This window comes from Lonchura striata, chromosome 5 (genome assembly GCF_046129695.1).
Source record: "Lonchura striata isolate bLonStr1 chromosome 5, bLonStr1.mat, whole genome shotgun sequence".
Lineage (NCBI taxonomy): Eukaryota > Metazoa > Chordata > Aves > Passeriformes > Estrildidae > Lonchura > Lonchura striata.
The window spans coordinates 25,765,463-25,909,641 of record NC_134607.1 but is presented as its reverse complement, the minus strand read 5'-3'; the positions used below and the strand labels follow the sequence as shown (position 1 = coordinate 25,909,641).

The window sequence follows — 144,179 nt, the reverse complement described above, 5'->3', positions numbered from 1 at the left end:
TATTTGCATTTCAAGGGTGTCTCTGGGCACAGAGAGGGAAAGCTGGAAAAGAATTACATAAATGAGTTCCCATGTGTGAGTGGTGGCCTGGTAATAAGGTCCTGAGTGGCTGAGAGCAGCAGAGATGGGACAGGGACTGGTCACCAGTCAGAATCAGTGCAATAGCCAAAGAGCAGCGGGTGTGCCTGGCTTGGCTGCCACCACTGGGCTAAAACTGCTGCATGGATAAAGTCCATATTTAACAAGTACTAGAGCTTCATCAGGGCCACTCTGCACCATTGTGTCTTGAAAACAGCCCATTTTTGGAAGAGACACAGGTGCAGGGCAGGGCATTTTCCGAAAGTAACTCTGTTTTGACACAAAATTTAAAATTAAAATAGAAAAAAACTGTAAGAAACAGATCAAGGAGGCAGCATTTTTTCCTTTTAAATGTCATTTACGCTTTGGTGTCAGACAAGATTCATCTGACCTATCTGATTCTGTCTACATATTTTCTGAGCATGTAGTGATGTAACATGAAAGGTTAAGGAAACCAATGATAAAAAGTTTAAAAGCTTAAGAGACAATCTGTAGAAATATAAGACATGCATCATCCATACCTTGTATGGACACTGGTGAAGCAGGTCTCAAACAAAACAATTTTGCCTGTGGGGATATTGAAGGTGCAAGTATCCAGCATCCCTGACAACCCTTGCACACCACTTCTCCCCGTCTCATCCTAAAATCTTCCATCAGGAAGTGTGTATTACCTTCCTGTGCCTTTAAACCTGCAGGAGCTGGGAAGCATGATGTGCAATAATAGTTCTGGCTTTAACCAACAATGCAGCTCTGACACATTGTCCACTGATACAGATGAACTTGCTTTGACTTTTACTGCATCTGCATAATCCTTAATTTTTCTTATGTGGAGATTTTTTGCTGTCATTTAAAGGATGAGAATTTAGTCCACTGAATGCAGTGCTGATTAGGCCAGTATTGTAATTGTGCTTCATGAACTTCTACTGCTTGTATGTTACAGCTCTCCAAATTCCCATTAAACTATTAATCTAGGTTTTATGATACTTGAGAACTGAAATATCAAAAAAACTGTGATGTAAGTGGAAGAAACCACAGAGGCAATTTACAAAAGAACCCATATGAGTTATTATGAAAGCAACAAAAAAACCAAAACAAGTGAACCTGTTTGCAAAATCCAGAGTCTGCTGACCTGTGAGATCAAGTAAAAACCAGATATCGCATGGCAATAGTTGGCTTTTCAACACTGCCTACAGCATGTCTCCATGTTGGGTTCAGGGCTATGTACTTGTTCTTCAGTGCCAATGCAAGAAATCCAGCCCTCTCCACTCAGATTTCCTTTCTGCAGCACCTGCGGGGGAAGAGAAGCATCCTGTTATGATTGTGTTAATTCACTATTCACATTTCCATTTGTTGCTTTCTCAGCCACTATGCTCAGAGAAGGGTTCTGTACCATAAGAGAAACCTTTTGCTCCTCAGACACTTACGCCCCAGGGATATTACAACATAAGCATCTCAGTCCCTGCTGTATTTGGAGTACAATTCTTGTGTAGTTTAATTGTACTGGACCTGTTTTGCTCAAGCAAGGCAGGATACAAACCTACTCTGCAAAGTCAGGGGGCAGAGAATTGCTCAGCCACTTCTCACTGCTGTGCACAAGCTCCCTGTCCCTGTGTCCTCTTCAGCAATCCACACCTGGAGCCAGGAAAGAGGCACTGTAGAAAAAAAAAATGGCTTAAAATAAAGTGACCAGTGTGCAAATGAAGGCTTATAAGGAAGTGTGATAAATCTGTTCGTGCTTCTTCTGTACTTGGAGCAAAGCCAGGAAACAAGTTATTTTTTACAGGAATGCACCACCTCATTTTCTTATGAAATAATCATCTCCTTGCAGGGCACTAGGGAGGGATTTTCCTGGGGGAACTTGGTAGTAAGAAAGGCATTAGGAACACTTCCAAAATCTGTAGTTCCCTAGGCAAAGCAAGAGCTTTCCTCTTCTCAACCCTAACCCAAGTCCTAACCCATTTGTGACCTTTAGTCTGTATCTATCCCTAATCCTGACTCTTGCCTTGCCCTATTACTAGAGAAAAATAAAGACTGAGGGGTTTTTTTTTTATTATTATTTTATTTTTCTAATGTGAGTCTGGGAGAACCTCCCAATCCATGTTTAGGATTAGGGTTGAAAGAGGAATGCCAGTACACCAATGCAAATGAGACTGAAATGGGGTTGCAAAAGGGAAGCAGAGGCTTCAGAGATGGTAGCTGAGAGAAGTGTTTAGTATGGGTAGCATGGGCAATGGCCAGAGGAAAACTGCCAATGGTTCAGCTGCAGTTGGCTTAAGGTTAATACTAAGTTTAGGGTTAAGAGAAGAGTAAAGTTCAGAGTTTTATTTGCAGTGGGGTTGGAAAAGAGCAGAAAAAGAAATCAAAGAATGCAGCAGCAAAATAGTTCATCTGTCACACTAATCCTCACCAGCTACTAGTGAGGTGGTGAATGAGTGACACATTGCTTAGATGCACCTCTGAATCCAGTGATGCCTCCTGACAGAACAAAACACCTCCCAGGGGTCAGCAGGTGCCCTTTCTCCAGCACTGGCCAACACAAAAGGACTGAGATTAAGAAACAAAGGTAGTTTTCTTTCACTATTTTTAAAAGACTGATTAGTCACAAACTATATTTTCTGTAATTTCTGACCAACAGCCAGCACTAGTTATGGCTCCTGAGTCAAACACAGCAAGTTCTTGAAAATATGATACCAAAAAAAGATGTTTTGCTCCTAGTGCCTAAAATGGAGCCAGACAGAGGTCAAATAATTGTGCTGAAACACAATTCTGGTTGCCCCTAGGTTAGTTATTTCTCCCTTGTTTAAGAATAGCAGTGTTTGGTGTCACTGGTCTCTGGAGGCTGCCAGCCACAGCCTCCTACTGCTCACCTGCCCAGATGCAGAGCAGTGGCATCAGGCTGCTTGCACTGTCTCCATGGCTTCTCCTGCATATCAAAGACCTATTGACAAAAGCAAGATATTTGATTCTTGCCAGCAGAAAGCACTTGCAATCCTTTGTTCACTGGACAAATAGCTATTTACTGTGAACTGCAGACTCATGCAAGAATTAAATGCCTTTGGTGGTTATGAATGTAAACACACACATTTTCTTGAGATGAGACTCACAGATTCCAGGAATTGCTTCCAACTTTATGTTTTGGGTGAGGAGTCAACTCTGAGCTTGAAAAACACACAGCTTAAAATGCATCCTTCCCTTCCTCTCCATGATTGCAAGGCAAGGGATGGGGAAAGCAGGCTGAGTCCAGCTGTGTCAAAACCCTTAGGAGGATGTGCAAAGCCATTGTTTTGATTATGTAACACCTCTGCAAGCCCTTTCCCATTAAAATACGATTAAAAGCAGTGGCCAGGAGGAGTTCACCTTTAGAAAATGACACTCACAAGAAATCACTTCCTAAACAGATAGTTGCCTGAGTCCCTGAAATGAAGAGGTTTGATGGATAAGAAGGCAATATTAAAACGTCTCCTCACATAAGAAAACAGAATGAGAGCAATCATCAGAATTTATCAGCCTGAGTGTAGCAGAGTGTTTTCTTGGCACTGAGGGAACCCAATACATAAATCAAAACCAGAGCATGGGCTCACAAAAGAAAGAGACAGATATCTCTGCCATATAAACGCCACATAAATGAACTTTCTGGAAAGGGGATCCTATTTAAGCACACAGCATAGTGACATCTGAGATAGACATAACAAAACAAAACAGAGCATGAAGCTGGTATCAGCTGGAGCTGCAGCCATTTTTGAAGGGTAGTGACCCATCTGCCAACAATGCTTAAGGGTAATGGCTTTGTTGTTTCAGATCTCCTTCTTTGCAAAGCCCCTGGAATAAGCCCTCCTCTTAACACCTGAATCAACACCCATGTGTGTAAGAATCACTCATTCTTAATTCATTCTGGCCAAAATATGATCCAGACTCATCAACATCCTACTCCTAGGGCAACAGCAGCTTCCTGTGAAAACAGGAGTGAGCTGTGGTTCAGGGTGAGCTGTGTCCCAGGAAGACACTGCTATATCCATGACACCTCCCAGTGAACAGCAGCACAGATATAACACTGCCACAGCTCCAGAAAATGCTCATAAAACAAGCAATGCCCTGAGAATGCCAGGCAGGGCACCTCTCTTTTGATAATACACCAAATATAAAAGCACAACATAAACTCTCTTTTATGAAGATAAATTGAGTCTTAAATCGAATCAGACTTGAGCCCAAACATGACTTTTACATGGCTGCCAAATGTAAAATATAAAGCATTACTTCAGTTTCCTAATAGAGAGACACAATGTAGGTCTTCCTTGGATGTAGAGGGGCAGAAAGGAATAATGCAAAGACCAAGGTTTTGCAACAGCAGCCTGGGTGAAATACACATAGGTAGAATGGATTAGTAGCTCTTCATGTTAGACAAATACACTCTAAGAGCATGCAGGCATCACTGGAGGAGGTCAAATACAAACCTGTCCCTGGGAACGCGTGATCTGACATCACAGCCATCCACGTTAACCCCTGGCACTGCTTAGCCTGTTCCCCACTCCCCAGAAAAGCAGTCTGCAAATAGCATCAGGCCTGACCTACTTCTGCCTGCTTAGCTGCAAATTTCAGTGATTGGAGCTTTTCTGTGCTGGGTTTCTTCCAGGAAAATGTCAGACTTTTCTTTCTTGCCCTTCAGAGGCATTGAGTAAGTCCAAGGTCCCAGAATGTTCCTCTGAGCTGGAGAGGAGAGGGAGGGGTGAGCTGTGGTGTGGGAGGGCACCCAGCATGCTGTGTGCTCAAGACATCAGATAAGTGACACTGGTGGAAAGGAGTGATGTTTTCGAGGCATGGCTTGCACATCTGGATGAAAGCAGACTGCTTTTCACAGGCAGGCTTTGTAAAGAGACATGGAAACCTGAGCAACATGCTTAACAGCACATTTATTCAGTGAGAAGTGTTATACAAATGTCACGTCTGTTGAACTCATTTTAGAGCTCTGAAGGCTGAGAGATGGATTGAATAGGTAAGACCATCATCTAACTCCAGAAAAAATCTTATTGCTGCAGCTCAAAAGCACTATGTTCTTTTTACTGCTGAGCTCTGCTTTCTGAGCAAGAATATTCAGGGAAATCTAGTGGAATACAAAAAGTTTTGTCCCTCAGCTCTTCCAAGGATACATGTCACCTCTTTGTCCCAGTCATTAGGAATTAGGCTGCAATTGATACAGTAATTTGGGGAGTTAGAGTAAGATAATGAATTAATTAGTTTTAGTTTTTTATTTCATTGCTGTTACTTGACCATTAATCATTTCTTAACAGGATTTTTTTAATCCCCCTAGAGTCATACAAATTGAACATGAAATTTAAATGGAACAGTAACATTACATCCAAGTCAGAAGTAAGGAAAAACCTCCAACTGCATACCTCCATGAGACAGAAGTAGCTGTCCCATGTTAATATTAGGAATTTTCCTATTGATAAATACACAGAAAAAAAAAAAAATCCAACCAAGTTGTCCTTAAATGAAACATGCCTCAACTGAAAAATTCTTACAAGATCCATCTCCTTGGCTCTTTATTATCCTGTTTCCAAAATGCAAGTGAGAATACAAGTGCAGGACCATAACAATGTATATTTTTCTGCTATGCTGCATTTAATGCTATATACAATGCTCTATTCTTGAAAAGGAGCATGAGCTCCAGTTTAATTTTTTCCTCACAGCTATACTGGCACCAGGAAAATCAAAGAAGACTGTAAATGTGTGGATGTGAGGTGTACTTTCAATATATAGATCTTACTATAAATATATACATATATTAGCATTTATCCTAATTCTCTTCAATTTTATACCATAATATGTTCATTAAATCAATACATAGAAACTATTATTAGGCAATTGGCAGAGTCTGGTCTTAATTTGATGAAGTAGTTAAAAAAGAAGGATGATTCCTCTTTGAAAATTATAGGGAATTTCTTTAATGATATTGTAATTTCTTTAATGATATTGTAATTTCTTTATGTTACAGCAAAAATCACTGCAGCCTGTTTTTTATACAATTCCATAAAAAATATTAGGAGATGAAAATGCTTATTCAGACAAGAGACAGAATGTGAAGAGTATTGCTGGAGAGTCTTGGGAAAGCTTCTACAGTGACCACTTTTGCAAAACTAGCAAATTCATTGATATTTGACAGGCAAATTACATCTGAGTAACGAAAGTACATATTTATGCACTGTTTGCACACAAATCCTTGATTACATGCTTTAAAATCAGTGGAGCACTTCAACTCCTATGGCTATGTATAAAAGGGCTGAATAATTTTATGGTCAGCAATAATAGCATTTTTACTTTTGAAAATAAAGGAAACTTGGGTCAAGCAGAAATATGATTGCCACAGGCATTAAAAAGCAACAAGCACATATGTCTATGTGTAGCATTGTGTACTCAATCAGGTCTATAATGCTTGGATGAATGTATCATCAAATCTTCTGCTAATATTCAATTTCACATTCATTTCCTTCAGGTGAGGTCTGCTCTGTTGATGGCCAGAGGCAGGTGAAGGCACTGCTGCCCTGAGCAGCACCCAGCGCTGGGTGAGGAAGGTTGGAGGCCATTTGGGGCCATTTAGGAACAAACTGATTGACTGAAACACTCGTCTGTCTCTTCTTGGCTCTTGTAGGGAACAAAGCAACTCCAGAGGAGGACAAGCAGGACACTAACACCGGGCCTCTGCCAAGGATGTGGGGAACCAGTGTGAGGTTTGAAGGACTTACACCTCGCTCTCCAGTCCTCTTCTTGGCAGGACACGGAGCTCAGGTGACGGCTCTGTTTGGTGCTCCTGGGAGCCAGTACATCCCACTGGCTTCTCAGCTCTGTAGTATTGACATGACTGAACCATTGGGCAGTAATATGTCCTAAATAGTAAATTACCTGTTATAGGGATGTAGATTGTTCAGGCATATTAGATTGTCATTTAATGAGGCATTAGGACACACTAAAAAATCTTCAAAATATCAACTGGGAATGTCTTAGGTGGACCTGATTCTGCCTTGGGAAGGGAGAAGGGCTGGGTAATGCCTAAGGTGTCAGCCTGGACTCTGCTCCTATTTCAAAGTGTGGTATTCAGATCACAGATCAGGTCAAGTGAGTAGCTGAGCTGACTCTGCAGCCTAGACCTCAATAGAGCCATCCAACCCTGTATCTCTCTTTCCTAATTCCCCTTGGTTGCTTGCCACTGATGTTCTCTACAGATGTATTTGAAGGGGCAGAGATGTACTGTGAATTGCTGCAAACTAACCTAGAAGATACAGCACTCTTGGCCTACTTTGAAGAGGGAATGATTTTTAGTATTTTCACATGGGCATCAGGGCCCCCTTGGGTCTCAAGGAAGCTGGAGGACCTTCCCCCACAGCAGAATGCCCAGGAGTACAGCACAGGACAGAAACACATGAGACATTTCTCTCTGACAGTACTAACTCTGATAATAATGTCACCAGCCCGAGAGAGAATATATTTCTCTTTCACAGACTGAAATAAAAAGTTAGCATTTTGAGAGCTTTGCATACATTACAGGAATTAGATATACTACACCACAAACACTGCTGTGCTGCACAGGGCTTCTGCAGTGCTTGGGAACTGTGTGTCCATAAATCAGACACTCTGGAAAGCAAAAGAGGGTGATGATCTGTCCTCAGCACCACACAGTGTGGGAGACACAGTTCACTCCTAAAGGCATCATGGCTCTGCAGCTCAGAGCTACCTCTGGGAGCCAGAGTTTGCACCTCCAGCATTGGGGTTTTAGAGACATGGCATTCAGCAGCAGCTTCTTCAGCATTTTGCCATTTTGAACAATGTCCCTTCCCAAATAGGTTCTGCTCTCTTTTCCCTGCCATTCCAGCTGCAGCCAGCATGCTCCAGTGGAGCCAATGGAAAAATACACAGTTGTTTCCTCTGCACTGCTGAGCTTGCCCAAGGAATCCTGGTCCAGAGACTGTAACTGAACCTTATCAAGGAGCTGAACTTTAAACTGAAATTTCTTCCCTGTCCTGCTCCAACAATCACAGAAAGGCACAGTGGAGTAGCTGGTGGCTCCCTTGGCACTGGACTGAGTCTCTGCAGTGTAAGTCATCTATTTCTTTTCCTAAGAGGACAGAAGGAGGCCACCAGTTTAAGTGACTTGACTCAGTTGCTCACATGCAGAAAGAATTAATTTGTAATGGCTGTAAAGCAGCAGGACAGCCAGGTGCAATCATGAATCTCGGCAGCTCTTCATATTTATATTAGGCCCTTTGCAGCTGCTCTAGAGGCGCCTCACTAACTCTGAACTTCTCCTGAATACCAAGTGACTGTGGCTGCATGCAGTGCACTGTCCCTCCTTTCAAGAACACACAGACATAGCAGAAAAAGATAAAATAATCAAAGGAAGTGGTAGGAAAGTTTTTCCATTTGGAGAAAAAGGGGAATCTTCTCCCTCAAGAGCAATGCGAGAGGATGGGATAACTAACACAGGTCTCTTCTGCAGTCAAATCAGGGCTGTCACATATCCAGGAGCAGGACAGCACAGTCTGTAACCCCTGCCAGGAGCTGGGAAACTTATTTTTAAACCAGTTTTAGAAGTAGAAAGCTATTTTTGTCTTTGTACATATATACTGCATGCAAGTGAGACACACCAAGAGAAGAATGTACATGGACCAGGGCATGTGCCTTCGTTAAGCAAGAGAGTGGTGATGGAACACCAATGGTATGAATTTAGATTTTGGATCCAGCCTCTTCCCAGAACTTTGTCACTTGTTGGACTGCTAACACAAGTAAGGCTGCCTGAATTAGGCCATTTATGTTCCATCCCCTAAATGGCTGGTCAAATTTTGCACCAGGACTTATGTGATTGAGTTATGGGCCACACTTATGAACCTTCATCTGTGCTTGTGTTTCAGTGTCTTCTAGGTATGTATGGGCTACAGGTGGCTTATTGCATTCTTGAATAGTTTGATTCTTGTATTTCTTTATCACTGCACCATGGGATAGCACATGTGGGTGTTATGGAGTCATCCAGGCACTTAGGCACTTGGCCCACACATAGCTGGGTGGATAAGTTGACCTTTCCCTTGCTTGAAATACACCTCCTGATTACAAGTGGTCAAAAAGATTACACCATAAATTTTTGACAGGATGTATCACTTTCATTAAATTTTCATGAAGAGATTTGGCAGATTTCTTAAAATGAAACACAGACGGGCTCTGATTTAGTATATGAGACATGAGACACGAGCTTCTGCTTGGCAGCATCTGCAGTGAAAAGCTCTGTGTAGAGCAAGGTGATCAGCATGGACCTCTTCCAGGAAGGAGGATTCAGGCTCTCAGCATACACCAGCACCACGCTACCATCACTAACACATGTTACATCATGGTGTGCAACAGAACCCAAAAAAACTTAAAATGATGGTGAAATAAGACTAGCAGCCTCTGGTCAAATGTCTGCTGACAGTGTACTCTCTGCCCATCCTCACTTTGCAGCATGAGCTCAGGAGGCATGGTGGGGACCAAGCCCCAGGCCAGACAAGGTCTGCCCCATCCCAGAGCATTCAGGGGGTGCAGCAGCACTTCAAAACTTGTCTAAGGGGGTCTGGGGAAGAAGCCACAAGGTGTAAGCTGTTAGCAGAGAAGAATGGATGCCTGGACACAGAACCAAGCCACATAAGCCTGAAGTGGATCCATATGTGTAACTTTACCTAAGACTCAGAGAAGCTAAAGAAAAGTTCAGTGTCACAGAGTCAGGGTGAGCAGCAGCCAACATGATTGAAAAGCAAGCAAGCAATAAATGGAGTAGCTGCCTATTCTGTGCCCTGGAGACACCAGCCTACCCGGCTGGCCTTGGCCAGCAGCCTGAGAGATGCCAGGTGTGAGCTGTATCACTCTCACTCCTTGGCTCTTAGTGTCCTCATTCTCAGTACTTAACTAGATGCTCTATATCAACATGCTGGTGCATTTCCTCACTTATGTGATGTGCTTTATATCAGAAAGCTTATAGTCCTTTGAAGAAATACAAAAAAGTAATGCCACAGGTTTGTCTTTCCAACATCCAGTATGTACATCCTCCCCTGTTGCTATAATGTTATTCAAATATAATACAAAACTGAAGGAACACTTTTAATTTGAGTGAAAGAAATAAGTTCTTTATCCCATAGCCTCAAGGGACCTATGTCCTCCTAAGCTATCCCACTCACTAGCTGTGTACCCACCCCTGCTCTTCTCCTTCTAAATCTCCATCATTTTATTATTTTATTATTTTATCCAGTGTTTTAGGGCTTTCACTGTTTTAGGGAAAAATTTCTGAATGTGTTTAGTCAATAAAGGCTAAAATAAACCTCAGCAGCCTGCAAAGATTTGGAATTTCACTACATCTATATAAAGAGGAAAGAAAGCAAAGTATGTGTGTTTTGATTTTTGTCCTCAAATTCTCGCTGCAGCTCAAATCCCCTGCTTAACTAACTTGTGTCATCTGTACTTTTCATCTCCACCTGTGCAATCATTTGCAGAAACATTATTAGCCGTTTGATTTTTTTTTCCCTGGTTTGCTTCCATAGCAACATCCATCAGGGAGAGAACAGCAGGAACATATGGGGAAGTTATAAAGCACATTTTCTACAAGAAAAGGAGGCCAAAGCATTTAACAGACAGCACTTAGGTTTCCCTTAGTAACTGAAATTCCAAAATACCTCTCTTGTTTCAGTATATCCTAGTATTAATTAGGCTGCTTAATGATGTACCAGTGCAGGCTGGAGGTAACACTTGGGCTGTCTTTAATTAATCAAGGTACTGGAACATTTCTTTGAGATTTAAGCTTATTGCCAAAACAAATCCTTGTTACATTTTTTGTGTATGTGTATTTTACAAGCAAGGCTTGGAGCTGTTAGGCAGCCTTTGACATGCTAAATATTGTGGAAAACTTTTTGCATAAAGTTCCAAAGAGAAGTGCCAGAGCTGAAAATTATCTGTTTGAACAGTTTGAAATCTGTCACCAAGGAATAGCTAGAAGCTGTCAGATCAATTTTAGAATAAGTATATAAAAGAAAAAAAAACAAACATATCTTCTGCATTTCTCTCCTTACCAGTAGCAGCCCTTGTAAGCTGGTATTTTATTAATGAAAACTGCATTGGCATTCCTCTGCTTTAATATACAGACCCTGAAGCTCAATATGAAAACACTAAGAGTTGTTAAGACTTTTTAGCAAATCAAATATTGTACTTCTCTCCTGACTAGATCCATGTTTATGCCAGTACATACTTAAAATGGAGATGTTGATGTTTTAGAGTGTTGTATACTGCATAAGCATAAAACTGACAGGGAGACTGATGAGACTGCAGTATAGGATAGTGGTGGAGATCTAATTATTTGTGTCTGGACAAACACACTGGATAATGTTGCACCTAGAAAAGGTGCATCCTGCTGGCAGGCTGCTATTTGGTTCCAGTGTGTCTGCTGGTTTGGAAGCGTGGCCAGTACTGGATGCAGGAGGAGACACACCACAGTCCTCCTGAAGCCACTGAAAATCACTGTGAAATGCAGTTTTTTATTACTTCTTTATGTCTTTCCCTATCAATGCCTTGTTTTTCTTCTTCTCATATCCAAATTTTTTCCTGTTTCACACATGTCACTTCAGCCTTCCCCCCTCCCCCTGCCACCTCCTTTGTCTTCACATCTCCCGTTTTTTCTCTGCCACCCTTAGAATCAGCCCTGCCCCACCCAATCTCCCAGACAATGCAACTGCTCCTTCTGCAAACAGTTTAACAATTCTCTCATACACCCACCAACTGAACACTTCTGCTCCTTTCCAGCTCTGTATACCCTCACCTCCTCCAGCACCTTCTTATCCCTGGCACTTGGTTCCCATCTGAATGTAACATGTCTCCACCATCCCAGCACCACCTTCTCACCTCCTGCAGCCCTTCTGCCACCCAGGCACCTCTCCCTCTGTCCCTTCTCCTGGTAAGGGCAGAACTGGAGGAGCAGGAGATGTGTCCCATTACAGCAAAGGAGACTAAAATCTGCTAACACATTTCCAGCTTATCTGGAAGCCTTCTGTGACACATCACATGCTCACTGTCACTTTGCCCAGTCTGGACCAGAGCCCACTGACCTGTCCTGCAGCCTCCATCAGCTCTGTAACCAGAAAAGGCTGCTGCATGAGGACCCCTGAAATCCCACAAAAAATCAAATTTTTCCAAGAAACTCAAGCTGGCCATGGACAACTATGGAGGGATATCAGTGGCCTGAGGTCTCTAGCTAAAAGGAAAGAACAGACTCAGAGTCACTTGGGTACACGGAGCTCTGAACACTGGAGCTTGCTCTTCGTTTGTGAAAAGTTTTTTTTTTTAAAAGAGGCAAACGTGATTTTGTCCTCTTTTTATTCTAATGTCCTGGGCTGCAGGGGTTTACTGTATAGTAACAAACTCTGCCATTTTGTAGGTGAGTAAAAATAACCCACTTCTCAATCCACAGCCAAGAGGAAAACACTAAGGAACCTAAACAGGTAACTGCACTGGCTGTAACTCAGTCAGGTACAATTTTTTGGCATTTTTGATGTGTGCCAGTGTTTCCTTAAAAATTAAATCAACTCACTCCCCACCCCAATTTGGAAGGAAGATCTCATTCCCTGCCATTTGATCAGTTGCTTGGGTTTAAAGCAGAACCTTTGAGAAACCATGTATGCAAAGTCTAGTCCTGCCTGATGGGAGAAAGTTTAAGGTTGCCTGAAGGATGAGCCCTTCCCTAACATCTGGTTCTCTCATATTACAGCAGATTTCTGAAATCCTGTTTCTATTAAGGATGGCATAGGCAGAATCAGCCCTCCTAGAAGTTATCAAACATATATAAATAATCAGGAAGCAGTATTTCTCTCCCTTTATTTAAAAAGCACCTGCTGCATCAACTAAGTTGTAGCATAGATAGAACATGAAAAATTAGAGCTGGCAGAGGATAAATTGGAGAAACCACATTTCAGCTGGTCCTCCTACAGGAGCGACTCGTCAGACTAACCATGAGGATGGACAGAGCCAGGTTCTCCACCCTCCCTGGCTTTCAGAGGCAGCTCTGCAAATCCCAGCCAGAGTGCTGCTGGCCCAGCCTTAGCAAAAACAAAGACAGCACAAGTGCTGAGCAGCCAAGAACAGCGAGGCTGAGACAGCCAAGGCTGGGTAACATGGCATTAGGCAGGAGTCCTCTGCATGTCGGAAAGCACCAGGTGGAGGGAGAAAACAAATTTGCTTTTTCCAAAGAAGCCCCTGAACTTTCATCGCTCCAAAGGGGCTGTAGCCAACATCTTCTAGTTTCTACTTCTGCTAGTGGGTATTTTTTATTTCTTATGCATTATGAGCATTATGTCATATATTCTAAATGACATTTAAATATACGTAATATAATTACAGATAAACTTTGGAGACCAAATGAACTTTATCTCCTTTACACTACAGAGCCATAGAAATAGAATAATGAATAGGACTTTTGTTTCAGCAAATTAGAATAAGAATAATGATCTTATTTCACTGGTATTATTACTTTGCCATTATTATTAAGACTTTTAACCCCTGAAGCGAAATGCTAATGCTAGCTCCTGCTAAATGCTCTACAGAAAAAAAACAAAAAAATACAGGGTTACATTTAGACTGTCAGCTCTAAAGACAGAATTCAGGTCCAGACTAAATCAAGGTGCCACCATTTAAGCTGCATGTTTAAACTCATATTACACTCAAGGGGAGCCTAGTCAATAGAGTCAGTGGAGCACAAAGAGTGACTCAGCTTTCTCTATCGCAGTCATATCTACAGTGATTCAGACACCAAGAGCCATTTGAGATGCTGTAGGCACCTTGCTGGCATGCCTGCCACAACCTCCCAGGCTTGCTGCCATGCTCACCAGCTTAAGCAAGTGTTCCAAGTAACTTGGGACATCTAGAATAATGCAAATGGCTCTGTTTAGGCACCCTCAACTGGGAGGCATCTGGGAGAGCAGCTTGCTCTCGACTAACTGTATTCAGCTGCCGAAACAGAGACTTCTGGCGATATTTGAGGTGCTCAAGAATCTTATTCCTCAAATACAGTGTCCACACCAGCAGCACATGGTCACTCTGTGCTGTATTTGCCAGGATGGAAACTGTTTCAGATACAGGATATTTCAAACTATCCTCTCGTGACACAGGCACTTAAACTGCACCTTCCACTGCCTGTCCTAGGGGTGGCACTCCCCAAGCCCTATCTGTGGACAGGTGTCTCAGAGAGCTCACTTAACCTCGAATACTGGAGTCAGATGCTTCAGATTATCTACCCTCCAGCACCTGCAGAAGCCCTTCTCGTCGTAGACCAGCTTACATGGGAAAACTGACTCCATCCTGGTGCTGAAGACAAGTATTTCAGCTGCTGAAGTGTCACACTAAAGTGCTTTAGTGTCCAAGTCCCCTGCTCAAGCAGTCCATCCAGATCCAGTTGCTTAAAGTCCACCTTAACATGATGTTACTCTAAGATTGTGATGGACAGGTCTGAGATTCGTCAGCATGAGTGCAAGTAAATTAAACTGGAATAGTAGAGCTTTCCAGGGATGTTATGACCCATCCCTGAAGGCAGAGTAACTGAGAATCTTCTTAATAGATCCCTTGGGGCAGGTTAGAGTGAAACTGCCACCAAATGACAAGTGTTTTTAAATGTGCATATGGCAGGTTTATTTCAGAACAATTTGCTTGCAATGGAAAGTAGGTATGTAGCTGTTTTGGTTATTATCTGTAACAAAAAATAGCAATTAAGAAAATGTATAGGGGAAAGGAAGAAAAAAAAAGGGTTAGAGTACAAAGATATTTCCACTCATGTATCCAATGTGAGACTTGATTAGTGCAATTTTGATGCCCATTGATCAAAGTGGTGGTCACAGTCTTGATCTATCAGGGGAGGGGGAAGCCTGTGAAACACAATTTTCAGCAGCTTCAAATTCAGGTGGGAATGCCCAGATACTTTTCCTGGGGCAGGGAGTTTTACACTGTCTGGTGTAACACTGTAGATCACATGCAATCCTCCACTGGAAGGTCTCAGAAATTAGTCTGGGGGTGCTTCAGGGTGTTTGATGGTTTATGGCACCTTCTAAGACATGACAGCTGCCTCTCAGGTCAGTATAGTTGAGTCAGTTATGCCCCATCAGAAGGGATGAACACCTTCAGAACTGTCTATGAATGTTCTGATACCTCCTCTGGGGTGGGAGAGATTTACATCTGAGCCAGTTGTGTAAGAGAGGACATTGGCATGATAAAAAGCACTATCCCACCTCTGCAGGGTCTGCTTCTTATTGTCCTTTCACCCTTATCTGGGTGAAAATCCAGCTTGTAGCCTCTAGTGGTGGGTGTGCACCCCCTCTGCACCCGGGCTGTGACTTTGCACAGCATCAGCAAAGCAGCTGCTGCTTTAGCAAATGGCCAATTGTTTGAGTCATTAAGCATTATTTTTTCAGCTTCTCACAAGGGATCATTAGCAACTTGAGGACTACTAGTCCCAGAAGACAAAGGAAGGACTGGGAGGAACAAGGGGGAAGTTAGAAGACAAGACTCAACTCCTCCTTTGATTCTAGATAAATGGGTATAAAAAAGTGGGGTCAGAAAGCAGGGGAGACCAGTGTCACCTTTATGAAGAAGGAAAATCAGAACACTGCTTACACTCCAGGAGGAAAAATGCAGGGAAGGCAGGAGATTAACCCTGATTGGGAACCTGTGAGGTGTGTGGGGTCTAGCAGTGGCAGAAACAGAGGTCAGGTAAGTGGAGCTGGAGACTTCTGTAGGGCGAGCACTGGGAACAGGGATAAGGTTCCAGGTTCACACTCTGGATTTAAAGGACACAATGCTGGTAAGTTAAGTACATGGTGTGCCTGTTTTCATAAATTAAAAAAAAAAAAAAAAAAAAAAAAAGGAAGAATTGTGAAAAAGAAGTACTTGCTTTACTCCTGCAAATAAGTACAAAAACCTCAAATGTTAACTTTGTAATTTAACTCACCCTCTGCAACCATTCCTAATCCCCTTTGAGGCTCACCACTTTTAATATTTTAAATAACTCTGCAAGGATTAAATAAGGATTTGGTGTTTTTATCCTCCTATAGATAACAACGAGAGGCTCTCTCACCTGTTCATTGCTGCACTCACTTCCTTTCCTCTCTGTATGTGACAGCAATGCTTCTAGCCCTCTGCTTACAAAATACTGACATGCTTAACAGCTGTTGTTCCTCAATTTGCAAAAAGATCTAGTATTTTTCCATAATTCTGCCTAATTTATCAGCTCTTACATCTCCACCATCCTGGAATCTTTTTCTCTTCATCACAAGGTATTTGCATACCATATCTATATGGCCTACCATAAGGAGGCCATATCTAGCCTCCTTATGAAAGCCAAAAGCAAACTACGCCTGTTTGTTTTGCAATTTATCAGCAGCCTGAAATTGCTGCTATCTGACCTAGCTGCAGACAAGCCTCTCAGTCATGGACTCTGTGGAAGTTCCTTGGATGGCAGCTCTGCCAGGAGCATCACCCTCCCCCTTGTTGCTGGGTAAATTCAGTGAGAAATTTGGGGATTTACCCTTGGGGGAAAGTGCCCAGCAAATGCCAGTGTTCAGATGTCAGAGCAGCACAGCCATGCAGGTATGCAGCCCCTGCCACCATGGTGTCACCATGTGCTTAACCCCAAGCTGAAGTCCATGTGGCAGAGCATCATGACCAAAGACAACACCCTCCATCACCAGAGCCCACATCCCAGGATGGTGGCTGCTGATGCTGATGTGCACGATGCTGAAAGTGGGAGGTCTGAGCTGAGTTGGAGACCAGCTGCTCCTCGTCTTTAGTTGAGGAGTGGAGCTGCACATAAATCCCCACTCATTTTCCACTGCAGTGTGAACCTCATTCCTGGCCACATTAAAGCTGCCTGCACCTTATGCTATACCAAAGTCACCTGTTTAAGCTTCACAGGCAGCCAAAGTTACTAGAAGTTCTTAATTTGATCCTACCACACCTTAGGAAGGGATTTGGAGAAAGGTGTATCTTCAGTGAGATGCCCAGGGAGCACAAATGTGCATAAACAATCTTCCATGGCACATCCACAGCCAGGAGACCCAGGCAGAGGGTTTAGAGGAATGGGATAGGAGAAGAGAACACTCTTGGATGCCACAATGTAATTCTTGGCCTGCACTTGCAGCCTGAGGCACCATTAGTGCTCTTTGCAGTCTTCCATCAAAGAAATTCAGGCGGGATCTTCAGGCATCAGAATCTCTGCTCCTGTAGTCACAAGGGAGATCTTGCACATTGTCCTACTGACTTAGGTTGCTAAATCTCTCAGGAAGGTTCCTGCACTCCCTCAAGTCCACTCCAGCTCCTCCTGTAGAGGGGTCTGTCTCCAGCCCTGTCCCTGGCTCACGGATGGAACCCGCTGCCCCCCAGTTCTGCTTGCCTGTTAAGGGGCTGTGGGTCAGTCCCCAGGAGTGACAGCATGTCCCCCATGACTCCCCTGTCCCCCACCAGGGTCCCTCATGACTCCACCCCTCAGAGAGAAGCTCTCTTTCTCCAAAGTCTGGACCCAGTGGTGATACCCAAAGGTCCATCATCACCAGAAGCAAACATTCCTGAACACTTCACACACAGCAGCTGCAAGATTTTTTAGCCCTCTTCTTTCTACAAAATTGTTTTAGCCCTTTTTTAGCCCTCTTCTTTCTACAAAATCAGATGAAAATACTGTTTATTCCTCTCTAATTGCTGCCTGTGGCCACTTCTTCCACCTCCCTGCCAGTAACCAGCTGCTTGGTCCAGTCTCTTTCTTGGTTTTGGAGAAGCAATGAGAGGGATGTGGGGCTGCAAAAAGCCACTCATCTCACAGGACAATCATATCCCACCGTGTCATCTGTGGGCTGGGGTGCTCCTTGAGCAGCAGAGCTGGCAGCTCCTGGCAGCAGAGCTGTCCCACACATAGAAGACATTGTGGATGTGACAAGGGGTAAAAATAGTCTCACACAATTCAACCAACTTCATTTTGCAGTCTTCATGAAGTGTCAGAATTGAATTTCCAGATACACCACTCCACTATGGTGAGATATGTAATGCTTTAAGAACATATTTTCTTTCTTGTTCAGATGCATAAAAAGCCTCACAAGAACAACTATTCTCATGGGATTTTGCCCAGAATTGGTAGAAATCTCAAGAAAACAATTCCATTTTGTAATATCTCTGACTCTCCTGTTCAAAAATCTCATGAGGATATTTTCCAGGACAGTTGAATTTAAAGCTGAGTGCAACCTAGGTTAGTTGTCAAATCTTGGTGAGTCCACATAATTTTTTTTTCTCCCTTCATTCTTAATAATGACTTGGGTTACTGAAAGAGACTAGTGCTCCATGCTCTAATGCTTCTGCTTGGTGTTGTGCTATCAGGAGATTTAGGCACAAGTGAACTCAAGCCAGCTGCAGGGTAAGCACAGCACAGGGCTGCTTCCTGAGCCACACATGGTGGGACAAGGGCAGTTCAGAACCTGGCTTTATTCACTCCTGATTTTTCACAGCTCCACAGCCTCACTGTGATTGCATGCAGTTAGTGAAAAGCTGGCCTGGCACTGCTCTGCAGCAGCAGGAGAGCACAGAGGGCCTGGAATCTGTGACTGCTTTGACCAGCCACACACCTCTGGCCCTCCTGTTTGGGTCTCACTGCAGTTCCACTATGGCATTCTTCAAATGCAAAACCAACCAAAGAATTTTAAATTACCCCATCATTAGATCCACCACTGCTTTATGGCAGGAGTAAGGCACTGGGATTTGCTTGTATTCTCAGGGTTTTCAGCATGGGAGCATGCTGCAGGACTGAACTGTCTCCTGCCCACCTGTGGCACAAAGGGAGCTGGGGCACCATCACACATGGTATAGGTGTGCAGGCAGGATTTGTAGCTGGTAGTGCACATTAAGGGGGAATGTTGTTTTGGGGAGAAAATAAGAAAAAAATAGGAGAGAGAGGAAAAAAAAGAAAAATGGAGAGTGCATAAGGTCCTTTGCAGTACAGTAAAAAATGGCTTGGAGATTGATTGGTAAAGCATCTTTGGAAAACATAATTGGAAAGGGAAGATCAGGGAGTAGAAAAACTCAAGGAAGGGAAGGAGACAGGCTGCAGGAGAAAAGGAAGTTAACGGATCTGAAGATGTTATCTGTGGCTGAGAAACCCCACCAGGCCTGGTTCGGTGCCAGTGAAAGTCCTTGCAATAGAGATTAATGCATTCACAAGCAAGAGACAGGAATGAGAGAAAAGGAGGGAAACGCTGGCTTTTATAAGTTTTGTCATCCAAACCTACTTTAAGGAGAACTTGATGAGATAATGAGCAGATCCCCAAGAATCAGCACTTGCCTGCATCTCCTGCTGCTAAAACTTGCCTCCTGTAGTCCCAGTGAGCTGCGCTGCAGAATAACCAGGCACAAAGGCAGCTAGTCCCAGCCATGGCTATGAAGAGGAATTTGTGGCTTAGCACTCCAAAATCTGACCCCTTTGGATGGATTTTCTGTTTGAAATGTTGCAAAATTCCCCATGTGCACCTCTCCATGCTCCCCTTGTAGAGTGGGTGGACTGCAGGTCAGGACCTGCCTCTCAGGTGGGACACGTACAGCAGGTACAAGGCTCTGTTATTATTAGGATCCTCTGGGTAGACTGTAGTTATATTAAGAATGAATAATGGTATCACATTTATAGACATCTTCAATCCAATTCTAACAAAACTAATCACTGAGCTGGGCAGAAGAGCAGTATCAAATTGCTGTTGCTCATTGATACAGATTGGCAGGGCATCCCCACCATTGGTGCCCACCAGAGCCCAAAGGTTACAGAGAAGATTTAAAGATCTGCCTGCAGCCTCCACTTATCTCAAAGACATATCTCTATGCCATTTCCTAGAGTTGTTAGGTAATCACAGCTGTTTGTGTTCTCCCAACAGATTTCATGGCTACAAGCCTTCAAAATGAAACAGCCGGGCAATGAGACGTTTCTCTGGAGAAGACAGGTTTTCACTAAACTGTTTAAGAGTTTTACTCACAGTAGAAGTAAAATGGGTTGGGTACTTGATCAGTCCAAAGCCTGCTACAGTTCAACAAAAATAAAAATCTATTACCCTATCCAAATAGGACAGGAGATAAAAATCTCATAGAAGGCATTAGAGATAAAAGGTCAGATCTTTAAAGAAAAAAAACAAGATTCATCAAAACTGCTGTGAAATTCTGCACAACACAGATCCCTACAGTGCAACCTGGAGAAAATATTTCCCCAGTTCTTCTGTCAGAGCAGGTGAAAAATGCAGAATAGCTTCAATTAGGGTGTAGACCCCTTCAGCACCTCATAGGATGGATCTGGCCCTGTCTAAAAGGCACAAAATGAGAAAAATGAGATGAGGTCAACTGGTAGTAACTGTTTCTGTAATCTTAAGTCTCTGGAGCAGGTCTAGCTGCTTCCTTGGCCTCATCCCCTGATCCAGAGAGAGCTTGGCCCAGAGAGCTTGACCTGGGGAAAAAAGAATTTCTTCCTTGTCTCTTCAAGCCAGAATGTTTTGGCTGGAGCTATCAACCAGATAAGCAGCCAACAGCATTTGAGGAATTTATGCCTATGGTGCTACACTTTGGACATGATGTAGTTTGGTTGTCAGCCCTGAGGTCTTTAAAAGGTAGTTCCCTGCATGAAGGCAAATGGCAAGTGTGACAGCCTGGAAAAAGGGAACATGGGAAGCTCATTCATCGCCATGGAAATGACTGAAGAATTGAGGGCTGCATCCAAACTAATCTCACCAAGTCTTCCTTCCTGTCAACCAGGAGAAACAGACAGATTTAGTGTAGAGTGGCATTTGGATCTTTCCAGATGTGTCTCACCTGTCTGGCTGTTCAAATGTATGTGTGGTCAGATCATATGTGCCTGGCATGTATAAAGTTTTAAGCAGTGATTTGATTTCCTGCTTCTTCCTGTGATTGTAAATTAGTGTTCTCTCCAGCAGTCTCCTGGGAGTCACCTGGCATGGTCAGAGAGGTTAAGAAGACCCTGTAGCTAGGATCTGGCTACAGAGAAAGGTACAATGAAATACAAAACCAAAGCTTTGCTCATATTTATCCAGGCAAGATTTGTCTTGACAGGGAAAAAAGGTCTAAATTATAGCAGAAGCAGATGAACTGCAAAACATTTAGGAAAAAATGTGATACATTACTTGCATTTGATGTATTTTAAATGTCTGAGAGTAATGAACTGGCACCTGTCTCAAATGGAAACAAAAGGTCTCACTCAGGGGGAGTGGAGAAGGAATAATCCTGATGCACATGTTGTTCTCAGAATGTAAACCTACTTCACACTCCTGTAGGTTAACACACCCTCCATGAAAACATCATTACTCTAAAAGGATTTTATTTATATTCATACAAAGGGAAACCTTCTGTTGCCTAGAAAAGATGAAAAAAACCCCAGATTTGACATAGACTGCTGTAAATACCAAGAATAGAGAACACAAGGTGGTCTTGGTGATAATTTTACTTTATCATCACAAGCCATTATCCCTACCTTCCCTGAAGTGCACATGCTGCATACATGGAATGGCTGTGTATGGCCATTGGCTTAAGAATAGGAACTAGAAGCTGGGAAGAAGAAACAGGTAACCAATAAAGAAAAAAACCCAAACACTTGTGCATAAAACCTTCAGCTCACTGCTAGGCAATTTTATCACCAAAAAGAATACACAGGGCTCATCCTTGCAGTGCCTCTGCAACTCAAGAGCAGGGATTAAGAAAAAAAAGAGTAATCTGCTAGATAAATGTTTACTTCCTTTTCTCTCCAGTAACCCCTGTGGCCCCAGGCAGTGGGAAGCCCATTCCAATAGGTAAAGTAAGTGGTGCTTCCCTTCTCCTGCTGACAGCTGGGTGAGATCCAGCACTGTCTGCTCACACAGGCACAGCCTGTTTGATGTAACTGCTCCTCACTGCACAAAGTGGCCAGGTGCTGTGACAGCTCACTGGAGCTCTCCAAACCATTCCGGCAGGGCTTTTTTACCATTATCTTCCCACAGCCCTCAGGGATATGATTAATTCATGGAGCATCACTGAAGGCATCTTTCTATGGCATATGGAGTTAAAGTGTCCTCTTCACAGAGCTGCCTGGGGACAACTGTGGAATTTGTACAGACAATCCCACTAGGTAGTCAATCTTGTAAAAGCACTGATATTACAAAGTAAATACAAGTGATCTATTTGTTTAAGGTTATTACTGTGACCGACAGGGTATTAAAACAATCTTTCTACTGGCAAAAGATATCAGGCCTGCAGTCCCATTTGATGTTCCTTAGCAAGCTTTTCTTCTTTCTTTCTCAGCCACTGAGCTTTGGGGTGTTCATCAAACTCGACTGATTGGAGCGCACCACACAACCAGCCCATTGAAATTCAATTCAGATATGGGGTTAAACCATAAAAAGAAACCTTAGCTAGTAATAACACTTTGATGTGCAGATGTATAAAAGTTTTAACTTCTACTTTCTTCTGAAACAAATCAGCTTCAAGTCATGCTTTTTGATTCATATTTTAGCTGCTAATACATCCAAAGCACGAATACTGAACATTGCCCTCTGTGGTCAGGAAACTTACAGTGGGTGATGTATGAAGGCTGCCATTTCACCCTTTTATGGAGGCTGTATATGGACACTTCCCCACAACAAAAATACACTGCCTGATGTTCAGAGCAAAAGCTCAGTCACTTTATGTCTGGCCTCTTTTCAAAAACATACCATTTCTCTTGGAACTGGAAATTTCAGCTGGGAAAGGACATCACCTTCCTAGATGCATTTGATATTCTGGCAGCAGAGACACCTAAGGAAAAAGTCAAACCTGGACACAGAGCACCCAGACACGCTTCCCTCCACTCCACGCTTTGCAGACCATGCCTAAGTTCCCTGTCCACTTTCTTTTTTGAAGCACACTGTCATATGCAACTCACAGTTTGCTTATCTATCTATTTTTTGCTTTTATTTACATTTATCTTGTAATGTCCAATAACACCTGTGCCAGCTCACAGGAGCCTCAGAGAGATGCCAGTGCACAACCCTCCCTCAGGCCCTTAATTCCTGGCTTTAAAGATGACCTCAGCTTTAAGCCTGACACACAGCCTGTGAGAAGATGCACCACCAGGGAACCAGCCCTCACTTTGACCTATCAAGGTCTCCAGGCATCAGCCCCAGCTCTTTAGTGCTGTGCACATAAAATCACCTGGCACAAGCCTCTCACCTGGGTTTGCAACAGCAGCCAAGGAACCAAATTATCTACCTCTTTATCTACCTGCCCTATAGCTGGCAGTTTTCAAGGCCAGCCCAGATGGGACTTTGAGCAACCTGGTCTAGTGGAAGGAGTTTTCTGAAGTCCTCAGTATGCTTCTGGCTTGATATGGGTCTTTTGTCTGGCTGTGTTCAATTTTCCTGGCTGGGCTCAGTCCATCTCCATGTCTTTTCCACTACTCAGTGAGGAAAAGGCACTGATCACCCTTCTCTGTCCAGCCTTGTCCCTTGCCATTGCATGTGCCACGTGGCTCTGAGCCACACTGCTGCTCTCTGCTTCTACCCCCTCACCCAAGATACAGGAGTGTATACTACTGGCTTTATCCTTTTTGAGAAGTTCAAGGTTTAATTTTTTCCCAAAGTCATCTCCTTTTCTCAGAAAGGAAAGAGAGCAAGGAGAACATTTGTGAATTTCTTAAAACAAATAACAATTACAGCATTAATATGGCATTTGAATAACTCTGTGAAAAACTTGCAAGTTAGAAGTCAACTCTAATTTAATAATCAAATGCTATTGGAATGTCTCTGATTAAATTTTCTCTCTTAATGCTACACCTTTTAATGGAGAAAGAGTTTCCCCTTCAGAGCAAAACCAACTCCTGCCTCTGCTAAAATTCAGTCTGGCACAGAGCTGGGTCACTGTGTCCTTCTCAGCTCCAGAGGGATGGGAGCTTACAGAGTGTCCTTGTTGAGGACACAGGGACATGGCATGTGGGAAATCCCAAGAAGGATTCATGGTTCTCACACTCCAGTGTGTCCTGAGCAAAGTCCAGTGAAAAGCAGCAAGTGTGGGGGTCCTAAATGCATCTTGGTCCCAGCTGGTATTTCACTCTCTGCAACATCATCCCTCATTTATGCCTGAATGCACAAAATCCAGGTTGTCCCGGTGGATGGTCAGTGGCAGGTACCTAACTCACCAACCATTCATTCCAAGCTGAAGCTGTGGCTCAGGTTAATTTTCCTGACAAGTCTTAACTGTAATTTAAATTTCCTACCTATTTAAGCTGAGCAATCTGTACTTCAGGTCTCCTGAGCGTTAATAAAACAGTTATGAGAAATTTCAGGATAAAAGGTTAAGCCTATAAAAATATCCAACTCCTTTATAAAAATAACTCAATCAGGTTTTCAGAGACTAAGACAAAAGTGATAATTTCTGCATTTGAAATAACTTTGGGACTGTCACTTGTAGAAGTCACTGGAGTAGCCACACTTTGTGAATTGACTGCCTTAAACTTTCCAAAAGCTGTGGCTACCCACTGGCTTTGCAGCACAGTGTCAGTGAAGAACTTTCTACTTGACAACCGAGGAAGAGAGAATAGGAGACGTCTGAGAGAATGGAGAGTGGAGAACAGGAGACATTCTGAGAGAAGAGGAGACATTCTTGGCCACCTCTTGGAGCTCACCCCTCCCATGATGTTCAGCACATGACCTCCTCCCAGCAGGAGTGTCTCAGCTGGATGGGCCATGTCCAACACCTGGAGATGGTCTGAGAGTGACAAGGACAATCCCTCTGTGTTCACTGACCACTGCAGTGTCACCTATGGGAGTCTCTTCAGGCCACATAAGGTATCTGAACCATTCCTAATGTCTTCTCCCAGCTGGGATGACCCAGTTTATATCCCTTGTGGCTGGGGAATCACTGGGGCTGGCTCAGATACAGCCACTTGGCATCGCAGACAACCTCAGTAGGGAAGAAGAAGCTGTTCTTGTCTCTCTTCCCTCCCAGTGGGGAGAACCAAGGCTGCCGGTATTACAAGGTGAACCCAATTAAGCACAGTTAAAATATTCCACAGCCATTTAAGGGTTACTTTGTTATTAGTGGCTCCCTTTTGGGCTGAGATTGTGAAATAGTTGATGTGTTAGCTGCCAGCAGATATACAAACCCAGTGGGGTCTGGAGGCTACTTTGAAGTTCTATTAAAACCCAGATCTTTTGCTTTTGCTGTAATATACTATGAAAAATGTTTATGTAGTTCCTCAGGAGCTCAGAAATAATTTTAAAATAAATCAGCTTAAAATAAACCAAATAATTCCTTGTTATATGTGATACCATATTCATCCTCACATAAGCAGCTTTTCTCACTAGGCATTAGCTTGTATTTGCGTATCAATTTTAGAAAGCCTGGCTTCTTTCCGTTTATCAGCCTTTAAAGCCTCTTCCACTGCAGTATTTGCTGGACAGTCAGGTAAATGCAAGGCAAGCATTCTTCTAGCTCATTACTGCTGATTACCCTGCTCTGGCTTGGCTTTCTTCTCTGCTTGTTCTGCAGGCTTGGCCTTTTCTGGGAACTGCCATCATTCTACACAGCAGCATACCAAAAGGAAGTTGCTTTAAAATGTTTCTTTTTGTGGGGAAAAAAGATGCTGTACAGTGTTTCTCACAGTATGTGATACTTCACAGGCACCTCTGGGGTTGGCCTCAAAAGTGTAGAAAGGGTCTGTACTTAAAAGCATGCAAATTTACATCAAAATCTATGTTGCTAAGGGTGGTGGCAACCACTGCAACAAAATCCAACATGGAGGGCTTCTTGCCTGTTTTATTCTTGGTCACATACTAAACCCCCTCTAAGCTCCAAGTGGCTTTAGTTTTAATCTGACATAACTAATATTTACGGTTGGTTCAATGTCTTATCTAGTCTTACTTATTACAAACTATATTCCAATAGAAATCAATTCTCAAACCAATAGCTTAATGGAAAGGAAAAGTGCTCCCTCCTCTTCAGCCTGTCCAGGTACAAGGCAGCAGGTGCCCATCACGCATGGCACACAGAGACTACAAGTGAGGAGTCACCAGATGGGGACAAACTGTGGCTGATGCCAAGAAAACCATGTCTCTTTGCAACCACCCTAATTTCATAGAAGACAGCTCACCACAAGCTGGTGATCCTCTTAGGTGTATCTTTCTTTGTTCCTTTTTGTGTCAAAAATGAGAACAGAAGCAGTAGACTGCTCCAAGCAGAAGCAGTAGAGTGCTCCAAGCATACCCATAAAATTGTATGGGTAGATTCTACTAAAGGCTTGGACCAGACAGGACTCACCAATTCATACTGTGGGAATAGAAATGGCAATTACAGTACTTAGCCTTTATGTATAGGCTTCTCACGTGCAGATTTCAAAATCCTCCACAATACTGCCACTCTCTGTGTTCTCTTGAAAGGAGAAGGGACATGACCAAGTTTCCCAGCATGTCTCACCAGCCTCCCAGAGCTGCCAGTTCTCATGCTGTCCTCCCCACCACTTGTCCTAGTGTGCTTGACCTCTGCTGGGCCCCTTCTCATCACCTTCCTCCCCCGGGTGCCTACCAGAGAGGGATCAGCCCTAAGTGGATGGGAGCAAACTTTCTGTGGGGGCTGCTGCCAGGGATCCCAGGCTGGATGGTGCAGGTGAAGGGCTCTCTCCAGGCAAAGGTCTCATCCCAGCTTCTCAAGGTGGGCTGCCTGAAAAGCTGTTTCTCTCTCCTGTTGGTAAAAGAGGAAACAGTCAATTAGTGCAGTGTTGATAAAACACACCTCCAGGTTTGTTTGCCTTTTCTTATAAATGCATAATATGCATACACAAAAGTAAAACATAGAGGAAATCCAGTTGTTTTTTTTTATATGGGGAGCAAGGAATACTCTCAGAGCCCTCTTTCATTCATCCCTTCAGCAACTACATAAACTTGTGGGGTGTTGAAGCACTGCCAGGAGAGGGGCAGTGAGTTTTGTACCGCCTGCAGGTCTTCCACACAGACAGATTCCTTAAAGGTGTTTTGAGGCAGTGAAAGCCTGGAGAGCTGATGCTTAAAAACATTTTAAGGTGAGTTGTGGTACTGAATAAGCAAAGAGCAGTGGGGAGCCCCTGGCAGCTGCAGCAGAATCTGGGCCTGTTCTTTATAGGACAAAATGCATCTTCTGTGTTTTGTCCTCGTGAGCTGTGAATGCTGAACAACACCAGCATTTCCATGGAGATGGAGGCATTGTGTATTGTTGAAGAAAGGATGTGAATTTTAAACAGAAATATGATAGATCTCCAAATGCTGCTCAGAAGGCGAGGCACTGTTATGCTAAAAAGTATGTTTTCCAGCCCCCTGCCATGGGCATGGAGGGCTGACACTGTTAACTCCTTCAGTACCAAACCCAATAGGCACCAGGACAGTGAACAGTCTGCCACAGCTTAAAATCTATTCAGAGACAGCAAGGAACTTGTCTGCCCCATCACTGAGGCCCACTTTTTCCATGATACACCATTGTCATGCAAGAGTGCAGAAAGTGCTCCCCCTGCAACATATTCGGAAGCTTTAGTACTCCGAGGAGATGAGAGTGCAGGCTCAACATCCTGAAGGATAAAACCATCAGATTTTGGATTTGCAGAAGAATTTCTTATGAGGAGTTAATAAAAAATACATATCTTCAAAATATTTCTGTCTCAGCCTTCCATTAACTGCCAGAAAATGCAAGAGAAATGTTATTCAAACCAAACAAGTATTAGGGGCCAATATTTTTTTGTTTTACATCTCCTTTAACTTGACACTTAAACTGTTCTTGAAACCAGGAGAAAGCAGAGAAAGACCCAGGAAGGTGACTGGGAAAGTGGTTTCACTTACTTCTAGCTGAAGAAGCTCTCTCCTCACATACAGGTCCTTTAAGTTTTCTTAGGAATGGGCAACCTCAGAAATATGAAAAACAAGGTGCATTGTGAACCTGCAGAAAAAATCTTGGTCTACCACTGTGGAGGTGCAAGCAGCCTTGCAAAAGCCCTCACCTGAATGGGAGTGGAGCAATCAGTCAGGAAAGCACATGGGAGGGATGCTTGGGAGAGACACATGGAGGCAGTGAAGGTGGCCAGCTCAACAGAAATAAGACAGAAGGTACCTGAGAGAAGCCAGATGGGAGCAGATGATTTTGCTAACCCTGTCACAAGGAATTTAGCATGGTGGGAGGCAGGGAGAACCTCTGCTCCCTGCTCAGGAAAAGCAGGCTCTCTGCTTCCCCAGAGGTCTGGCTGGTAAAGGACCCTCTGCTGCCAGTGTCCCCCAGACTCACAGCTCGACTGTCACACAGGACACCTCAAACACAGGGTCCCCAAGGAACAGGCAATGCCATGAGCAGCAGCACCAAGAAAGATTACAAAGTCTTTCATCTATGTGCAAAGAGCTGAATGCCTCATGAATGTCATTATGAAATTACTTTATTTGATTTAGGACAAGAGACGGAGGGAGTGGAATGGGAGTTAGCAACATAACCCCACATGCTGCATTTCTGTCTGTTATAAGTAAAGAGACTCTCTCCCAGCAATCTTCAGGGCTCAGCATCCTTCCATCTCCTCAGAGAGGCATGCCTGAAGCACTAACAGCCTTTCCTGGTCACAGCAGCTTTCCCAAGCTACTCTTTCCTGCTTCTCAGGATACCCAGCTGCATGGGTCTGTCCCCATTTCCCCTGTCTGGTTGTAGATGGAAAATGTCATACCATTAACTGCATTGGAGCAGGTCAAATTCTTGTCTTTTGCTGCTCTTCAGATGCTATAGGAATTTTACATAATCTTGATTAGACAAATGGCCCACTGAAGGCAATAGTCATTAAAATTCCATATACATAAGAATCATTAAAACACAGAGCTAGCTTGTCCATACACACAAATTTTCTAGCATTAAATAATGGAATTTTAACACTTAATGATGCTAGGAAAAAAAGTTAATATGGCAACAAACCACCAAAAAAACTACCTGGCCTGAAATTCACAGTAAAACTGTAGCTTGCTTACTGGGTTAGTGGTTTTTTTGTGGTTTTTTTTTTTTTTTTTTTTCCACTCAACCCACAATGTCTGGAAACCACAGACTGAAAATTTCTTATCATTGTTGTAAATAAACACACTGTGTGGGAGGGAGAACGCAGAAAACACCAGGCTACTATTTGGCATGAGACTTTTGGGAGAACAGGAATAAACCTGGCACAAGGCTGGGGTGACATCCCTGGTCAAGCAGTCAGCCTTGTCCATTTCAGCAGGAATGTAATATGACCTTCATAAACTGACCTAGATCCACCTTAAAGTTATTAAGGTAAATACATTTCCTCCACTAGGACACTATGGTTCTTATTCTTCTAATAGACTGGGCCACTTCTGGTAATTTTCACTTTATATTTATTAAAGACCAGTTTATAGCCCACATCTAAGCTGCCCTTCAGATCAAATATCCCTGAGGACCATTCCCTGAATATTGAATATATTCCCTCTCTTTCCATGTTTTACCTGACCCTTTGCTGTCTCTTGAATGGCAGCTTTCCCTTTCCACAGACAGCCATAGCAATGACTGGGGTTGGCTGGACACTGGTTATCAGACCTCGATTTTGCTGTCCAGAGGATGGGGATGGGTTTGAAGGTGGTCTAGAAGGTCAATCTTGTCAATTCTAAAGCAGCCTTATGGCTTGAGGGTCTTTGATGCTTGAGGAAGACGATGATTTACCATCCAATTATTTTGGCAAAAAAAGTAAATTTCCCTGGTGATATTCTCAAACACAGCCGAGGGAAAGCTTAAAACCTTTGTGACTGTGGCAGGATGGCCTAAGAGCACAGCTCCCTACCACCACTCACGGTTGTGGGCTCTCCCATTTCATGCTTCCCAGGCTGCAGACCAGCTTGGCCTTCATGTGGGTGCATCCTTTTACTCCATCTGAGTGAAATTTGGGTGTGACAAAAGGATTCAACATAATGCAAGTTTCAGAGCAAGTGACAGGAGTACTAAAATCTAAGCAAAGCATAAACATACAAGGTTAGCATGATCACAATGAAATTACCTTCTCCTTATTGTTCTTTATAGACCACATATTGACCATGAAAGTGAACTGCTTTCTGTAGCATGTCCAATTGACTTTGGGAAACTTCCTTAAATCAAATTGGAAATGTTTTGAGATTTCTCAAGAGAATAAATGAGAAATAAATAGCAAAGCAGCATTTCGCTGAAGTGTCTAGTCACCAGTCATCATTAGAACTGACAGACAGAACAAGATGTTTGGAAAACATATTGAATACAGTCTGTTACCTAGCTATGTATCAAGGCTTTTATCTGACATACCTGTGGTATTCTTTATATAAAAAGAACTCCATTGCATTTGCAACAAAAATATCTGTTTATCCTAAGGACCTTGTTGTCTACAGTATGTTGTTTCTGAGCCCTATACAATTTATTTAAGGGCAACATAGTTCTCTGTTTTAATATTGCTGTGAAAAATCAGGAACGTTGCTATTTATCTTGTGAAGGGCAGACAAAAATCTGCTCTTATTTATGCTTGAATAAATCTAAAACAAGTGTTGACTTAAGCTGCTAATCTAGATAACCACTGCTGTACTAAAGGAGAAACTCCCTCACTGAATGCTCATTTTTTTCAATAATGGCTGGCCCTGCATGGCTGAGCCCAGGGTCCTTATGGATAATGTACAAAGATTTTGAAAAAGTAATTTTTCTCCATCCTAGATCTTCAGCCTTCCTTGGACCCTGAATCCAGCCTTTCTCTGCTGTGTTAGAGAGACTCAGAAACTCCAGAAACGTTTTCCCTGGACAGGGGCTTACAGGCCATGACTGAGGCACTTAAGCTCTTCTGGATAAATTATATTGAGCTCTTGGCATGCTCTAAGCTTTTCCAGACTTCAAATCATTCTTGCAGTATTTTGGTATATGCTCTCCAATTTATCAGCATATTTTTTAAACTGGGGATCCAAGAAGTGGTCAGTTTGTTCCAGTAAAGCCCTTGCTAATGCCTAACAGAGTGATAATTTTCCTTCCCACTTCTCATCAGTATTTCCTTCCTATGCAGCCATGGATTACTTTAGCACTTTAACCACTTGGTTAGTCTGGGAGCCCATCAGCAGCCAGCTATCCACCATGAAAACATTGCTTGACCACTGCTTGCTGAAATACAGTCCTAAGTCCTGTCACTGGTACCTGCATAAAAATGTTCCAGCTGTGTAGTTCCATCTCCAGCAACTCAGCCCACCCCGAGCTGCTGTGCCAGGGGACAGCTCTGGAGGGCTGCCCTTTGTCCTCTCCCCACACAAACTTCTGGCAGTCAAGTCCAGTGGGGTGTGTTTGCACCCTGGCTGTGGAGAATGGTGATGAGGGCAGGACCGTGAGCCAGCACCTTGTGAAATCCCAGTGAGCACACTCGGCTGGGACACTGGTTTCTCAGATGTAATTACTTTCTGAGATCTGTCCATTGGCTGATTTCTGAGCTTTTGGGTAGGGATTTGTAAAGCTTTGTGTACAGAAATGCTGGGTATTTTCAGCAGAATGTTATCCATTATCAAATGAAATGCCTTACAGTGTCAAATTTGGCAATGCCATTGCTTTTATCAGTCAAATGCATCTCAAAGAAAAAGCAATATCAAGTTCAACAGAAATACTGCTCTGTGCTCATTTGCCTATACATACAAAAAAGCAATCAATCTGCAAAACCTTGGCAAATAAGAAAATATATTCAGTCATTTAAATTTTCAAAGAAAAATCTTTTGTTCATCCAGTTTGCAATGTACCTGAAAACAGAAAGGTTTTTTTCTCCTTCCTGATATTCAGAAACTCCTATAAAGTCTGAGACAGCCAATTTCACTCTCAAGCCATTTAAAGCAGATGGATTGTAGCCATGCTCAAAACTCTCTAATGAATAAGTAAAACTACAGTTACTTATTATATTATATAATAGCCATTTGTAAAGAACTGATCATTGAAGCAGCTGAAGTTTTCAGCTTCTCCCTGCCTTGCTTTATTTAATTGCCTTTGTCTGCCTGGGTTTTTTGGGCTTTTACTGCCATCCAGTGCTTCTCTGAGATATAACTCCACCATCCACTATTAAGAGCTAACACAAAGCAAGAGTATCTGGCTCTTAACGCACTCACTGACCTCATTTGGAGAAGTGCTACAGGTATTTTTCAGCAATAAGCCCTGGCTGTGCTGCAGCAGTGCACAAATGCTGCGGTGCCTGACCGTGCTGGCAGCTTCACCCTGGTGGGACGGGGCTCTCAGACCCTGCAGTCAGACCCGGCTGCCCGGCATCCTAGGGGGCTGATTAGAGCTCCTGCTTCATAGCTTTAAAGAGAAAACGTTTCGTGATAAGAAATTTAAAGAAAAGCTTGCTTTGATTTTAAGATATTAATCTTCTGTGAATTTTTTTTTTTTTTTAATTCACCGCATAAAATTTGATTTGCATTTTGTAGCCTGCAAGTATCCTGTGTTCACTGCTTCTGCTTGCCTGGAAGATAAAGCTCCATGCTTGAAAAGCATTTTTTTTTTTTAATTTTTATTTTATTTTATTTTATTGGGCCAAACCCACACTCCATAAGACCTGCTCATGTTTATACAATGCATAAGAAGGTTAAAATAGTAAAGATTTTTATTATACAATATCAATTTTTTCCATATTTTCATGAAATGTTGAGTGACATTCCTAATGAACTATCCATGTAGCAAAAAACCCAATGCTACTACAATATTATACTCCTTTTAATGAGACAGACTATCTTAATTCTGCAAGGAATAAACTGTGTCAGGCTTTGGAAAGGCCAAAACTGTTACTTCAGATCTCATGGGGAGAGAGACAGAAGACAGACCAAGTGCAACAAGAAGTTTAGGGTAGTGAGCCAGGAAGTCAGACTCAACCTTGATCCTGGCCCAGTTATTCAGACCACATTTTGGAAGCTCTGTACACACTCCTTGTTTTGGTTGGGTACAAGATACCTAAATAGTTTCATGTTTCCAACCACTGAATTTGTACCAGCTAGTGGCACTTTCCTTGCTGAAATAAAATATTACATAGTGGTAAAAATGTACTTAGGATGAAATGTGTGTTTGTTTATTTAAAATTATTTCTATTTTGCTTTGTATGGTGATTTAAGGAAGACTATACAGCACTTAACCACTATTTTTATTGTAAGAGATCAAATGAAGGCTGCCCTGAGAGGTTGTAGGGTGTCCACCCTTGGCTAACTGGACATGGTCTGAGCAGGGGATGGACTAGATGGTCTTCTGAGATGCTTCCAGCTCCAGCAAGTTGTTTTTGTGTGGTACAATACATAGCTTTGTCCTTTTTAAGATAATAGTAACTAAAAATTCTTGCCTCAATCTATCTCCATGGTTTAGAGAATTTCAACTGAAGTTCACAAAAATTATTTTCCGTTTTATCATTGTTTTTAATTCTGCATTTCTTACATAGTTGTGATTCAAAGAGGTTTAATCAGACTCACTTGGCTTTATAATAGATTCCAAATCTAAATAGTTTTAAATCCTTCAGATGCCTCACACAGTGATGGCATGGAAATGCTCATCTATTCTAATGGATCAAAACTAAACCTGTCCCAAATACTTCCACCCTCATCTAAAGCCAAACACCAAAAATAATAAAAAATTCAGACAGGATTTTGCTAAAAATATGTATAGAACACCGGAACCCTGGAGGAGAAAACTGTCTTTTTTAATCTTTAGTGGGAAACAAAACAACTTGTTATTGATTTTTTTTTAAAATTACCTCTTTATGCCTTAAAAAAATCTCAGATGCCAAGAAATTGCTTGAGTTTTGTGATTCACAAGTGTAGGAGGGATCTTGCTTGTTTATCTCACTTTTTTTAAAGAAAAGTTAGAGTCTGATCCTATGTCTGGACCCACCAGCAGCTTTACCACTCACATGAGCCCATGTATATCCAAATGATGCTCTTAATTTTAGCCTGGCCACACCTTGTCCAAAATGGGACCACTGAGATCCAAATGAGCTGTGATATGGCTTTACCCATGGGTCTAAATAAAAAACTGATATTTAAAGTTTATTTTTAAATCCTTACTTCTTTTAAAAAATTTATTTTAAAATCTGTAACACACTGAATGATGAAATTGTAACAAAACACAAAAAAAAAAAAAAGGCTTGCTTTTGACGTGTCAAAAGAATGGGTTTGTTTTATCCAATAAATATCTTAAAATTTGCAAAAGAGACTACTTTGCCCTTCTTATCAGTAATAATTTTACAAGATCATTTCACACTCCATTTCTTCAAATTTTCATCTAACTACCTGCCTGTATTTTCAGTGTCTCAGCCCCCTATTTCACCATGTTTTAGTCTGTTACTCATACTCTGAGGTTTGTCACAGTGTGTGACCTACCTGGTTTTATGCTTTACCACCTCTGAGGAACTCTTGACCTTCTAAATCTGCTGACATGAAAATATTTAAAGGCTGCAAGGCCATCCCATCAACAGCCTTCCCGTACTGCATCAGACTCAGTTTCTTCAGGAGCTCCTCATGTCACTCAAATTTTAAATCCTCTTTGGTTTATGCTTTCTTCATGTTTTTAGAAACCCTGTGAATCATATTAATGCCTCTCCTGGCATTTTAAATTTTGTTTCTGGATCTGAAATGAGCATAAATATGTGATGGATGCTCCAGAGCCTTGGCAGACCTGGCCGCTAATACAAGTGAAGGAAATGGAAAGAAAACTTGCTTTGAGTTTAGCCATAAAGAACATTTGCTTGCTTCCTGAGTGATTGCACCCAGAAATCTCTTCAGTCACTTCACGGTGCCTCATTTGGCAGAAATCTCACCAAACCTAAGAAATCAATTGGGTCCTGTCTAATGTGAGAGCAATCTGGGAGCCAACACAATTCTAAAGGTAACATAGCACAGGTGAATTCACCACATAGAAATGTGGTGAGTTGTTTCAGTCTCATTTTTCAAGGTGGGAACTTGGTGCCATTACCAAAAAAGTTTGCAGTCCTCCAGCAGGAGCTTTCTATCAAAAGAAGGTTTTGATTTAGCAATCCTGTGGTAAATGATGGATGGAGTTACACCAAAGAGAGCATCCTCAGACTCCCAGACCTTCATGTGCTCCCAGGAGGCTTCTTATCCCTGACAATCCATAAGAAGCTGGGTTGAGAGAAAGCAAAGTAGGTTGCTGTCTAATTGGCATTTCTTCCCCAGGATTTTTTTGTGTATGAGTTAGCTAAGCCTGAAGATTAGTGCTACAAGGGAAAATGGGCACAAAGGGAATCTAAACTCATGGCCCCAAGGACTGCAGCTTCAGGAACAGGTATGTGCTGTAGATTGAAGCTTGAAACAAAAACATTAAGACGTTTTCAAATTAGATGGTGTTTTTTGAACAATTTGTTCAGATTTTTATGTGTGCTCACATGAATATTCCAAATTGCATCAGGCCAAACAAAAAATGTTGAAGAACTCATTTCCCCCCGGAATATAAAGCCTAATATGTACTTGGCAGTAGAGAACAAGAAATCTGCAGTAGCTTAGAGGCTTAATTAAATGCCAGCTATACCTCTGGTAAAAACTGGCAAACATCAACTTTTCAATAGCTTCTGTGAACAATTCAAAGAAAAAAATCAACCAAAATTCAAACTTATTTGACAGTGAAAAGAAAAAAACAATTCTTTGGGCTGTGGGAATACAACTTTTACTGATGGAACTCTTGGAGATAAACACAACTTAGACAAGCACTTAGGTGATGCACAGGATAGAAAAAAATACCTTAGCAAGGTGTTCTTTATAGAGCTGTGTGCTTTCACTACCAGCTTGCAACTAGGGACTCGTGAATAAGAAAACAAGAAGTGCTTCTGAAATGGTGGAAACAAAATGTATTGGCACCACTGGTTGAACAGCCAAGGGATCTGAGACAGCTCCTCAGCCCTTGCTGTGCAGCCTTGGAGCTGCTGTGCAGTGATGCAGGTGAACACCTCGTGGGAAATGCAGAAAAGCGCAGCAGAGATCACAGTGGCAGGATTTCAAAGAAATTACACTAAAACCTGCAGAGTTTAAGTTTCTTTTAAAGGAACATTTGCTGTGAACCTTCCAAGAAAGACCCTCACTTGCTCTAAGCCTGGCTCACAAGGGAAATGAAAGCTGTCCTTGCAGAGCTCAGTGGTATTCAGCTGTCCTCAATACACACTCCAATAAGAAGCCATTAATAGCCTCCAACAGGACAGCAGATGAACAGGAAACAGTTTATGTGAAACTCTCATTCTTGCTGCTGCTCTAAAACACACTCTAAGCCTCATTCCATTTGTGTGAATGGTTTCTAAAGAGCCCACTTATTTTAAACTCCATTTTTGCTGAGCTAAATCTCCCTCCTAGCAAGAGCGCCAGAGTGACATTTATAATAGTGCCACAGCCAGAGACCCCCTGCAATCACAGAGCTCCTTCCTGCTGCATTCTGGCTCCACACTGATGCATTACTAGGGAAAAGATGCAACAGAAAATCCTTTCAGTCTTGTTCATCTGTTAGTCAAATAAACAGAGAGGGAAGCTGGTTAATTTGGTAACAGGAAGTCTTTCCTCACTGAAACATCACAGGCAATAAATAACCACTCAGTGGGTTTTTGTTTGTTCTCTTCATTGCTCCATGGTTCTGACAAAAGATAATTCATCTGGTGTTACATTTAAATTAAGGAAAACATATATATATATTCATTTATACAGAAGTCATATGGGGGAAACTTAAGATGTTTGCAAAGGAAGGTCATAATGGAAAATAAAACACAGTTTATAACTGACTTTAATCCTTTTTCTCCTTTCTTTTAGACAGGCTCATTACAGAAGGAGAACTGAATTTCTGCAGTAGCTGCCTTTGCTCACAGGCCTCTGATGAGCAATCAGCACTGTGCACTGAAGCATGAACTCTATATCTGTACAGAAATTCAAAGTTCAACAAATTCCCCATCTCAACCTGAAGATGGAATAACAATAGAATTAGATGTGTTATTAGAGATAGTGACCCAACACCTTCATTTTTTGCCTTTCATTTACCTTTCCATTTGCCTGCATCCAAAATGACAAGCTGAGTCTGCCTTCACTCAGTCCCTTCTGTGATGAATTTTTGACAAAATTTCTGCAGGCCAAAAATATTATGGTTTTCTTTTTAATTTTTGATGTTGTTTTTCTTGCATTGCTATTCACATGAAAGCCACATATGGATGGAGGAGATAAAGGAAAATGTCACATTGTGCAGGCTTTGAATTAAAATAAAGTTCTTGCATCACAGTTTTTTTCACTGAGCAAAACACTTGAAAGATCCTGCATTTCTTCCACTTTTCTAAGAGGCATTACTCAGTGAGTTCATCATTGCCAGTGAAAGCAGTAACCATTTTGGAGTGGTACAGGTTCAATAATTTTAGTATCTCTTGTTGTCTACAAAGTAAACTTATCTAAATATACCCCCTCCACACGAGCCTGGTTGTGGCAACTTCCAAATGGCAGCTCCAGATCCTCTGTGGTGCCTGAGCCACAGCAATGGGCATTTCCAACAAGTGGGAGCCAAAACACTGATATCTGGTTCATCAGGGTCAGCAGCAGCCTGCTGGAGTAGGCAGATACTGATATTAAATTATAAGGATATATTAGGTTCAGCATTTTTTGTGTACTTTTGCTTACCTTCATTAAACCAGTCAAACCAGCTGTTATATAAAATAATACATATACTCTCTATATATGTGTATATGTATAGAATAAGGAAAGGGTGACAGTCTCAATTTTGGATTTACTAAAATTTTGGATTTACTTCAAGCATCTCTCCTACAGAAGGTGGACCACGGGGCAAGTACTGCACTAGCAAGGCAAGACTGGGCCATGGTGACACCAGAGACTTTTTCAGGCACATGCTGCCCAACTCCCAGCCTTTCAGAGCCTGTTTTCTGGAGAGGGATTTCTCACTACCATCACTTGCTGACACACAGACTGTCAGCACTGTATGTGAATTAACAAGTAACACATTTACCCCCAGGTAAAGGGAAGAAGGTCAGGCAACAATATCATAAAATCAATACCTCACCTTTTCTAAATTTTATTTTATTTTATTTTACAACTCATTGTAGCTGGAACTGGTGACAGACAGACTCTAAAGCCAGGTGCTGAGACAAGAGTATTTCCAGTTGTGCCTGTTGTGCCTCCTGCCATGGAAAGGCTGTGGTAAGCACCAGTCTTTTGCCTCTGAAATGAGAGTTTCATCACTTGTTGGGTGACTGAGGATATAACAAGTTCCACATTTTCAGAATGAAAAAGAATTCAGCCTTGAATAGCAGGTGATATTTTTGTATTTCAGCTCAAAATTTTTTCTTAACAGGGAAAGGACAGGCCTTTAATTTTCTGGGAGCCTTATAAAAATAGTCACAGTAACTTTACTTTGATAACTCCTGTCTGTCATATCTCGGACTTCAGACTCCTCCTGCCTCATACAAGTCTTAAACCAAAGGAGCATCAGCGACACCAGCAGCACAGAGTCTGCCATTTCATCTATTGTATTATTTTATCTTAGCTCTTCCCCTCCTCCACCAGCTGGCCAATATTTTTAACATTTTCAGTCACTAAAATATATTTTAGAGCATATTTTGTTAAACAAGAGATTTTGGAGTCATATCCTTGACATATAACCTTAGCAAGGACAAATACTTAATGGACCCAGTTTGCAAGGGGGTGGCAGGCAGGGTGCTCCCATCCCTGGATCAGACCTTGCTGCTGGCCAAGGGGTGATGTCTGTCCCCTGCCTCTGTCAGATGTGCCTCTCTGGTACAGCATCCAGTGTCCTTGGTCTTCACACAGGACCTGTCAGCTGGGTGGGAGCATCCTTCCTGTAGCTGGAGGGCATCCCAATTCCTGCTGGCACCAAAAACCAAAGCCTCCCTTCTCAATGATACTTATGGATAAGAAGCACATTTACTTCACTGACTAAAGTTAAATACACTTCAGTGAATCATAATTTGAAAGAGTCTCACAGAGACTAAAGGAAGTGCAGGCATGCCTGGACAGCCTCATCAGTGCTGCTTGAAGCTCCCTCTCCTGCTGCACAGTGGGCCATCCTCCATTCATTTATTCAAAATCCTCCAGCTAAAGCATCTCCAAAGCCTAAAGCCTCTCTACCTGTGTCCTGACAGGCAGAGAGGCATCCTGTGGTGAGTGCTGGGCTTTCCTCCCTGTCTGCTCCCCTTCAGAGCACCATGGAGCTGAGGTGTCCTGAGCCGCTGAAGATCTGCCAGGTGAGCCGCAGCTCAGAGCTCGGCCGGCACGGCATCCCCTGGGCTCTTCGGGCAGTGCCAAGGCTGCTGCCTGTGGAAGCCACCATTCAGCTGGCTGCCTCTGAGGACCTGAGCGCCCAAAAAGCTTGGGAACCAAGTTAGCTTTGGATTTCCCTTCCCTGGAACTGCCTCAGCAGGACGAGATTCCTCTCTGAGCACAAGCCTGGTGTCACACCAGCGGTGGAGGATGCCCCGAAGGTATTTTAATTAGTTCAGGCTGGCTTATTCTACCGTAGTGGATCAGAAAGGCCCCATAGCTTTATCATCTCAGAGCTCTGAGCTGATGTCTTTGATAGCAGCTTGCATCAGATCTGTTTGCCATTAAATCATTAGCAGCCCATAAAAATTGAAAATAAATCAGGCTGCTATTCCCCAGACTTTGGTCATTTCCTAATCTCATGGAACACACGAAAATAGCTATGCTAATGACATTGTTATGAATTTGGGTTTCTTGCTCATCATTACAATTTTAAAGTGGCTTAAATGGACTAGTAATCACCATAGCAACAAAGCAGAACTCAGGGGGACTACTATCAAGAGAATTTGATGTCTTAAAAGGGTATGTGTGTTTTTTACATCTTTTCAATGAAATCTGGAGTTTTTCCTGGCTTTGAACCAGATAACAGACCTGAAACAACCAGGAAGAAAATATGCACATTCTCATAATAGCACTGAATATCCCCAAATGCACAGTTCTTATTTATTGATGCAAAGTTTAGGAGACATGAACAGGGTAGCAAGTAGGAATTAGTCCACCAGGAAGGATTTAAGTATGTGTTGTGGTAAAAAATGCATTTCAATTGCAAAAAGACAGTGTAGTACCTGGAAAAGCAAATAACTGAGGTCTGCAAGAAGACCACAGTGTCTTGCTGTGCCTCAGCCTTCAGGGTTTTTTCTATAATAACCTTTCCTGCTTCCACCTCCTCCTTCCATGGCTAAACATTTGAAGATTCTTAAAATTACTTGTCACACTATACAGCACAATCTAACATGGTTCTTTTAGTTGTTCCTTAGATACTGATAGCCACAGCTAATTATATTAGAGACGAGATATAATTTTTTTAACTGTTTGCTACTCCCTGGCTAAAAATGTTTAGATTAATAATGACGTTGTCTCTTTCCTATATTTGCCTGTTTTCTCGAAGATGTGATGCGCCTCAGGGAAAAAAAGCAAATTGAGTCAGAGATACAACAAAATTGTTACTGTATTCTTGTTTTAATATGGAGTCTGATCTACATATATGTCTCACAATTCTCTCAATAAAAACGGCTTCTGTGAAAATCAACCCATCTGCACTGAGGCTGGAGTGCTGGGATATTCCACAAACCCTTTGCATGGCAGCAGGACTGGGAAGCAGGAGGGAAGCCAGAGGCCAGTTTCTGCTTGGTCAGATATTTACCTTTACTCACATTATTTTGCTCTTCCTCCCCAGAATGCCTGACATCAGTAAATAGGCAATACAGACAGCAGGTACAGGCAATACACCTGTCTACTTGCAGGCTCAATCAGCAGCCTCAGGGCAGAGGGTTTTGCTGTGCACAGCTCCTTCCAGCCCTATAAAACGCAGTTTTCTGCTCAGGAGGGGCTGCCCCTTGGTGTGCCACTGTGCCACACAGCTCAGGAGCCATGTCCTGACAGCCAGAGCACAAGGCAGCCCCTGAGGGGTTCAGAGCCCAGGATGGAGCTGTGGGTGGAGGGTGGCTTGGGAAGCAGCAGGGTAGATACCCCCAGCCACGCTGGCCAGCCCCTGGGATGCTCAAGTTAACCTATTAAAGACAACAGATATTGCACTCTTGAGGGCAAAGAGATTTTCCAAGTTATTTTCCACTTGTTTTCTTCGTTGGAGCCTAAGGAACCAGCACGCATCCAGCTGGAGCTGAGGCATCTCCATCCCTCTTCTGCCTACATCTGCCAGAGTGCTGTGTTGGGGGGGTGTAGGATATGAGTTTACTGCAGCTTTTAGTCTCCACCTTGGTACAAAAGCATTCCAGTATTACAGAGCACTTGGATTAACAACTTTGCTTCTCTTCTTGGAATGTGCACAGTTTTCTTCTTAAAAAGGACTTAGCTGCATGCCAAGAACTTGCATCTCAATGGCACTGCAATCACCAGGCACAGGGACCTTTTCCAAGGCCTGCACACTGATCTGTAGCCAGATGCTATTTTCACCTCATTGCTGATGAGCAAGTGGAAACTGCCAATGAGATCTAAAGCAGCATATTTAACTCCAAGTTCCTTCCCTTCATTTTTAAATACTAGCAGATGGAACCAGCCCAGGGGTCAGGGAGGACGCAAGTTGTCTTCAACTATGAGCTGAGTGCTCTTCACCAGGAGAGCTCACAAGAAAACACATTGTTAAATAACCCATCCCAGAGGCCTCAGAGGTGCCCAGGTGAGCAATATTGTGGGTGACGGAGACCTCCAGCTCCAGCACAGTGCAATCCCTGTACCCCGTGGGGATGAGCAGCTCTTCCCCATTCTGTGCCCAGAACATGTCACCCCCACAGCTCAGCAGGCTCCACATGTTACCCACCACAGCAGGCAACAGTGCCTCTGCTTATTAAAAACATGAAATTAGACAGAGCACAATGTTGCTTTTCCTAAAGAGAGCATCAAAACCAACATCTGATAAATACGCTTCATTTCCCATGGGGGTTTCCCTTTCAATTGTTGGAGACCTCACTCAGCAGCTGTATTTCAGCAAAAAAATTAACAAAGGGAAAGGGCATTTAAATTACCTCAACCACATCAACAGTAAGAGGAAGTGGAGACCAATGATCCCCTGAGCCCAGACTGGCCTGGCATAACAAGTCCCCCTGGCTCTGACAGCATATTTTGGATCTGCAGGCTTAGGCCCCAAAAGGAGAGCCTAGGTAGTTCCTGCACTTCAGGAACTATACAACCCAGTATGAAACCAGAGAAAAAGTTAAGCTTATGGAAGAGGATAAAAGACATGGGACAAGGGAGACACTCCTAATGGTGTCCTTTTCTCTTCACCATGGCTGCTCTCACCATCTTTACACAAGGCACAGTGCAAGCTGTACAGCTCTTCCCACACACAGCTGGCTGATTAAGACAAAATGGACACTATAAATTGTGGCACAATGGGTGGGAATTAGGTTAACAGCCTAAAAAAAATCTGTTTTGCTAAGAGAAAAGCTCAGGCTTAGTCTGAAACCTTTCTGGCCGTAAATGCAGGAGAGGATAGCAGGACTCCTGTCCACTCTGCCCACCCATCAGTGCCCTGGGGACAGCACCAGCCCAACCTGCCCCAACCAGAGGTCACTTCTCCCAGCTGGGACAGGCTGGAGCAGGGTGGTGATGACCCTCCTGGCCAAGAGACCAAAGCAATGACTTGTACTCAGCTGGGAGCTGCAGTGGGACAGTGCCCCACTCCAGCTGCTTGCTGTGCAGGGGTAGGGCAGCTGCTCTGTTCCACCTCCCCCTGCAGCTGTGTGGGAGCCAGGAGCTCAGGGCAGGCACCTCCAACCAGCTCTGAGGCCAGCAGAGCAGCACAGACTGGGCTTGGAGGGGCCATCAAGCTCGTGGTCACTGCGAGGGTCCTTCCAGCCAAAAGGTTTCAGCAGCTCTGTCCGTTCAGACAGCAGCAGGGCTGAGTGCCCACCAAGGGCACTTTAAAGCACCAATATTTGGGATTTAATACTTCTTGGAGACACAGCTTTGCCAGAAATCAGAAGTCTAAGCAAGTTTGTCACCACCTTCCTCCCTGTCACAGGGAGAGTCTTCTCCTGTCAGGTGCTCAGGTCTTCATTCATCGACTCATCCACCCCTAAGCAACTCGATGCAATCACCAAAATAACACTCCTGAAAGCAGGGGGAAAGTGTCTCTCATTAGGGCTTCCTTGGCAGTAACAAAGAAACCCAACACCATAATTCCTAACAACAAGAACAAAAACTTAGAAGTAACTGAAACCTGGCACCTGTATTTTGATAATATATTCCCCACCAAAAATATTATCAGCAAGGAAGATTAAAATACAGTGCTATAAAGTATTTCAGCCATAGCATAACATAAATAGCTTACAAAGTGTGATGTGTTTTCCTGTGGGGCTTACAGACCAGGTTCCCAGAGCTGTCACAGGAACCCCTCAACCCCAGCAGCACTGAGAGACACGACAACCCAACATTCCCCACACTGGTCTGGTGCTGGTGGCCTCCACACCTCAGGCAGCTCATGCTCTCAAAAAGCAAGAAGGCAAAATCATAAAGACAGAGATAAATACAGCAAATGCTGGGATCTCTGGCACTAGTGCAAGAACACAGATCTGAAGGTGTTTAAGTGCAAGAGAGCATTCTTTGCAGGCTGAGGATATGAGGTGTAACAGGAGCAAGACCTCCCCTGCCTAATAGATAGTCCTATTTTATTTTTTATTTTAGTTTTAAAAACAGCAAGTATTAGAAGCTGTGTATACCTGCAAAAAAATTATACTCAGGCATTTGCTGAGTGGGATCTGGGAAGCCTGAGCTTTCTCCCAGCAGCCACCACTCTGCTACAGCCCACAGCACATCTTACAACTTATTGCACAAGAGTGCAATTACAACTTAAAGATGAGATTTTTTGCAAAGATATAGGACAGCAGCACTTTTTTTTACATGGCTTAACAGTCCAGTCCTGTATCTATCTGCATTTTATACCAGCTCAGCAGTGCCACCACTTACCAAGCCAGACAGTGGCCCTTGGTCCCTGTGGGAGCATGATGGGACCCTTGGTCCCTGGAGGCAGCTTTGGGAGCTGAAGTGGGAAAGCTGCAGAGCACAAAGGCTGGGTGGGGATAGGGGTCTGGAAAAAAGAGGGCTAAGCTTTGCCAACCTTCATGTGAATGTACTGGCTGTACACAGAGAGGTAGAGATTTTGGCCCATTTTTTCAGTGCACACAGCCACGTGTCCACAGGCATACATGCAGAAAGAAGGTAAAACTGAAGAGTAACATGGGCTAAAAATGCAAATTAAATCAAAACCTTTTTAAATTTAAATTTAAGATAATCCAAGGTCCTTATTCATGGTTTTTAGGATGAAAACATGCCACACATCAGATAACATGCCTTCTGTTTCTTCTGCATGGAGGCTGTGAAACAGCCATCCCCACTTTGCTCCTGCTTCTAAGAGGGATGAGTTTAACCCAGCACAGCCCGAGATAACATACTCAAACAAAAAAGCCCATGACCCCTCCTGGCTGTATTTCCTGCCTCCTCTCTAACCATCCCTGCTCTTATTGCAATGGCCCCAAAAATCTAATGAGCAACAGCCACTATTTTTTTTTTTTTTTTTTTGCCAGCTCTGGTTGAAGTTTTAAGGGAAGGAGCTGGGCAAAAAATCAGTGCTTGAAGGAAGTGGATTTAGCAGATTAAACATACCTCTATCAACAGCATTCCAACTCTTTAAATATTTGCACAATCAGGTTTTGTGCAGATAGCACACACAGACATTTTAACTCGGTTTCTTAGCGTTATTCTTTAATACTATGTGCTCAGGATTAGCCCTTAACATTTATCCAAGTTATATTTAAAAGTTACCTCTGAAATCTGATGGACATTGCAAACCTGAAAAGGGGAACTCAGAGCCGTGTCAGATCCATTATGGCCACCAAAACCATACCTGGGCTGCAGATCCAGAGGCAGCCAAGCCAGCCTCTAACAGCTTCCTGTGATTTTTGGAAAGGTGGATAATGCACTGCTCTTCTCACTGCTCTCATCCTGTGCTGGGCTCCTGCCAACTCAGGAAGCTTTGGTGAGACCCAGCATTGACATAAGATAGGTAGCAGGAGGCAGGGAGCTCTTAGTTTGGCATGAAAATACAGTTACCTTAAAATGTTTGCTCGAGCAGAACTCAGGTTTTTCAAGGTGTTTACCCAGCTGGACATGGAGCCTGGCACACCTCTAGAAGCAGGTGTAGACAGGCTCCTGCCATATCCAAGTAAGATGCACAGTAAGTCTTCACTAAGCTGTCCACATGGTCAGGGATATAAAACAGTAAAATTACTCATACAGTAGAAATAAATCTCAAGCAGGAGTTAGTAGAGCAGCAAGCTCAAGATGCTTGCTGAGGTTTAGAGGATTTTGTGTTTATTTTCCCAAGAAGTCACCAAATACAACTGGTATTTGCCACACAGTGACCTTGCATGATGACCATAGTGGTCATATTTGAAAATGTCTGTATTAGAGCAATACAGTAAAGCTACATTTTCCATACAGACATTCTTTATATACTTTTTGGCATATTTAAATGAAAAGTCTCAACATATTTGAAGACAGTATCTCTCCTTTTTCCAAAAGCCCTCCTGAACCCTGCTCAGCCACAGATGGTGTGAAGAGCACCCACAGTCACCACAAGCCCAGTTTTGGACTCAAATCTGCCTCTCCCTCATATCCATCTGTCTTCCCTTTGCCATTTCAACCCTGCAACCCATAGGTAAAGCTCAGGGCTTAGCTGTGCTTTGCTTTTGTTGGAAAGTGCCCAGAGCCACTCATCTTTCAGAAGGATTTGAGCACAGACACAGCTGCCACCACTCCATGAGCTGTGCAGTCAGGGCTGCTTATTTTGCTACTTCATAAGGGTCAGCACGCCATGAGACCAATGTGAAGCTCCCTTATGAGCAGGAAAAGGGCTTCCTCAGGCATCTCCCCTGCCAGGCAAGTGCTGGGACTAATGATGACATCCTGTGTGGATTTGGAAACTTCTAGGGCATGTCCACTAACCAACACCAACAACACACTTCCTGCAAGCATCCAAAATGCAGGGTATTGCAAGAAAAACACATCTGAAACACAGGAAAGCCCTGCATTATGAGAGTAAAGAAAGGTGTATATATATGTATTCACACTTCAGGAGAAATGTCTAATGGAATCCGCTGTTAGCTCACACTCCACGACCCATCAACAGATTTTTCCCAAATCAACAGATTTTTCCCTTTTTTTCTTTTTTTGGCAAAGTGCTTCTTTTCACCCCAAATAATTCTTGTATAGATCTCATGTCTATAAATATGTAAACTTGCATGATATTTTTAAGGATTGTTAGGTTTAGAATCAACTCATGACTCTTATTCCTGTTGTGTGGCTGGTTAATATTTGTGACTGGCCAAAGACATTTCTGTCAGGGGCAACATTTTTTCACAAAGCAAAACCAAAACTGAATACAGTTACTTTGTTTACAGACTTTACACCAGGAATCCTTCCCAAATACTCATCTGACATAAACAACCTAGGGAGAGGATTTGCAGAATTTCTTACTGACTTAGCCATGATGGGTTAAAACCTCACATCCTGATGCTCAAGAGACTGCCATGGAGACTTAGCAAATATCTTAGGCTTAAAACATTCCTTCCCAAATATCATTTTGCATCAGGCAAAATAATTTATATCTACATTTGCTCCTCTGCAGATACATATTTTGCGCAACCAATCCTTGCACCAGTAAAACTGGCTTTTTCAAGAAGATATTGTACACTTTAAAAAGCTCACTCAACAATACGTATCATCTATATTTTATTATTATATCATCTAAATTCTCTCCCAGACATTTAGATGATCAGGAGCAAAGACATGACAAATTAGCTTGAGAATATGGAAGCCACTGAGTAATCCAAGCCAGCAGATATAGCAATTTAGTTGCAATTTATACAAAATGGAAGATGTAAGAAGTGAAGGCAGCTTTAGCGAACTTGTGACATGTTCATCAGGACATGGTCCGTCAGTATTTCTAAATAATCAGGATTGAAATTACAGAGTTATTTTTGTGAGAGGAAGAAAACTAGAACAATGCTGAAAGAGAAAAACAAAGGCCAGAGGAACCAGTGGAAAAGTTCAAAACTGTCATAGACAGCAAAGGAGAGATTTAGGAAATTTAGGAATGAAAAAAAAAGAGCAAATATTTTATCAATATTTGGTAATTAATAGGGAAGGATAGTGAAAAGGGAAAGCTGAAGGAGATCATTATCCATATGCAACTATATGTCACAGAAATTGGCAAAGATGGAAGGAACTTCAGTAGAGAATACAAAAGCAGAAATTCTGCCTAATGCACGTCTCAACTAGGCTGTGCAGATTTCAAGGTACAGAAAAGTGCCAGCTATTTAAAACCAGAAAAAGGTATTTATCTACCCCTCACCTCTCCACTTCCCAGTCAAAGCCAACCTGACCAAATACAGAATCAGCTCAAGCTAAATCTAGTATTAAAGAGATGCTCATCCTTCAGGCACTGCATTACACACACCTAACTTTTGGAGGAACCACAGCCCAGTGAGGACACTGTTGCTGCAAGGGACTGATCCCTTTGCAATATCCCAACCTCTCCAAGACAGAAAATTGACTTCTCACATATTTTGTATTTCTTACTTTTGAAATAAAAATATTCACAAGTCTAAGATGAGCCAATAATTGATGTACTAAACATTTAGCCTAACCTAAAACTAAGGAGAGCAATTTAGTGAATCCAGGGATTCAGGAGAAGAACTCAGACTTGAAAATTACTTAAAAGTAACAGCAAAAAACCCCTCAGCTTCTCCAAGCTGAATGCTGCAACTGCTCTTTATCATTAATCCAGGACTGCCCAGGCCATGTCTTGCTCACGTGGACTAAGGCGCCATGTGTGGGTGACGCTGCAGACTGTGGCTGGAAAGCCTTTCTGCAGCAGGAATTGGAGTTACAGGCAGAGCAGCTGAACAGCTCGTTCAACTCAATTCTATGTTTTTCATGGGCTGCTAAAGTGACCTTGACACAGCAAGCACTGTTTTCAGAAAGACCAAGTCCCCTCACACGTACCATGGAGTCTATAGCCAAAACCAGACTTCCAGGCTCCACATCTTCCTTCCACAAAGCTTCAGGCAGGTGGGGCTGAATCCAGCCTCTGTGAGTACTGGTGCAGGTGCAACTCATCTTGTACAAACATTTAACAAAGAACACATTAAACCAGTACAAGAGGGAAGTTAAGTATTCTCTGAACACGGTAAGCATTGTCAGAACACTTAAAATACCAGCATGAAACATCATTATATTGCCAGCAGCATTGCTGTCACCAGGAGAAAACTAAATACTGAAATAGGGAGAGCAGCACACATTCCTATGTGGAGAATCCATCACAGACTGATCTATTTCAGCTGAGGCAAACACTTTGAGCATTGCAGAGACAAACAAATGGGTCTGGATTAGATGAGCAGGCAGCTCAGTCCCAGCATCACAATCCTAGGGCAGACACAGGTCTGAGAACGCTGCGGAAGCAGCGCGGGACAGCTTCCCTGGAACACAGCAGGGATGGGGGAGCCTGCCCATTCACCCCAGCTGGGACACAGGTGACACCCAGGCACAGCACTGCAGGGTGTGACCAGAGAGCTGAGGTGACACAGCTGCTCCTGATCAGGGAATGCTGCTGCTGAGCACAGCTCCTGCCCACCCTGGGGATGGAAAGGGCTTATCCCTACCTCCAGTGCCCACCAGCAGCACAGTGGCGTGGAGCTCTGGCTGACAGGAGTTTGTCCTCCTCCCAGCAGTCTTGTGTCATCCCTGCCCTCCTGCAGTGGCATCCTAGAAATCACTGCTTGCTTTTTCATTCATTACATTTACCACATAACTACAAGGTGACTGTACTCAGAGAAAAGACTATCCAAAAACATACAGACACGCTCGAATAAAGTAATAGAATTATTTAAAATAAAATTTAAGTTCTTGGGCTTCAAAAGAAATAACACTCACATACCTCTCCCCAGAGATGGTTGTGAATCTGCCAAAAAGCACTAACTCACTTTGTTCCAAGAAATCAGGTGTAGTTTTGATAAATAATTGAAGTTTGCAAGAAGCATTATTAGCACAAAGCGTTTTCAGGTTTATTTAAATAAAAATTATAATTTATACAAGACTTTTTAAACAAACAAGATTTTCTTAAAAAATGTACAGGGCAAATAATTCCATTATTTCAATTATTCATACAGTATAAGTCTTCTGTCAAACAAAAGTTACACTGATAATGAATTATTTACAATTTCAAAATATAGACTCAAACTTCAGACATAAAAATTTTAACATCCATTATATTTCAATGATTAGTAGAAATTAAACATCTGCCAAAATGTACAGAGTTCAATAAAAACTACCAATGTTTTCAAACAGGTTTAAGTAGCCAAAAAACAGGTACATCCTTTCATTTCTTCACAGTTGGGTAAAAATCCTTTTCTCTTTGTCTGCAGAACGAGGGTAGAGTTTTGCTGCTGGCATCCTGTGTGATGTTGCTACTAATAAATAGCTTGTTTCATTCAATCTTGCCTCACAAAAGCTACAGTGCACAGAAAGGCATGATTTCATATTTCAGCTTGTTTCGCTTTTGAATTTAAATGGTCAGTGATAAAGAATTAGTCAGTTTTCATCTCCCTTTTTTTATTGTCTTTAAAAGGGACTCAAACTAACCAACCAACTTCTAAAGAAGTTAAATCCAATTACACGTGAATGATCCAGACATCCACAGACATGAACAGAATCGCAAATATAAACAGCAATCAGACAGACAGAATGACAAGAACATCACTTTCAGCTATTTAGAAGCACTTTACATTAAGTGTTCCGACCCAGCCCGTTTCTGAAGTGCACCAGGCTGTACTGCAGAACTAGGTAGGAAGATGGGAATTGAAGGTGGGGGCTGCAGTGTGACCACACAAGTCAAGGATACATTCACTCACTGCCCATCCCCTCCTGCCCTGCAGACCCCAGAGGGTGCAGCGGGGAGGAAATTGCGAGTAAACACTCCGAGGTCACCTTCAGTCTCTGAGCAGCTGAGCAGCAGGAAACCGGATAACCCAATGTAAAGTGAAATTTGCAAAATATGTACACTGATATCCATCAATTATATTACAACTCTATTAAAAAAAAAAATAAAAAAAGAAACCCAGTCTGTTTTCTCAATACTAGAACCAATGTTGCATTGCAGTTTGCACTAGGTTTGCTGCTTTAAGGATCACTAACTTTTAAGTTCACACTGTTAAAGCGTGGATTCATTTCAAACGTCAGCACATTAGATTTTATAAGACATTTCTAATTTTTTCATTCAGAAAATAGATTTTAAGAGTGTATTGTACACATGAGGCATTTCAGTCTGGGAAAAGGATAATGATATCTCTTCTCCCTCTCGGAAGCCTAGGTATGGTTAATTGTCCTGGCACCAGCAGTATAGATCCTATAGCTCCTTCAGGAACCAGAATCTAGGACAACCCTGTACATGAGGGTCACCACTGAAGGGTGGGAGGGGGAGGAGGTAATAAGTGCAAGTCAACTGATTTCCTACTGAAACTGCTGTTATGATCAGAGTGAAGGTATAAATTACACTTGAAAAATGATACAAAAATAAGAAAAAGAGCATGCTCTCTGTAAAAAATATAGTTTTCTGTTTCTTCAAAAAAAAAAAAAAAAAAGGATAACCTTAAAACACACCCAAAGGATTTTTTCTTAAGACAAAATGAATGAATCTGATTAAGATTTATATAACATTAAGCTATTTTAATGCCTATTTTTTAGCTGCACTTGCTATTCAAGAAGATTCTAGAAAGAAAAGCCAAATTATAGTATGCAGCAATTACAAAAAAGATGTTAACTGATTTTAAAGTAGTTTTTATAAGAAAGATTTAAGATCAATAATTTTTACTTAAACATATAACCCAAATGTGTAAAGTTATGAACCATAAACTGTCAAGCTACATCCACTTTAAATGGTGGCAAAATGGATTTCCCACCAGTTCACTTATATTTGAAGTTTCCAGGCCCTGAGTTACAGCATACCAAAGGTGGTGTTAGAAATGCACCCATGTTTCAGGTCATGTACAGACATGGTCCAATGCTACTCTAAAGTGAGAACTTGAAAATTGCATTTTAACCATTACAGTCGTTTCTCCCCCATTCTTGCTTACATTACCACCCAGAGCATCAGTGTTTCACTTTGCAATACTCAAAAAAATCATGGTATTCAACACTAGTTTCAGATAAAATTTGTATTAAGTTCTCATATCCTACCTCTTCATGGCCAGACTAAAATAAGGTTTGTACAGTTTGACCTCCACCTTCTTCATTACTCCTGCACTTATTGACACACTTCAATTTTAAACTGTGCTAAAAGTTAAACACCCTTTGGTGTTTGCTACCCCTCTTCCTTGTTAATTTTACCCCTTTCCTTACAAAGAAAGGAAATTCCTGTTCAAAAAAACAGAGAAAAAAATCCATGAAATTAAGTCTCATTTTACATAAGAATTTGCATCTCCATTGGTTTTTTTAGGGCCATTCATATAATGTCTGGAGACATCTATACTACTCAACTCAAAGGACACAGCAAAGGAAAAGACACTCTGGAAGGCTTGGCATAACTCCTACTGTGCTTTCATGAAAATGCAAATAAAATTCTAAACCTCTCAGATGGGTGCTATTATATAGAGTATAAAAGCTTTCTAATATTAAAGACAAAGGTCAATATGTGCTTTGCTGCTAGACAGGCCTGAGAGAGTTTAGAGGAGTGCAGCCTCTTCCTGTTTTACCTGACAATTGGGTTTAATTGTTACTAAAATTTAGTTCTGCAAGGGGGAAGACAGAAGCACACCAACATTTCTCAAATTATGCTTTGAGAGGAACAAGTGCTTTCAGTTGCTATATTATAGCATAATTTTATCACAAGGTAACTCAAGAAAAGAGCCAAATTAAAAAAAGACCACATCTGAGTTTAGTTTAATCGCTCCAACCTCACCAACACAAAAAGCCTTCAAGTCTTTAATGCATTAACATACAAACGCCTTGTACATGCAACATGTACAACAGCTGAGCCCTTCTAGGACAAGTACCTATAGAAATATAATTATAAGATGCCTAACATTTTAGGAACAACATTTTGGCGCCCTCTTTTATAAAAAGTATCTGCCTGCCTTCCTTCCTCTTGCTTTGGTTAATGAGGAAAGGAAGATATACTTACAAACTTTCTCCTCCAATTCACTGTACAAGTAATTTAAACATCTCTATGCAGGAAAAACCGAAGTTAACCAAACCAGTAAATCATCCTTCTGCAATGTAAAAATTAGGAAGGAGGAGTTATTTGAAATGCAGTTGTACATATGGAAGTACTAAGAAGCTAATAATTCCTCGGTGTTGCCATCAGTTTTAATAAAGGACCCAATTAAAAACTCCAAGCTGAAGAAGGAGACTTCAGGCTGCTGCAGTCATCATTCTCACATCTCAGGGAACAACAACTAAGATAAAGGGACAAATGAATTCCTAGTAACATCAGTGGAAATAGAGGGATCAATCTGTTATATAGTCAGGTCTCCAAGTATCTTCCCAGCTTTTAATGTCAATAAATAAACATTAAAAGTGCTTAATGTGCAAGGCTAATAGTGATGATAGCACTTTCACTGTTTTCATTTGGTTTTTTGTCTTTTTTTATAAAAACCTTAAAAACAAACATGAAGGCATATATAAAATACACTTGGTTTATGTAACAGATAGAATATAAACCACCAGACAAGAAAAATTATTGCAAAATATATGAGGATGTTCATTTTTTTCACTACCAAGTCATACAAGAAGAAAGTTTCCTTCAGCTCCTCCAAGATAAGCCACTAGCTTTCATTGCTGGATGATGCAGATATTATTTTCATGTATTGGCTGAAAATTGCCTCAAAAGCTTCATCTCTGTGTACCATGGCACCGAACACTAAAGGCTAAATGACAGAAAAAAACACATCATGTCAGTTCACAAAGAAAAATAATTTCCTCTAGGTATATTTTTGTCAAGTCACTAGGAACAGATTAATTGTACTAAAAATGTATTGATAAAGACAAAATAATCCTTCTCTCTATTAAATCTTTGACCATGTGGCATATTTTCTAATATTTTTCACTTCCTTAAAAACTTCATCTGAGGGTCAATTCATTCCACCTGAAAGCCTCCTCCCCCATGGACACTCTCAAGCCAACAGCTTTTTGTTTCAGACTGCGTAGCAGACTGCATGCTCCTGATGTAGGATGCTGGGGAAAAGCTTTCTAAAGTGTCAGAGTAAAACACTCCAGACACAGCAGACCAAGTTGAATATTTAATTCATTAAAATTCTGAAGACAAACATACTGAATAATAGACAAGTGAATTTTTTAAAGAGAAAAAAAAGCCAGCCACTGGCATAAAGGGACAAAAAAGCCTTTATGCTGGAGAAAAAGGTAAGAAATCCAACACAGCAATACAGATACAGCCAGCTACTTACTTTCTGTGTAGATGGTGTTGATACAGCAATACCCATCCCTGATCCCGGGAGAACAGAGAGTACTTTATACTAAAAAAAAGCAAAAAAAGCCACACACAAAGACATAAGATACCTTCTGTACTGAACAATAGCAAAAGTTGCTGCAGAGGTTACACAATCTATCACTGGCATGTCCTCCCAGCCACAACTAAGAGACCTCTACTAAAACCAGGATGAAGCCAGCTGCCATTCTCTGGAGTCTCATTCTCCTGGACTCGCTGGGTACAGCCTCAGCCAGACAGCCAGGACCCTTCTCTGCACTTCCTCCCACGAGCTGCAGCAACACAGGAACACCCACCCTGCTGGAAGCAGCCCCAGCCCCACCGGGAGCATCAGTCCTGCTCCAGCACACAGAGCTGAGCCAGCCCGATGGGGTGGGCAGGGCACAGCACAGTGACACGGCCTGTGTGCACCTCCCACAGCTGACATCCATCCACTCTTCACAGGCACAGCAAGCAGACCAGAAAAAGCTTCTTTTTCAAAATTAGATGGAAAACAGGGTATCACAGAGTCATCATTAAGGTTGAAAAAGTGCTCCAACCTTTAAACAAACACCACCATGTCAACTAAACCATAGTACCCAGTGCCACAGGTGGATTGCTTGCTTGTTTTTGTAGAAAGAATACAGATAAGAAGGAAGACTGATAAGAAGGAATACAGATAAGAAGGAATACAGTTGGCTGAACCTGAGAGTATTCACAGGGAGAAAGTGACATTAAAGTCAGACCTGGGCTTCCCACCTCCAAATAAAACCAGGCACAGTACTTTTTTATGCTTGACTGCATGATCCCTGTCTCGTCTTCATTAAAAACACTACACAGATGCAAAAGAAACTTTATGGCAGTAAAGGCGTACCGAACAACAAAGTAAGTTGAAGTATGATGTTTGAAATCCATTAATATGAATTTTTAATTCCAGTAGGAATGTTCAATTTGAGCATAAGCTGTCTGCTTTACAGACATGTCATAGAAATAGAAGGAATTAATTTGAAAATCTGGAGGTACTTCTGCAGTAATAGACACAGGCTGAGGTGTTTCTTTGCTCAACATGATTTAATCTGTGGTAATATGATGCAGCAGAAAGCAAGGGTGTCTGTGTTCAAGATAGGGACAAGTTCAGAAAGGCTAACAAATAAAGGCCATAGAGAGTGGTGTGAGGCACCAATAAAGCCATTCGTAATCACAGGCTGAAAAACCTCAACCAGAGGAAGGACAAAACTGCCCTTGCTATGCTTCCAACCTTCCACTTCTTGCCTCTGTTACTGATGGGTCCCAACCAGATGAAACTCCAGCCCATGCCAGTCTGGCTATTCCAGTCATCTACCTTTCTCCACTGACAGCAATTCTGCCTCCCTCTGAGGCAAACACTTTTAAGATGGTGCATCTATAAATATTCACACTCAAACTGAAGTTAGTAATACAGAATTCCTGCTACCAATAGATCTTTTTAAGGCCTACACAGCTCTGGTCAACACTAGCGTTAGTAAACAATGTAACTTAATTTAAAAAACTGCATAAGTGTAAGGGTTTAGTAAACTAGTTTGTCTTCATGCTCATTGCAAATTTGCTTGTGCTGAGTCTGAAAAAGCAGTTCTGTGAAACATTCATAATCAGAGAATTAAATTCCACTTACACAAATTATCATGGCATGTTTTTTCCAAAATAACAAAAGCACAAATGCAAAACATGACTAGCTGAACAGAAAACCAGCTTTCTCCTCTATTTTAAAACACTAACCAGGCATACCTTTTGGATATCTGTTATGTCTGACAGCTTTATAACTTTATTTCTTTTTGATGAGCCCGATTTTGAGCTTTCAAAGCACAAGTAACTGGAAACAAGAAAAGAAAGTGTTCATTTAGATAGAGTGTTTTAAAATAAATTTCTCAAATATTCTCTTGTCCCTTTGAAGTTTGAAGTTAAAGTAACTTTCAAAATAAAAAAAGACATTCAGTTCAGTTATGGCTTCTAACTTAGCACAAACATTTATAAATTCTAACAACTGGCTGGTGTGTCTGAAAGCCCAGAACATACAGTGTGCATACACACATAAGAATTCTTGTGTTTTTATTACTGCACTGAATGGTTAAACCTGACAAGCATTTTAAAGACACACAAGGGACATATATCCTTAAACAGTTGAAATACCAAATGTCAAAAGGCTTATACGTCTTTCACCATCCTAAAAGAAGACTAATGAGAAACACTGTGTTAATTTCATGTTATTGTGCTGCAGACAAAAGCTCAGATTTCTAAACATTGGAGAGCAGCCTCCATCACTACGTGACACTGCATACAGATGAGTTTTACTTCCTTTCATTACACTCCAAAGGAACTTAAGTGCAAGACCCAAACAGTAATGACCATAGCTATTCAGTCCTGGGAGGCTGGGAGGTAAGTAAGGAAATTTAAAAAACAACCGCTCACCCATAAAAGTCTGAATCCAAGGCTTAATTTTCAGGGGGGTTTTTTTTGTTGCTTTATTTCAGGGAAGTTATATGTTCAGCTTGCTTTAAAAAAAGCCCCAAACTAAGAGTATGTGTCAAATAGTTGTTGATCACAATTTTCAACATTCACTTAGGTTTTAGGTTTCTTTTCTAGTATCTATACAGTTAGTACGTTATCCACATCAAGAACTGCAGCTTCTAGCAGCTGTCTGTACAGAGCTACTTTGCATTCCTATGCAAGCCTTACCAAGGCAAAATCTCATCTATTAAGCATAGCCACAGAACAGGTTCAGCTCTCCCTCTCCTTTGATGCTTCCTTGAAGTTGCAAAGCACTTTGAAATGGCATTTTTGTTTCAAAACATTATTAAAGTACCCTTTTTAGATTCAAATGCTTTAATGTCTCAAACTTCCCTCCTAAGAAAGGCGTGGAGTGCAGCGACTCACTTTTCTGTGACATAAAGAACTCCATTCCTGATGTAGTCTGTAGGCATCTTCCGATCTCTGTTAATCAAGCAACAGCGCCAGCCATTTTCACACACTGAAAAAGTCAAAACAAGAAATCCTACTCCAAGAAAAAGAGACACTGGCACTATCCCCAACACTCTCCTTATACAATAGAAAACACAGAATATGAAAATTAATATTAAACTTTAGATACCTAAAAGTGCTTAGAAAGAAAAGCCTAAATCAGGTGTTCTAGACACCATAACATCTGTTTTAAGACTCATTTTGAAAAAAAAAAAAAAAAACAAAATAAAAACCACCCACACAATTATTTCCTTTAACTTGACTACTGGATTTGCATAACCATAAAAGGAACAGCAGGCTGTGCACTCTTTCAAAGAGCTGTAAGGGTATGGGATGAAAGAGACTTCCATTCATCCTAATTTAAAGCAAGACCTTTAAATCAAAAGCTTACACCTATACAATGCACAGAAAATGAATTAAACTTTAAACTGTCCTTGGCTTTTTAAAAAATATTATACTAATGTAGCCTTCCTGTGGCATCATACCTGGCAAAGGACGTTCATTCTCTGACAGGTTAAAAACTTCATGGAAATTTCCTCTCTTGGTGGTATGAAAACGACTTGTGTCTTCATCTTTGCTAATTCCAGTTGGAGCACTTGAGCCCACATAACTCCTGGAGGCTGCTGTTTGAAGCTGCAGAAAAAGAAACATGATTCCAAAATCTGAGCAGCAACATTTAAGCTACACTCTTAAAAAAATTTAGCTAACTATGCTTTCTAAAAAAAAAAAAATCTATAATACAACAATTTTCATTAACTACTTCCATAAATTAACTTCGGACTACTGCACTATGCTGCTGCTAGAGCATAAGCCTCTAATATGGTACCTGAACACAACCTTTCAAAGTGCTACCCTTTGATGGACACACTTTAGTGGGGTGAAGCACATGGTGCTAAATGTACCTATCTTAAAATACCATTTTTCTACAGTAAAGGCTATGTCTCATTAGATACAGCTAACTCACTGCAAACAGCTCCAATGATTGTAACTAGTGGGACTACTAATAGACAATATATAATCAGTACTCAGCTTGTTTTCAAGAGATAAACAAAGTATTACTGCACAAAAGAAGTTTAGGAAAAAAAAAAGAGAAAAAAAAAGCCACACAGAACAGCATAAACTCATTATGAATGCAAATGCTGAAAATGAAAGGAAATTTTCCACACTATGATCCATACCTTTTCATGCCCTGACAGCTAGCAGGAAAAGAAACAAACAACACAAATGTGACAGTGACAAAAGAAAAAAAGTGAAATCTATTTAACAGTATAATACACAGAATAAAACATGAACCAAGTGGCACTGCAAGATTTTGCTCACAAACCAAGAGACTATGCTAAATGAATGCAATTAAAAAAGAGTTACGAGTGGGTAGAGCACACCAGTTCAATTTATTCAGGTTACATTAGAAGCATTCATCTTTTCTGTGCTTTGAAGTTGTACTGAATTTTGAGAGTGTTGACACATAAAATAAAATCTGAATGGCTGCTGGCATCCTTGTATGTATCCTAGTATGGAGTTCCTAAAACCAAAGTATTTGAGTAAAATCTAGTTTTAAACAGAGCTCTTTAACCACTGGAGACTGCTCTGGCAACAAGCCTTGCTTCTGGAAGTTCAGCAGACAGTTTCTTTTGGAAAGCTTGCCTGTATTTTCATTTTCATCTTGGTGGGGTAAAACATGATTCCAAAAGCTAGCACTAGCAGCTCTGCTTAGCCCTACCATGCACATGCAGTTAAACAATTGGCAAGCTGACAGCCTGGAAGCTCAGGACTAAACTCTTCTTCTGTAAAGGCCCAATGCTGCTGAAAGCCAAGTAGCTTCAGCAGCTTTTTTTTTGTTACTTTGCACTGAATTGGCAGCACTCAACACCTCCCAGGATTTACACACTAAGAAAAGAAATCCAAAGCAAATGAAAACATGAAAAGTGCAACTGCTAACTAGAAACCAGACTGACAAAACAGGCACAGCAGAGGGCTCCTGCAGTCTGCCTTTTTAGTGTACCTGTAAGACAATGATGCTTCAGGGGAAAAAAATAAAGCAAGTTAACATGGCTGATAGTAACTATTATCACTTCTGCAGTGCTGAGTCCCTGGAACCAAGGAAAATAATAGCTTCTTCAACAATCTGTGTGCAACTAAAGTTGAAAAGAATTTTCTGAAGGCCTTCTTAGACAAGCTATTGGGCTGCACATGCACACAACCAGGTGAAGCACCATGGCCCAGAATACAAAAATGATCAAAGCAAGAGGTCTAATGTTCTTTGTGCTGGATTAAGGACTATTTCTTCTCTCTGCTACACTGTTTCCTACCTACTTGTTATATAAAGAGATTAAAAAAAAAATGGAGTTTAAACTTCAGTACAATTACCCATCTCGTGGCTGAAAATGTGAGTAGTTCTGTCCTTACTTCTAGTCCTGCCTAACACATGCAAATGTTTCCTCTTTACCACTCAGGCTTGAGACAACCAATGGTCAATCACTAAGAGAAAAGCATTTCGCTAAGCCTTAAATCTAACTGGAAGTGACTGGATTTGTAATGCTGGAAGAGTCCTGACTGTCTAAAAACATCACCAACAACCTAGAGGTAACTCCTTTTCACTTGATCTGTCATCAGCTTTTGACATACAACCTTTACCCATCAGATACTGCTGTCAGGACTGTTCTCTATGGACACAAGGTCAGAGTGATGGTACAGGCAATTAATATTGCATTGTGTCTAAGTTTACTCTGTCTTGTACACTGTTTAATAATAAGAAGCTGAAGTGAAGGCACACATGCTGGCACTATATGCTTTTGGGCTCTGCCTTTGCTATGAAAAAAAATTAACCCTCTTTGGCTTTTACTTTTTAGTACAAAAATCTATTTTTCATACTATGACGTTTGCATGGATAAGAAAGGGCTAAGAAAGTTTTTCTAAAATTACTGAGATCAAGTTCATGTTTTCAAAGGCATTTGGAAGCAGGTAATGCAGTCCTGCCCATCCTTTCCAGGCCAAGGCCACTGAGCCAGACCTGGTAGTACAAAAACCCTGTCTCTACTTGCAAAATTAAAGCCATGAAGAAAAGCCAAAAGGAATAATTAGTCTCTAAGTTTATGGATTCAAGTTGAATTGAATCAATCAATTCAAAATCTTTTCAGACAATTCAGAATCTTTCCACCTCTAAGGCAGATTAGAGAGATTTAGCAATATGATGTCACAACTACCAAGTATGTGAAAGAACCTGTAAATGTGAGAACCACAGAAGCTTTTAAGATCATCTTCTGCAAGCAAGAGAAATACAGGCCATGGATGGCTTAATCCAAGTGCTTATTAATCCGTCTCATCCCTTGGAAAACAGGAGCAGAAGACTCACTTTCTGTAATAGACTGTCCTTGTCCACTTCCTTCTGAAATAGTCAATTGTGCTGCAGTTCTTTTACCACCCTCTGCTCCACCACCCCTAGCCCCAGATTTCCTCTGAACAACTGAGGGGTCATGTGCTCCTCCCTTTTGCTCTCCCAGTTGTATACCAAGACTGAATTACTGCTCAGTACTGTGCATTTCAGACAGTACTCAGAAACTCCAAGAATGCAATTAGATATTGTGCTAAGAGGCATTAAGCAAATGCTAAAATGGCATTAGATGCAAGGTTTACTACAACTATTTTAATTTTTAAACTAATAAATATTGACAAATCCAGAGATATGAAAAACCCTGACTCAGTTACCATGTCAAGCCCCCAAAAAAATTACCAAAGATGCACAAAACACAATACTTAGTGATTTAACTTTGACATTTTAGCAAAAAGAAAATGTACTCCTGGAGTACGAACATGAAGTGATTTATCACCACTATGCTAAAAGGTCACCTAATACAAATAACCATGAGACATCATGTCTAAATATGTAAACTACCTTACTACCTTTGTTAGTGATTATCCCATTAGAAAGCTGCATATTATACTCAAGCCTTTATCTATTTTTAACTGCACTTCAATTTAAGTAAGTATGTAAATTTCCACTGAAAATGAATGTCTAAGAATAGAGAAAGTGGATACAAAAAGACTGTATTTGACAACAGAATTACAGAGAATGTAGATTAAAAGAAATTAGTATTAATATGGATGGTGTTATATTTGTGTGTTTAGCTTCATGATTCACAGTACATCTATACATAAATACACATTTTGGATAACTGATTCCTTTCATACAAGAAACAGAATCCATAGAAGAACTGTAAATCTTGAAAATAATAAAAAAGGGATATTACAATCAACTAACATTGATTGTAAAGATTTAATTAACCTTCTCTTTAATGTGCTCTAGTCACTGGAGAAAAGGAAAAGGGAAAAAGGGATCTGATTTTCAGAAGCTGGGAACATAGGGACAAAAAGATTTATTACCCTTACCCGTCTGGACACTGTAGCATTAGATCTTTCTTTGAGCTGAGGATCTGTCAGGAGACTTATCCAGATGATATAAGGAGTATCATACTTAGCTCTTAGTCTGGGGCATCGTTTGAAGATAAAATCAATAAGGAAAAACTTGATTCCAGCATAGAGTCCTGAAAAAAAGGTCACTTCAGTTTGAATGCTGAAGAGGCATTAAGAACATCACTGTTTTGATCATATTTTCAAAAGTTCACAAATGAAACTGAATCCTGTATACTTAGTCACAGTATTAAAACCATTCTCTTAGGTTTACTATTTTGTTATTCTTCTTTCAACACCAGAAAATTATTTTTCTTTCCTTCCCATCCCCAGTTCTTTTAAACATTTACATAGCCACTATTATGCAGAAGAACATTTGAATAATTCAAACATATGTTCCTTATTACCAGAAGCATTCTGAAAACATTATATACTACCAAAAGAAAAAACACCAGAACATTCAACTATGCAGCTCCTGCAAGAATTTTAATGGCAACAGAGGGCTCTCATGTACTACATATAACTCTGTCTTCCAGTCCCAACTCTTATCTTATACAAGTTATTTCCTTGCCTTCTGCCATTCAATATGGGCTTAAAATTCTCACCCAAAACTTTACTGAGTGGAATTTGTATCTCCTAAGAGTCAAAAAATTATTCCTCACACATCTAAATTCAATTGCTGTGTCAAGCAAACCTACATATATGTTCAAGCTAACAAAATTTGAAGTTCAGTGACTCTAAAAGTAATACTAAGTTGATTACATCATTACTTTAATGAAAAAATTAGAGTTTTTGGTTCACAGTACAGGGCTTCATATATTAGCAAAGAGTCTCATGATGTAGTGAGAACCCTTTTCTCAATTCCCAGCTGAGACTGAGCATCTGTAACAGATCCACAGTAATCTGTTTATTTTGCCCATCCTCCAAGTTTTACCAGGAATCCCACTAACTCTTTTACTTTTTGCCTACATTGTCATTTTCATGCTTCCTGTATAAAGCCACATATTTAATCTACAAGGATGTATGAGCAAAAAGCCTTCAACATAGAGGATTTTCCAGAAGCCTTGGAGATGACAGTCTGAGAAATTCTAAATTAACAGCTTATCATAGACTTCTCCTCAAGAAGCAAAAGCATTGTTCAGTCTTTTCCTATTACACACTGAGATGGTTTTCAAAATAGTCATGACAAATGATGCCAAGCACAATGAAAATACTTTAAAACACAGCATGATTTATTAATGCAGGTTTTCTCCCTTAAACTCTAAAATTCTCCTTCTAAAGATCATGTAAGTTTTAACCATTAAGTCTAGACTGTAAGATGAATTATTTATTGTGTTTACCCAATGCAAGCCCAAGAATCCTGTAGGGCAAAAAGCAGGATGCAATAAAAGCTGCCCATAGAGCAATGTAGAGCTTCTGTGTAATTTCTGGCTGGACCCACATGAACAAGCTGAAAAGAAAAAATAAGCAAAATTTTATTACCAGTGTTACAGATATTAGTAGAGTCTTGTTTTAAAAGGGAGGAAAATCTCATATCAGATAACTTACTTTTTAAATTTTTCCAATATGTCTGCCATCTTGCCAAAAAGGTTCTGCATAAGAAGCAAGAGAATTAAAATCAAGTCCTGCATTGTTTTGGAGTTTTTTGTCCACATAATGAAAACAAATAGCTTTCTGACTTTGTTGGCAACCAATTCCCAGAAGTGATTTTTTTTTAAACTAATTTTTAGCTATTTTTATACTTCACAACTGAGTAAATACAGAACAGAACGGCAACAGATGATGAATTCCATCTCATTTAACCTTGTTCTGTAACTTGTGATTGATTATTACAAGTGAAGAAAACTATTTGATCCCACTGTCATGACTGAAAAGCATTTACATTACTGCCAATATTTTAAATTAAGCTGCCAATCTAAGAGTGAAGAGCTTCTGTTGGTAGGTAAAAAAACTGAAGGTTTCTTCAGACATTTTGGGTGCTGAAATTTCAGGAAGTTGTAACTGAGTTCATCGAAAGGACTATTAGCTTCTTGGAAACAGACCATTTTCATGTTTTATAATAAACCATTGGAGACAATAGATCTCAACTAATTCCAGCAAATGGGGAGACAATTGACCCCTGCTCAGGACTCAGGCCATATTCTCTGCCAGAGCACCCGAAAATTTCACATTTCCAATAAATTTCCAAAAGTGCTCATATAAACATATGCACCACCCCAGCAGAAGGAAGGAGCTGAGCAGTCACAGTTAGTAGGGAAGGTTAAACCCCTTCTCTCATCAGCACATCATCGAGCATGGCACAAGGCTGCAGTTCAACTGGATGGTGCAGTCACTCAGCTGCTACCTCATCCAACTCAGGGAGCTGGGAGAAAACCTTCCTTCAGCCTCCCCAGTACCAGCAGATTTCAAGGCTTGGAGGGAGTGGAGTTTTTTAAAACATGCTGTTTTACAGACAGTGCAAACTGTTGATTTAATACAGCTAAACAGACCACAGCCTTCAGCTAAATCTTAAAGGAACAGAGTCTCCTACATCAGTTCTACGACTAGCAAATTTAGGAGATGGATCCACACTCCAGTACAACTTAAAGATTCACCACCCAATCTACATTATCAGAAGCTTATATGATATATAAGGTAGAAAACTGTGAGAAGTTGCTTCTGTTCCCCTGTGGAGTTTGCTCAGAGCTGCAGTCAGAGAACCACAACCCATTCTCAGAAGCATCATGCCATTTCAGAAGCTCCAGGAATCTTCCTGAGATCTCCACTGCTCACAAGTAAAGTTCCCTTTGCAAGAGCATTTCTTCTTCACGCATTTGTTTTCACATGCTGTGTAACAACCTCCTCTGAGCACGTGGACCACAAACCCCCCTGTTTCTAAGGGGGCAGCCCAAGAGCAGCACAGTACCTGAGCCTTCTGAGCCACGTCTAGAACAAGCTGGAACTTTTCAGACACGGTCAGGTCCTCTTTTGGGTGCTCCTTAGGCAAGGAAGAGACAATCCATTCATTTACAGCTCAGATAAAATGTATTTTACAAAACTTGTCAGAACAAGGTGACCCCTCAACATTCTTAGCAATACTCATCTCACTTTTAATAGTCTCTACATTTACCATTTTCCTCCCTTGTTTCAGATCTACTTTTTATGTTTTTCATTGCTGGTTATTTTTAGTTTCTAATGTTTTGGGGGGCTCAGGGGAGACTTTATCATTCTCTACAACTATCTGAAAAGTAGTTGTAGTGAGGTGGGGGGGTCAGTCTTCTCTCTCAGGTATCAAGTGACAGATCAAGAGGAAATGGCCCCAAACTTTGCCAGGGGGGATGTAGATCAGCTATTCAGAAAAATTTGTTCATTAAAAGGGTTGTCAAGCCTTGAAACAGGCCGCCCAGGGAAGTGGAGCCACTATCCCTGGAAGTATTTAAATGACACTTAGATCTGCCACTTAGGGACATGTACCCTGACCCAGTGATGGGGCTGGCAATGCTGAATTAACAGATGGACTTGATGTTCTTAAAGAAAACAGAATGCAAGACTTCTTGAAGATCCCCAGGACCTAATTTGTCCCAAGCTGATAAATTAAAATTTATTTCAGAAATGTGTTTTAAGTTTGGAATATTTTAGGGTGAAGCATCTGAACACAAGAGTGCTGTTAGTAAAGACTTGTAAATTACAAGGGAAAGAAAAAAAATGTAGTGTCTTCACTTGCAGCTTGCTCTTCCTTCCTTTCCAGCTACCCACACAAACACAGAGGAAGGTTTAAAGGTGTAATTATTTTGCAGGCATACAGGTGAAGCTGATCAAAGACCTACCATGTGCTCAGAAACTTCAGGCACAATGCTCCACTGTATTCTCCAACCCCTAGGAATGATGGAAATAGTTAAAGAGAGCAAGAACTCCATCCATCAACATGGATTATTTGTAAAAGGTTAAAAAGCAGTTTTATGCAATAAACACTTATGGCTTAAAACCAAATAATATAATCCCCAAATTAACAAAGAACCCACAACATAACAGAAGCACAAGTGGCCAACAGACAGCTTTAAAAATATTAGTTAAGTAGATACTAAACAGAATCACTGCTTGTGGGTTTTATAACAAAAGCTAATGGTGTGCATGGCCTAAAGAATTAGGAATATTTTTCTCTTATTTTTTCATGTGAAGAAAATTACATCAACATATTTAGAAGCCTATTTGCTACCAGCAATTTCCAGGGAATACAATGTCAAACAGAAAGATCAATTAAGAAGTCAGAAAAGTATTTTACAATATGCACATTAAGGTCCTTTATGCCATTTTAAGGTGCATTAAAAAAACACCCATTTTAATTTGTAGAAGAGATTGACTTTACAAATGGAAGATACTTTGAATAAAGTATTTCAAGAGTATTTCAACTGCCATTTTAGGCCTAGGTAAACATTCTCTGCTGGGAAAAACAGCAAGCTTCAATATTGAAGGTGATGTTCTTCAAGTACTCTAAATATTGCAGAATTAGAAATATTAGAATTTTAGTGTGTTGAGGGATTTGTCTGAGACCATGCAACATTGTTTATGATAACCCAAGTCACAGGATACAAAGATAATTCCCAATAATAGTAGATTATAGAAACTGAGCAATGATACTTAGGATATTTGAGTTTGAATTTCACTGTCTTAAATGTAACTCACAATATTAGAAAAGGTAGCAGTTTACAACTCAGTGCAAGAATAACAAAACATCTTTCAAACAAAGCATTACTTAAGTAAGCTAGTATTTATGCAAATACCTGGCTATGAGGTAATTTAGGGATAACCTCAAAATTGCTAAAAATAAGAACATAGGAATGGCCCAGCCATGCCATACAGCATTGATGTAAATCTGCAGATTAAGAAGAAAAAACAAAGAGAGATGTGGATTACAAACTGGAGTACAGTGAGTTACATGAAATACCACTTCCCACTGTGCTGTTGGGCTCAGAGCCATCCAATTCATATTAAAAAAAGGTAATAAATTTTAGCCATTCTGTAACTGAAAACAGCCCCACATTCAGGAATGAAAAACCAAAACTAAGAATGAACCAAATCTCCAGAGATGACATTTAACTAGATCTCAGTTGCCTCAGAGAGAGTATTTTCAACACTACAATTACTTGAAAGGGTAGGAGGAAATAAAAAGAGGTAAACCCTCAAATCTATGAATCTGCTATGTGACCATGATTTGGTCAGCAATGGCACAGAAGCCATGGTATGGAAGTGGAATTACAGCAATTAGCCCCATACTGGGCAAAAGGATAAACTCTCTCACTATTATTTCAGGTAAATTAAATCCCAAATTTTTACCAAGACTAAATAAAAAGATTGCAGGAGAACAGATTTTATGTAAAAAGTACAAACACAAAAAGCTTCAAAAGATATTTTCCTCCCAGCTTCTGAAAACAGAGACTACAGTCTCTCTGTGAGAGACAATAGAGTTTTTACTGATAACCCCAAAGTGAAACATTGCTCTGGCTCCCAGGTCCCAGAGCTTTCAAAAAAACCAGCTCAAGTTTTTTCTTTCAGTTTTTCTCTTAAAAATGGGCTTACCAGGTCAGGCAATAGAAAAATCAACAGATACAGAGAAGGGACAGACAGAGGGCACTGGGAGGAGTGTCTCCTCCTCAGTATTCCTTCAGCTGTGCCATGCAAAATAGCAGAAGGTCTGTAACTTACAGGGAGGTATTATTTAACAATAAGGTGAGTGACATTTTCACCACACAGCTATTGCCAATTCCTTTGACAGAAATTCATTTAATATACACTATGACTGAAAGAATTTAGATAATTTAATTAACAATAGGAGGAAGGAAAACAAATCAAAACTCCACTGGATACTTATGTCTCTTTGCAGCATCCAAACCTCATTAAGATAGCATAGAAAGGCTCAAACTTAGCTCACAGGCCTAATGTTTGCACACTGAATCCTACTGAAATCAAGGCATTTTGACTCTGATCAGTATGACCCTAACAAATGGCAAAGAACCCTGATGGGGACAATAGCTTTTCATGAAATGTAATCACTACCAGCATTTCAGCCCTAGACAAGAAGAAAGTTTGCAGAGGCTGAAGTGATCATTGAATTACCAGGACTGGGAGATGAGAAACAAGAAAGGAGTGAACAATACCCAGATAGTTCTAAGTTATTTTAACAATTACAAAACTATGCTACAAGACACCCAGGAAACACCCAGGAAAATTTTACTGGTTTTATACATAACAGAAGTGACTACTACTGGTATTTTGTGTCAAATGAAATTACACTTTTTGATTTGACTTGAACTGTAGCACAACTCCTACTCAGATATGGCAGTTTCAAATAATTTCAGCAAATAATGTATTTTTTCAAGTTCTTACTACTCCTGGAGGAGTAGGATAACTTACAATAAAGGCAATAGCAGAAGTGTAGATAGAATACCAGTCTAATAAGGCAGAAAGATTCTTCACAAAATTTGTAACAGGTTTGGCACCTCTCTCTAAGTGGAAGTTGAGAAAAAACACAATATTAGAATTAGCTGGCAGTGGTTAAAACACTTGTAAATTACAAACAATCGAATTAGAAAACTAGAGGAATATTCATGACATGTAATGAGAAAAAGGCTTATCCAAATGAAAAAAAAAATAAACCTGCCAATGTAACTGAACTATTAAAGAATGCACTTCCAAAAACTGAAGTGTTACCCAAAATAAATGTTACATCTCAACCTTTAAGTATACAGACAAAGGAAAAAAAATCAACATCTTTTATAAGGGTACCCAGGATGCTAAAAGCAGCTTGTTCTCAGCCTTGTTCACATTACCCCAGAGACTGTATAGGTCAGTTTGGCTCATTGTAAAACAATGTCCATTAACCTGACTGAATTACAAGCCACCAAGGAACAACTGAGAATCACAGAATCATTTAGGTGGGAAAAGACCTTTATGATCATCATTGTGTTCGACCATTAACCTAGCATTGTTGAATCCAACACGTCCCTAAATTATTTTCTCTGCAGGGCCTTCCTACCCACCATCAGATCAACACTCCTATCCAAGTTTGTGTCATCTGCAAAATGACAGGGAGCACTCCATCCTGCTGTCCAGATCATTGATAAAGATATTAAACAGAACAGACCCCAGTACTGAGCCCTGGGGAACACTATTTGTGAGCAGGTGGATGTAGCTCCATCCCCCACCACTCTCTGGGTCAGGCCATCAGGCACTTTTCTACCCAGCAGAGCATACACCTATCCAAGCCATGATCAGCCACTTTCTTCAGGAGAATGCCATGTGAAACAGCATCAAAGGCTTTACTACAGTCTAGGTAGCCAACATCAGAGCCCTTCCCTGCCTTGCTGCTGCTTCACCAGATTTATTAAAGCCAGAGAAGATCTCCTGACTCTATCTCTGCAGGATTCTACCCATAGCTAGCACTTTGCTGCTTACCCTTCCTAAGCCAAGCAACCCAGCACATGACTCCCTGAAGAAGTCTGTCCCTCACCTCTGCAGACCTCTGGTCCTGCTGTCACTGCATGGGACACTGACCTGGGCTGGGAGAGGCCTACACACAGACACATCCAGCCAGCAAGAGGAGCTCTTCCTCAGCTCCTTAAAACCCTCTTATCCTTTACTATCTTTCACGACTTGGGCAAACTAGCTGGGGAACACAAGGAAACAGGAGAGGGCTGCTGCAAGACCACCAAGGCCCCTGTTGGACCACACCAGTTTTGCCTTTACTGGTGAGAAGAATGATGATACCTCCTGCACAGAGAGCCTGAGAAGCTTTCACTCTCTTTTGCAGTAGAACTCGCAACTTTTCAAGTCTTTCTTCAAGAGAGCTTCTGACTTGCTGTCCCAGTTTGTTTGGCTTGAGACTCAGCTATCCTAAACACACTTCCTATGTGAAGTAATTAAGCAATTAGTACTAGATTTCCTTAAGCATCAGCAGCACAACCAAAGCAGCAGATGAAAGTGGAAGGGCACACCCAAGGCACTGGAAGAGCTCACGGACTCAAGCACTGCTTCCACCCACTCTGCTGCAGCAGCCTACACCAAGCCCATAGAGAAGATTAAAACTTGAAAGACTGGAAATCACTGGTGACACCAACATTCTGGAGAGCTCTGAGTCAGGCTCCTCTGACAATAGGGATCTAGATTTTGTGGCTAACCTAGAGGAAGTTAGGAACCACCCAAAATTTAAGTTTAATACTATTTTTTAAAAGGTATTCTGAAGGCAATGCATGTACACCACTAACAACAAGTCAAGTATTCTCCAAAATGAAACCAGAACAAACACAATGAATAAAATATTGCTAAGTACTTACTTAATCTTTTCATATTTTCAGTCAACCTGGAAAATAATAGATAAAAGCAACTTGATAAATAGACAACTAGTGCACATTTGTATACATTTGATCCTAGAAATATTCTTCACAGTTATAAACTATATGTGTGTAAAGCTTAATTCTTGACTGCTACAAAATCTGTTTCTAGCAATTAATACAGTCTACCTTGCACAGACTGAAAACTGAAGTTTAAAAGCTCTCCAGCCTAAGACTTTGTTCATTGTTTCTGGGAGGCATATAACAAAACCTGGTCAATAATACAAATCTTATTTTATTTCAGACAGCAAATAAACTTAAAATCTCATGTTTTGTCCAAAGCAGTCATAAAACTTTTGAGGTAGTCCTGTACTTTTGGTTGTTACCAGTTGTTATTGAAGCACTTGCTCAAACCAAAGGGAAAAAAAAGTAAGGGAAAAAACCAATCTGTAAAGGCACCAACAATTTCTCACATTAGGAATTTACCTTCTAGCACTAAGTGGCTCTTCTGTTTCCACTGTATTCTCTTCTGGCTGAAATCTGAAGTCCTCAACATACTCCCCAAACCTGTCACAAAACCACTTCTGGAGTCTTGAGACTGTGTGACTGCTCTTATCTATAAAAGAGAAGCACTAAGTATCAGGATAATGCTAGAAGACATCTTTAACCAATGCCAGCCTGTTCCCACACACACTGCTTTTTTGGGAAGCGCACTTTGTACAGCTTCCCCATCCTTCACCAACACTCTTCGTGGAAACTTGCAGTTTATTTCTGCTGTTGCACAGGAACCCAACGGCATTAAATTGGTAAAATAAGACTAAAGGTGACTCCTGCACTGCTCTTAGGACAGTACATGGAAGCATATTATTACCCAAAGTACAAAGAGTAAAACATCCTAACAAACAGTAATTTTTAACAAACACAGTAAAAACATTTTCTGGTTAAGTGACTTCTGTAAACGAAAGACTGACGTCAACCTCAGTGCTCCCTGTTGTGCTGAAGGGTCACCTTGAGAAAAGCAAGTGCAAAGCAAAACACTCCTGAGCACAGAGCTGGACAACCACCTTGCAGCCACAGGGATCTGACAGGAAAGGGAGGTGGGAACAGAAGCAAGATTCTGCTAGAGGTATTTTTACTTCCACTTTCCAACCACTGATAGTTCATAAAGATTGTGTGTGTGTGTGTCTTTACAAGTTATACAAAAAAACCATGCAGGTTTTTTTTTTCTAAATCAGCCTTCAGAAATTATGCTGCATATACCACTTTCTATATATGGAATATACAGTCATAATACTACCTGTGAAGCCTACACAGTAAAATAATGAAGCGATGCACACTTTATGTCAGTTTCAGTGGAAAAATACTACATAATATAGGGGTACATGGAAATAAAATTTGGCTAAAAGCCTTAAGGCACTGCAAGTGGGAACAAAACAATCATCTGTAACTCACAAAATTGTGGTCTAGAAGGAACAGACAGACTATTTGGAAACATAGCTAAATACAGTAATGTCACAAAGAGGATACTGGTCATAATTACTCCATGACCAAATTTAGTGCAGAATTCCATTAAATTAATATATGATTAAACAGAGGCATGGAAGATTCATCATCCAATTACAACAGCCAAAATGATGCATTTAAGCTCATGAAAAAAAAAACACTGGTGCTCAGAAAATAGAATCAAGCCATTTATTAATGATTTACAATGAAATCCAGAAAAACAAGGAATTTAGTGACTGTTTACAGCTGGGACAACGCTTCCATTTGAGAATAAAAGTATGAAGTAGCTTCCCACACACTAATAATTCAGAAAATACTGAGAAAGAAATTTTGACAAGAGAAAAAAAAATGTCATGTTGTAGCTCAAGTAACAGAAAGCATTGACACTACAGAAGTACAGGAGGGGAAATTTCAGATTTAGTCCACTGATTTAAAAGCCTAAGTCTCAATCACAAGCTGTTGGAAAAAAAGTAAAAGTGTACTGAAAGATTGAGAATTTGACTGTTGCCTAAGTTCTTTCAGACATCAGTAAATTATTGAATTCATAACTAGCATCAGCTTGAGAAATGTATGTGGCAGTGTAGGTGTCTAACAAGTTAATAACTCTTAATCTTACTCCTTCTCCAGAATGTCTCCTCTTTTAGACGAAGGAAGCAGTAATATGGTTAGTGGCATAACAAACCTTCTGCAATTGAGAACAAAACAGAACTTTTTTTCAAGGTATTACTCCTGTTATCTGGTAAGTCAAGGATCAGCAAGGTATGCCAGAATGATGAAGTGAGCCAACAGGTTTCATTACATACCTAAAGGCCTAACAATATACAATAAATTCCTTGCTCAGGTATGCTAAGTCAACTAAAAAAGTAAATGCAGAATCATGTACAGAGAGAGGTTGCTTGAATTGTCATTTATAATCAGCTTCTTCAGAAGCAAGATTTGATCTTCTAAGGATCTCAAAAAAAAAAAAAAAAAAGAAAAAATCCAACTGAGGTGCTGTTAGAGATCTGATGAAGCTCACCTGTTCCATTGGCTTGTGCCTGTGGCTTTGTAGGTTGCTGAGCTGCAGGCACCTCTTCTGCCCTACAAAGAAAACAGAAACAATGTGAAATGTTACAGAGGAAGAATTTATTCCCTTTTACATATAGGAAACACCAGAACCTCCACAGCTGAGATTATAAAGTCATGACAAAAGAAAACCCAGTTTACACCCTTTCAAAAGACTCAAAATACTTGCTTTTAGGATCCTGGGAAATACCATCCACTGCAAAGTGGGGTTTAGTCATTCCTGTTACCAACAGCTCAATTTCATCTTACAACTGATCAACAAAGTAGTATTAAATTTCTTGCATTATTTATGCCTTTGTGTGGTATATTCATTGCAATGCCTGCCAGGAAAATTCTTGAGAGCTGTGACTTTTCCCACAGCAATAAATTAAAAGGGATTCCACATCACAAGTAGATAACCACAGCAGTAGAACAAAACCACAATTTAACACACAAATCTCGAATCCTGCCATCACTACTAGGGTCAAACAACTTCACAAGAGGAGCACGTGTTAAGAATTATTTAAAATGTTATACTGTAAACTCTCAAAATATACAGATCACAACCAAGTTGAAAAATAACTTTAGAAATTGAAACAGCCTGAAAAACTGCCAACAATAATGTTCTAAAAATATATGTCAAGTAGCTGGCATCATGAGTCTCACCTTTCAAAATGACTCAAGAATGTTCTCATCCATTAAAAGTGAACAGATTTTTTTAAACACAAATGTTTTTGGCATTCTGTACATGTGCAAGGCTTCAAATTACATTTGTACACAGCCTCCAACTGCCAACCTGTGTTGAGAATAATTCAGGCTTCAGTCCCACAGTCGTCAGTCATCCATGCAGATATCATACAGAAAGATTTTTCTAATGAAGCAGGAGCTTTGACAAAATAACAACCAGCCACAGCAAGCTTTACCTGACAGGGAGTTGTATGATTGAAAAGATTACTTCTTGAAACAAAAAAGTGTCCATTGTGCAATTTCATGATCACTCATTTATCAGGCAATGTAAGCATTTTCAAATGTTCCTTTCATCTTTTGCTCCTCAGAAAGGGAATCAAGTTAAACATGGTCAGCAAACAAAGAGAAGGAAGAGGGATCCTACAGCACTGGGCAGACTGCAGCAATACAGTCCTTTCTCCTGCTGTTCCTCTAGAAAGGACATGAGGAAAAGGTGTACTGCCTGCACATGGAAAAGGTCATTACTACTGTGTGCTGCTCAACATTACCATACATCAATGAACATGATGGAGAAACTACAGAACTTATTACCTCCCTTCCTAAGCATTCCCGATCCTTTCTCCTGCTGTTCCTCTAGAAAGGACATGAGGAAAAGGTGTACTGCCTGCACATGGAAAAGGTCATTACTACTGTGTGCTGCTCAACATTACCATACATCAATGAACATGATGGAGAAACTACAGAACTTATTACCTCCCTTCCTAAGCATTCCCGATCCTTAATGAGGTTTCCACATCCTTGTTCATTTCTAAAAAGAACATATAGAAGTAATTTACTAATTTATGAATTACAGCTCAACATTTATTGGCGTTAATGAGCTGAAATCAATGGTTTTTGCTTTGAAAGACACTTGCTTTCATGATTTATCAGGATTTTTCCCCATGGCTTCTGTATTTGCGGCAACTTTTCCTTTCAAAAGTCACCTGAAATATCATCAGTTTATTTTCTTTAGCTAAACTTTAACTTTGGTTTCCATGTCATTTTACCCCTGTGTCTATATAAGCCACAGGTTCCTCACCTAAAACTCCTCCTATCCTTGCTTCTTCTCCTATACCCTTGCATATCCTCCATTTCCAGCTCTCAAAAGACAGGCAGCAATAAACATGATCAAATTTGCACCAGCTATTATACAGCAATGTCTTGTTTTCCTCTGACAGCCACACATCAGATGGTTACACCATGCAGTTGAGCATTTTCAACTGAGATATGTCATTCAGACTGTTTCATTGATGCTGAAGCCATATTCAGGTGGAAAGGAGGTGGTCATTAACAAGCAGGCAGGAGCCACTTACTCAGCCCATTCCAGCCAAGTGGAGGCACTGACTGAGGTGGTGTCACACCTGGACTCCCAGGACAGAGCCAAGATGAGATCCCACCACTGTCAGCTGCCAGAGTCTTCAGGCTGGGTCTTCCTTTGACATGCTGGGATTTATTTTCAAAAGCAGCACAGCGTCATTACTCCCCACATTTCTTAGGCAAAAAATCAAGAAAATCTCATCAAGAAGTAGCTCTGTGCAGCAGCCTGACTGGGCTCCATCAGGAGCATATGACAGTTGGCTTTGGCCTTTCTTGGTGCTTTTGTTTCATTTTTCTGGCAATGTCTTACTTGCCATCTGCCTGTTACTTCTTCCCCATGAAGAACCTGACCTTTACGAATCATCAGGTTAATGACAGCTCATTACTGCACCTGTGAATCAGGTTATAATTAGCCACCTCAGACAGATCTGTGACAGGAAGCTCAGACTTCATTGTTTGGGCTTGCACACCTACTGGGAAGTTCAATTGCAAAACCAGGTCATGTTGAACCATCCAGCTCATCAAGACTACTGACAGAGGTAAGAAATTATCTTTCCAAGTTTCTGGACAACTCTTTATGCCAGAGATAATTTAAAAGGCTGAAAACATAAACAGTCCCCAGACAACAATGTGTTCCTATGTGGGCTTCCTAACCGCAGCCTGAACCTAAGAAAACAAGCTGCATTAATTCCTCCTGGACATGCTTTCCACCCAGAAAAAGGGTGTAACTGGTAAAACCAACACATCACCAACATGAAAGCTAGGTCATCTTTATGCAACTAGAGATTGCAGCCATTTAAAACACAGGCTGTTTGAAACAGATAAGAGCAACTCAGACAGCGGAGGAGATAAACATAAACTGTCTTTTTTATCTCTCTTTTATTTTAATATATTGAGTTCAGGGAAGCATCAAGATTAATGAATATTAGAGCTATTCATGACTAGGACACATGTACCTCTCAAAACAACTAGCACACTCTGATGCAGTGTCCATTCAGTGCTGCCCCACAGAACAGCACCCAAGTGTTATTATTTAATTGCAAGTATAACACAAAAGTTAAGGGAACCTTGACACTGAAGGCTATTTCCCTAAAATAAATATTTTTATTTCTGCACATTAGGCCCCGAATACAGCTGCAAGTTGAGATATCTGTGAATCAACAGACTCCCCCAAAAAACTGGATGCAGACTAGAATTGCTGGACACAACAGGTGCAGCCACTGCCATGATGTTCTCAGACCTATTCAAAGCAATTTTCCCACAGGCTAACTCCAAAGTTCACAAGCAACCCACCACCAGTTTTTCAACTACTGTTGTAGAGGGCTTTCAAGGCTGTTAACACTTTCCCAACTGCTAAAAGCAGTAGGAATATGTGTGAATATGTGTGTACTTCCATCAAAAGCACATCCCAACCTCATACATGCAAAAATAAGCAGGTATTTTCTTAGCCTAGTTTAAAAACACATATTTCAGGTATGCATGGCTTCTTACCCAGAAGAGCTGTTAAAAAACAAACTAAATAATTCTCATGTTTTCCGTCTCCTTCCCATTAAAACACACCACACATTTCAGAAGCCCTTGCTATTCTCATATACAATGAAGGAATAGTGACTTATGCAGAAGCATTTTTTATTTGGTCCTTGTAAAAATAGTTCACAATGATACTAATGACAAGGTGTGCTGCATAACTCACAAGCTGCTGGTAAGTGCTGTTGCAAAATTTTTGTTCTTTTTTTCTTTTTCGGCACAATTATAGCTCACAATTTGTAAATATGGCAGTTACAGCTCACACAAATTATTCCAGATTATTTATGCATCATTCTGCTCACAATATGTCATAAGCTTCAGCTGCCACACCAAATGCTGTGATGTTCTGAACGTGCTGAAGCCACAGTATTTGTGAATGATCAGATATACAAACAATAAAGACCATGACAAACAAAAGCACCAAAACCCCTCTTCTTCCACTCCACCCTCTTCCTTGTGCACAACTGTGATCCCAATGAGGGAAGCCCATGTTCTTCACTAGAAAAAAAAAAATAGATTTTGAACTTGTTTTCTCCTTGCCAAACATCTTTCATCAAGTTTTATATTGCTATATGTATTACCTGCCTCACAAATACTTTTGAATACAGCAACTTTTAAAATATTTTCTTTTTTATACCACAGCACAGTTTGATTTTCATTAGCAGTTTACTTCTGCAAGCAAAAAGAACAGTACACGCAAACCCCAGCCTTCAACTAAGTACCACAAAGCTGCTCTCTCCCCTACCAGGGGACATATGAATATCTATCTTAAAACTGCAAACAATTACCTTAGTAGAAGGGTGAATTTGACATAACCAGATAGAACTTGCTGCAGTTACTTTGTTTAATAAAATTAAATTTCCATCAGGCATAAATATGGCCTATAATATGTAAATATTTGACTATGTAAGGCAATAGTTCACCTTTAGTCCTAAGAAAATTATTTTTACATGTCCACAATGACGTGGAAAATATAGTAAGCAGTGAAGAATTTCACACAATGAAGCACAAGTTAAGGAAAAATCATGGACAAACAAAATGCTTTCCTCCTAGGTAGAAACCAAAAAAAATTCAGTCTTATTTTGTTGTCACCTTACGCATCCTGCCTGTCACACAGAGGTTGAAACAGTAGTATGACCAGTTAGAGAAACACTTGGGTAGAGAGGGTAATTGGCTGAATGTAATCCCCAAGTGCAATACCCAAGCTGACAGGACTAATGCAATCCTTAGGATATCTAAATTGCACTCAGGGAGCCATGTCATCCTACCTTAATTTAGCAATGTCACTCCTGCTAGAGATTTGCTGTTGTTCACAACCCAACAAGGTACGTATGTCAGCACAAATATTGATAAACAAAGACCCTCCATCTCTTTTCTCTGTAAAACCCGTGCTCATAAGCTGCAGTGGGCCAGATCAGACTCTGAGTCAGGCTTATTATTCTGAAGCAGAGTGGGATGATGAGTACCATGGTGCAGAAGAAGACAGCTCCTCATCCTCCTCCAGGATGCACAGCCATGAGGAGATCTCTTTCCCCCTTCTCTGTGCATGACCTGGAGTCCAGGCACAGCCACCCTCGGGACAAAGCCAAAACCCTGGGCCAGCACTAAAGACAAGCACGTGGAATTTGCATCACAAGCAACTTCTTCAAGGCAGCAAGTCACAGGTGAGAAAGCATCCTTTCCTTAAGCATCAGTTTCATCTACCAAGAGCAGGAAACAATGCTCAGTGCTTTGTACAGCTGTTACTGTGCTGATACTCTCAGCATGCAACAGCCCCAAGCTTCTCCTCAACTGTCCACTCTAACAGGCAACACCAGTCTAGACACACAGCCAGGCCAGCCAGCCCAGGCAATAAAAATGCACTCTCACATCCCAGCTGTAAGAGCAACTTTTACAGTCTGGGCCACCTTCCCACTGCACAGCTGTGGTGCTGGCTTGGGAACCAGAGTTCCACAAGGACCTTTGAGAGCCCCTCCTAAGCTGACTTGGCAGTCCTGGTCGAAGACTTCACATAGACCAACCCTGCACAGAACCAGTGATTTTGGAAAACCATCACTGTGAAATACCACCCAAAAAAATCCCACTGTAGTGGATACTAAGAATAAGAGGGAAAGCCTAATCTATCTTTTGTTATCCAAAGCCTTGGTGCACCAACAGTCTGAATACTTTTCAAACTCTTAAAACAGTTAAAGAATGGCAACTGAATTGATGAAGGGGATGGAGCACTCTTAAAGAGACAGTGGAAAAGCTGGAACTCTTTAGTTTGGAGAGAATGTAAGTGAAGAAAGGACTCATTAAGGATGGCAAATAAACTGAATGCTGACCAGTAATTCACCAAATCTTACAATTCAGTAATTATAGGGCACTTCTTGAAACCACTATAAAATCTGTTAAAAAGAAAAGCAAATAAAATGCTTCTTTAGAGTTAAGATGGGACTTCTGTAATGTGTTGTCTCAACAGTTTCCAGAAGAAGATAGCTCCAGCAATTAATAGTGTTAAAAAAATTCACGGATAAGTGGTCTGCCAACAGAGACTGAAGTGAAAGATAGCAATGTACCTTCTGACACCCGTAAATACAGTGTATGTGTATGCTTACAGTGAGCAGTTAAGGGAACTGGGAGTGTTTAGCCTCAAGAAAAGGAGGCTCAAGGGGAGATCTCATTGTCTACAACTGCCTGAAAGGAGATTGTAGCCAGGTGGGCATCAGCCTCTTCTCCCAGGTAACAAGCTACAGGACAAGAAGAAATGATCTCAGGTTGCACCGGGGAGTTTTAGACCTGGTATTAGGAAAAATTCCTTCACCAAAAGGGTTCTCAAGCACTGGAACAGGCTGCCAAGGGACGTGGTTGAGTTACCATCCCTGGAGGTATTTAAGAGACATATAGATGTGGCTCTGGACTGCATGGTTTAGTGATGGCCTCAGCAGTGCTGGGTTAATAGCTGGACTTGATGGTTTTAAAGGTCTTTTCCAAACTAAATAATTCTATGATTCCATGGGAGCAGAAGGTAGACAGAACAGAAAGAAACTAGGCCCACATGTTTCTATAAATAGCTCCTACTTCCACTGCTACCAGTGGATGTGGACTGGCCTGGGAAGGAAGATATTTTTACACCCGAGTACCAAATTAAGTGGGAGGCTGGGAAGAATCTGCATGGCACTGGGAAACTGCATATCCAAGCAAAACATTTTGCCTGTCTGCTCTTGCTTGTCACCTCTAAGTAAGTGGCAGTGCTTAGCATGTGATCATCAACTCAGCCTGCACTGTCTCCTGACGACAGCACTTGGTGGTGAGCCACAGATCCTGCTGCCGAGTAATCTCAGCTGCTGCTGGGGAAGATAAAACAGGCAGCTACACATACAAGGGGTCCAGAACAACCAGGCCCCCAAGCAACTGCTGTGGTCTGAAGATCTGTGTAGCTAAGCAGAGTAAGGAGAGACATCAAATGTGACGCTTTGCATCATCAAGATGAATGCCCTTGAGGCCGAAAGGACCTAGGAGCATGGGGAGGTGTTTCCATCTGTCACTGCAGTGGCAAGAAATGCTCGAATTCCAGTTACTCACGTGCATTTAGGGCTTTGCTGTGGCACTGGGACATCCTTGCTGCTGCTAGAATTAGAATAACAAGGATTGGGCAGTCTGGAGAAGACACAGGTCTTGAGAAGGATAAGCATATGCAATGGCTTGGCAAAGCTCTGACATTCACTAACTCCAGGAAGGCAAGATCCCAGAGGGAGAGCATCAGAAGTGAAATGAAAAATATCTCAACTAGAAAGTGTCACGGCACTTCTATAGCTACAGCAGCATGTATGGCCAAGTAACTCATATGTACATGGATGTTAATTATGTATTTTTACAGCACAGCATAGACAGCTGCCCTCTCTGTGACCAGTAATTTATTTTAAGAGCACCTAGACTGGAAATATATGCTTTTACCAGCACTTCCCAGAGACAATCAGAGATCTCAAGTGGCTTTCAGCTCCACAGTGAAGATGTTTCTCTTACCTTGCTTTAAGTACTTCATTGACTCTTTGTTCTAGTTCTAATCTCCTCTGCCGTTCCTTTTCTAGCTCCTGCCTTAGTGTTTCAGCGTTTGTTTCTTCTCTCAGCTTCCTGAGCTCCTCCTCTGTTAATTAAAGAAGAAGAAGAAGAAGAAGAAGATAAAGATTTAGTTACCCTGAAGTATTTCTATAAGAAATTTAAAATCTAATTATGACAGATTTGGTGTGGGGGATTTTTTTAGCTGTGCTATACCAAATATGTTCACCAGAAAAAAACATGTATTTAAGGGCTAGACAGACTTCATAAAAAGCACACAGCTGTATCAAGTACAAACTGTTTCATTACAATTGTTAAGCAAGGAGGAAAACAACTCCAAAGTTTTCTTTTCAAGATGCAAAACAAGCCCTTGGTACAAGCTATCTTTACTTAAACACGACATACTCTTCATTCCCCAAAGAAATAATCAACAGGAAAGGCTGTCTATTGCTAAATCCAGTGGTCATAACAAAAAAGTATCTGTTTTTTTTTCCCATGTGGGTGAAAATATGAAACCATAAATTCAAAAGAAGTTATATGATGCCATATAAACCTGTGGCCATCTATTCCTGGCACTAAGTCAGATGGACCTTCTACGAGCCTCAGCACCTTATAATTTTAACAAAGGGTTGTGAAACAAGAAACTACGTTAAAATTTTTACACATTTCCAAGGTTATTGTGTGCCCTACTAACTTCCATGTAATAATTACATATATATATATATATATATAAATATACTCACATATTTACTTATACAAACACATACACACTCTCACAACGTTTTTCACACAAAGTCAGTATCAAGTATGCATAAGGCTTTTTTGTGGCTAATTATCCTTGCTTTTTGTCACTGGAAGTGTCCTTGCTCATGATCTTATTTTACTCTAGAGCTAAAATGGGGTCACTATTACTGACAACTTTTCCTAGCGAGGCATATATGAGACATGGCAAAAATAAGATTAGGAATCTCTTTTTTTTTTTTCTAAACCAAAATTTACTCTACATTTTTTCCCTCTGGGATGGTTTTTAAGCTCAATCACAACAATCAATAGTAGAATAGGATGTGTATTTCAAGTTTACAACAAACCAGAACAGAAACTACTTTCTATTCCCACTACCATCACAAACACAGCAGGTTCGGGCTTTTTACATTGTTTTACAAGACTGGAATATTGTTATACCCTCCAGAGGGTTGTTACACAATCTCTTTTGTTTCTTCTCACATATTGCCATCTAAATCTTTAATAATCAGAGAATTTTGGTATCTGAGCCTCACTGACTCCAACCACTATGCTTCTTGAGAAGGTCTGAAGCCGCAGTGCAAATGCCCAGAGGAGCTGGCACACTCTCCGTGCCCTGCAGGAAGCCCTGTGCAATGTGCCCCACCACTTCAGCTGCCCATTGTCTGTACTCCTGCAGCAGGGTAAGAGCTTCAAACACAGAATTAGGAGAGATGGGAAGAATATACAGGAATCAAGGGGACAACACTATGGCTCCCACTGTTAGGCTACACACTGAACTCCACTAAAAATAAAGGAGTGCTGTTCCCCATCTCCCCACTGAGGGATAGTTAGTGACCCTGGGAAGAAGAGCTGGAGCACAGAAACCACCATGTTATCCCCCAGCAGCTAAAACAGAATCCCCAAGGGTGGCATAGGGAAGTCTCACTGGTGCAGAAGGTATTGTCTCTCCTGTAAATAAATGGAAAGATATGGATATAAGGGCAGACTTCTACATGGAGCTGTTCCTAATTACGTATTCACAAGGAATTTTAAATCCAAAAAGAAAACTACATTTTTAATTAGTTTACCCTACCTTCAAGGGCTTGCCTTGTTCCAGAACAAGAGCCTGCACACAGCTGAGGGGAAACATCTGTTGCACTTCAAATGCACTGAAGCTTGTGCAATATCATGAAGATATCACAGAAAGTTCCAAAAACTTGAGAGACATTATCTTCTCAAGACCATTAAAGGGAAAAAATTCGTCATTACACATTTTTTGTTTTATTAAAGAGGAAGTGACTATGCATTTTGTGTACATAAGAAAACCACACACATTATAAATTAACCTCAATGTCCTTGAAAGTCAGATTTTCCAGCTTTCTTAATTCCAGTTGTTCTGACTGCACTACATCTTGTACTACTAAAACCAAAACAAAACCTCCGGAAATTTTACCTTTTGTCCTCCAAATAGGACAAGCAGTGCCAAATATTCTTTATGGAAAGAGGCAGAGTTAAAGGGTGCACAGTGAAAGAGGCAGAACTATAAAACAAACTAAAAAAAAAAAAACAACATCCAATCCTTAAGACTGTCATAGCTTCACATTTCAGAGCACTTCCTAGCTTTCCCATACATGACTGCAATTCAAATCCACCTCATCAAGTCCTTAAAGCAGTATTTGTTGCTACTTTGGCAGCAGTGTGGTCTGGCACTGTAAAACCTTCGTGTTCAGTTAGTTAAATACTCCTAAGTCTGCTAAGCAACAGAAGCCACAAAGAGGGGAAGAGGGGGGAAGTTCATCCTTGCTCTCTCCCCTGAAATAATCTACCACTTGGCCAAGCTGAACTATACTTTTAAAGCAAATTTCTCTGTCCCTGAAGAGCCTTCCTGCAGAATGACTGAAGCTGGCAACAAAGAGCAGAGGTCACAGACCCCTGAGAAAAATCCGTAAGAACATTTCACCATCGTATTTATCTACTGAGTTTTACAGATGAATACCCTCCATGATGCTGAGAATGGAGGGCTCCTTGGATTTCATCTTCAGTCAGGCAAAATTCAAACATCCTCCCCACTCTGCACACACACAAAAGGATAGAACATAAAATGTCAAGCTTCCAGATTAATCAGTTTCCATAATTTCCTTCCCAGCCATATCCATCATAGCTCATTATCTCTTCCAGGGCAAGAAATATTAAAATATTGCTGGAGGCTCAGTGCATGTCTTAGCTGGACATTCAGGTGAAGTAAGCAGCCATAAAGGTGACCTGGTTAAAGGAGGGAAATTACTAAAAGAAGAAAGTGTCTGATGAAATACTGACAGAGAAAAATGCTGGTATGCCTGGAAACTAGACCTGGGAACCAGAAGCACTGTTGAGAAGTGCAGCTGGCCTCTCTAAAATGCAGTCAGGTACCTAGAAACCTGAGACACCCTGATATATCGTTGATAAGCACAAAAACATGGAACCACAACAGCTATTTATCATTTGAAAAGGTGAAAAATAGTCCGAAAACAGGGAAAATATCCTGAGTAAATAAAACTTGGTAATTGCCATTGGGTGTTTTATCTGCAGGAAAAAGAAAACAGTCTAGAAAAATAATAATTGGTCTGAGAGAACAGAAAACAACATCTGTTGGCTATTCTGGGTGAAATATAGAAATTAACAGCATCTATTGGCTGCCTAAGTGGTAATGTCCTATACTTCCTTATTTCTGCCTGATATGACTTAATTTTTATGCAAAACAAAACTTCTCTCTCCAAGAACTTTGCATGCTGCACATACTTTTCCTTTCCTAAAAAGGATGAACCCTTCACACAAACTTCCTAAGAGATCTTGGAACCTCATCCAGGACACTTTCCTCCCACATCTGGGATGGTTTGGCCCATTCTGACATCTGTCCAATAAGCTGTATACTGGCATTAATGTAAACATTTGTATATGTGCATATAAATAATCCATGTGGTTTTACTGGAAAGTTTAGTGAACAGTTTGTAGCAGCCTGTAACAGTATACACCTGCTTGGTTGCTGCCATACTACTGATTGCTCCCAGGAATTTGTGACAGTTCAATATGTATTTTTATATAGATATATTTGAGTTATAAATCATAGGTACAGTTGCTGGCCACGATTTTTGTCACAATCTGTAATAAAGTAGAGAACTTAAGAGTAAAAAACCTCCATGTCCTTGAGTCTTAGAGAAGCCTGTGAACTCAGTCACACACTGGGTAACCCTTCAGGTTGTGACAGCAAGTGTGACTCCAAAAGAATGCTTTAGAAGCTCTCTAGCAAAGCAAAAACTTGTGTAGAAAAGCAGGACAATATCTGGATGCTATTGCTCTTTTAAAATGAGCTATAACAGTCTGTAAGACAAGGCAATAGTGGTGTTTCAATGACAGTAATCATTACATTTCTTATTGCACTGTAAACCCTAGGAGAATTGATCCCATAGTAAAGACCATCATCAGTGATGTATCTCACAGGTTACCAAAACAACTTATCCATTTCAGTTTTTCTACAGCACTTTATCCTCTATGAAGTGTAATGGAACTTTGCACCTGAACTCTAAGGACTTGACAACTGAAACTGAAAGACTTAGCATTTCAAAAAGCTTGGCTGATACCACATAACTGCTGAAAGACAGCAGCACTCAGTGTTTTGTTGCATCATCTAACAGCATCAGCCACTACAGCAAATTTAAAAATTCAGTTTGCTCCTCAGAACACTCACCTGTAAGAAATGTTCCAGTAAAAAGCACTTAAACACCCAAGTATTTAGTATTTAGTTCTGGTGAGACTGAACAGAATATGAGTAGTGTTTAGAAAAGAAGGATGATACAGCAGGTTAGAAAGGCATGGCAGAATGCTGGATTTCTAATTCCAAACTGCTTGTGCAGTAAAGCGAATGTTTCCCTTAATCCTAGGATTGGAGGTAGATTAGGGAGCCTCCTCATAGCTGTTTTATATAATACCATTTATTCCTAGACCTACAGGTATGTTGCAAAATCCCCCTCTGGGACAAAGTGACCAAATATTTATTTCAGAGCAGAGCTAGAGACAGCCAGTCACTGTTTCTAGCTACCTGAATTCAGTTTAGTGTTAAATCTAAGGAATTTAATCTGAGTTACAAACTAGAAATGGCAAAAAGCATGTGCGCAACCCCATCATATTTACATGGGGAAACACCAGTACTTAACAGGACAAAAATAACCCTTCTACATCTATGCTAATCATGGTAAATCTCCTTACAACCCTTTGAACATCACTGGAGTTCAAGTATATTATTTAATTGTTACTAAGCACATTAAATCCCACCCACACACTTTCATTCTGGATCTCACCAGTTGTGCTGATGGAGCTAGACACTGGGAGTGGTCTCCAGGGCAGGCAGCTTCCACCTTTACCAGACTCCCAAATCCTACAGAAAGCCAATGTGTTAACTTTGTCCCGATTAAACTCACTATATGAAACTACTAACAAAATGTCAGGAGTCTAAAAACATCAGATATTTGTATCATCATGGACACTGAAGAGCTTTTAGTCTTCACTGTTAAAACCAGCAGCAAATGGTAGTACTGTGAAAGACATGGAACAGCTCCATAACCTATGATAAAGCAAAGGCAAAGAATATTGTCTGACCAACAAGCAGTGATGGAGGAAGAACCTCCAATGGAATTCTGTTTTTTTCCTGCTTACAATTACTCTTCAATTTACATACTGCTCTGAAGACATGTTCACAGTTCCTAGCTATAACTAGATACACCTTATTAATTAAGTGCATTATTCGTTACCTGTTCTTCTAATCCACAATTCTCCTTCTCCAGGGCATATGTTTTTTTTCCCTCAGTGACTTGAGAACCATGGGGATTGCCAAAGAACTTATCATAAATATACCCAAAAGATTTCAGATGAAACATTACCTTTTGATCCCAGACATTGTGAGATATTCTACTTCTTTACATGCCAGATGCTTGGCAAAGTGCTTATTTAAGAGCCATCACTCCAGCAGCTCCACTTTATCAACTGTCCTTTCTTCTTGTAGGTCATGTCGTCTTTCATGCTTGGATTTCTACACTTCACATGGGAATCCCAAAGCTCACTGCTTAGGAGGATTACTCTAAGGATTTTATAACAGAAGACCCTGAAAATGTCCTTTGTAAAAATCGATACTAGTATTCTTGTTCTCCATAGCTCTTCCAGCACTGAACAACAACTGGTCTGGAAGAACTCCTCTTTTTTGCTCTTTGCTTTTTTGCATTTGTGAACATCTTGGTTTGTCAATTTAATGGCTTTCCCTTGTGGTCAGGCCTCTTGTTTGTTTACATTAATTTTTTCATGCAGAAAAAAAAAAAAAATTCTAATAGGAATACTGGTGTCATAAAAAGCCAAAAGGCAAACAGAATCATTAAAGATTAAATATCTTTACTGAGTGCATACCCTTTCCTCCTCTCTGCCCTGTTTTATATAGGCACTTTGGTAGAGTGGAGAAGTGAAATGAATAAATATAAACCACACATATTCAATATCACCTTTCTCCAGCTAAGTCTGCACACACCAAAACAAAGAAGTGACCTGTCATTTTCAAAACTAGTCATGCCAATTTCCCTTTAAAAACTTTAACACAAGTTTGGCAGTTAAACAAACACTTTTTGCTTTGTCTTGTTTCCTTAATTCATCTGTGCTTCCCTTTGCTCTTCCAAAGACAGAGGTCCTGCCCCAGTACTTACACTAAGGAGAGCTTTAGAGGACCAGTTTTTGAGCCTCATTGCATATGCCTACAGGACAGGGAGCAGCGTGCTGACAGGGCTCCGGCTCTGCTGATGAGAAATAAGCCAATTCTGATCCAGAAACAGTAAAGGGAAGGCAGAGTCTGAACCATCATCCTCCCTCAATCAGTTAACTGGTGCTATTCTCCTTGCCTGAACAGCAAGAGTTTCATATAAAGTGTTTTCTTATGTGATGAGGAAGACTGATTTACAAAACACATTATATCTGACAATGTCTTCTTCCTCTGTGCAAACTGTTCCAGCCTCCTCTCTCACCATTCCTGTTATGTCCTACTTCGAGTGGTTGAGGTTAGAAAGAATTAAGATGCCATTGCTAAGGTTTGTACAAAATCATTATGCTAACTACCAGTTAGTAACTTTACATTTACATTTAGTGCTTTCAGTGGAGCTTTATCATGTTGTAATAGACACAGACCTGGATCATTTCCCCTTCATTAGGAAAGGACTTTAAATTATACTTCCTGAAAATATAGCTTACTGAGACAGACCCCCTTCTCAAAATATCAAGTGGAAATTTTTGAATTCCTAGATACACTTAAAAGGACTGCTTAAAAGTAATGAAAAATACTGCTCTTCTATGAATTTTCAAAAATTTCAGAGAATAAAAATGCCAGAAGTGTTGCAAAACCCACCTAATATAAATAAAGCTGCAAAAATGTCATTATTGCAGGAATAGTTTTCACTCTGTGGTTTTGGCAGAAGTGAAACAGTCTATAAATGTTGAAATAATGTCTGGCTTAGGAATAGCAGCAAGCTCTTCCAAGGCTTTTGTGTTACTAAGCTGAGCAGGGAAAAATGTAAGTTCCACACAGGGCTCCCAAAATCTCTGTCCCAGTTATACAAAAGGGAGAGGCACAACAATGCTGACCTTGCCCTGCCTGGGTTTTCACACCATCTCTGCAATTAAACCAAGCTAGGCACACAAAAAATAAAAGGCAGAAACAGGCACAGCCCACATACATAACACAGTATGTAAGTGGTATCTGTTCAAGGCTCCAGAGCAGCTCAAATAATACATACCTCTGAGCACTGTGCTGCATTTTTTGTGGTCCATCAGTCTCATGAAAAGACAATGTGACAACACAAGCTCCTGCAGCATTTGGGCATCTGCACGTACAGCACCATCACCAACATCATCAAGTACGTGCTCTGTACAAGGACAAGGGCAGATTGCACAAACCAGGCTCAGACCAAGGCTCAGCCCAGGGCTCCAGCCTACTGCAGTACTGGGATGGAGTCACATCCTTCCCCTCTCCCCTGGTCTCAGGAACCTCATGCTCTTGGAAGCCAAGTTGAGAGCAAGCAAAAGCTCAATCTGTCTCTTCCACCAGTCAGAGCAGAGTCCCTGAAGATGAGAAATGGAGATCTGAATGCTTATTAGTCTGTATTGAGGCCTCTTGGCCCCCAAATAAATGATCTACACTGCTCATGACTGCCCCTTCCAATAGCATTTCCAGGAAAATAAAGTCAGAGTTTTGAAGGATTTTTTTTTTTTTTTTTTTTTTGCCCAGGAAGGCTAGAAATGAACTCAATATACAGGGTATATAAATATCTTTAGGTATAACCAAAACCTTTCCTACACCTCTTAAGAAACTTTCTGCAGTTTTTGAGAAGTCTCCCAGTCAGAAGTCAGACCAAGAAGAACTTTAAAATTTGTTAGTAAGCAAATGAGAACAGCTCTAGTAAAGAGAAAGAACCATAGCAAAGCCTGGATCACATATTTTCACTGTGTGTTCTCTGAGTACCCAGGATAAGCAGTCAAGATTTCCCAAAACTCACCACAGGCAAACCAGTCCTCATCAGAGGAACTCTACAATCTCAAAAGAGACCTGCAAATCTCCCAGGGACATATTTTTAGTGCTAGGGAGTCCAAGATTTTAATCTGTAAGAAAGGAAGTTTAGAGGAAGGAGCAAAGGAAGTGAGAAACCCAAGGCAAGCTCCAGTGCCACAGCACCCTCAGCACTCACCAGCATTGGCACACTTTATTTCAGAGCCCATTCTGCAGCATCAGGATCACCTGACCAAGTGTTGACCATGTGGCAAAGAATGGCTATTATGGCCCACAGCTGGTATTTGGGTCTCTCAGATAATCACAGCAACTGCTTATTCTCCTGCCAGGGTCTTCACCTGCTATGTAAATCAGCTCAAATCAGCTCTAGATTCTGCTTCAAGATTTCTGAACCTAAGGTTCAGATTACAGGCTGCTACATCAATAAGAAAACAGCAAAACCAGTTCAGTGAATCTGTTCTGCTCTTCTCTAGCTCTGCTACTACAGCTTGTGTGACCCTCACATCAGGAGAAATTAAACCAAAGGTATTCTGACACAGTTGGTAATTGGACTCTGGCACAGCTTCACTGTCTACTTGTTGCATAAATGACTGGGACTGTTTGAGGAGCTTTTAGCATTTTTGCACAGAACTGGACTTTTCAGCGTAGGTGTTTTGCTGGTCAGCACACGCTTGGCCTCTGAGGTTTAACACTTTCTAACACGCCAGTTCTGCCTGAGAATCATGTATGGTTTTCTAGAGCTCTACTTCCATGAGGTCAGTATTCTTAGAGGTTGTTCTTAAAAAGAATCATCAGGTCATATATATCAGAAAGTGGGAGCCAGAGAAAATACTGTGGAGTTAGTCACATAAATGGTTCAAAAACGCACGAGGATGAGCAGTGTGCCAGAGCAGCAATTTCAATGTGAAAGCAGAATAATCCCAACTTCTTTTGTCATGTGGTATAAACATCATGACTGAGACCACTGATTTGGTAAGACCTTAAAGACTCCTGCCACAGACTGCTGTATGGAGTGGAATGCAAAAACCCTTGTGGGAGAGGTTTGTATTTCCTTATAGTACTCCTCATCCTCAGGTGAGGTTGCTTTGATTTACCAGTTCCTGGCTAACCCTCTTCTCTAAGAGTCACAGGGTTTATTCACTCTCAGCTGGTGCTACCAACTCCTCTTTCCTGAGTGCTGAATTCCACATTGCAAAAGGCTTGAACACCCTTGAATCAGAATTAGCTAACACTTCATGTAAACCACAGGATGCATGTGTGCTTACAAAGCACATTGTGGCACCAGGACAAGAGCACTGATAGCTCCAAAACTGCCCTCTATAAGCAGGCACAGGAAGTAACAAGAAGCAAGGCATTTACCTCAAACAAAAAAGGTGTAAAAGCAGAAAGATTGTTTTGTTGGTTGTTTTGTCTTTCAAATGCAACAGCAGCAAGTACAATTTTATTTTTTGTTAAGATACAACCAGGTTTTGAAATGGAAATATTAAAATCACTACTAATCATAGCATATTAATCTAACTGGGTAGCTGTCTTCCCAAACTGAGCCCTCAACTAGACCAAGGCAGTGCTCACTTGTATAAAAACTAGGTTATAATAATAGGAAGTCCTTTAAAAATATATTCTTCTGATTGCCCCAGATCCAGGAAAAAGCTTTTTCCAACCACATGCACTGGAAACTCCAGCAGACTAAGCCCTTTGCACTCTTCATTCAGCTCTTCAGTCACTCTTCATTTCATTCTGAAAGAACCCACACCAATACCACAAACCCAACAGGCACATTTTCAGCATTCCTATAATAAGGCTCAGAATGAGCCATTAGATCAAAAAGATTAAGACTATTCCCACACAGACAGGAAAAGCAACTTTAAGCCCCTTTAACTGGAAGAATCAGATGATCCCTCCCCCTTGCTAAAGACATTATCCAGGATCCCATTCTCTGCATGCCTCCCCCTCCTGTCAATCCCAGTTTAAATCCCTTGCATTTCCAGACATGTTTGATTTGCATTTACAGCTCTGCACATGCTAAGCAATTCCTCTCCATCTTCACATCTCTGGGTGTTTAGATTACCTCTTTTCTAAAGAAGACATTCATCTGGCATCTCAGATGAAGATATTTTCCCCTTAGAGAGACAACAACTTGCCTGCATATCTACTTGTTCTGGACTTCCCCTGCAGCTCATAAAGGCTACAGTTAGGTTTGGGATGTGTTTCACTGAAAGTACTACTCAGCCAAACTGCACCCATTGCTGATGCCTACCAATGGTTGAATGAAGTTTAGAGAAAAACTTTAGTCAGGCACCTCAAATTACAGACTTACAATGACTTGCAGTTGTGTAATGTATATGTACATTACACATGATGTAGAGCTGAGAGGAAATCTCTCCTCCTTAAACCTCCTGGTCTGATGACACCAATAAAAATAAAAGTATAGAAGAGGCCAAAAAAAGTCAGAATCAAGCTGATGACAAGTAGAACTACAGCACACTAAAAACTAAATGCATGAAGCTTTAGATATTTCCCTCACTAACTAGCAATTGCTTTGATTTTTGCATGCCCAGCTGGAGGAAATTGAGTATGTGTACATGGCAAATGGTTTATGCAAAACTATAATCATAGCAAGGAGTCCTTAAGGGACTCCATAGTTTAAAAATAGTATGGAAATACCGCAGAGCAACCAGCCTTCCTAAAAAACACCTACTGCAGCAATAGGATTTTAAAAAAATAATGACCAGGCTTTCTTCCAAGGGCAAACTGAAGTGAACAAACTGCACATTTCAAGACTGTTTTTCTGCACAGTGAACATTAGTTCACTTTTGGGAAGAAAACAATAATGAAGCATTTCTAGTATCAAAAATCCCAAACTAACTCAAAAGAGAAGGAAAAAAGAAAGGCAAGAACTGAGGAGCCATATGCAAAAGCTGAACTCCTACTTCACTCCAGCTGACAAACATGGTGACTTATTTCATCCCAAAATTTTGAATGCAAAGTGGCCAAATAAGGGATAAACTATCTCACTTATTTCTCAACCACTTTATGATTCTTTCTCTCGTTTTTATGTACAGAGTTACAACCAATTTATCAGGATAATGCTGTAATTTCAGTTACAGCAAACATCAGGCTTTGGTGAAGAGGTGAGGGCCAGAGACACCCCCGGCTGACTCAAGGCACCCAGCTGAACCACCCTACTGGCCTGAACCCCCAAACATCTGCTCAAATTTACACAAAGGGGTAAACTTTATCCTGCTTATCAAATGAGGATAAAGTTGGAGCTCACTACGAAGCTCTGCACAAAGGAAAAATGATTCCCACAAGTAAAAAAAATGATTCCTACAAGTAACAGTTGATCAGAAGGTTTTCAAATTACAGCACGAACCTGAAGACTACCAATATTCACAAACCTGCGTGCCCCACTTAGTTACTGTAAGAACATACTAAGAAGGAGCATGAATTCGCCAGCCATGGAAGTGCCTAGGAGCCCTACCATGTTTTTACATCAAAAAGCACATCTTATTTCAAATCAGAAATCAGTTCTGCTAAGTCCTAGTGTTTCTGTTGCACATTAGATTGCACTGAGAAATCACATGTGTCCAATGTAGCCTAAAACACAGCTGCATAACAGGAGCTTAAGCAATGCATCTTTGGGGATGGAAGGAGTACATGGTAACTCTGCACCTAATAGTTAAATAAAAATCAAGTCAATCACTGAAACTAACAAGGCAACTCAAACAGATCTTCCAGTTTATGCCTGACATTCCAACCATGATACCTCTTCCAGGTATCGGTGGAAGTTGACAGCAGCTTGTTATAAATTCCTGCCTAGTCTCCTTTATCAAGCCTCCCTCATATCTATATTGGGGGAAAAAATATCAAAGAAATATTGCCAGTAAAAAACCAGTCAGAGAAAAATTAATGACAAATCCTTGAGAACATGCTGAAGATAAAAACCTAAGTCTTGTCATTGGATTATAGCCTGAAATTGAAAAGAATCTATAGTCTTGTTATTTCTACTCCTTAGAAATTATCTGACAGGCTTTTAACAGATAAAAACAACCCTCACACTCTGAAGTTCAAAACCAAAATATTAAAATGGCCATTCTGGGAAGCAACTGAGCAAGAATTCCCATTGGTTTATTAATGAGAGCTCTACTTCTATTAAATTACTTTGTTTTCCGTTTTCTGTTTTTAAGTATCCTGTCTTAAAAATCAACAGTTCAGACCTGCTAAGATAAAATCTCCAAAATCTTGCAGCTGCCTCTAGCCATGAATAACAACTTTTTGTCATTATACACACATACATGTATGTATATAATGTACTCTTTAAATCTACAGACACTCTTCTCTGAACTTCTAAAACCACTTACCAACAATACGCATAATGTTAAGAGACATGTTTTAAAGTGCATTATTTGTTGAAACAGCTGCCACAAAAATGAACTGGTGTGCCCTTCATAAATCTCTTCTTAGCAATTACTACTACGAAGAAAAACACCTATTGCAGGGATGTTAAGGCTGACTTAGTTCGTTCTAAGACAACCCGCAGATGTCAACATCACCACTTCAACTACGCAGGTTTTGTCACATACTGAGTATGTTGCGAGGAATGCAATGAGGAAAAAAATACCCAAGTGACCCAGAAACCCTGGGAATGCTTTTAAGTTCTAATTAGGGAAGTATAAACCCATGTATTAGCTGCACATCAGCACACACCAGAATTCTGATGCCAACTCCTACAGCTAGAGAAACATTATTTCAGAAGTCCTAAAGTATTCCTCTCCACAGAGCATTTTGTACTTACGTAAAAAGTGTTTTTCCAGTAAGGCTATTTCCAGGTGACCTTTGATCTCATTCAGTCTGTCAGACTCTGTTCTGTTAAAATCCTGGACTCCTGAAGCCATGATGATGGTCCCTGGACCAGCCTATAAGAAAGCCAGAACATACTGAAAGTTCAGAAGGATTTTTTTTTTTTTTTTTTTGGTGTGTGTGTTACTTAAATACATCAACTGATTTCTGGGGCAGTAAAGAAACAAGCATGTAAGAAACATGCAAGTATCATCAACTCTACACACCTCTTTCAGCACAAGATTACCAAAATAAGTGAATGAAAGCAAATCAAATGTGAGTTTACTGAAAACACTTTTGCAAACCTTGGGAAGCTACAGAAATCACGTGTTTCCCACCACCACCCTCGCCAGTTCTACTGTATCATCATTTAATCCCATCTGCTGACTCAAAAGCCATATTTATACTACCCTCTCCTCTCCCTATAGAATGAATGGTCAATGCTACACACTTTAAACATAAAATTGTGAGGCTGGCAAAAGTAATATTTTTCTAGATAATTACTGATCTACTGGGAAACACATATTGTGTATTTTAATATCCATCGATGGAATGTGTATTTTTCAAGAGCACAGTCTCTCAGCAAGGAAGGGGGTCTCCACCCTCTCACAACCCAGTTACTGTAGAAGGATGTTGGCAGGTTCCTGGCAGGCTAGGAGAGCAGGAAATCAGAAGACTGTATGCCTCAACAAATTTACCAGCACCCCTTGAATAAACTCAGCAGAATACTGAAAATACTGCTGAAAGCAGGAATTAAAAAGCAATTTGATTAGTTAGTGAGACCATTGACAACCACCACCTCCATGATGCAAACACAAAAAAATCCCAAGTCCATGGAGCAGAAGGCAGGTGATGCCTTCTTTCTCTGATAAAGTGGGCATTTTCAGACAGCAGGGAAGAGGGTGGGTGAGGGCATCTCCTGGGTAATGGTTGCTCAGTGCTTGTGTACAGTCCCCACCAGGTATGAAAAAATCTCTCAATAAGCTGCTCTAGCAGTTTATACTCAAAAACAAAGTGATAGATTACAGAAACCTACATCTCAAAAATGATCTCAAGACAAAAAGGAATTTATTTACCCATTCTGACTATTCCCCACTCCTTGTTTGAACCCTGAAAACTGTATTCCTTTCAAATATCAGTTTGCATATATTTAATCATGACTGCTTAAATTACATGCATAGATAAATTCAAGTAATCTACAGGAGACATTAAATTAAGACATTTTCTGTGTTTTAGGAAATATGTGCAGAAAGCTTACTGATAGCAAAGTACTTTCACAGCTGGGATTGATTTGCACTTTCAAGATAAAACAGTGTGGAAATAGCTATTAAACATCTGTTTTCTTGTTTGACCTGAACCCGAGTTTAAGAACAGATCCTGAGTTGAAGCCTCAGAATTTGTCTGTACAGGCATATTAGCGATCTGTAGGCAGTTACTGCCCAGCATTTACCTAGCACCACCTCCCCACCTGGGCTTGCTCTGTACAGTGCCAAGCAGAGATGCTATTTCCAGTCCCCTGAGCAGCACCCACCCACACAGCACTCTGGCAGCGCTGCTGGCCTGGAGGAGGAGCAGAAGCTGCTGGCTCAGCAGCAGCCTTGGACTACGTCCCATTTTGGAGCTGGCACCAATCACACCTCAGCAGAGAGGGACAGAGCCCAGGGCAATCCTCACACGGGAGCTGCAGCAGAGCATCCTCCTCGCCATGCCCCACACATCCCATCACTCCTGCCTTCAGCCAGGGAGGTGCAGTGGGAGATGCCATTTGCAACTGCTCCAGCAACCGCAGAAGATTATCAGAGACGCTTTCCAGATGAGCACAGGATGCAAATTAACCTCTGTGTTGATCTCTTATCTACAGAGCTGGGTTGTATTTATTTACACTGCAAGATTTAGTGCTATCACTTGCCAGACATTTGGAGAGCCCCAAGGAGGATGGTGTGGCCCAAGCTGAAAAGCAGCACCCTTACAACACACTCCATGGGCAAGCACAAGGGAAGTGTTACTGAAATACAGACTGCTGCCCAGGTGTTAATGCATGGCTTTCTGTATTGTATACCCACATCTAGCACATGGGGACAATCTCTGCTCCCAGCATGCAGGATTTCACAGGGAGCTGTCTGAACAGTGCCACTGCTTAAATATTTTATTGATAAATAAATAAATTCATATACAGGACATAGAGCAAGGTGCTGTACTCAAAAGGAATGTACCTGAACTCTGGGCATCAGCCCCGTGCTTAGACAGCAGCCTGTCCCCACCCCAGGTGAAGGAGGACAAGAAAAAGAAAGGGGCTAGCAAATACCTAAGCGTATTCAAATTTTCATCTTTATTGAAGGTACTCAAGATATTTTACCCAAAGACGTGCTACATTTCAGAAATATGCCTAGAGAACCAGCTCTGCTTTTGCTTTTTCAGTGATGTTAAGTAAATATTTAAAGTCCAGGATACCTTAACTATGCCTCTAAGAAAGAAGGAAAGAGCAAGAGGCGCAGAGCACTGGGGAGTTAACTTGACTCATTCTTAGAGTTTCTAAATGTTTATCTGCTAAAGCATTGGATCCAAGCAGCCTGACATCCACAGATGGGTTAAAAATCAGAAGGTGCACATCTTTAAACTAGCTACAAAAGGTTAAAATTACCTTCTAACTTAGAGAGGAGAAAAAAAGAGAAAGAAAATCCAGTGAGTTAAAACATAAGACTGCTCACCAGAATACTGTGAGCAAGATAATGTAATTAACATGTAATAGCAAAATCATTTATTAAGATACACAGTGACATAAGTTTGCATCCAATTTCCAAAATTAGTATCACAACAACATTTTATGATTACCATTTAGAAACTCTGAAAAACTGACGACGCCCAGGACAGTGATATGGGAAACATTTAAGCAGATGTCTCTGTCACTGAAGCGTTTTCCCCACACCAACACACCTCAGAAAACAAGAAATAAGGTCTCTACACTTGCTGAAGTCAACTGCCTGCCTCTGAATTTAAAAAAGTCCCTCTGTCTGAAGCTAGCATACATGGCTCAATTCACATATTAACAAAATCCTTGTATCAATCCCAGTTTTATCTGGGTAAAGGTTTCTCCTCTCTGCTGCCTCTGTAGGACAGCACTGGGACTCAGGCTGGATTAACTACACTGCATTGTACAGATGTCCTTTCTAGTATCTGACTCACAGTAAAAGCCTTGAAGGCTTCCACGAATTTCTGCTCTTTCTTCTGCTTCACTAGCTTTCACAGTACTTGACACAGGAGCCCTCTTAAAATGTTGGCAATCATTATTACTTAGCCAAGACCACGAGCAAGAAGGCCTGGCAGTGCCTAGGAAGACAGAGAAATGCCTGAGGTGAACATAGAGACAGAGGGGTTAAAGGAACATTTCTGATGACATCAGACTGCCTGTAACCTATTAGCAGAGCTCAGGGCTGCTCAGGGTTAGATCTAGCTCCAGATCTAAAACCCACATCTCCCCACAAAAGTGTTTTTTAAGCCATCTGCAGTTCAGGCTTTTCATAACAGCACTTCCCAGCCCAAGACTTCTCTGCCCTCCCTCTCCAAAACCCCTTCATCCTGCAAGCCCTGGGATTTTGCTCTCTGTGCTGCCACTGCTGCTGCACAGCCACAGAAAGGGTCCAAGTCACTTCCCAGCTAAGTGCATGTGGATCTGTCCTCTCCTGCAGCGCAGCACATCTTCAGAATCCCATAGAAACACAACTGCCCAGCTCTATGCTTCTAACTTCCTTCCACAACAGCATAGGTATGTGGGTGATTTTTCTCTAAGAATATCTAACAAAATTGTGGTCTAATTTCCAAGTTTGTCATTAACTTGGAGAGGAGCAGTTCTCAAACACGAAGGATGGGGAGCAGTGAGGACACAACGTGCCAATGCCAGGGGCGAAATCATCCCTCAAGTCACTCCTCAGAGCCCAGAAAGTGGCTGGGACACAACACAGGGAAGAGATAGTTTAAAGTAGAAATTTTTAACTTTCATTCATTTGAGGAAAAAAGAGGAGGGGGGAAGTCTTCAGCAATACAACAAACTACACAGCTTGTCTCGTGAAGTTCTAGCCTCCTGAATCTTTCATCTGACACTTCATGTGCATTTTCTTACTTCAAATTATGAAAGGGCTCCCCATGAATGCTGCAATTACCTGCTGTAAGAAAAGGAAAAACTCAACAACATTGCTTAAGAATGAAAGCATCTGCATGAATAGTTAATCCTTAGTAGCTATTCATGGAAGCATACCCATACTGGCATGCTCCTAAACCACAGCTATATTCTATACATTTTTAAAAATCTAGTGCTAGCCAGGTTTAGAGACTTTTAACTTCTTAACTGTAATGTTTGCAGCATACTTTATACCTTCCAATCACTGAAAATGAGATGAGCAACAGAGCAGCATTTAAGGTTTTAATTGACATGTGTCAGGAAAAACCAAGCTGTACTGCAAGAGCAATTAAAGTAATGTTTTCTGTACCACAATAACTCAGATTTAATCCTAGCACACTGGCAGGGAACTTGCATAAGTAGATTAGACTGCTTTCAGTACAATATGCCAGATACAAGAGAGCTTTACTAGTAATTCTCACTGCCAGGTTAGTGCCAGCCTCTACAGGTTTAAACACAGTTTGCTCTTTCTCTACTCTGTGAAGGGGATGTGATCTCTCTGCAACATGTTCATTCTTATACCTGCATGTAGAACTGGATCTTGTCTCCCCTTCTGTACAAACAGGAAGGGTAGCACTGAATAAAGGGGAGTTTAATTACTGAGCAAGCAATGTTACCTCAATTTCTAATGTCACAACAAATCACATGCTAATTTGGAATGGACCAGGTTCCTCCCTCTACCTATTTTGCAATTGTGGTGATTTTACAAAACAATGCAGGAAGAGTAGTGCTGCATGGAGTGTCTAATACCCTTGCCTTAATAAAAAAACAAACAACCAGCTATGGTAAAGAGGGAATGAAGGAAGAAATCTAGGAAGCCATTCAGGAATTGAAAGAGATGTTTAGCAGAGAGTTAAAGTAGTTAACCAATACTGATGTCTTGGCAATGATCTGATCACAGCATCCAAACACCCACAGGGACCTAAGAAAGTATCTCCTATTCAAGGCATATCTGGTAGCTGGGGCACTTAAATGAGAGGGGGAAATCAACACAAGCAAGCAGCCAGCCTGTAAGCTGAATCCAAACTAGTTAAAATAAAGACACCTTTTGAACAAAAACTCTTAGAAACCAATGAGAATTCAATGGAAAATATAAATCCTTCCTCTTCCAGAGTCCTCAAACCAGGAGCTAGCTGTGTGCCTTACTCAAATATAGGTTAAGATGTTTATTATTGAATTACATAGGTAATGCTCAGTTTAAAGATAAAGAATAGGAAATGACCTCATCTGGCCATCCTTTCTGTATTTTCACAGGGTATGAATTTTACATGTGCAACGTCAGTAAGGCATGTGAAGTGGGACTAAGTGCCACTGTGCAATCTGTGGCCTGAGACTGAACATTCACTTCATTTGCTGGAAGTGCAACAGAGGATGATGCTCTTCCTGGCAGATGGTCAGGGCTCTGCAACCACCAGCTTTTATGACAAGGCTTTTTACTCTGCAGCCTCCATTTGCATCAAGCTTTTGCACCCGTTTGTCAAGTTCAGCTACATGCTAAAGAAGAGGTGCATTTTTAAGAGCACTGTAAATCCATGAAGCACAGAAGGATCCTTCATTCATATGACTGCACTGTGCTGCTCTAATAGACAGAGATCTTTCCTTAATGCTTCCATAATGATTAACACACCAGACAGGGGCAGGGGGAGGGAAGTAGAGAAGGGCAGAGATGAAGTCTTTGTCTAGGGAAGGGCTGCCAGTGAAGATGCAGATAAGGGGACTAGGACCCTAATTTTACATACCTATGTTCAGTTCCAAGCCACCAACCTTTCTCTTTCAAGACCATGAGTTCTGCACCCAGATTTCAATAGAAACAATGAAGGAGCAGAAGTGGAAGCACAGTACAGCTCATATCTATCTGAAAAGACATGTAGCCTAACTTCCATTTACACAGAAGACTTGCATTGGTTTTTGTGTGCTTTCAGCAGTTTCCCAAAGGTATTAAACAGGAAGAAACCAATAAGACTTGGTCTTCCCATGATCAGTTGCAATATAATACTAAGTTGCCTGCAGAGCCTATAAAAGAAAAACACCCTGTACAAGCAATTTAAGTTATGAGTTTTAGATACTGAATTAAAACCAATTCAGGCACAACTCAACTATATAATCTCAATAAGAAACAAACAATTCAGAATTGCACTGTTCACACAACCTCAGACACCACTACTTTAATACTGATTTAAATATATAAGCATTACTTTCTTTACTCTTGGCACTTTTGCAACACAGGGGATTATTTCTTCTCCCTTCATTTTACAGATGGGCAGCATTGCTGAGTGCACAGATGCCTGTGAGGGCCAACTGCTAATCTCTCAAAATTCCCGTCTAAAATTTATCCCTTATATGTCAGACCTTTTTCCTCATACCAATTTGCTTATTTTGCTCATATCTGTAACACAGCTACTGCTCTTAGGCTGTTCCAGCATCACACTGGGTTTGGAACTCCCAAACATCAGGAGTGGGGCAAAACAAGTTTGATGCCATTTTTGCTTTCCTCTCTTTCTTTCTTCCTAATTTTAAAGAACTGCCCTCAACTGTATCCCAAGGACTTAGACCACAACAGCCTACTGCAGTATGTAATCAGCCAGAAAGCAAAGTGTTTCTCCAAGTTCCTTTCTCAGCAGACAGAGCTCAACATTTTGAGGAAACAGAGACTATCACTGCAGATGTGCAGCTGTTAAGGCTTTATAACTATTCAAAACTACAAGGTTACCTTGCTGTGCCCTTGGCTACCCTCCATACCACTCAGGAGTTACTATTATCCTGAAGAAATACATAAAATAGTACCTGGAGTTTATGGCAGATCTTTCTGTAGCCTCTAGCTCTGCCATCCAGATACTTCTGATTAAATACAAAAGGCATATATGCCAACATGAAACATAAAGCCTTAAGTTTAATGAAAATAAGCCAGTATTTACCTATCAAAAAACTCACAAAATACCACATTGGAAGGTCAGCATCAGAGATTAGTCCCAGTATGCACAATACACATCTTAACAAATGACAAATGTCTTCAGTAGAGTAAGAGCAAAGGAATACCATTTAACAGACTTCCTTGTCTGAGAAGCTTGAGGATTTACATATAACAGACTGACTTTTTGTGACCAAAACATGCTCTGTCATTACCACCTGTTTGTTCCATGATCATAGGAAAAACATTCTGGCAAGAAAGCTCTCTCTAAGCAGGACTGTATGTAGTACTATGAAAGCTCACTTACATTTGGAAAAGCTACTAGCTACAGAACTAGATACAAATTGCCAACCTCAAAGGAGATGCATAAGCATATATAGTTTAAAATCTTTTTGTTTACAGCTTCCTGTGAGCAAGCCCCACACTTCTAGAAATGAGCCTTCAGAAAACAGTCTGATTACATTTGAGGGATAAAAACTGCACAGGAAGTTTTCATAGGGTGATATAAATTCTGAAATCCAAGTCACTTCCACAATACAATTATATAGACAAGTCTAAACTAATACTGTAGCACTCCAAGCTCATGGATCCACAGCACTTTTTTAACACTTCAAGAATGATTTTATTTTACTTTTCAAACTAACATTTAACTTTTCCTGAAGCAGTGTCTGGTGCTTCTGCTTACAAGCACCAAAATGTTTTAGCACCTCCTTCACAGGTTTAAACCATCTCTAATTGCATGGAAGCACTACTGGTTATAACACTGTAGTGGAGAAGGAGCTGGTATGACCCTCTAACACTAATGAAGCAACCAGAACTCTTATACCTAAAGTCCTGGACAGTCTCATTTGAGCAGATCTGAGTTCCTCGGACTGAAAAATTGCTTTTCCACTTTCACATGTTCATTAGTAATTCAACAAAACAAATAAACACCAGACAGCATTCAGAAGCACATCCAAAGTTAACAAACCTGTCAACTCACAATATCTAGCATTAGAAGTAGGGACAGGGAACTCTAATATTGAGAAATTAATTGATCTTTCCACAAAATGAGGCCTATTACTGGAAAGTTACTTCCTAGTGCACAATCTTCAAGTGTTACAACCATAATATAAGTATAAAAAATTAGTAATTTCTGTTATTTTTCTGCCTGAAAACTAAGTAACATAATGTAACAATACCTAAATTGAGTACTTACAGGGTCTCTCAACTCTTCATTGTCTCGAAGTGATGTTCGAGGTATCTTCACTGGGATTTCATCTCCACATTCAGTGTCTGAAGCATTTGGAGACTCTGCTAAATCAAGGAACTCATCTCTCTTGTGACCTCTGAACCTTATTTTGTCCAACTTCTTTAGCATGTTCAGCACTGCACTTTTCTGCTTTACCTTAACATGACGGTTGGAGTCTCTGCAAGATCAAGAAATCAAGAGTATTTTAGAAAGCTTGCAATAAATCTAAATACACACATTCTTATCACTAACTGCTCCCAACCATTTTTCAAGTGCATTCCTGCTGCTGGAGGAAAAATGTGCTTAGCTTCTTAACAGTGTAACAAATGTATGGTTCAGTTTGCAGTAGTTGATCATTTACCTTCTTCCCAGACTATCATGGCCTCTCTCTCCTGGCAGTTTTTAAAGCAAGCCAGAAAAAGCAGAAATTAACAACCTGCACTCCAAAAAAAGATTAGGAAGTCAGTTCCTAGCAGATTATTTGAAACAAAAAAAAGTTTAGCTGATAAATAAATATTCTTCAATTCATCGTTCTCCTAATCAAAGCCAGGAAAATCCACCAAGATTCACAACCAACTTTCTAATTCCCAGACAAACTAAAGCAAAATAATAAGGATGCTATCATATCTCTCTACAACCTCAGGCTACCAAAACAGAAAGTACCAACAGCTTACTGAGAAAAGCCACAGACAGATCCATGCAGAAGATTTCATGAAAAATTGGACAGCTGACACAGACCATAAATTGTATTCAAACACAATGGCAAAATCCTTAAAATTTCCACAACATGATAATCTTGTATACCCCTAAAATTATACTAGGAAAAGCATTTTGCTTTTTAAAACACAACAGAAGAAAGCTTAATTTAAGTGTGTAAACTCATTGTAATGGCAAGACACTGCATGGCCTAATTTCTGATTTAATCCAGACTTGCCAAACTGGTCCCATTCAAGGAATCACACTCTGTACCAAAGGTGCCAAGCTTCATCTTAAAAAAAAAAAAAAAAAAAAGCCAAACCCAACAGTTAGTTCATTGATCCTGTCGCTCCAACAAGCTCCTGCTCTGTCAGTTTATAACAAAATAGCCACATTTATCTCAGGACACAGAGATTCATCTGAAGGTTGATGCCATGCCCTAGCAAATGGATTTTTAAGAATCTATTTTGAGGCACTTGTTCCTGGTACTATCCTTTTGTCCTCTACGGTCAGCACTACCATTCTCTTCATTAGAAGTCATGCTTAGCCTCATGGCACATCATCCCAGACACTGGTGTGAGATGAAAGTACAAAGGTAAAATCAGACACATGTCAATTCAGGAGTGAAAATAAAGAGCAAAATAGAAAAACCTTTTGCTACCACAGCCTTTGCACCTAAGGCAATTCTCACCTCCTAGGACAAACCTCTTTCCAACAGAGCTCTTCAACTTTCCCTATGTATTCTCCATTTACCCTAACACTTTGGCATTGACTATTCACACCGAGTTCAAACCAGATTATTCCCTTCAAATATGTCTTATTTTGCACCTCTGACAAGGTTTATCAGCACCTTTCAATTAATCACAGAAGTTTTAAACTAATATAAACCCCTTAACAGTACAGCTGGCAAAAAAAAATCCACAAAATTTTTCCTTTATCGGAGATGCTTAAAGTTTTAACCCTGCATTTAATCTATCACTTATAGAGAAACACTTGTAGTAACTCACACCAAGGTTATTTTCTAAGAACAGCTTTTCTTTGAAGTTCTTCTACTTATCAGAGCTATTTTAAAATAGAAACACTTCTTGCTCATTCATTGACTATTCGATGAAGAAACTTGTCATCTATCACATCCAGAAATATCTCTAGGGCCTACTATTAATAGCAACTAGAGAACAAATGGTATGAGGGAAGTTTAAACCTCTGATAAGCACCAGCACTATTGTATTGTTCTCTCTGCCATCACAATGATCTCCATCTATGTTCAACCAGATTTACATACCATGTACAAGACCTACAGGAAAGCAGCTGTAATCCAAATCCTGTCTGTTCATCATCCACGCTGTCACTGTGAGTGATAGCAGTGCATGGAAATAATAAAGCATGGAAAGTGCTATTCCTTCCCTGGAGTAGCTGGCAGCCTGTAACGATGGAGGACAAGCATCCATCCCCTGCCTTCTCTATCCCTCTTAAGATGGAGCAGTTACTGCAGACAAGCATTGCTGCCCTGGAAAGAAACAGGGTCCTCAGCATTCTCCTGTTAAAACCACATTTAGCCACTGCTCCTCAAAGGACATGGCTGGATATGGATATCTTATAGCCAGCACTTCCACAGATGGTTCAAGATCAGAATTCAGCTTTCTTTCCCCCAGCATAAATTCACATTCACTTACCACACATAAGAAATGAGAAGCATCAAAAACATCTTGAGACAAAGCAATTTCCAACCCTTTGAAAGAAGACTGAAAAAAGCCACAAGGAAAGTGAAAAGGCCCACCGGCATAGCTGCCAGGGATGAGCATCATTTTGGGAAATTGAGCTCCTTTCTTATCATATGATGTTCATGCATTTCAGCCCTAGGTCACAAAATAACCTGGCCAACAGATTACCCATGAACAAATTTATGGTATTTTTTTACTTACAAGACTGATGACTTACCCCTATGTATGTTACCACCTAACCATTTAAAAATCCAAACCTTTCTTTAAATCACTCCACTGAAAGAAATCAGCATAAATTCTTATTTGACGGGTATGTCATGAGGGTCAATATTTTTAAAGGAATATTCAGTAGGTTAATCAGTAAAAGAGGACATAGTAAAGAACCACACTCCAAGGCATTTCTAAAGTACCTGAAGTACAGGAAGCTGGTTTATAAAAATATCTTCTCAGTTAAAACTTAAAAATAATAAGATCATTTTGTCTAAAAATTGTTTTGCATGTACCAGGTTTCCCAAATTACTTACAGTTACATTACATTAACCTAAGCAGAAATGTAAGCTTGCCAACAAGCGCCCATGAAAACTCATTATCTGGCCTCTAGCCAAATGTTGGATCTAAGACAGGCTTTTTATGTCAGCAGCCTGTTCCTGCAACCAGCAACTTTTTTTATGCTGACATTTCAGCAGTTTCACTAGGAAAAAAGATTATTGGAGATTCTGTATTCCAACTGACTTGAGTCAAATTTAGACAAGCTTTTGTAAAATAAAAGACCAGAATCTGATCTAGAATTAGATTTATTGTAAAATACAGCAACTAAGTATCAAAACACTTGCTTCACCATCATAGCTATTGATCCCTCACCTTCTCCCAGCAACCTATCCTGGACCCATCCCTACCCGAACACCCATTCTGAGCTCAGATGGCTCAGCTGTGAGTTTCAGGCTGTTTCTAGTAACTCCCCACAGCCACTACATCAAATCCACCATGCAAGTCTGCACATGAGGAGCTCAGAGTGCAAAGGCAGACCCACATCTCAATCTGCTTGCAAACTACTAACAAATATCATAACACTCTAATAAAAATACAAGTATTTTAACTCCAAGCATTTTAACACTGCCAAACATGCATTTTCCAACACTGTCATACATGTGACAATAATCAAGTGAAAAAGGTCTATTTTTTCCATGCTTAAAAAACCTTCTAGATAAAATATTATTTAAATACTTTCTTTTTAATTGCCATTAATATCTGCCAGCTAACACAAATCCTTCAAGCTAGAAGCTTTATTCCTTTTAGAGGGGGCCATGGAAGAGATGCCTTTATTTTGACCCGATATCTAAAACCCTCAAACAACTGTCAGACCTTTATTTCAAATGAATATATCAAAACCCAAAAACCAAAACAAACATACACTCACATTCCAAATTTATACTAAGAACAGAAAAACCAAGTTTTCCCAAGCTTTCACATGAAAATTGTAAGGAGATCTAGAAAAAATTTTTCAGCCTATGTTTATAGAGATGCTGCAGTAAGCAGACAACCAGCTTCCATGGAATATTCACAGCCACCCCTGCCATCTGGAGGACTTGTTCATAAGATGTGTTCCTATGGACAACCCTCCCACCCCTCCGTGCCACTGCTACCCCATTTCTACTCCTGCATGAAGGTGGAAGAGGTTGGGATGCAGAGGGAACTCAGGGAAGCGCAGTACCCAATGCACAGCTGCTGTCTGAAACCTGCCTTAACTCACCCCAGAGTCTCCTACAAGTAGTTTATAGGTTTTGGCTTTCTGCTGTTGCACTTAGTTTGTCTGTGGCCTGGTAGACCCAGAAGGGATTGAACAGCTAAATCTTCATGTGCACTTTTCAGAGAAAGGGCTCTGCTTCACAACAGAGGGTTCAGTCAGATTTCCCTAGCTGTTAACAAAACACAAACCTGCTACACAAAGTCAAACAGCATTGCCTCAGCAAGTGTTAGTCCGGAGGCTGAGGGAAAGCAAACAAAGAAACCACTTAAAACATCATGGATCCATTTGGTTCCAGGTCAAAAAGGCCCTAAAAGACTATGACACAGTGAAGTAACCTGCAAAGCACCCATGTTCCTTTTGCTTTTCAGAAAGCAGACCTACAAGAAAGATGACCTGCAAGTCTAGCATACCCCTAGTTCTCATCCTGACATTCTATCTCCTTCATATGTCCATTCATTCTCTCATTTCTGCAGAAGTCCAGTGAAAAAGCCCTGGTATTCAAGAAAAGCCAGGCTGTGTGCAGATGAACAAATACAGACATTGTTGTCAACACCAGGACACTTTGGACTTATCATGAGGAAGGGATGTGCAAACTGAGGGAAAGTATCAAGATTGTGTTTGGTATTGCTCCTTAATAATATCCTGAGAGTTAACAGGAGAGCAGTGACACAAGAAAAACTCAATCCATTCACATACACTGAAAATTAAGCTTGGTGTATTCTTTTCTAGACATGTTTAACTAAAACTGGAAGGAACAGCGATTATATCTAAGCCTAATACAGATTCAGAGTCCTCTGTATAATGTTCTATGCAAAAAGTTCCCTCCTGCTACATGATTTTTCCCCCTAATTTTTCACTTTAATTAATGGAATCTCATTTCAAGTCACTTTCCGAACATTTTGTACTTATTAATATTTAAGGAACTAATCAGAGAAAGATCAACTGTGCTGGAGAGCTCCTTGTCTGCTCAGCTTTTCACAGAACCAGGATGGGTCAGAGTGGTAGGAATCACAGTGGGTCATCTGGTCCAACCTCCCAACTCAAGCAGGGTCATCCTAGAGCACAAGATAAAAGAAAAGGAAACTTTTCTTCCCCCTGTGCACAGACCTCTCCCAGACTACTCTCCAGACGGCTCACATCTGTGAAAAAAGACAAACTTTACCCACAGTTCTTGAACAACAGGAAGTGGGTTTGTAAAAGTGAAGTTAGCATCTGTCAAGAAAACTTTTCATTAAGCTCAACTCAACAAAGCCATTTAGTACACAGAATGGACACAATTCACACTCAACACAGCCCTTTCAAGAACAGCCCCAGCATGAGATTGAGCTCATCCAGGAAAATACAACATTTTAGGTTCTCAGTATAGAATGTCATTGGAAACCACAACTGCAATACTTTGGGCCAAACATTCCATTGGATTGGCCAAGAGCAGCTTACCAAACACTCTCTGAAAATTACAATCATTGCACAAGTGCCCTCGATCTCTGACATCAACAAACACGCAAACAGATCTTCCAACAGAGCCATCTCCACACTCATCACAACAGGCTCATCCTGAAATAATGCTCACTGCCTCAGCGTCACAGTCTGGTCAAGCCTTCTTCTAATGACCTCACCCTTGGCTTCAGGGTCATACCCAGAACAAACTGCCCACTGGTTCTGAGTAACATCTATTAAAAGCTCCTTTCAGAGTCAGAAGTCCTTAAAACTAGGAACGGACTAGATTAGACAGGGATAGACTAGGGAGATGGACTCTGGTGGGCTGTTTCTTTTCATGATAGATGAAGTTATCAGGCTACCTTTGAAGAAACATTCTGCTTAGCAACTTGGGATTATTATGCCTGTAAACTTGAAGGGAGATGAACAAAAAATTCCCACCAGAATCACTTCCTCTGTATTACAGACTCCCACCAGAAGCAACACTCAGTTAACATAGCCTTGAAACCAACAGGAAGCTGTGCTTTCGTGTTGCAGACTTAAACAGATGCAGCTATGAATTAAGCATCAACTCAAACACATATTGTTCACCAGAAGGAGGAGGGGAGGAAGAAAAAAAAGTGGAAAGCTGTGTAATATGATCTATGGTTCAATATGGGGACTGGAGATGAAGTTCAACATACAGATCTCGACTACCACTGGTGAGGTTGTCACAGCAACCATAATGCAGATTCATGAATATGCATTACTCTAAAATTTATCTTTTTTTTCCCCCCAAAAGGAAGTAATGTGTCATTCAGCTCACAACATGAAGCTCCCTGGGAGACAAATCAGGACTGCACAGTAAAGGTGACTTGTCTTCAAAATCTTCAGCTTGGCTGCTGCAAACAAAAGGGCTGGGGGAAGAGGAGAGACACAGAACATGGTGGCTGGGGCTGTAGGGCTCTCTTCTGTACCTTCCTTAGTCAATACCTCACACATATTTGGCAAAAATGTTAAGGCAGACATTGCCAAAATGAGCTACTCAGTTCCTACAGAGTTGCAGACCTTAATCCCTCTGAGTTAATGACTTAATGACCTGGGGACCTTCAGTCAGCTGAGGCAGCAGCACCAGTGACGCTCCACAGAAGCATGGAGAAGGGGGAGCTGCTGCTCAGTGTCCAAGACAGCTGAAACCGGGGGCCTTCACTTGACCACCACTGGAAAATTGTGAATGGACTGGTTTACAAAAAAAAAAATCCTAAACCACACAATTGCACCTATCCAGGTTGCACCCCATGGTGTCAAGCAACAAAAGGCAGTAACTATTTTCACTGAGTATCTGTGGGAGTTGTACTTTGTCCTTAACACCCCACTTACCCTAACACCTCTGCCGCTAACACAGAGCCACCATACACACTTCTGTCTGTCATCATTAAACCTCTGTCTCTCATTGTGAAACCTAAAATTAGCAAGCTTTGTTAATTTGTCTGTAAATTTTAACTCCTGAACGGGAAGCTAAAACACATTTTTCCTCAGGACACCTGTGTGGGAGAAAATAAAAGTGAGACATTGATTATGCACCAGAAGAGCTGCGCAAAAAAACCTTGCATGAAGTCTTTGCCTGCAGAGAGGATCTCCAGCAGCATGCATGGACTGGAGGAGCCACCAGTGCAAGCCAAGGCAGATAAGTCTGTGAAAGAGTTAGCATGTCACGATAAAGGCTATTGCTGACATGAACTTCTCCCTTTCTGGTCACTTAATGGGTCCTCCTTCCTCCCTTGCTGTGTTCCCATCCCAATCCTGGAGAAGCCTAGCCAAGCCTGAAGCCCACTAGGTCATAGGCTGACACCAAAGGGAACAACCCCATTAATTTCTGCCACAGCCTTAATGTCATTTGATCACTCATGCAGTTTATCGGCTCATTGCTGAGCAACTAATTTTTTGTGTTTGTTTTCTGGCAAGGTCCATCTAATCAGAGCAGACAGGGATGCAGTCTCACTCAGGGAAGCACAGACTATTGGAGATTTTGCTGCTCCCACACAGCAAGTGTTTGTGGTAGTGGTGGGCAGAGGGAGAAAGCATCCTTTTACAGGAGCCACCCGCACTCAAATGAGGTTAAACAACTGCAAAGCTTCACCCTAAAGACAATGTTTATGAAGCTGCCACAAGGCACTTTTCAGAAATTGGACTCAAGAGCTTCATTCCCTACTCTGAAGGACAGGGAAGAGTTTGTCAGAGCTTGGCATTGACAAAAGGCTTTTTTCTGCTTCCTTGCTCTGAATTTTGTCTACTCAGGGTAGAGCTGAGGGTGAAGACATGAAGACGAGCATCACCAGCTTAGCAAGAGCCTCTGCATACGAGAAGGTTCAGGCAGCTCAGAACTGGATAGGCTTCCAACAGGTAAGAAGCTGGGGCACGTGACAAGTGCTGCCCTAAGCAAGCACAGCTTCTTCCTATAAAAACAGAGAATGGGGATGACAAATGGGGCAGAAGGACAGGACATAACTAACAGAGGGTAAGATTGAGTCATCACTGTATTTGTCTGCTCTTCCACTGTTCAAATGGAAACTGTAAGAAGTCTCATTTGACACAACACTCGGAATAATACTGGTCTTTTGCAACCTACTTTAAAATAAATATTTAAAGTCGGAAGCATATATACTGGCAGGAGCATCTTATGCAGACTAATAAGTTTATTAAGAAGGTAATCACTGACTGTTTATAAAAACTGTGAGACCTGCCAGCCTTGAAGAATTTTGATTCTATCCCTTCAAGGTAAAAAAGAGCAAGTTATTGACACCTCTTTGATGCCAAGTTTTTTAAAATCTCAACTGCATATTCATCTTCAGAGGGTAACTACAGATAAATCAGAGAATGAAGGTACTGCTAAGAAAAAAAGACACTGTAAAAATGAGCTGCAATCCAAGCTTAAAAAAAAGATAAAAAAGATTCTTTGAGAACAGCCTTCCAAGGCCTACACCGACTGGCTTGGTCCTAGCAGGTATTTCTTCGAGAGGACTCTCAGAAGCAAGTACCTATCAGCTCAGGGTGTCTGACCATAGCTCACTGAGCAACCTATGAAAACAGAGCAAAGGTAAATGGCATTGTCTAGTTTAGAAGAATGTCTGTGCCTTCCTTTTTGCTGGTTGTGTGTATAAACAAAGATGTACCCAAGTGAAGCAGGACACAGCTCACAACTAAGGAGCGCAGCCTGACCAATCTCACCGTGCACAAACACCCACGAGCACAGCTGAGAGCACAAGCCAGGGCTGAAGAGAAGCTGCCCCAGCCTCTCCAACCTCTGCACCTCACACATCTGAATAACACTTCCCTTGAGCCACACTGCCAAGCCTCCTGTGCGTTACAATTTCACTTACAGCAAGACCATACAGAAGGAATTGCTCAAGCTAATAGGCAAAAGACCACAAGCCTACAACTGCTGTGTTACACATGCAATGATAAAATGAATCCCCCTGCCTTTCTCACACTAAGAAACCACAGGCCCAGGTTCATACTTCCCAAATCACATATCTACCAGGGTAACTTGTTTCTCCAAGTTTTAACTATCCTACTGTTGATCTGAGAATTCATTAACCTTCTGAAATGTGAATGTTGTGAAAAACATCAAGCGTTTCAGTTATGCTGACTACAAAAATCAAAGGACAGACACGGCTGAGGAAAAGAACTGAGCATTTTACCAAACACCAGTAGTTCTCCAACTGTCACACAGTTATAATAATAATAATGTTAGTACAGTAAAGATTTTTAATTTCTCCCCTTGTGGTTAAATATAACATTCAGGTTCCATGAAGAACTATAAAGACATAGCTAGCACATGCCAATTACAATGACCAGTATAATTCAGCATCTTTTATTTCTTTCCTATATACTGGCCCTTAGCTTACAAAGAATGTGCATAAACACCAAATCACAGACATTTCCATGCAAGAAGCAGAGCTGCTGCTCATTCTATTCCTTGTCCTTTCTCCCAACAAAAACCTGAAAATGCTTCGGAAGTTGGTGCTACAAGTACACAAGAGAGGGAAGGGGGGGAAAAAAGTTAAAATACACCATGGATTACACAAGTTTGCAGTATTATAATTACTCATTATGTCAACCTTTAAATGAAGGGGTAAAACATATTGTGTAGCAACTTGCATAAGTAATGTGCAAAAGGACAGGCACAACACACAAAGACAGGGTTTATCAGAGTAAGTTAAATGAAGAAGTAATACAGAAAGACCAAGTTTTATACAGTAAGTGTGGCTTCAGGCATCAGCTGAATTTCTGGCACTGTCTGTACTACACAGCCACTTGTAAAAGCCATGTAAACTATTCCGTGAAACCTTACCACAGAGTAAAAAAGTCAAGGTCAAGTTCCCACCAGACTGACAGCAGCTCTGCTGGAAAGCAGCACTCTGGAAAAGAGCCTCCTTCATTCTACCCACACAGCTTGTCAAAAGATGAGAGAGATATTTGACTCCACATAGAAGAGTTAGCAAATAGCAGAGGAAGTTGTGTGACACAGGAAAGCACCAAACCTTGTCTCTAGTTATCACAGACCCCTCCTGCATTTCTTCTGACTGCAACCTTTTATGTAAGTCCAGCTGCACTGCTATTAAATTTGCTGAAAAAAGAAATATATCACTGTACCCGAAATATGAGTTTGATATCTGAACTGCAATTACTTGTTTAAATAATTAACCTAGTGAAATGGCAAGCTCTAGATTGAAATGCCCTGCTGCTCAAGGTAATCTTCCTTACAGGAGCAAACCTCTATTCCCTCACATTTCAAACTGCATAATTCCCACAGTAGCCAGAATATCTGCCCTTTGTCCCTATGCTTAAAGTAGAAATCCTAAATTGTTAAAGAAACAAAACCAAAACCAAACCCCCAGCTAGTATAGCCATACCAGGGAGCAGAGGGTACAGTCCTGTGAGAAACAAGATCCCTGAGGAATAGAACCACAATCCTGTAAGTTAATTCTTTTGTTCAGTAAAATGCTCAGGTCTTCTGGTATAACTGCAGATGTTTCATTTCACATGTTGATTTTAACATGGTTTGGACAGCAAAACTCAGTAGAAATCTTTGCTATTAAATCTGATTCTTCCAAGAAGCAGCTGCTGTCTGGGTATTTCCTCCACGCTCTTTCCCAAAAACCTCTGCCTGTAGTATCAACTGCTGTCAAAAAGGCCAGTCTGGGTGATATCTCTAACTGCCCTAAGAAGAGGATTGAAGATGGACACCAGTGCAGCCCAGGACAAGGCTGCCATACATGCTTAGCAGCAGTGAGAGTTAAACAGGCAACTGATGGAGAAGTAGGAAGGTAAGGCTGAGCAAAGTACATCCCCTCACCCCACCAATAGTTACAGATGGGGACCATAGCCTATGAGGAAGTAGAATAACCTTGGAAGAATGATGGAGAAGGGAGGGAGGGAAAGGAAAAAAAAAAAAAGAAGACATTACTCAAGTTTCCCATGCATTCTTGTATTTTCTCCCAAATTTTATTAGTTGACAAAACCTATTTCATTTTGTGAACAAAACCAAAATAACTCATCACTCAAGACACTCAATGCTGCTGAAAACGAGTTCCAGCCAGCAATCATAATCCACTCATCTCCACGCACACACATACACAGGGCAGCTCAGCTCCCTTCCTTCAGCAGCCTGGCACACGCATGGCTGCCACAGGAACAGTGACAAAAGATGGAGATGCACAGCCACATTATATGAGCAATTTTGAGGCCTCCTTAAAGCAAGAATAGAGCCAAGGAAAACCAAAGCAAAATTTCCATAATTTCAAGGAAATACAGAAATTCTGCTTTATGTAAGCCTGTAAGGAAGATAATACAAAGCCTCTTTCTAACAATAAACCAAACAGCTGAGGTAATTACCATAAGCTTGCCCAGTTCATACTACCTTGGTCATATTTGTAAAAAATTAACGTTTTAATGGTGCCTCTTATATTCTATCGCCTCATAACTGCAGATGACAAAAAGTTATGCACAGGAGTTAACAACTACATTTCTGAAGCTGCTTGAAACAACTGGAACAAAATTATCTTAGAGCATGTCTTTAAATAAAGCAGGGCATATCAACAAATCCAGCTCCACTTCTCTGCAAAGGGGGAGCCTGCTGTTAGCATCACCACCAAAGTATACACTTAGGATAAGTGGCATTTCTCCCAAGAGAACCAGCTCCTTTCTTGAAACAGCGGTACTAGCAAGTTTTCCCCCAGGTTTCAACATGAGATGCACTGAACACATGGAAAAGGAAAAAAAATATCTGCCAGATATGCCATTCGATCACAAATATGGAGTAACACATGAATCCAATGGTGCCTACACTTCATGGATCAGCTTTTTGGTTTATTAACCAAGCCTGTAAAAGCACTCTAAATTACCATACTTTCTGCATGCTCTATTATAAAAAAACCCAGTACTTTCTTGTCTCAAAATGTCACAGATAGAACGCAAAGCCTGTCAGGCTGCTAAAATAATCCAAAGCCAATGACAGCAAATAGCAACCTGGCACATGTTGAGCCTTCAGACTTTAAATATATTTAAATTAACACAAAGATAGCAGGAGAGAGTTTAGTAACAAAGTGAAGAAACCAAGAGAGAAGAAATAAGATTATATCAGTCATCATTTCAATCAGACCAAACAAGTTAAAAGCCAGCTAGAGGATGGCATTTATGTCTGCCTCTAAGGCTGGGATGAGGGCCAGAATTACGCTCCTTGATCTCACTTATTTATGCCATGCTGACACTTCAGCTGGCAACAATAAAGGTCCAAAGGTCAAAGTCCTCTGAGGCAGAGAGCCATGTACACACAGAGTGTCTTCCCAAGTGTCTGGAGTGGGGAAACAAGGAGTAGGGAGCCATAGCCCTTACCATAGCCATCCACCCACCTGCCACCATAAAACCATTTCAGCTGTGCCCATTTCAAAGCTTCCTCAGTCCACAAAGGACATTTCTGGAGAGATCTCACCTTTCTTTATCCAATCACTCCTACAAAATAGTGTGTTTTTCCAAGTCAAAGCCAGAGAGAAGCCAGTGGTGCCTCATTTTAAAACTGAGCGGCCATGTCACCAGCTAAAGCCCAGAGACTACACACAGACCTCCAAAGACCTCACAAGAATTCTCTAAAGAATGTGGGGATAGATAAAAAGGTAGGCAGAGCAACATTTATGACACTTCTGTTAGTTTCTTAACTGGGATTTCTTACAGCTTTAACTTATTCCAAATTACTTAAATAATATACACCATATTTAAATCTTGGAATTTTAAAACCTAAACCATAGATTTCACTTTTCAAGAAGAATCCCAAAAGTTGAATTACAAGTCAGGCTCAAATTCCATTATAGGGATATCAAGCGTTTTGTTTATACTACACAAATGTTTTAACAGATACAGCCTCTCAAAGTCATGGAAACTTGGAATTCTGAGACTGTTTGCATTAATGTCACAAGTACACTTAAGATTGCAGAATACGATGGAACCACCAGCTAGTACTTAACTCCCACTAGCCTGTGATTTGCTTACGTGACTGGCATAAAAGTTAAAAAAAAAAAAAAAAAAAGTAAAAGCTACACCATATTATTCTTGAATATTTTAGGGATCTCCAGAGCAAAAAATGTCCAAAAGCAAGTTACAAAACATCAAATTTGGGGAAGGGAAAGAAAAAGGAAAAGAAAGATGGTATCTTTGGGTTTCTTCGTTGTAGACATCTGGAGCCTCCATCCAGCTGCAGGATCTAGACAGACAGACTAAACTTGAGCAGGGACATGGATGGCTGGAAATGGGAGTCTGCTCTAAACAACACCTTAGTCTTGGAAGAAGAGCTGATGAGTAACAGGGACTGGCTGTCTTTAGGGTGAAAAGAAAAGCTGTAAATAGACAATGAAGGGATAGTTCAACTCCTATGGACACCCCTGCCAAACCATTCTATTTGTTGGATAGTACAAAAGTTTCAGAAACTAAACAGCCATTTTAATCAGGGCCCGTTCTAGCTTTTAATTGCTGCACTCAACTTTGATGCCCCACAGCATACCAGGGGCATCAGGCTTTTCAAAAGATGTATTACAAAATAAAAACCTCTCCTTACTAAAACCCTTCCTTCAGAAGAGGGAGGCACACAACCCAGAGACTTGAAAGCAAGCTTTTCCATATTAGAAGATTGTTTCCTAGTAAGTGTGAAGGTTTCAGAGTGCCCAGGGATAACAACTGACACTGGGATCAGAAACCTGGGTCTCATTTGTATATAGCCAGCACTAAGAACTTTGACCAAGAACTCACATATGTACAGAAAAAAAGTCTTTGGGTTTGGTGTATAGTTAACAAACATGCAGAAGAGGTCAGACCACTTCATACTGGCATTCTTACACAAGGGTGCACACTGGACTATAACCACATTGCTAGTTATGAGTACATTTTTCAAAACAACTTTTAGAGTAAAAGTTGAATCCACTACTAAGTCCTTATTTAAAAATAAAAATAAGCTGTCCCAATTATCAACTCGTATTAAAGAAAACCTGCATGCTTGTAGCTAATCTACCTCAAAGTTCGTGTCTGGTGCTTCCTCTGTGGTTCAGAAATATCAGCAATGCATCTGTTTCCTAAACACAGTTCCCCATGTCTGATTTCAGATAATGAGCTATCTGTGGTCGTTTAGTCATCTTCAAGGTCAAACCCCTTCACAGTATTTCCAGTAAGTATATGGGTCTTTAACTGACTTTTCTTCTGACTTTTACATTAATGCAGTATTAACCCATTGCAACTGAATTACTGATTTAAAAAGTTCTAGAAAACATCACTCTGTATAACTACCAACACTTAGCTCTGCTGGAGCTTTTGAAATGAGAAGAAGTAGTAAAAAAAACCAAGGAAACAGACACTGGTTTTTGTGTCAGTCTACGCAGTGTTTTCAAAACTCATCTAACACAAATGTTCAACAATTGAATATGCACATGAAATATTTTGTTCAATGAATGAGGTCTGCTGTACTTTCATATTAGCTCTCAGATGTTATTATGAACTTTTAGCCAGATGAGAAGAAAGCCTCCTTCAGGGTAAAACAAACAGCTGTAGTTTGCTTCAGACAATAAGGAATATAAACTGCATGGAAGGATTTTCCATTATTTAACTGTCACCAACAACAGACTAATGAGTCACAGACAACAGCTTAATACTTAGAGCTTACTGCTAAAGAAAAAAAATATTTATGCAATTTTGAAGTATTAACAACAAAACACAAAATGAGTTTTGAATAGATCCCTGTAGCATCTCAAGCCAGGTTAGCTGTAACCATCCAAGTGAAACTCAAAGTGGACACTGGACACAGCCAGGCTTGCACTGCACCAGGAAAACCAGACTGAAAATGTCAGCCATTGTTTTGTACTCAAAAAGCATACATACACTGTCCTTTACTCTCCTTTAACAGAGAAATGCAAGGGCCAGAGCTTTCAAAGCACCAAAGGACCAAGCAAATTCAAACTGCTAACAAAGTAAGCTCCACATTCCTTCTGTAAAACATTCCAAAAAACGGTATTTGTGCTTCATTTATTTTCAAGAGGGATAAGTGATTCAGCATTAGAGCGAATCTTTGTTGGCACAGCCCTCAAACTGGGGAAGAATTGCTACTGGAAGAAACAGGAAAGAAGCAGAAGTAGCTTTACAAAATGTGAATTTGCTGTAAAAATATTGCCTAATATATTTTCTGTTGAAGTCAGAACTATCCCGGCTTGGTTGGTTATTCCCATGACTGAAAGAAAAAAGAGCTGTTGAATGCAGGTACAATCATCAGTTCTATATGCAACTCTGCCAGGGAGGGAAGATAAAGTTTTTCAAAATAGGCTGAGACCCTTCTTAAGTATCAAAAGCTTTTGTTCTCAGAATGTTTTCAGAACATTTCTTCTAAAGAGAAAAAGGACTTGCTTATTATTCTAGATAATCTGGAAGAGAACAGAGTTCCATTTCTGCAGTGTTTTGAAAACTCTTGACATTAGTTTTATTTATTGCAAGTTCCCAGGAAGTTCTTGTATGTGAAGAAAATCTTGCAAGGACAGCAGCTTGTAGCAGCTGGCAGTTCTCTTAAAGGATCAACGTGTCCAACCACACTGTTCACGGCTTGTTGGGAAGGGCATTCCCCACTGCACAACCACAGGTGATCCCACAGAGCTGCTGAGACCATGCAGGGATTTACACAAAACCCAGTCACACTACATTTTTGTACAAAAATTGATCTCGGACACTTGGAGGTGTCTTCTGGGTTACTTTATAGATTAACTTCTAAAGGAGTGTGAGATATTGGATAAAAGCACCGCAGAAGTGCAAAGAATTATAAACTTAATCTAACTGTAAAAACACCTGCAAGTGGTTTAATGCTTTGAAAAGTCAGGCTACATACAGAATATATTCAGACAGATTGCCCTTTTTCCTGCTCCTTCCAACGACACAATCCTTGCAGGGCGATGCAAGACTCAGCAGTCTACAGAGATGGTTTTTACTATTATCTGATGATCTCACCAGTACAAAGACACCCTAGTGTAAGTCCCATGAGGATGCTTTGGATGTTTTGCTGCTCCCAAGTTCCACACTTCACAGCTGTATTTGCTCCACACAAACAGGATGGCAGCTGCTGGGAATCAAACATCTCAGCTAAAGACAGAAAGGTCCATGAAGGCAACTCCTTTGGCACTACTCCCTGTCACATAAGGGAAAAGGTGAGCAAGAGAGAAGATGAAGAAAGCCCCTAACACAAAAAGGAGTTCAGAGACAGGATCTGGATTACAGATCACCTTGCACTTGATTTCATTCAGGTAAAGGTCGTGTTCATCAGGGGCCATGTAACAGCAGGCGTTACACATTGTAAGGTACACAGCATTGTGTACATTGAAGGTACATAGCATTTCATCTTTGGGTGCTTAAAATACTATTGTTTTTTCCTGTTCCAACCCAGTTTCTTGTTGCAATAATTGTGCATTTCACAAAGCACTCAAGAGCCCAGGCTATTGTTCCCTGCACTCCCAGAATGAGGTTATAGGTATTTTCAGACTGGTCTCTACTGCTAAGATCTCCAAGGCTCAAACTGGACATCCCATTCTCTCCAGACAATTCATAAACTCATCCATTTTCTGAGTTATCCCTGGAACAAAGTCTGATACTGGTAGTGGTCCCACTACTACGAAAGCGTCAATGGAAGCAGCTTTACCCAAAGCACACAACCACACAGTTCCCTGGATTCTGAACTGGAGCAAATTACAGTAAATTACGGGGTTTGGACATCTTCATCGGTCCTAATGTAACTAGGTGGGTCCCTGAAGCTGTACAGCTACAGACATCGCCTGGCTCTGAAAAACAACATGGAAAAAAAAGGTATCTTCATCAGGCTTATAACAAAGCTGCAGGGACTACTCAATGTGAAGTCCAAAAAATGCCTACATTTTAAGAGCTCCTTCTCCAGACACCTCATTTTTCCCCACCCCTATGGCTATGACACTCCTGAAAAACTGCTGACAGTTAGAAATCTGTACACCTCTCTGTAGCCCTGTGACACTTCCCCAGGAATTACAATGCACTTTTGACCTTGAGAAGTGCAGCAAGGTAGCTTAAAGCAGTTATTGTGCACCCCTGGGAATGCAGAGAAGAGATCTAGGGAGAAAGAAAACAAAAACCAGTAAACCATTTTCCAAATGTAGAAGGAATGTGGAACCTCAGGTAGTAAAATACATAGTGAGAAGCTGCAGGACTTTTTTCTGAAGGTAGCTCTAAAGCTAAAATTCTCTTAAGAAGTCAGCTTTTTCATACACATTTCTAACTTAAAAAGTCAGTTTTCAAAATTTAAGTTAATGATAAATTTTAGTTTGTGAATTAAACCCTGACTTGAGAGCATCTAAATATGCTTCTGTATCCTTCACTGTAAAACTTGGTACTAATTTTGGATCTCTGAATATTGGTCAGTTTCCAAACCAGTGAATTTTATGTGTACCGTATGCCAGTAACCCTGATACCTGACATGAATATTGAAGGAAGAAGTGACTTTTACAACATGGTAAAATGCCAAGCATTAGCAATTCTAGATACCAATACAAACTGCTGGTAGTCCTGTCAAGAGATCTGGTAGGACAGTTTTATCAGCTGGAAACTAACTGCACTCAGTCACTAACTGCATGCATCAGCCCAGCCCAAAGTGTGTGGTTCTGTTCTTTCCAGCTAAGGTAAGTACAGACCTCCTATGTTGTGAAGCTACTTTTCAGGGGATATTAAGAAAATTTGAAAGGTGCCTATTAACCACTGTATTTGGACATAGAGAAGGCAAGCAACTGCCAACTGCTTTTTCCACATGATTTTGCTATATTCTTTAAGAGCCTTCAAAAAATTCTACCTTAACCAACCACACATACTAACTTTAACAGAAGGGGACACTTAATTACAAAGAACTGAACATCCCCTCTCAAAGAGTTTAATGCAAAACCCAAGGATAAAGTGATATTTTGTGCTTTATGCATTTTTCTTGTTCTTCTTTTTCCCTCCTGTCCAAGGCCAGCATTAGCAGCATTACACCAATATCTTTATTCTCCACCTAGAAGTGCTCACCTAAAAATAGAAACACTGTTGACCTAAAAATAATGCCCCTGTTTACAAATTCTGTATTTAACATCAACCACGGAATTATGCATATACGCACACAGCATCCAAACTTCCCTGGGTTTAGTCTCCGGACAGCTGCTCCCCTCCAGGCTCATCTCTGGGGAAATGCAGCTGGGCAGAAGTGCCCAGGGCCGGGCAGGTCAGAGTACGAGGGCGGCTGCTGGAGAACCAAACCAGCCCACAGCAGGAATGTGCCCTCACAAATGTGAGCACACGATCATTATATGCTGCAATGAGCTCTGTTTCAGACAGGAGTCTGCACCAACACACCCCAGAAACACATGTCCCCATGTGACTCAGCATCCAATGCTTACACTTATTAGGCATGTGCAGCCAGCAAACCTAGTCATAAATCCCTTAATCACAGGTCAAAAGAGCTGTCAAAGCCTGCACTGCTGGGATCAGAAAAATGCTGATGTGTTCTAAACAAGGAACATTAGCTCCTATGGAAGGACAGAAGTACTCAGAAGCTGCATCAGTGATTTACAGCACCAAAGTGACCTGTTGAACCTGCATCCAAAAAAAAAAAAAATTGCACAATTTACTTTAGAATTTTCTTATTTTTAAAGCACGCTGGGAAACATGAGGCCACAACTGTTGTACTGTGCCCAGTTCTGAGGGCCCCAGCACAAGAGACACATAACAAACTGGAGATAGTCCAGCAAAGGGACTGGAGCATCTCTCCTGTGAGGAGAGCCTGGGAGAGTCTGGGACTGTTCAGCTTGAAGAAGAAAAGGCTCAAGGGGAGGATTTTATAAAGGTATATAAAAAGCTGAAGGGAGTGTGTAGAGGTGACAGAGCTGGGCTCTGCTCGGTGGTGCCCAGAGACAGAGGCAGAGGTAACTGAAACAAAGGAAGTTCTCTCTGAACACCAGGAAACACTTTTTTTACTGTGGGGTTTTTTTACTGAGAATTTGTATAGACTGTCCAGGAAGGTTGTGGGGTCTCCATCCTTGGAGATACTCAAAAGCCATCTGGGCTTGTCCCTGAGCAGCCTGCTTTAGCTGGCTCTGCTTGAGCCAAGGGTTGGATCAGGTATCCCCAGAGGTCCCTTCTAACCTCAGTCATTCCATGATGCTGCAAAATAAAAAGATGAATTCTCTTCAATTACTGATGAGACACCTAGAATAAGTTTTAAAAGAATACATCAAACTTAATCTAACGTGTATCTACAGGTGGAGTGTTCTTTATGGACCATGACAGAAAGCTTTCTGTATTAAATCTTGGATTTATTCTGCAACTAAACAGAATTTCAGTTTTTATTAAAATGCAGATTAGTTTTTAAACTTGGAGACAATTCTGAGTATTCTCGAGGCATGTTTAGAGAACTTCTTGTAGGGGCTTTTTCCTCATTAACACAGGCAAATATTAAACATATATAGTGACCCAGGATACAAATAGAAAGTATTTTTTCAATGCAAGTGAATAAGCTGTGAATCTTTACCTTCCATTATCCTGAGAAGCAAAATATCTTCAATTATTTAAGCACCTCTGAAGATCTGGTTTTGTAAGCCATGGAATTAATTTTAGTGTTCCCAGAGCATGTACCAGGAGAAAGGATTAGGTGTTGAAGACAGAAGGGGAAACACAGCAAGAGTGCTCCCACCCACAAATACAGTATTTCTGATTTGCATCTCATAACTGCTCTTTCAGTTTAGTCAAGACAAGATTTACTGTGCAAATGAAACCATACTATTAAGGTGAAGAAAAACATCCAGAACCTACTCTCTCTGAAGACTGCAGAGCCTGTTAATATTCATGAAGTCTGAAGTAGCTTCAAAGACTCTTTACTTCATTTTTCTTATGTCATAACAAAAAGCAGCACTAAGACATTAAATTTTAAGGGGAGTTCACAACTAAACTATAACTCTTTTAGTAAATTCTGACCTGTAGGAAAAGGCCTAATTTCTTTGGTTTGTGAGTGTGTTCTATAGCAACCACAATGAACATAGGGTGCAAAGAGGAAACTTGCGTGTTCAGAAACTTCAAAGAACATAACAGATAAAAACCTCAAAGCACCCAACATTACAACTGAATTATAGTTCAGTTGCAATGAGCACTACATTTGTTGTCTGTATTTCTGTGCACAGATTATTTCATGGATTAGTCTGACAGGTTAAGGGCAGTGGGCAGAGAGAAAATCTGTTTTGAAAAACCCTGATTAAGCACTTACTGTCCAAAGCTTTCCCTCTGATCAAATTCTGTGTCATAAAAATAACACATTAGAGAAAGTGATCTCTCCTCCTAGCACGGATGATGCCATGCAGATATTCTTTAGCTGCAAAAGTCTGTGTAGGAAAGAAATAGAAACAGTGCTAAAGGATAAAACTAGAAAATTGCATACTTTATTTGGGCCTGACACAGGTTTGGACAAGAGAGCCTCCAATTCAGGATGACAGAATTCTCTGAACACAATACTGGAGTATTTTAGTTATAGTCAGGGCTTTCAGGACTTTGAAAGTAGGGAGCATTGCCACTAAGCCTGATAAATACTGTATTTATTTAACATAGGGAGGGAGAATCCACAACAAACCATTGAATAGCTACACAACTTTAACCCAAAAAAATCAGTGAGGTATATGTTGCTCTTGACTCAAGCCTTCCTGAAGAGTACTTATTACCCAGACCTATAAAAAACAAAACATCAGGAAATGTGATCTATTATTGCTTAAATAAAAAATTATTCACTATAAAATTGTTAATGGGACCATATGTTATACTAAACAGAGACTGGTGTTCCAGAGTCCCTATAGATTTGGTGGCGATACAGTCAAAAAATAAAATGTGAATGTTCAACAGACAAAATAAGGAGAAATGGGATCTTTGTTATTCTTCCAACAGATCAGGCATCACTTTGGAGGTTAAACAGCTAATGCCTCTCCCTAGTTTTGAAGTCTCTGTATCAAGGACTGAGCACTCAAGCACCAAAATGATGCTGAAGACATACCACAGATACATGGTACTAAATGTATGTACATGTATGTACTTTGTATATATCTACGGACAATGTTTCACACCAAATACCTATACCTGACCTTTAACAGCAGTGCTAATCACTTCTCAGACATTGAAAGGGTTCCCTTGCCAAAATTAAGTCTTCCAGCTGGGGTTTTTCCCCACAGGTCTCAAACACCACTGAATTTCTTTGGCATGTAATACTGCTCCAGCCATTCATTTTTATAATGAACTTATATTCCTATAACCTTTCAATATCACTCACGGGAAGAAAATGGTTAGGGGCAGGGAACAGTTTCTGCTGTAAATCACTGGGAATTAGTTTCCAGCTGGAAAGACAGCAGGGCTGCCAGTCAGCCCCCTGATTTTGCCTCCTCATTTCTCCCTTCTACTAGTCTCTTTGAAACTGGTCCCATAAAAGAGCAGAGCCAGGACAGGTTTTTCCTGGCTGCTGCCCTTAATTCCTCACCCCCCCCCAGGTACTGATGTCAGATCACCAGGATACAGCGATGCTGGCAAGGCATCAGGCAGGAGGTCAAAGCCTGGGTGATGCCTTCACCCAGAGCAGAAGCTGTACCATGCCAAGGAGTAGCACACACACATCCAACAGCAGCAGCCAACTCCAGGCTGCTTGAGAGCCACCCCCTGACCAAGGACATGCTGAGCAGATCACATCTCAGTAGAGCCACGGTTAAATGAGAAACAAAACCAAAACCAAACTTATCAGTCTGATACTTGAACTCAGGTTAGTCCCACCTATCACCATCTGAAACCAGCTCCAAGCTCTTACCTGCAGAGCAGGATGCACGACATGGGTCAGTTCAGTTCAGTCTGGCATCTCAGCCCAAAACCACCTTTATTAGGACAGAGGGATGAGCCAAACATTCTTGTGGCACCATATGGAAAATAGTGAAACGTAACTCAGGCTTCCATGGAATTTTGCACAATTCAGTGCCGTAACAACAGTTCTGTATTTTCTCAGTTTCAGAGCTAGAAGCTTAACTATCAGCTTCTGAAGAACACAGAGTATGACTAAAAAAAGCATTCCCTTTCTGAACAACTAGAAATGGTATTTGATAACTAAACATGGCATTAAAAAAAAGTAGTTAAGCTCACACTTCTAATTCTGTGGAATTATACTATTTATCGTATGTCAAAAGTAAAGGCAGGATACTGTCAGATAATGCAAAGCACAGGGACCTGAGAGCCTTTATTAAATATTTCCTCTCCCCACCCACATCTCAACCACCACTGGAAATATGATACTGCGAACTTGTCCATCATTCATTCCATAATCACACAAGTTTAACATCTACTAATCTAAAACTCCTCAGCTACAGCAACAAGGCAAGACACAAAATCATGACAAAAAGATGTCATTTCCCATTTGTACACACAAGCCCAGCGATGACCCACAGGAGGACACAGAAGGCCACAAAATCTATGCATACCTATTAACCTGTCTGCAGGAGTCCAGGCTGACAGCCTGAATTGCGAAACAGCCGTTCACCATCCCATCCTCTCTGTCTCCTTGCGAGTAAGCTCTCCAGCAGCATTCCACTGCTTCTACTGCTCCAGCACTCCCGTGCCTCATTGCTCCACACCAAGATGCATCCAGACACTGCAAGCTCTGAAGAATCAGTACATTGCTGGCTGCTATTTAACATGAACGTGTGCCTAGCCCTGAACTCGGCTAGGCACAGCTACCGCTCAGGAATCAAACCTCACAGCAGAGCCCGCATTCCCAGCTCTTACTGCTAAATCGGATGCCACGCAGCTGCCAGCCCGGCCGGGGGCGGGAGGAGGTGAAGGAGGGTGTGACGCAGCTCGCTGCCGCTCCTCGCCAAGGGAGATCCCGGCACGCAGCGGGGATCACCGCCGAGCACAGCCAACGGCCGGAGCGCGGCTCGGCGCCGCCAGCCGCCACACCGCCCGCGGGACAGCAGCTGGGGAGCCCAGATAGGTCGGGCTGCGTGTGCACACGAGGATGTGACCTTTACCGGGTTCACCGCCGCCCCATGCGCTGTGTTTACTACAGCCGGTGCCTCCTGGCTGGTGGCGGCGATGCCACCGCCTGTCCCCGCAGCTGAGGGCGGCTCCTCCGTGCCGGAGGGGCGCGGGGAGGAGAAAGGGCCGCTGCTCCGCCGGGAAGCAAGGAGGGAGCAGCCGGACAGCCCTGCGCGCACGGGGACAGCGCCCGGCCGCCGCAACCGCCCGGACAGCCGGGCCACCGGCCGGCGCCTCCGCTGGCTCCCCCGCAACCTCCCGGCCCGCCCCTTCCCCCCGGCCCGGGAGAGCCAAACAAAAGGGAACGGAGGGACCGAAGGACAGCAATCCCCTTCCCAGGGTCAGCGTCCGAGGGTGGCGAGAGACACCGCGCCCCGTATGCAACCCTGCCCCAGGGAGGTGGCACCGGGCTAGTACAAAAAGGTGTGGACACCCCAAAAAATTATTATTATTTTGATTATTATTATTCCTCCAATGCGGCCGGCGAGGCACTCACCCTGCTCGGAAATCGGAGCAAACTCTCATTCACGCTCCCCGCCGTGCCCAGGCCGCCGGAGCCAGGCGACGCCCCGAGAGCCGCCGGCCGCTGTGCTGAGCCGGGCCGGGCCGGGCCGGGCGCGCCCGCTCCGCCCGGACAAAGCGCGGCGCCGCTGCGGGCGAGGCGGCAGCAGGTGCCCGTCCGCCGCCGCGGCCGTGCCGAGCGCCCCGCGCAGCCGCCGCCGCCGCAGCGCCCGAGCCGCTCGCCGGGGCCGCGCCGCGCGCCCCGCCCCCGGCGGCCCCGCGGCGGGAGCCCGCAGAGGCGGGGGCGGGCGGAGCCGGCGGGCGGGCTATGGGCGGCGCGGCGCGGCCCGGCCAGCAGCAGCGGCGGCGGCGGCGCACAGCGAGGGGCCCGGCCGGTCTCAGCCTGGTCGGGACCGGAGGCGGGTCCCGTTCCCGCGGCCCACCCGGCGCAGCGGCCGCCGGATCTGCGCGGAGCGGCAGCGAGCGGCCCCCCAGCCCCGCCGCCCGTACCTGCCCCGCGGCACGGCGGCGCCTGGAGCTCGCCCGCGGAGGAGCCCAGACGCCCAGCAGGCAAGACCCTCCCCTGCGCCGGCTGCCCGCGGTGCGGCAGCGGCGGGCGCCGCTCGCCGCAGTGTCCGCAGCGGGGTGCGCTGCCCGAGCGGGCGAGCTGCCGCACCGCTGTGCCGCGATGCGGGGTGCGCCCCGCCCTGCCCTGCCTCGTGCTCGACCCTGAGCCCCGCCGAGTCGGGGCTTCGTCCTTCTCCGGGCTTGGCGAATGCACCGAAGTGTGTCAGCCTTGCCACTGCTTTGCTGCGGTCGTAGGAATCGTACTGCCGGGGCTCAGTGCGCTCCGGCTAACCGGGGGCTGAAGGCGAAGCCTGGGCCGAGGCAGGGCTGGGGGCCGCAGCCGGGCTCTGCCTGCTCTGCCCGCGGTGCCACGGCCGGGCTGGCCGTCTGCTGCCCGACCGCGCACATGCTGAGGAGCCCGGGCCCTCGGGGAAGGGAGGGACTGTCCTGTGTACAGACCCCCACTGTGTCAACACTCTGTGAGGTTGTTAATTATTTAGTAAGTGTATAGGGCTGTATACCATTGCTCATGCACTGTTTTTTGTGTTTTGTCTTGCTTGTGGTTAACCCTGATCTTTTTTCCATAGCTTAAAAAATGCAGGGAGTACATGCCATAGGGAAACCCTTTTATTTCTCATTCCTCTCACCTCCAGTCTCACAGGTTTGGGATGCAGGGGCTGCCTGAGTGGCTGCTGTGCAACATAAGCAATATTACACAATTTTGTAATAGATTTGTCTACCTCAGCATGCGCCTCTAGCGCAATGAAGATGAGCTGTGGTTTGCTGCGCGGTGTCCTCCAGCCAGCCCCTGGAGAGGGTGGCCCTGTCTCCACTGCTTATCTCCAGCAGATTTGTCCCTTTGCAGGGTGGTGATTGATGGCACGTTCTGTGCTCACCGGCATCCTTGTATTTCTCGTCATCTCATGCCCTTTGCATGCTGGCTTTGTAACGCTTTCATTTTTTGATATCAAGAATTTATGAATCAAAAGATGGGGGAGTGTGGAGGCTGAGTCAGATCGTGAAAAAGGAAAGCCAAATGAGAGTGTGCAATTGCATATCACATTTACAAACATGGTTTCATTCATCTCCATATGCTGCTCCTGTTACTACTAATAAAGCTCTGGTTTCTCAGACTGGAGCTACCCTGGGAGCACTGATCTTCCTGGCGTTTTTTCTCTATAGCCTCCATAGTATTTGTGTTACAATATGTTATTTTCCTGATTATGTTTTCATTACATTGAACAGGTTAATATCAGAAAGAATTTGATAATATGAATGTACTTCCCACACACTCCCTCTTGTTCCTATTATTTGGTGATCAAAGGAGTGACAGTTTATTTACAGGCAGCAATTTCTTTCCCTCTCTACTGGGCAAGTTTCCTAATTCTAATAAGAAAAAAAAAAAAGCTTTTTTTCCTGAATGCTTACCCCTGTTTCCTTCTTCTTTCTTTCTTAATTTACTAATGATAGCCAAATCCATCATAATGATTTTGGAGCTGCAGGAAATTTACCTTTGTCTACAGAAAGATTTCTGCAGAAGCCTCTAAAGGTAAAGGAAGCCAGAGACGAAGGTCTGCTTTGAGCAGAATGCTGTCTGGGGTTTACTTCCCCAGCAGGGAGGTACAACTGTAGTGTGTACAGTAATTAATTTAATCCAGCATTGAGAGAGAAGGAAGAATTATTGTATTGGAAAAGAGGTTTTTTCCAAGTATCAGATGTAAGATTTAAGCAGCAGTTTCAATGACCTTTGTGATTTCTGTTTCAGACAAAAGGCAGCAACCTAGTACAAAGATATCATTATCTTCTCCCAGTGTCATCCTTTGTTCTCCTTGGGGTTAGCCTGTCACTTCCTAGGGTTTGCCTCTGTCCCTTGTTGGGACAGCAGCATCTCTCACCCGTGATTCTGAGCAGTGCTGTGCTAGCAGGTGATTTTTTTTTCCTGATGCTCATTTCCTCTGCTGCACAAGGTCTTTTTTTCTTCTTGTGACCCATCTTATGAATTTCTCTTTTCCGTGTCTTATTGATACTTAAGTATTTCTGCCTTACCAAACATTGTGCTCATTACTTTACCTTCCTCCTCTCTCTGTTTTTTGTCCACTTATGTCTTTTGTCTCATTTTTGTTCCCTTTCATATATCTTCTTCTTACACCTCTTTTTTTCCCTTCTGTGTCATTCTGTTTACCCTCTCCTTCTCTCTCCTTTCTGACATCTCACTTCTGTCCACTGCCTAGCTCTGCCTTCCTCTTGACATTTCTTCTCCAAGCTGATCCTTTGGTCACTGTCCTTTTCCTCCCTTACATTTACATATATTTTACTTGTATATATATATATATATATATTTACATATATTTCCACCCCACATCTTTCACTCTCAACCTGAAAACAAGAAATTTCTCATGCTGATAGTCTGATCCTATTTCATCCCTTTCATAGCATCTGAAGTACACTGTTCCTGCCCATCCTCATATATTGGGTAGACTGAAGAATTAAGTATGTGGGAAGTGTTCCTAAATTCAGACGTGTACTTAAGAAAGCATCTGGGTTGGGCTGCACTGTGAGCAGAGCAGATGTTGTGCTCCCACTGACAGTTCCAGAGGAGGACTTCAAGCCCCTTGAACTCAAAGACCTAATGACATTCTTTTTACATTTCTCAATTTCAGAGGGTTTTTTTTTGTAAATAAAAATACTTAAAATTTAAGTGAGGGACACTGCCTTATCTTTGAATATGCTGGATTGACCCAAAATAAGACCTCACAAAATATTTTTCTTTTTTCACCCCATTGTTTTGTTTAATGCATTTGTTAAGCCACTTTTTTGCAGTTACTGGAAGAGAAATGGTTTCTCCTCAGCAGAGCTAAGTTCTTCCTCTGAAAAGGGTTCTGTGTGGGGTGAGACTGGGATTTCAGCTTGTCAGCTTCCCTTTTTTCTGAAGCCATAGGGAGAGGAGTGAGCTGTGACTGCAGGATCATATGCATCGGGTGGGAGATGGAAGAATAGATGCATAATCCAAAAATGCTACATTAACCTCAGAGGGTTGGGGGAAGAGTTGTTTAATAATTTTTTCCCTTGACTACCACTGACTACGAACACCATCATTGGGGATCAAGAGCAATTGTTAGATTTTGCTATTTAGATATAAGTCTCAGTTTTTAAAAATACAATTTATTATTTAAACTACTTTTTTTGTTCAAAGAGCTTACTACTAACTGGCTGGAATGAAAACAGCTCCATCCCACGGATTCCACCTCCACCTTCTGGCAGCTTACCTGACTCATAAAGAGAAGGGGGGTTTATATGCCACCTACATCAACTCAACATTTTCCTTTGTGGTGAGACTTAATCACCACCCTTGTCATATTATTTCATCGACCCTCTTGGAGTAGGAATTCTTTACCTTTCAAACCAGCCTTAAAAGTTCTTATAAATAGGGTGAGGGTTTTTTTTCCTGAATTTGATGAAAGTACATAGGTGGTCCAATGCAGCAAGGTTTTTTGTGTTATTTTTAAAAAGATAACCTTTACCTTAGGACCATGGATGAGAGAGTTTCAATTTGCAGAGGACATATCTCTGGCATGTGTCACCTAAAGAGTTGAAATCCATCAGCTGATGGTAGAGGACCATCCCCCAGGTGATCACTGCAGGTGGTGTGTGCTGAGGGGGAAAATGTGGGCTTTTTAGCCACAATGATCAAGGATGTGAGTGGGCAAAGTTTGTCAGAGGCAGTGCCTACATTAGACACAGTCAGGAAGGACAGATATGCTTTTGGGCACATCAGATCTCTCCTTATAACCTATTTGTGTAACCTCTGTGACTCTGTCTCTTGTGGAGAAAGAGATCATGTGAAGTAGACTGATATTTGTCAAGCAGAAAATACTGCATGAGAGAAGACTGCAAGGTAGAAATGAAAACAAAGCACAGAGGTGGCAATGCAATAGGTGGTGTGTACAGGAGGCAATGGAAGAAAGGGTAGGAGAATAGAACCACCCCAGGTTGTTGGAAGTTACAGAGAGGACATGAGTTATGTTAGAAGGCTGGGGCAAGAAGTGTGTGACAATTTTTTCTGAAGAAAATTCTTGAAATGACTAGGGGAAGGGCAGAAAGGAAGGTATTCTGGAGCTCAGCACTTAAAGATAAAACCTAGCGTGAAGAGAGGCCGGGGAAGGCATTTATTAAGAATCTCCTCATTTCTCTATCACAAAGGCAGGCAGAATCAAGGAACAGGAAGGAAAGGGAAAATTGAAAGGACTGAAGTGAACCATTGGTAAATATCAAAGAAAGAAGCATAGGGAAGGAAGCTGCTTTCTTGTTGACAGAAAGGCAGATGTCTTCTTTGGGTCCTCTGGGGGACCTGGAAATTGAGTGAGTGACAAGTGTGGTTCTACAAGATGGGAGACAGAGAATATTCTGTCAGGAAGGAACTGTCTAACCATACCTAATATAAATATAGGCTGTTTTCATTCCTGATGTGTTTGTCTTAAAATGCACTGCAGGTGCAGCAGCTCTGCCCTGAAGACATGGAGGCTGCAGCTGTCTGGACCTTCCAGTACCACCCTCCTCTTTCTTGCATGCCAGAATTAACCCTTCCCTCATCTCCTGCACTGTGGGTCCTCAGCCCAGCTCCAGTCATCCTTTATCGACTGCAGCTACCTGATAACTGGGACACAACTCAAGAAAAGGATTTAGCAGTCACCTGCAAAAAGATAGGCTTCTGGAAGCAGAGGTACCAATGAGCTCTGTGGAAGGAGTGTGCTGGGAGAGGCACCAGCAGGGAGGGAGAAGAGCAAAGGGTGAGCACTTCATCTGAGGAAGAAACAGCTTGGGAGACTGTTGGACTAAAGCAATGGAGAAACTAAGGGCATGGAAAGCTCAGGAGGAAAGTGAATGTGGGAGGATGGAGCCAAGGATGGTTAAAAATAATAGTCTTGTACAGCTAATACGGCACTCCACTGGCATTTTAAACCTTCTGCCTTTCTGAGTTCTGAAAAGTGAGCTTTACATTTAATTGTTCTTACTACTACTGACCATCCAGGACCACTGTAATTTTGTCCAGCAGCCCCCATTTTCTTCACTGCTGCTCTAGTGGCTGCAACCAAGTCTTCAGTATACTGCTTATTTACATCTTGCCTGATGTAAATATTGGTGTATCCCCAGTTATACCTTGATTTCTCTGGAAGGGAGATGGTGTATTTTAGCTTGCATCAGCATAGTGACTAGCACAATAAATTCATGCAATAATCTTGCTATCACAAATTAGAGGTAAATTAAAACACTATTCACAAGCAATTTGTGCAGTGTGGAATTTGGGCATGGGCTAACTCAACAGCCATTTCTTTTAAAGTTTCTGGAAAGCTGCCAGTTTTTCAACCCTGTGGCTGTTGAAAGTACTTTGTTAGTCTCTGTACAAATACCACATGTGAGACAAGACCAAGTGGCAGCAGACCTGCTGGGGCTTTGAACCTCCTGGCACTTGTAATAGATGTGAGAAAAAGAAGGAAGGAACAATAAATAAAAGAATAAAGGAAAGAGAAGTACAAAGTGAAGGACATCTGTGTATTTTGATAACAATTATTCAGTAGCACAGCACCATAGAAAAATGTTGCCTGGTTAATATAGAGCAATTACTTGCTATGCTGGAGCCATTTCCTAGAATTTTTATAATATCAAGTTTTGTCTTTGAAATATGGAAGAAATGTATTTCTTTGTCTTTCTCTCCTCCTCCCTTGCCTTTATCCTCCCAGTTCAAATTAAGGATGTGAGGTTCCCTTTCATCTCCAGTGTAAATTTATTCATGAGCATTTTAAAACAGTTTATTGTCAGTTTTTGTTTCAGAGTTTACTTTTACCTTCAGCAGCTCTTCTGTCTTTAGTGCTTGTCCCTGTCTGTTTCTGGAGAAAAGCCAGCTTGCCTCTTCAGGGTAGCTTTGCCAGAGCTGGCTGTCCCAGCCCTGCTTCTCTCCTCTCCTTCCATCTAACAGACTCTCCATTTTCCTGTTTCCTGCAGAAGATGACCTCTAATGCTCAGAGGACTCTCTGCCTGTGGTAATGTGATCTGGTGGCAGCAGCAGAAAAAAGTGTTAGTGGTCTTGGATTGTGTTCCAAATCCAGTTATTGAATTATGTGAGATCTGGGGAAGGACATTTATCTTTGTTTCCCTGCAGGCTCCAGTAATAGTCACATATCTCTGTTTTACAGTAAAATTGCTTTTACCATGCCAAATTAATTATTAATACACAAATTACAGTATTAGAGTATTTTCAGTATCCTGTAGCAATGAAGTCAGATGCTGTGTCACTTGCTGTCCTTTAGCTTGTGGTATGGCATGCAGTCCTTTTGGATATACCTGTCTGGTACCCCACCTCCTGTGTTTACAGTCTGTGTTCCCAGGCTTTACCACTATTATAAAGCAGCTTTCACATATCCCTGACTTTTTTGATTGCATGCTTTCTGCTATTTTTTTCTGAAAGCGTTTTCAGGATTTGCTGAAATGTGAGTAATGTAACTGGGAAGTGATGATTGAAGTGAGAGACTCATTTAGAAGGAATGCCCATTTAGAAGGAATGTAATCATAATTGATTACAACTGCACACATCATGCCCTTGCCTGACACTTTCTCCCCATGTAGGGGGATAGTTGGTGATGGTAATGTCCAGGTCTGTTGAGCATACATGCCTTGGACCCATACAGATACCTTGAAGGTTGTTAAAAGGTTTTGCTGGGTTCATTTTATCCATGACATTGAGAATATGTGGTAACTACATAGGTACATCACTACATTGTGATGTTCCTGTCACATCACTCATAGAGCCTTAATGACCTTGGTCTAGTCTTCAGCCTAATATAGTTTACACATAGCTTTTCACTTCAGCATGGGTTTATGTCCCAATTGTTCTTCTCAGTCAGTGGGGTTTGGCCAAAGTACACATTTTGGGGTACAATCTCAGCTTTTGTTTCTTTTTGCTGCAGCAATTATCTGTGGTGCTGGAAAAGGGTTCCAGGAACCTGCCAAAGCCTGGGTGTGGGGTGTGTAGGAGGAAGAGGTGCTGCATGCATCTGCGTTGGTTCCCACATAACTCCTACCTTAGCTCGGGGCAGCTCTCATTTCATGGTGAAGCCTCTTCTGTCTCTTCCACCCACTCTCTCCCTACGGCCTGCAGGTGTTGGGCTGTAGCTTCTCTCCTATTTTTGGCTGAATGGCTGAATTAGCACATTTTTAATGGATGCCTTTTTCAGCACTTATGAAAATAGTCTAGAATTTTGATAATTCTCCATTACTCTGTAAAATGCATGAAAATAGTGTGCTTAAATGTGATAGCAGTTCTTCAGGCTTATTGTCATTACTAGTTTAGAGACCATGGTTCCACTGTAGAAGGTGTTATTTAGATATAACAGCCTTAGTGAGTTTGTGCTTGTTTCCTTTTCCAGAGAAATTGAAATTATGTGGATAAAAAGCAAGTTATTTTCATTTTTGATACAGCACAGAACAATTTGTTTTTATTTTCAAGGCAGTTTTTATTTTCAATAGCATAGGATATCATGGAATAAGTAAAGTGCCTTTCTTCCATTGGTGTTACAGACCCCAGTCCTCTGATTTTGGAGATCGGTTCACAGGGTTGCTGCTGTCAGATTGGCTCCCAGTGGGTCCAATTGAGTTGAAGTGGGATATGAAGGGAAAAAAAGGTTGTTGCTTGAGGAAAGGATTCATGGCAGAAGCAGAAAATCCTGATGATTCTAAAACTTGGAGAGGAAGCTCATGGTGCATTTTATGTGTGAGGTTTTGAGTTATTGATAAAACACCAGGAAGGAAGTGAGCCTGCTTGTGTTCTCTGTTGGACTCCGTTGGGCTTCCTGAGGATGGTTCTGAAAATACAGAATCATGCAAGTTGGAAGGGACCCACAAGGATCACCAAATTTAACTCCTCCAGGTTTCTCTGAAACCCCAACACTCTGGGAAAGCTGACTAGAGTGTAATTGCAGCAGATGCTGGTACTGAGTGTACTCCTCATACTTTTAACAGGTATCCATAGAAAATGTCATTCTCCTTTTTGTATTTATTGGATAATTGCTCAAGCATGTAGAGCGAAGCTATCCCAAAGCAAGTACACAATGAGTACTCTTACAAAGAGCAGATAATAAAGCTTTTTTAAGTATTTGTTTATTAACAGTAACAAAACCTTGATAAACTATGAAGTCATATTTTTGTGAAGTAATGAGCTTTTTGGATTCCAGTGGAAATCAGTGTCAGCTGTTGGTGTTAAACATCTCTAAACATTGTACATGTGCTTTCAGACCTGTGTTAAATCCCCATTGACTACAGACACTTTTAATCAGCATAATGGATTTAGTCTCCTGACAATCATTCTTCTTGCAACATTGTCTCTCTATTACTCTATTTGACTCATGGGTAAGATTTTATTTTTTTTTTTTAATTTCAGTGTATCTTCTATGCAGAGAACTCTGATGTAGAGTCCTGCTCCTTACTTTGTAGGTGATAATACAAAATCTGTGATTGATACCCCTGCAGCACTGAGAAGTACTTGCAACTTGGGCAGGAGTAGCACAGGAAATTACGGTTGTTAGTGGTGATTAAAAATATGCTTTCTAAAAATCATAAATTGAAATTATAGAAAAGAACAGAAAGGATTCCTGTAGTATTCTGTAGAGCACTCCCAAGCAATGGGTTAACACAAGCAAGATAAGTATCAGTCAAAGAACTTGGACACAGTGCTCTGTTCTGCTTGTATTTGTTCTAAAGAAATCTGAAGATCTATGTGAGCCTGATGGGTCTGTGTCAGGGACTGAGTTTGTAGTATTTCTTTTTTTGTCAGTGAGTAGAGGTCATCTTCAATTTTAGCCTATAGTCACAGTCCTGTGTTCACTAGATAATTTCATGTGTATATCCAACTTTGCAAGGTAGCCATTTAAATGAAAATTTTACAGGAACAGAGATAGAAAGTGCAGCAGAGCATGTGGAACTGAGGATGGGATCTTAGTACTGTTACTGGATTACTTGGAAGGAAACCTAGAATCTCAAAACTGTTTTCTGCACCCCTGTGCCACTGGAAGAAATCAGGCATTTCAGATTAGTTTACCTTATTCTAGGAAATTCTCCTCCTCACTTCAAAGTAAGTATTACCTCATCATCACATGCCAGACAACATACTAAGGGAAAAATTCTTTTCAGACCAAAATACAACTCTCAGTTTTTGCACGAGGCAACATCACCAATGTCTCACAATGACTCATCATGCTTCTGATCTGTTTTATACCTGGGGCAGAGCTTGCTACCAAATAACCACTAATATTGTTTGTTTTCTCAAGTATGACTATATAATGACACCTGACAGATGAACAAGTTCTTGTATAATAGTAGATGGCCATACATAATAAAAGGAAGAGGATTTGCAGTTTACAGAAATTCTCTTTTCCAATAGCAGTCATTTGTTGACACACTGTAATTTGTAAACTATATTTACGAGATCTTACAAGCATTTGAGAGCAGGTGAATCCATTAGAAAGCCTTTTCCTTTTGGTGGAAACATTTCCTAATTTTTTACTCTTTGTGTTTCAAAGAAAATTACACAGAAAGCAGCAGAAAATTTCATTTAGTATATCTTGGCATGAAGGAATAAAGCCAAGTATTCTTTCTCTTATATAGTAGGAGAAAATTAGGAAAGGGGCAATAATTGGGCAGAACAGACAGGACATTCCTATTTAAGGGGACAAATTATTAGCAGGTGCCTGTTGGCTCTCATTTGCTCTAGCAAGGATTAAAGTAGAACATCAGAAGATTAACAAATATCAGAATTTCAGATGTCCAAAAGATGAGAGCTTGAGTTTTTCTTACAAATGTTTAACTGGTCACCAAAACCTCCTAAAAACAAAATGCTGATTCTATAAATACAACTTTTATGGTTGACTAGGAAATTACAGAAAAGGAGTGGGGATATACACCTTCTGGATGCCTCAGAACTCATCATAGCAAGGACAGCTTTCAAAAGAAAAAAAAAGTAAGAAAAATTCCAAGTGCTATTTCCAGCCCTGCATGAGGAGAGGTCCAAAAGGCCAGTTCATAGTCCACCCATGGTTACCCATGCACACTGCTGGCAGCAGCTTGGCACTGGTCCTACAAACTCAGCAGCAAGGCCAAAAATGAGCAAAAATCTTGCAGGAGCTTCCCTGCTTGTCTCTCTCCATTGATACATCAAGCCTGGGAATAAGAGACAGCATCAGGTTAAATGTGGGATTTCTCAGCAGGGCTCCTCTCCCATTTCAGATCTGAGAGACTGTGGTGATTTGTATCTTTGAATATGTTTTTCCATTCACTTTCCTTTTAATGATGCTGAAGAAAGGAGTGTCAACACAAAGGAAGATACATCTGTCACTCTGTACTGCTCTGGTTTCTGGCAGCAGTCAGGCCGCTGCTTGGAACTGGCAGGAAAAATTACTGTGGTTGGTTTTGTTGTTGATTTTCTGAGGAAGGAAAAAACTGCCAGCACTGATAACTGATTTAACTCAGAGCATACAAGCTATAAAGAAAAAAATGTTCCCAGAGATTTTTCTCAAAAACCTGAAACTTTCCAAATGTGCTGCTTGAAAGTGCTTCTCTTGCATGGCCATACCCTGCATCCCAGGGACCTCAGTGGCCTGGACCTGGAGATGAGCACATCCTCTTCTTAGGGAATCTTGGGCTGCATTATCCCATGGGAGATGTCAATCAAGGGAACACAACTCCTAAAATGTTTTCTACCCAGTTCCAGCCTCCAAAAGTCACAGAATGGATGAGGTTGGAGGTGCCTCTGGCAAACATCTAGTCCAGTCCATGCTCAGAGCAGGGTCAGCCACTGTGGGTTTCTCAGAGCTGTGTCCATTTAGATTTTGAGTATCTCCAAGGATGGAGATCCTACAACCTCTCTGAGCAACCTGTGCCCAATGCTTGGTCTACCTCACAGTAGAGAATCAGTTATGCTGGCAGCACTTCCAAAATAAAAATCAATAATTGCTAACCTCTTCAGGTTCTCTCTCCAACTCTCTCTCTTCTTTTTTTTTTTTTTCCCAAAGGAAACAAAGATATGCAACTATTTTTATAAAAATAAACCATTATTTTAAAGGTCACTTTTTTGTTTTCCTCAATAAACTTTCCACAAGGACGCTTTGGGAATAATCCCACTAGTTCTGTCTTTACACCAAAGCAGCACCTGCTGTGGATCACATTGTACTGTTGACAGAAGGATTTGTGATACTGGTGACCATTATTAACATTATTTATTTAGTACCTGGCAAATGCACTCAGGCTCTGTGTGCTAGGCACTGCCCAAATAAACCACAAAGAACAACCTGTTTTCAAAGAAAGTGTTATTTACCTGTTAAACAGTCAACTGCAAAGAAATGGGTGGAGAGAAGCACAAGCTTTTGTGCTGATCTCTGAATTTCAGCATCATTGCTTCCCCCATTGCAGCTGTACATGGGAGGGGAGTGAGATCCAGGCTGTGCTACCCAAGGGTATTAGCTGATCAAATGGACAGAGATGTCCTGTACATGTCACCTGTTCTGGAGCCCTGTGAAATCACTCTGGTGCCTGTTGTGCTCTCTATTCATTTTTTTAAGGCTGCAGTAGAAGTGCATTTAAGAATTAATACTTATTTTAGGAGGATGTACTTTTCAAAATGCTTAAGAAATACTCATTTGCATTTTTCAGTTGTGTTTTTCAGTGAGGAAAATGAGCTCAAAAGAAAAATGAACAAGTGCAGTTATTTCGTCTTGTAGAAAAATCATATTCCATTTAAAAGGCATATTTTCAAGTCTACAAACAAGAGCAGTAGGGAATTTCTTTTCCCAATACTGCTTCCCAAATGGAGAAAAAAATGAAGGAAACTTGTTATTTCACCAGAGCAAGAAAATATTGTGTTTAAGGGGGCAGGTGTCAGTTTTGAAAGGTGTCCAGAACTTTTGGGGCAGTCCGGCACTTGTCCTTCTAAATGCTGCCACTGGGAAAAATTCCAGAAAAAAATAAGAAAGGACATGAGGTGACAGATTCAAGAAAATAATGTCTTTGGAGAAGAAGCTGCTTTTCTGGAGCACAAACACAGCGCTAAGTACATTAGTGCTGACTTCGGCTTCTAGACAGGAGGGTGTTCTGGAGGGCTGTGGTGCAGGCCTCTCTTCCCCACTCCACAGCATCCCCAGGAATGCCAGCCTGCCCTTCCAGCTGGGCATAACTCTACTTGCAGTGCCCAGGGTTGGCCCTTGCCCGGTGGCTGGCAGACCATGTGGGTGCCAGAGCCAGCGCTGGTGCCTCGTCAGGCAGAGCAGCCAGCGGTGCCCTGCTGCTCGCTGCAGGCTCCCGGGAGGCAGCATCACTCAGGCTGATTGGAGCCTTGGAGGTGATTTGGAAGCAGGAGCTGGTACCCACTGAGTGTGAGTGGGCACATAAATCCAGCCCCGGGATCAAAGATGTCTCCTCCCACAGGGAGCAACCAGGTGTTTCATACAGACTCGTTTGCAGCAGTGCTGCTGCATCTGGCTCTGATTGCAGATGGAGAAATCAGACATCTCCCAAGGAGGAGAGGCAGGGCTGAGCATGCAGCCATTGCCTTGGCACAGGCACTGTTTAGGTCCTTCTCTGATACTCAGGGTGTGCAGACCATATGTTACATCCCAGCTTTCTCTCTTCTGTTTACTTCTATCCATTTTCCCATGTGCCATCAGCCCTGAAGCTCTTTTTTCTCTACTAGTCTCTCTTAGCCAGCAGACTGTAATTCCTAGGTCATCTTCAAAGGAGATGCAGAGCAGTAAAACCCAAGCCCTGGGGTGATGCTGTAAGCTTATCCTCCAGCAAAACCTGGAGAAGCCTTGTCTTTCAAGGAAGCATTTGAAGTGTTCCCTGAAACACAAAACCATTTTCCAGGTTGCAACACAATTATTCCCCTTGGCCCATGAAGTAAAGCACATGTAAATTTGAAGTGTAGGGGAGGCACACCGTTTTTTCATGGGTTTATATACTGGTTTTTTGTTACTGCACTTCTGGATGAGAGCAGTCAGCTGCAGGTCATGGTTCTGCACGTTGTGACCTAATGAAGAAAAACTTAGAGGGAGGATTGGGCATCTTTGGGGTAAACTGTCCAGCAAAGCCTTGTTCTCTCAAAGGCAAAAAGCATCAAATAGCAGGAAATATTTTTTTCCATGAGCATGTAGCCTAAAAGCACTTTGTTTTTTGACTCCTATCCACATTTCAGTTTCTCACCCAGGTAATTCCTGCCACCTCCTCTAAGCTTTTCAACTCTGTGGTATTTTTTGATAGCAAATGTGAATACTCATATATTCCTGTAGCTCAGCCATCTAGCTTATTATTTTTTATATTTCACTGGAAAACATGGTGTCAAAAAATAGCCACAGAACTGCAAGCACCCTCAAAATAAACTTCTATCTACGTGCAAGTAAAAAGAGTTTATTGGATATTGTAAACTGCATAAAATAATTTTGACCAGTCTCATGTAAAGGTGTCTGGAGTGATACCTTGCAACAGTCTTGGGCCCATTCCAGCAAGATTTGATTTAATTCATGCTGCAGTTAGTGTTTTCTTTGGAACTGCAGTGTTCTAAGAAAGATGTTTAGGCTCCATCTCATATTTATTGAGTAGATGCCAATTAGGCTTGTGTTCAAGAGATCTTGACAATGCCAGTGTTGCAGTACTTAAAGAGAAAACAACAAAACAACAAAAAGCCATACACAAAACAGAGAAATTCTTGCTGGCAGTTCAAAAACGCAGGGCCATGGGGTGTTTGTCTCAGATTCTGAGCTTGCCTCCAACTCAGACTCTCATCTTGCAGTACAATTATTCTGTAGAAGGTCAAAAAAGAATTTGATTTTTTTTAATATTCTCTCCAAGCAGCTCCAAGACACAGCGAAAGAGCTCTCAGGATGCCAGAGCCAGCAAAGTCAACCTCAGCTCCCAAAAAGGGCTCCAAGAAAGCCGTGACAAAGACCCAGAAGAAGGGCGATAAAAAGCGTCACAAAAGCAGGAAGGAGAGCTACTCCATCTATGTCTACAAGGTGCTGAAGCAGGTCCATCCTGACACTGGCATCTCCTCCAAGGCCATGGGCATCATGAACTCCTTCGTCAATGACATCTTTGAGCGCATTGCTGGAGAAGCCTCCCGCCTGGCCCATTACAACAAGCGCTCCACCATCACGTCCCGGGAGATTCAGACGGCCGTGCGCCTGCTGCTCCCAGGAGAGCTGGCCAAGCACGCGGTCTCAGAGGGCACCAAGGCTGTCACCAAGTACACGAGCTCCAAATAGCCAGACATCCCCTCTGCAATGGGACCATTGAGCAGCGGGCCCTCCACGCCAGCACAGGTAGGCAGCCATGGTCTGGATGAATGGTCACAGCTATTATCCACAGCAGTTTGCAGCCTGGGGATGCCCAGACAAAGAGGAGACAGCGATCTGGATGTCAGCTGATTTTTATAATCTGTTCAGGATGTTGACAGGATTTGTCAAAGCTGGTAGTGGAGGCCCCTGCTTTTACATCTCATTCAAAGAACTGACCAACCATGGTATATCCAGTCTCCTCTGTGCTTGGCAAACATTCATGTTTGGCACTGGGAGCGGGGACTGGCAGCAGCAACACAGAGACACCATCACCGAAGTCTTCCTGTTTGACTGCTTTCTCACAGTCATCTGATATGGGAACTGAAGAGTCAGCGCTGCATCCTCTCTCTCAGAGCCTGAATCCCTCCTGGTGTGCAGCAGCTCAGCCCACCCTGTGCTGGCAGAAGCGGCATCAACAGCTACCAGGCACATATTGATTCAACAGCTATCTGTGCTTGACAGCCTGTTTTAAAGAGCAAGCCTGGCAGGCAGATGCCCACGTTGATACCAAGCACTAATCCTCCTCCTTGCTCTTGATGGATGAGCCATGGAGCAGGATGAGGGTGCTGGCGCAGCTGCCCACTGCCTCCCACCTTGTGCTAAGGTGGAGGGATGGACAAGGTGGGATGTTGGGAGTGGGTCTCTATCTTTCCTGGCTGCTGCTTTGCCTGCCTTAGGACTTGCTTTGGCATGCAAGACATTGCTAATTCTGCTGCTTTTCAGAGACTTTTCCTGCCTTGATGCTGCCTGGGTGTTCCCTTCCACCGTAAATGTGGGCAAGATGGGGTGGTGCCCATGGGGGTCCCCTCTCCTGTGAGCAATAGGGTGGTGCAGGACAAACAGCACAGATGTTTTGGGCAGGGACTGAGGATTTGGAAGGCATCTGGTGTGGGAGCACAGGTGGTTAGTGCATTCTGAGGGGTGGGAGGAAACTTGCTCCCTGCAGAGGTCACTGCAGGCAGCTCTCCTGGCCCTGCCCTTCCTAATTCATTCAGCAGTTAGAAAGCAAAAGCAAAATTGGGGGCTGGATATATAAGGACTCTTGCCTGCATCCCAGATATTTAAAAGATTGAATAGTTTTAAACTACTTCAGATACGCCCCGTATCTTTTCAAAGCCCGCAGTAAGACGAGCAATAATGAAATCGTGATAAAGCCATAGAGGTTAAGGGAGGAATGTCTTGGTTACAGGTTTATCTTGCCCAGACTGCTGGATAGCAGAAGGGCCTGTGTAGAACTGGTGTGAAGTTGAAGCTTCCTACTCAAAACACAAAATTAGCCAACATTAAAAAAAAATCAAAGTCTCTGGTAGGCAGCAACACTCAAAGAAAAAAATATTCATGTCTAAAATAACAACAGCTTTCTGCAACTTAGTCTGTAAATAAAAGGAGCAGCAAGGAAGTAGGATCCAGAACTAAGTGCAGATTCTCCCTAAGTTTCAAGACCTTGTTTTTCTTTTACCTTGTTTTACCTATTAATTAAAAGGTAAATTCATATCCCAAAATAGCAGCCATGCAGTGCATTTCTATCTTTCCCCTGCATTTATCTCTATCCTGTTTCTTTACACTTTAAGAGTGATTGGGACTTTTGGCAAGTTTATGTTGCTTTTGGATCTGTAGGACTCTGCAGCTCCAGAAGATTCACGTTGCAGTCATTTTTTCCAGTTGGTCTGAGGCACAGCCCTGCTCTGAAGCCTGAGAGCAGCCTGGGGCCTGGTGTGGTCTCTGTGCAGGGGTGAAGGTCAGTTTGTTGATGGGCTGCTTGCACACCCCTGCTCTGGGCATGAGCTCAAAGTGTGTGTGACCCCACACTTGAGAGGGGGCTTTCCTCCCACCCTCTGCTCAGCAATAGCACACAGCTGTGTTTCATAGCCTAGTGCCAGCAGGAATCTCTGCTGGTAGCTGTCAGAAAGAACAAAACCCAGCTCCCTGGGTGCCAGCACCCACAAGGAGCAGCTCCCAGCAACAGCACCTGTATTCAGTAGCACTGGTAACCTGGGCCTCTTGGCCAGGACACTTTGCAGGTGAAGTTTAGTACTTCCTTTTGTTTCCAATCAAATAGTCAAAATCAGATACCAAAGATTAACATGTACCTGCAGTGGGCCTAGAGCCACCATCCTTGACACCTCTGCCACAAGAAATCTGGGCAGTGGATGATGCATCAGGGGGACTGCTGAGAGTGAAGGGCTGGATGGCATTGCTGCAGCTTTCTTCTGTCCCTCTGAGCTGCAGGTCAGAATTCATCCTCCTGGGGACTTCTCTTGAAGGCAGGAATTCTGAGTGGAATGAACCCACTCCAGTCCAAGAAGTGTGTTTGAGCCAGGACACACATCTTCCAGGATCACCTGGCCTCTAAACTCTCACTCTTTTGAGCAGAGCAGAGTCCCACTTGAGTCGCCACAGGCTGCAAGAAATCGGGAAAATAAAATTAGGTATTGGCCCTCCAGGGTCTCCTGGGCAGCTCAGGGAGCCAGGAGTGAGGGCACTCGGATGAGAGCTGCTCACTCTATACTCAAGAGTACTGGTTCCATTTTCTTCTGTCAGTGTTGTCATTCTTCATTTTTGGAGATTGTTTCAGAGGGAGGAGAACCAGTCATTTAAAGCTACAAAAATACTTGAAGGCTTAAAGAAGATTTTTATATTGTCCAAAGCCAAGTGACTGAAACTGGTCATGCCCATGCATTTATAGTTTAGATCGTCTTTTTATGCATAATTTGCTCTTCACTGTCCATTTGTATTTTTTTTCACTCACTCCTGACAATGTGAAGCACAGGATTGAGGAACTGATTCATGTTAAAACAAACCTTTTTTTTATTTTTTTCCTTTCTTTCAAGTTTTGTTTTAACCCTGTTCTAGTGGCTGCTCTGTTCTCTCACTGTTGTACAGACATTTGTGCCAGCAAAGGGAAGGGATGAGCCAGGAAAGGCAAAGCTGGTATAAGCTAGGACTGACACAGAAAGAATTTGGGAAGTTAATGTACAGGACACCATCCACAGCAGTTAAATTGGAATTAGTTTGCATGTGATGAGCTTGGGCTGAGCCTTAATATTAGAAGCAACAGAAAGTGGTCTAAAAGTTCAAGGATTGATTGTCCACTAAGTAATCTGAGGTGTAATATACTTCACAGTTTCCTGGTAAGAAGGTTTGCTGCAGAAAATGGATTCTGCACTACAGGATCAGTACTTTTAAAGAATATGTATTTCCAGCTCTGGAATTGAGAAAATGTTTTAAAATTGAAGATAATATACCAAGGCCCACTGTCCCTACCTGATTCCTACTGCAGTCCCAAAAGCATCTCTGGGCCAATCTCTGGTGTTTTGCCAATTAAAGTAAATCAACTACAGATTGAAAGTTGGAGCATAAGATGAAAAAGGTAATACAGCCTTGATACTAACCTCATATTAACCCCAAGGATATCACTGCACCGAGTTATTTGTTTTCATGTACAATTTAAAAGAGAAAACAAGCTGCTATAGATCTTCTGATTACCCACCCTGCTTCCCTAGAAGGGCCTAAAGTCCATCTGCCTTTCACAGCAGAGTTCAACCTATAGAGGAACTGAGAGCCCACCTACATGGAGGCTTGCTCCTGCTCAGGACAGACAGGTTTTTAGTCAAGCATGGGGAAAATGAGCAAAAACAAGTGTGGAGGGCTAGTGCTATCCTGGACACAACTGTGTGCCCCACAAAAGGACACTGAAGAGTCCTGCCCAGTGCATTTGTGTGGCCTGTGTGCCCTTCACTCTAGTAGAGGCCATATGGGTAGCCCCAAGTCCTGCCACCCCTGGAGTAGAGTTTGGCATGGCCTCTGCACAGCCCTGAGCATCTGTTCCATCATAGCATTTCCTAATGGTTTACATCCAGATCACATTGTTTACAGGGAAAGGAAGAATGGGAACTGAATAATACAAATCACTTAATGACAGAATTTGGAGAGTTTCCTGGGACCACCACCTGGGGAGCAATCTTTCATGCTTACTCCGTGCATGGTATCTCTTGGGCTTATGTACACAGAGTTTTTCTGACAATAAGTGTTACATGAAGTATGATCCATGTTATATTGCTGTTGGGTTATGACCTTAGTGCTAATTACCTGCTTTCTGTTAAGTGTCTAAATAAAATGTAACTTCCAGCCTGTTGGAAGTCAATGGTTCCCAGCTGTCGGGGTGTCTTTGCTTCTGCCTTATCACTAGTGTTCCCCCAAGCCCTGCATTTCTCTTTCTCCATATTTCCTCCAGACCTGGGGTGACAGCAGCCCCCCTCCAGCAGAGATGGAGCACAGCTGATCCTGACAGAGGGTCAGTTGTCTCCCCCCCTGGCATGGAATAACTCACGCACTCTAAGATGCAAAAGAACAAAAAGGGGGCAAAATTTTATTTCTGACCTCGCAATATATAGAATTCCAAAAGTGACAGTGGGTTGGAGGATGAAATTGCCACCTCTCTAACCACACTGGTCAAACCAACAGTCCATCAATTCTCTCCTCCCACAAAGAAGAATGCAAAACAATCATTATTTACATGAACAGTGTGTGAGAACTCCAGTAGAAATATGTAAACATCAGAAGGCATAAAAAACTTTTAAAAGAACAGGGCGACAG

General features: G+C 41.5%; 2 protein-coding genes across 5 annotated transcripts; one reads left to right on the top strand and one right to left on the bottom strand.

Annotated features, from left to right (window-relative positions):
- Window positions 1-49,203: 49,203 nt before the first annotated feature.
- On the bottom strand, window positions 49,204-124,068 carry GRAMD4 (GRAM domain containing 4). Its single transcript, XM_021524821.3, has 19 exons — window positions 123,591-124,068; window positions 100,918-101,128; window positions 92,594-92,714; window positions 79,473-79,593; window positions 71,872-71,933; window positions 69,837-69,966; window positions 69,354-69,379; window positions 67,435-67,526; window positions 65,805-65,896; window positions 64,851-64,899; window positions 63,950-64,021; window positions 62,593-62,636; window positions 62,385-62,494; window positions 61,024-61,178; window positions 57,123-57,270; window positions 56,554-56,647; window positions 55,408-55,492; window positions 53,624-53,692; window positions 49,204-53,086 (listed from the first exon to the last, which is right to left on the bottom strand). Exons 1-19 carry the CDS (start codon window positions 123,731-123,733, stop codon window positions 52,985-52,987), a joined length of 1,926 nt encoding a protein of 641 aa, XP_021380496.1. The 5' UTR covers window positions 123,734-124,068; the 3' UTR covers window positions 49,204-52,984.
- Window positions 124,069-125,067: 999 nt separating this feature from the next.
- On the top strand, window positions 125,068-143,736 carry LOC110467620 (histone H2B 5). 4 transcript variants are annotated; one of them, XM_021524823.2, is made up of 2 exons: window positions 125,068-125,217; window positions 139,102-143,736. In XM_021524823.2, the coding sequence occupies exon 2, from the start codon at window positions 139,131-139,133 to the stop codon at window positions 139,509-139,511; it is 381 nt and encodes a 126-aa protein (XP_021380498.1). In that variant the 5' UTR covers window positions 125,068-125,217; window positions 139,102-139,130; the 3' UTR covers window positions 139,512-143,736. The 4 variants fall into 4 exon arrangements, with proteins under 4 accessions (XP_021380498.1, XP_021380501.1, XP_021380499.1 ...); XM_021524826.3 differs by lacking the exon at window positions 125,068-125,217 and adding an exon at window positions 125,656-125,713; XM_021524824.2 differs by lacking the exon at window positions 125,068-125,217 and adding an exon at window positions 125,749-126,763.
- Window positions 143,737-144,179: the final 443 nt, after the last annotated feature.

What these genes read in the sequence shown, in the direction of transcription:
- LOC110467620 (XM_021524823.2), top strand. Translation starts at nt 139,131, where the DNA reads ATGCCAGAGCCAGCAAAGTCAACCTCAGCTCCCAAAAAGGGCTCCAAG.
- GRAMD4 (XM_021524821.3), bottom strand. Translation starts at nt 123,733, where the DNA reads ATGAGGCACGGGAGTGCTGGAGCAGTAGAAGCAGTGGAATGCTGCTGG. An exon ending in CTGAAGTTTCTGAGCACATG is followed by an intron (nt 64,022 to 64,850) that starts GTAGGTCTTTGA and finishes TCCTTGCCTAAG; the next exon opens with GAGCACCCAAAAGAGGACCT. An exon ending in GAATGAACGTCCTTTGCCAG is followed by an intron (nt 56,648 to 57,122) that starts GTATGATGCCAC and finishes TGACTTTTTCAG; the next exon opens with TGTGTGAAAATGGCTGGCGC.